We start from the raw sequence: 144,179 nt of genomic DNA, 5'->3' as shown, positions 1-144,179 counted from the left end.
AAAACCCTGGAATGAGTAGGTGTGTCCAAACTTTTAACTGGTACTGTATATCTATATTTATCTACTCAATACATGTCATGACACCTCTACACACTGGGACAAGCCAATTTGCTAGTCACCAATATTCTCTAAATCAAATCAAGGATGACTGTTTAACAGTCTTGTGGCCTGGAGATAGAAGTGCTTTCATTCTCTCTGTCCCAGCTTTGATGCACCTGTACTGTCTCCGCCTGATAGATGGTAGCAGGGTGAACAGGCCGTGGCTCTGGTGGCTGAGGTTCTTGATGATCTTCTTGGCCTTCCACAGAGATCATCTACAATACATATGTAATGGGTTGAAAAACTTAGACACTAAAACAGACACCCCTTTAGTTTTTTAAACCAACTTTTATTTGTCTAGCTAATCAATCTCACTTTTATATTCTACATGATTTAGCAGAAGTTAGTCCATCAATCCAATAGATGTCTCTGTTGCACTTTGGTAGTGGGGATAAACAGGAAGTTCCGGTAGGCGCACACCACTCTTTAGAATTTAGAAAACGTTTAAACTGTGCTGTCCGTTCCTCTTTATTACTACAGGTATGTAATAGCACGTTTAAACTGTCTAATATCGAAATAACGTAATAACATGTTAGATAACACAACTGTCAAGGTATTATCACGTTTGGGAAAGGTTTTGTTGCCAAACCGATTGAGTGAAGAACGTGCAAAAAAAAAATATTTTAAAAGCGCACGATGCGGAGCCCACCACGCGTTAATTTGTGAGGCTTTGCAGGTTCGTATGTAGCTCAGTGGGTTTCGCCTGGGGATGTTCAGAACAAAAACATTTTGGAAAGTTGCAGATAGAAATGCTCTGAATACAACTGACATGATTCCTTAGAATCAGAGGCATGTTTGTTCTACATAATACATTTATATCTGATCGTGGCCAACGTCTCCGTCCTCCTGCTGGAAGCAGCCCTGGTACTCGCTTGTCCCTACCCATGTGAAGCTAGCTACAATAACGATTAGCCACAATAGTGGAATTTGCGGTTCGCCCTCAAAATAAAAGTTCCTCATTGAAAGTGACGCAAACTGATACAAAATAGTGGAATCATGCCATATTTGGATTAGATAACGCTAAACATGCCAAACATTTGAATGTTGTTACTTTATTTAAAATTAATTACAATAATGATTTAGTTTCATTATTGAGTCCCATAGGGCGGCGCACAATTGGCCCAGCGTCGTCCAGGTTTGGCCGGTCTTGGTCTCATTGTGAATAAGAATATGTTCTTAGCTGACTTGCCTAGTTAAATAAAGGTTAAAAAATGTAATTAAAAAGTTTGAAAATAACCAGAAAAAAAACATTGAAATCACACTGTGGAGGTATTGGACCACACATTTGCATTGGGGGCATTCATATATTCACTCATGAATCGGGTTGGATTGTGCACCCATGAAACAGGTGACACCAACAGAAAACTATTATCAAGAGTTAACACAAATATTAGCTTCTTAGCTCTTATTGCAGGACTTTGACTGAAAAATCACCTTCCCAGTCAGTCTATTACAGGGGTACTCCAGTACTATTTGAGAAGGTCCAGTCACACACATTTCCTAGGTGGCAACGGTCCAGATGCATATTGTCATTTATTGGCGTTGTAACAAACCCCTAACTTGCAACCCCAAAATCTTAACAACCCTCCTCATAGCGGAGGAAACATTTTGCTGTTTTAAAGCTAATTTCCTGCAATCCTAAACCTGTCCATGTCTTTTTTACCAGGCTTCGAAGCCCAAAGGCAAACATTAGGGCGTCCGTATTCACCCCATTCTGGATCCGGTCCGCGGTCCGCCAGTTGAGTACGGAGGGTCTTTTGTTTGTTGGACATTCATATTGCACTCTACATTCTTACCTATGGATTGTTCAGCCTACTCAGTGACACCCACAGAACACAACTATGTAGAGTTTACACAAATATTAGCATCTCAGCTCTATTGCAGGACTCTGAAACCACTGTTGTCCGGGAGTTTAACCCTGTCAGCTAAATTGTCATGATAATCAGTGGTTTCAAGTTTCTCTGTACATTTTTGACGAGATGATCATAGCAACAACAAAAAAATACTTCTGCATTGTGTAAACTGCTGTGTAAACGCATTGATTCTCATTGCAAATCAGCTCAGGATATTTCCTGATAAAGTTGGGTAGCTGATAGGTCTATTCAGAGCTTAAATAGGCAAATGTATTAATCACAGGAACCAGAACTAATAAAGCCAATGCAACTGGCTGTTTTACAAACGCTAGGCCTACCACATGGATGGACATTCATAAAATAAAGTAATAGGCCGACATTGTAGGATACACCCCAGTAAACACGGACCCACGTCAACGTCTTTTGGATGTCTTTTTTTTACTTGACCCAAACATTAGACCTGACCAAATCTGAACCAATCACTCAGACATCATTAGGCAGGTTTCCATTGACTCAGGTGAATTCAACAAAAGCAATGTGGTATAAAAAGTATTTGCGACATGTGTAATGGAAACGGCAGATATAGGAGAAATGTTTTAATGCTCGACAACATTTTTATCTGTTTGACGGGTGGATGTTTCTTTTGTTTAAGTTTCTTTATTCTGACAAATGAGGATGAAAACAGTGTTTGTTGAATCGTTTTGGCGGTACGGGATGCGTCATTACCTCCAGCTGTTTTTATCAGCACCAGATGGTTAAATGGAAACAACCTAGCGGGCAATTGTCTGATCTATTTTCTATTCAAACCTTTTATAAATGTCAACAAAAACAACGCCTGGATAACTTGTTGGAAACATAGCTACTGTTTCACAAGATTTGAAAGCACAGTACAGTAGAGTACAGGAAAGAAAAGTAACGGTTAGTTCAGTACAGTACAACAGTATAGAGTATAGTACAGTATAACGTACTGTATTGTACTCTACTCTAATGTACTCCGTTAGGGCTGGGCGATATGGACTAAAAATCATACAGCTGTATCTTAAGTTTTTCAAACTTATGGGCGATTCAAGATATCTACATTTAGTTTTCTCTAAATAAGCGTTGTACAATTAAAGGTCAAATACACTGCCTTTCTAACAGTCAGCAACAATCGAATGAATTCAGGGCTTGTGACGTTATATTTAGGCTAAATTTAAGCCATCCACAACCATAAGACCCACTAATCATTTATTATTTTATTAAAAATAGTTGAACCTGCTTTTTTGTTGTTATTGCAATAATCACTGATCTGGCTTTCAAGTCTATTAAAATGCCCGTTTTTGTTACAAATGTAACTAGTAATGAGTAACTTATTGTATGCATTATAGAAAATGAACACAGGTCTCATCAACAATCTCTCAAGCCCACGTGCTAGTGATTAGCCAGCTAATCTTTATATTTCAAGTTTAGCCAACTTGGATCTATTAGATAACAAGGTTGAACAGTTGAATTGTAATGAACACACCATTCTGTCTCCAACTGTTTGAAAAGCTTGTTAGCCTGTCCTCTTTGTTCAGATGTTAAAATCAAGGGGCCTACCTTATTTATCAGATTGAGAACGAGTTGCCAATTCCTTACAGTGCATTCGGGAACAATTCAGACCCCTTCCTCTTTTCCACATTTTGTTACATTAGCCTTATTCTAAAATTGATTAAATTACATTTTTCCTCATCAATCTACACACAATACCCCATAATGACAAAGCGAAAACAGATGTTTAGATTTGTTTGCAAAAATAACAAACGCTTTATTTACATACGTATTCGAACCCTTTGCTATGAGACTCAAAAATGAGCTCAGGTGCATCCTGTTTCCATTGATCATCCTTGACATGTTTCTACTACTTGATTGTTGTCCACCTGTGGTAAATTCAATTGATTGGACATGATTTGGAAAGGCACACGCCTGTTTATATAAGGTCCCAGAATTAACAGTGCATGTCAGAGCAAAAACCAAAACCATGAGGTCAAAGGATTTGTCTGTAGAGCTTTGAGACAGGAATGACTCTTCCTAGAGCTCACCGCCCGGCCAAACAGAGTAATCGGGTAGAAGGGCCGTGGTCAGGGAGGTGACCAAGAACCCAATGGTCACTCTGACAGAGCACCAGAGTTCCTCTGTGGAGATGGGAGAACCTTCCAGAAGGACAACCATCTCTGCAGCGCTTCACCACTCAGCACTTTATGGTAGCGTGTCCAGACGGAAGCCACTCCTTAGTAAAAGGCACATGACCTCAGTAAAAGGCACATGATCTCAGTAAAAGGCACATGACAGCCCGCTTGGATGTTTTTCAGCGGCAGGGACTGGGAGACTAGTCAGGATCGAGGGAAAAAATAATGGAGCAAATTACAAAGAGATCCTTAATGAAAACCTTCCAAGGTCCTCAGACTGGGGTGAAGGTTCACCTTCCAACAGGACAACGACCCTAAGCACACAGCCAAGACAACACAGCTAGATCGAACATCCCTGGAGAGACCTGAAAATGGCTGTTTAGCGATGCTCACCATCCAACCTGACAGAGCTTGAGAGGAAATGCAGAGAAGAATGAGAGAAACTCCCCAAATACAGGTGTGCCAAGTAGAGGTCGACCGATTATGAGTTTAACGCCGATACCGATTATTGGAGGACCAAAAAAAGCAGATACAGATTAATTGGATGATTTTTTAAAATATATATATATATATGAACAATGAACACTTTTATTTTAACTTCATATAATACATAAATAAAATCTATTTAGTCTCAACTAAATAATGAAACATGCTCAATTTGGTTTAAATAATGCAAAAACACTTTGTTGGAGAAGAAAGTAAAAGTGCAATATGTGCCATGTAAAAAAGCTAACGTTTATGTTCCTTGCTCAGAACATGAGAACATATGAAAGCTGGTGGTTCAATATTCCCAGTTAAGAAGTTTTAGGTTGTAGTTATTATAAGAATTATGACGCGTCGACTATTTCTCTCTATACCATTTGTATTTCGTATACCTTTGACTATTGGATGTTCTAATAGGCACTTTAGTATTGCCAGCCTAATCTCAGGAGTTGATAGGATTGAAGTCATTAACATCGCTGTGAAGCAAGCATTGCTAAGAGCTGCTGGCAAACGCAGTAAAGTTTGAATGAATGCTTATGAGCCTGCTGCCGCCTACCACCGCTCAGTCAGACTGACCTATCAAATCATAGACTTAATTATAATAAACACAGAAATACGAGCCGTTGGTCATTAATATGGTAAAATCCGGAAACGGTCATTTCGAAAACAAAACGTTTATTCTTTCAGTGAAATACTGAACCGTTCCGTATTTTATCGAACGGGCGGCAACCCTAAGTCTAAATATTGCTGTTACATTGCACAACCTTCAATGTTATGTCATAATTATGTAAAATTCTGGCAAATTAGTTCGCAACGAGCCAGATGGCCCAAACTGTTGCATATACCCTGACTCTGCGTGCAATGAACGCAAGAGAAGTGACACAATTTCCCTAGTTAATATTGCCTGCTAACATGAATTTCTTTTAACTAAATATGCAGTTTAAAAAAAAAATAGACTTCTGTGTATTGATTTTAAGAAAGGCATTGATGTTTATGGTTAGGTACATTCGTGCAACGATTGTGCTTTTTTCGCGAATGTGCTTTTGTTAATTAAATCATCCCCCGTTTGGCGAAGTAGGCTGTGATTCGATGATAATTAACAGGCACCGCATTGATTATATGCAACGCAGGACAAGCTAGTCAACCTAGTAATATCATCAACCATGTGTAGTTAACTAGTGATTATGTGAAGATTGATTGTTTTTTATAAGATAAGTTTAATGCTAGCTAGCAACTTACCTTGGCTCCTTGCTGCACTCGTGTAACAGGTGGTCAGCCTGCCACGCAGTTTCCTCGTGGAATGCAGTGTAATCAGCCATAATCGGAGTCCAAAAATGCCGATTACGATTGTTATGAAAACTTGAAATCGGCCCTAATTAATCGGCCATGCCATTAATCGGTCGACCTCTAGTGCCACGCTTGTAGAGTCATACCCAAGAAGACTTGAGGCTGTAATCGCTGCCAAAGGTGCTTCAAAAAAGTACTGAGTAAATGGTCTGAATACTAAAGTAAATGCGATATTTCAGTAAAAAAATATATACATTTGCAAAAAATTCTAATAGCATGTTTTTGCTTTGTCATTATGGGGTATCGTCTGTAGATTGGCGAGGGGGAAAACATTTGAATCCATTTTATAATAAGGCTGTAACGTAACAAAACGTGGAAAAGTCAAGGGGTCTGAATACTTTCTGAATGCTCTGTGTGTGAATTTAGGAAATCTACTATAGGTTTAGTGCATTTACATTGTGTAGACTAATTTATAGTGTGAACCTTGTGTCTAATTTAAAATGAATTGAATGGTTTGTCAATGCTTAGGTACCTGATCTAATATAGTTTGAGAATAAAGAAAGTGCCAGAATATAAGACTAACTTTTGTGTCTGTTTCTCTTTATTACTACAGGCTGACTCAGATTAAGTCTGAGGTTTGTAACATCAACAGTGAGGACAAACCCAGCCTGCCTCTCTCCTTCCACACTGAATCCAAACCTACAGTCACTGGGTCCTAATTGTGACAGTGGAGCCCAGTTTGCACTGCAGGATCCAGAGATGGCATCAGTGAAGCTGGAAGACTGCAGTCAAACACTGGAGCTGAATGTTAACATTAAAGATGAAGAAGAGGAGGAGACGATTGGGAAATCTGTTAATCATGGTAAGAGCAGGTTCTATCTATCTATAAGTTATCTTCATAAATTAGACCTCCATAAGTTATGACCAAGTCTATTGATAGGTTGAATTCTGTAATTCTGACATCACACATCCCTGAACAACTGGGCTATCTGGAGTGTTCAGATAGCAGACTAAAGAAGTGAAGTAGACAAACTGCCAATGTTTTGAAGTTCTTTGAAATGAGTCTGTGTAGTTACTAACCCTTGTGATAGTGAGTGGAGGATGATATGAAATGGGTCTGTGTAGTTACTAACCCTTGTGATAGTGAGTGGAGGATGATATGAAATGGGTCTGTGTAGTTACTAACCCTTGTGATAGTGAGTGGAGGATGATATGAAATGGGTCTGTGTAGTTACTAACCCTTGTGATAGTGAGTGGAGGATGATATGAAATGGGTCTGTGTAGTTACTAACCCTTGTGATCGTGAGTGGAGGATGATAATTGATTACGACTCATAATATTCACCCCTTATGCCCCTTTTTGCCCTCAACTGTTGAACAGCTTTTAGGGCTGACCCATTTAGTCAACTGGTCGATTGTTTGGTGGATAGATGTTGGTCGACCAAGCAGTGGCAAATATATACAGTGCTGCTTGAAAGTAGTGAACCTTTTGTGCAATTAGAGATTTTTTTGTTTTTACCCTGAAATCTTCATTTAATCAGAACCAGTCTTTTGATCTGACATAACATGTTTATTAATACCAATACCATATGTTGGTGTAGAGGAAATAATGTGTATAGTGGAAAAATAACATTAGAAAGGAATTAGTGCAGGTGCAAAAATAAGTGAACCCCAAGTTGGTTAAATCAAGTAGGTAAGTAGATTCAGGTGGGTAAATAATTGGGTACCAAATGAACCAATCAAAGGAGAGATCGTTAGGAAAGAGTTTGTGCGGGACTCTGACAGAGATAAGAAACCTGGTCAGTTATGTGTTACCCATCCAGGTGAATGCAAAGCACACCATGCCGAGAGGAAAGGAGAACTCAGAGGACAACAGGACGAGGGTAGTTGGAACACATCAGTCTGGGGAAGGCTATAAAATCCTCTCAAAAAGATTTGAGCTCCTTCAGTTCACTGTGAGGCAAACAATTTACGTATGGAAAGCATTTAACATGACAGCAACTCGGCCTAGAGCTCCCATGTATGCTGAGCACTTGTTGGCTGCTTTTCCTTCACTCTGCAGTCCAACTTATCCCAAACCATCTCAATTGGGTTGAGGTCGGGTGATTGTGGAGGCGAGGTCATCTGATGCAGCACCTCATCACTCTCCTTGGTCAAATAGCCCTTACACAGCCTGGAGGTGTGTTTTGGGTCATTGTCCTGTTGAAAAAGAAATGATAGTCCCACTAAGCACAAACCAGATGGGATGGCGTATTGCTGCAGAATGCTGGTTAAGTGTGCCTTGAATTCTAAATAAATCACAGACCGTGTCACCAGCAAAGCACCATCACACCTCCATCTCCATGCTTCATGGTGGGAACCACACATGCAGAGATCATCCGTTCACCTACTCTGCGTCTCACAAAGACACGGCGGTTGCAACCAAAAATCTCAAATTAGGACTCATCAGACCAAAGGACAGATTTACACCAGTCTAATGTCCATTGCTCGTGTTTCTTGGCCCAAGCAAGTCTCTTCTTGTTATTGGTGTCCTTTAGTAGTGGTTTCTTTGCAGCAATTCGACCATGAAGGCCTGATTCACGCAGCCTCCTCTGAACAGTTTATGTTGAGATGTGTCTGTTACTTGAACTCTGTGAAGCATTTATTTGGGCTGCAATCTGAGGTGCAGTTAACTCTAACCTATTCTCTGCAGCAGAGGTAACTCTGGGTCTTTCTTTCCTGTGGCGGTCCTCATGAGAGCCCAGTTTCATCATAGTGAGTGATGGTTTTTTCCACTGCACTTGAAGAAACTTTCAAAGTTCTTGAAATGTTCCGCATTGACTGGCCTTCATGCCTTAAAGTAATGATGGACTGTTGTTTCTCTGTTTTATTTGAGCTTTGAAATGCAAGAGAAAGGTCACGTTCAGCTAGGAAGCTGGAGGTAGTTTAGATGGTCTCCACAAGAGGGCAGCAGTTTATGTGCAAAGTTTCAGACTGATAACTTCAAGAATGAGCAAGCTACATGACATTTAGTATGAAGTCACCCAGGTGTCCTTCACGATTGGCCCAAAACAATCAAATGTATTTATAAATCTTACATCAGCTGATGTCACAATGTGCTGTACAGAAACCCAGCCTAAAACTCCAAACAGCAAGCAATGCAGATGTAGAAGCACTGTGGCTAGGAAAAACTCCCTAGAAAGGCTGGAACCTAGGAAGAAACCTAGAGAGGAACCAGGCTATGAGGGGTGGCCAGTCCTCTAACAGGAGACACGACAAGAATGCTGATCCAATGTCTCCAAACACAGAAGTGAAATATTTAAGATAAAGGCCAAGTTAGCAGCCAACACTGATCTAATGTCATAAGTGAACACACCACAAACCACACACAAAGTAAAAAACATACAAACAAAAAAAACGGTACACACTATTTATAATTACAGTATTTAGAACACCCTCTACACAATATTGTGCTGCTGGTCCCAAGTCTCTTTCTGCTGTAAAGCACTTACCATCTACTTGTAGGCTGGCTGGGTATTCACACCTCTAGATGGCCGGGCGGGGGTTTGTTGTGGAGCCAGAGAGAGCAGCAGTCAGACTAAGTGGGGGGATGGAGGACTTGAATGTGTTCTCTTTGAAGTCAGTCTTTACCACTAAAACAATCAGTAAGAACTCAAGTTCATTACTTATTATATTGAACCTTTATTTTAGCAATACATCAAATATACAACAGCACATCTATAAACATATATTATATAGAGTGGAGAACACTGTGGTGAAGGTTGTGTACCAATTATTTGTTTCTTTTTTATATTACACTTTATTTAACGAGGCAATTCAGTACAAATTCTTATTTACAATGACGCCTACCCCGGACAAACCCGGACGACGCTGGGCCAATTGTGAACTGCACAATGGGACTCCCAATCACAGCCGGATGTGATGCAGCCTGGATTCGAACCAGGTACTGCAGTGTGTTAGACCACTGCGCCAGTCGGGAACCCAATGTGTATTGGATGTTGACTTTGACATGTTGTTGCTTTTGGATTTACAATATAAAAGAATATAAAGACTCGTATTTCACTTACCAGTCTAAGGTAACGTTAGCGTCCACTTTCCCGATAGATTTATTCTAGAATATCGTCCACAATCTGTATACCTGGACTTTGATTTAGCTTTTCCAGTATTAGTAGCCATATTGTAAGTTCAAAATTTGTAAAACACTTAGTTTTCATAACTCACAGATATGTGTAACGCGCTTCGACATGTTCTTGCATAAATGTCCAAACGGAACTTAGCCTCCTGGCGCGCTAGGTTAGCTGAAAGATTGTGTGACGGACAAAGGGTTTCCACCTGCTCTCGTAAAGCACAGCTTATTGGCTATCTAGCTAGCTTGGTTTCAAAACGATAGGTGGTAATTTGACAAAGACACAGTCAATCAAGTGAACACCGCCAGTGTCATCGGCGTGCAATGATGCCGTATGGCCATGATGCCATCCTGGCTAAAATTGGTTTCCCAGTGGATTGACTGAATGCAGACTGATCTAGCAAAGGCTGGTTACTTTTTCGAGTGTCTAAAGAATAAACACAAATGTAACTTGACTGGTTGAAACAACGTTTAGCGTTTGATTTTCACAGATTTCTTTCTTTGCAAGTTGAATGAGTGGAAATACAAAATCGATCGTGCATGCTATATGGACCTTTTTAACAATAATTTAAGCTTTCTGCCCATATAAGATACTTATATGTACCTACATTTTTTCCCCCGCTAAAAACCACATTGTTAACACATTATGCTAATTGAGTAACAACTGTCCCGTAGACGGGACACCGATCCCTAACAAGTTTTCAGTTATCCTAACATAAATCCTCATTAAATGTTCCATTGTCCATTGTCCGTTTGCTTACACAAGCGCACATGCCAAGGGAAGGAAACCAAGTATCCTGGTAGGCTGCAACCTGTTCACAATGAGCCTGACGTCATCAGATCATTTCCAGGTCAATGCCTGGAGGTCAGTAAGAATTGATGTCGACCTCAAGACACATGTTAAGGGGACCATAAAACTGGTCCCCTTAAGAGCGAAAGAGACAGCGAAAGAGGGGGAGGGGGTGAGGGGTTCTGGCGACTATGATCCTCACCCAAAAGGGCAAGTCATGACATGACCCAGTCTATTGCTAGGTTGAATTCTGTAGTTCTGACATCACATCGCTGAGAAACTCCACACTGCAACAAAGCTTGTGTTGTTCGTTCCAACTTCCCACTGTGTATGAAAAGTTGCAGTAGAACTGTTTCAATGAGAAGGTAGATGTTATTTCATGCTAATGAGATCTGCATGGTTTGACACCAATATTGCCAGCATTTGTTTATTCACTGAGCTATCTGGAGTGATCAGAGAGTAGACTAAAGAAGTGAAGTAGACAAACTGACAGTGTTTTAAAGTTCTATGAAATGAGTCTTTGTAGTTACTAACCCTTGTGATACTGAGTGGATGATGATATAGCTACATTTATACGACTTTTGCCCTTTTTTAGCTTTCAACTCTTACCCACTTTTATAATAGTTTTATTCCCCTTTTGTATTGCACAGCCTACTGACATGAATACATACAGTTGAAGTCAGAAGTTTACATACACCTTATACACCAAATACATTTAAACTCAATTACTGACATTTAATCCAAGTAAAGATTCCCTGTCTTAGGTCAGTTAGGATCACCACTTTATTTTAAGAATGTGAAATGTCAGAATAATAATAGAGAGAATGATTTATTTCAGCTTTTATTTCTTTCATCACATTTCCCAGTTGGGTCAGAAGTTTACATACACTCAATTAGTATTTGGTAGCATTGCCTTTAAATTGTTTAACTTGGATCAAACGTTTCGGGTAGCCTTCCACAAGCTTCCCACAATAAGTTGGGCCCATTCCTCCTGACAGAGCTGGTGTAACTGAGTCAGGTTTGTAGGCCTCCTTGCTCGCACACGCTTTTTCAGTTCTGCCCCCAAATGTTCTATAGGAATGAGGTCAGGGCTTTGTGATGGCCACTCCAATACCTTGACTTTGTTCTCCTTAAGCCATTTTGCCACAACTTTGGAAGCATGCTTGGGGTCATTGTCCATTTGGAAGACCCATTTGCGACCAAGCTTTCACTTCTTGACTGATCCACATCATTTTCTTCCCTCATGATGCCATCTATTTTGTGAAGTGCACCAGTCCCTCCTGCAGCAAAGCACCCCCACAACATGATGCTGCCACCCCCGTTCTTCACGGTTGGGATGGTGTTCTTCAGCTTGCAAGCCTCCCCCTTTTTCCTCCAAACATAACGATGGTCATTATGGCCAAACAGTTCTATTTTTGTTTAATCAAACCATAGGACATTTCTCCAAAAAGTACAATATTTTTCCCCATGTGCAGTTGCAAACCGTGGTCTGGCTTTTTTATGGCGGTTTTGGAGCAGTGGCTTCTTCCTTGCTGAGCAGCCTTTCAGGTTATGTCGATATAGGACTCGTTTTACTGTGAATATAGATACTTTTGTACCTGTTTCCTCCAGCATCTTCACAAGGTCCTTTGCCGTTGTTCTGGGATTGATTTGCACTTTTAGCACAAAAGTACGTTCATCTCTAGGAGACAGAATGCGTCTCCTTCCTGTGCGGTATGACGGTTACGTGGTCCCATGCTGTTTATACTTGTATACTATTGTTTGTAAAGATGAACGTGGTACCTTCAGGCATTTGGAAATTGCTCCCAAGGATGAACCAGACTTGTGGAGGTCTACAATTTTTTTTGTGAGGTCTTGGCTGATTTCTTTTGATTTTCCCATGATGTCAAGCAAAGAGGCAGAGAGTTTGAAGGTAGGCCTTGAAATACATCCACAGGTACACCTCCAATTGACTCAAATGATATAAATTAGCCTATCAGAAGCTTCTAAAGCCATGACATAATTTTCTGGAATTTTCCAAGCTGTTTAAAGGTACAGTCAACTTAGTGTGTGTAAACTTCTGACCCACTAATTGTGATACAGAAAATTATAAGTGAAATAATCTGTCTGTAAACAATTGTTGGAAAAATTACTTGTGTCATGCACAAAGTAGATGTCCTAACCGACTTGCCAAAACTATAGTTTATTAACAAGACATTTGTGGAGTGGTTGAAAAATTAGTTTTAATGACTCCAACCTAAGTGTATGTAAACTTCTGACTTCAACTGTATGTCACCCGGTACAGCCAGAAGAGGACTGGCCACCCCTTTGAGCCTGGTTCCTCTGTTTCTTCCAAGGTTCCTATTTTCTAGGGGGGTTCTCATGGCCACTGTGCTTCTACATCTGCATTGCTTGCTCTTTGGGGAATTTGGGTTGGTTTCTATAAAACACTTTGTTACAACTGATGTAAAAAGGGCTTCATAATATACATTTGATTGACATGAATATCACACCAACTGACTGGTTCTTCTGGTGTTGTTCACACAGGAGACCATGTTGAGACATTCTCTACATCCAGAGAGAAACATCAGGAAGATCACAGAGCTAAGACGTCTCACCACTGCCCACATTGTGAGGAGATTTTCCCACTTCTATCAAAGCTAAAAACACACCTAAAAATACACACAGGAGAGAAGCCTTACTCCTGCTCTGACCGTGTAAAATGCTTCACAACATCAACTGAGCTAAAAATTCATCAGAGAACACACACAGGAGAGAAGCCTAATTCCTGCTCTGACTGTGGGGCGAGGTTCTCTCGACTGGGCACCTTAAAACAACATAAACGTATACACACAGGAGAGAAGCCTTACTCCTGCTCTGACTGTGTCAAATGCTTCACAACATCAACTGAGCTAAAAATTCATCAGAGAACACACACAGGAGAGAAGCCTTACTCCTGCTCTGACTGTGGGGCGAGGTTCTCTCGACTGGGCACCTTAAAACAACATAAACGTATACACACAGGAGAGAAGCCTTTCTCCTGCTCTGACTGTGTAAAATGCTTCACAACAATAACTGAGCTAATAGTTCATCAAAGAACACACACAGGAGAGAAGCCTTACTCCTGCTCTGTCTGTGGGGCGAGTTTCTCTCGACTGGGCACCTTAAAACAACATGAACGTATACACACAGGAGAGAAGCCTTACTTCTGCTCTGACTGTGGAAAGAGTTTCTCTCAACTGGGCCACTTAAAAAGACATGAACGTATACATACAGAAGTGAAGCCTTACTCCTGCTCTGACTGTGTAAAATGCTTCAAAACATCAACTGAGCTAAAAGTTCATCATGGAACACACACAGGAGAGAAGCCTTACTCCTGCTCTGACTGTGTAAAATGCTTCACAACATCAACTGAGCTAAAAGTTCATCAAAGAACACACACAGGAGAGAAGCCTTACTCCTGCTCTGACTGTGGGGCGAGGTTCTCTCGACTGGGCACCTTAAAACAACACGAACGTACACACACAGGAGAGAAGCCTTACTCCTGCTCTGACTGTGGGGCGAGTTTCTCTCGACTGGGCAACTTAAAACAACATGAACGTATGCACACAGGAGAGAAGCCTTACTCCTGCTCTGACTGTGGGGCGAGTTTCTCTCATCCGGGCACCTTAAAACAACATGAACGTATACACACAGGAGAGAAGCCTTACTCCTGCTCTGACTGTGTAAAATGCTTCACAACATCAACTGAGCTAATAATTCATCAAAGAACACACACAGGAGAGAAGCCTTACTCCTGCTCTGACTGTGGAAAGAGTTTCTCTCAACTGGGTGATTTAAAAAGACATGAACGTATACACACAGGAGAGAAGCCTTACTCCTGTTCTAACTGTGGGGCGAGTTTCTCTCATCCGGGCACCTTAAAACAACATGAACGTATACACACAGGAGAGAAGCCTTACTCCTGCTCTGACTGTGGGGCGAGTTTCTCTCGACTGGGCACCTTAAAACAACATGAACGTATACACACAGGATAGAAGCCTTACTCCTGCTCTGACTGTGGAAAGAGTTTCTCTCAACTGGGTCATTTCAAAAGACACCAAGGTAAACACAAGATCTGACTGTAGAAAATGTTTTACAACAACAGTTGAGCTAAAAGGTCATCAGAGAACAGACACAGGAGAGAAGCCTTACTTCTGCTCTCAATGTGGCAATAGTTTTTCCCGATTGGGCAATGTAAAAACACACTGTGAGAAGAGATTCTACAGATTGGGGTGATCCGTTTTTAGCGTTAGTTTGGGTGGATTATTTTATATTACTAAACAATTTTGTTTAATGATAAACAGGCTATGAATCGACTACTTGTGTTTATTAATTTGTTTTTTAATACTAGATTCATTATTTTAGTCATTGATGATGAATGTATTTGAATAACTGTATTGAAGTTAATTGATCTGGCGGCAGGTAGCCTAGCGGTTAAGAGTGTTGGGCCAGTAACTGAAAGGTCACTGGTTTGAATCCTGAGCCGACTAGGGGGAAAATCTGTCATTGTGCCCTTGAGCAAGCCAATTAACTCTTATTTGTCCTGTAAGTCTCTCTGGATAAAAACATCTGCTAAATGACAAGAATGTAATGAAAAATTATGTTTGTACATGAATTTATGCTGGGCAGACACTTTTTTCTCATGTGTATAATTAAATGAAATAAACTGTTTTTAGTTAAATACTGTATATACAATACACAACATTGCCGCTTTGTTTATCCTGGCCAGAGGGACCATAGTAGGCTAGAGCAGCTAAGTTAGTGTTAATGTTAGCTTGCATGCAAGTATCCAGGCAGAGTTTCTTATGTTAGCCTGGATAAATAATAGTTTGCGACAATAACGGAAACTGATCATTAATATAGCACCCTTATCAAATTACAAACGTTTTCAAAAATGTTGACGCTAACAATTTTCCGCGTGTCGTTGTTACCCGTCTTGAGGAACAAATTGCGGGTGAATGACTTGCTCGTTCTGCTTCTCCCAGTTTTGAGGCATGACGGTTAGAAATTGTAATACATTCCGTTGTGATATTGTAAACGAACATCGGTTTCTTTTGGAGCGCGATTCATCAACAATTATGTATTTTGGGGAGATAATTTGAGGCCAGGAAGATGTTAAAGGAGGCATTAGGAAAGGTAGTCAGTCAGAGTGACCAGTAGTGGTTTTGTTTTGATTTCATGCGTCTCAGAAGAGCTGAAGGAGAAAGCATTGTGTTTTTCGGAGCAGGGCAGCAATAAAAGGGTGTTATATCTGGGGTTTTGTTATATATTGAGGTTCATCGTCTTGAGCAGAAGATTCGAGGAAAGGTTGGAGCACTAAACCGTGTAGTAGATGGAAAGAAGGAAGAAAGTCAATCCGTTTTACCGTTGTTTGAAGAAGATAATCTGCCAAAGTTGCTTTTATATTCACACATTCGGATATTAAGTAGACATTAAGCAGACATTCAGCAGACATTTGCAAAAATCCATTAATAATTGTAAAAATCTGTAACTAATTAATTGATTGTCACAGAAATATAAAAATATATATGGTTTATTCTTTAAATGTCTAGCATACTTTTACAACCTTTGTTTTGAATTAAAAAATCTAGTTTTGATTTGATGGAAATATATAAAATCTTAAATGCAATGTAAAGCTGTTTAAATCAATAACTAATTCACCCTTTGTCACAGAATCATCAAACTAGATATGATTTATTCTATAAATGTCTAGCATATTTTTACAACCTTTGTTTTGAATACAAATTCCAGTTTTGATTTGATAGAAATATATCAAATCTATTAGATGCCATTCTTGTAATGTTTGATATTACAACATACGTTTTTTGCAAATGTATGTCTTTATTACTATACGATTTATATTGCCTGAATACTCAACGATGATTAACAACTCAGTTATGTGTGCTTCTGTCAGGGTTCTGGTCAAATGCATGTCCTTTAAAGTCAATTTAGCAATTGAACAAAAATCCAATTCAATTTGAAAATGTTCCTATTTGCAAAAGCTTGTAACAGAATTTGGGTATTCCAGAACTGTTATTTACATGTAAATCAACATAACCCTGTTTTATGTTTTTAATACTGCAGAAAGAATGCTCTGTGTGCCAGAGATGGTACCATTTAGCTTGTCTGGGGATGACAAAGAAGGATTTCAACAAAGCCAAAACAGAAAATGATTGGAAGGGGCCTTTTTGCTGTTAAATTAGAGACGTATAAATAAATGACTGTTGTTCCTTGTAACTACTTTAACATGTGGAACTGTAGCACTAAAAATGCAAACATTGATTTGACATAAAATTTAAGATGGTAAACATTGATTTGACATACAATTTAAGATTGTAAACATTGTACAACTTTATGTAAACATTGTCTAACTTCATATAGAACAAATTGCACTTGAAATGAACATTTATTTAAAGTTATTTTAAATGCATATTCTCACTTTTTTCTGAGAAAATCACTGAATTAGTTATTGATTTCTTCATCTTTAAATGCAATATTTGAGATTTTATGTATTTCTATCAAATCAAAACGGGAATTTCTACTCAAAGCAAAGGTTGTAAAAGTATACTAGACATTTATAGAATAAATCATACATAGTTTGATGTTTCTGTGACAAACGGTGAATTAGTTATTGATTTATACAGTTTTAAATGATATTTGATAGATTTTATGCTAGACTTTTATAGAATAAACCATATCTATTTTTGTTTCTGTGACAATCAATTCATTTGTTATTAATTTTTAAAATTTAAATGGCTTTTGGCGAATGAATATAAAACCAACTTCACCTCGGTCTGGCTACTCTGGTGATTTTTTTTTAAACCTTTACCTCAATGACGTTACTTTTACCTACTAAGGAACTGCATTGTTCAGGGGCTGAACGACAGATTTTTGCCATGTCAGCTCGGGGATTCGATCCAGCAACTTTCCAGCTACTGGCTCAACTAGGCTACCTGTGATGCTAGGATATATATGATATGCAGTGTGAGCTATTGTGAATAAGCCACTGCAGTTATGAAATTGATAAAAGAATGGCCATGTTTCAAGTGTGTGCCGACGGAATCTTTTTGGTATTTATTAGGATCCCCATTAGCCGCTGCAAAAGTGTCAGAATTGTTCACTTCTCTCATTGACTATTCAAAACACAGCTTGGCCTGCTTTGCAAGCGTTCTCTGAAGTCTCGCGTTTTTACGTCTCTGGGTTTAGAAACTGGTAGTGGGGGGAACAGGAAGTTCTGCGCAGGCGCGCATCATTCGTCAGAATAAAGGTTACGCCAGAATTGTGCAGTCGAGACGACAACTTCTGTGTCCTTTTCAAATATATTACTACTGGTATGTAATAGCACGCTATAATATCGAAAGAACATGTCATAACATGCTAGGTAACAAATACGTCAAGGTATTATCACGTTTGATAAAGGTTTTATGTGCTATTTTTGTGTCAAACCGCGTGAGTGAACGTGATCACTTTTTTACAAGTCACATAGTTATAGACTTTGGGTTAGTCTAAGTGGATGTATATCATTTCGTCACGGTAATTTCATAAAGGATCATTCTATTTGAGATTTCTGGGTTCGTTTTACATGTCGTTTTTGGTTTTGTGTAAAATTCACGAGATGGTAAAATGGCGGTTCCCACTCGGTCTGCATCAACGTACTTCAGTGCAGGCAGTGAGGGTGCAGCAGAGAAAGACAATTTTACGGCTGCGCTACTGTTTTGGAGCTAAATGTAATGATTATCAGTTTTCCAAATGTGTACTAATATTGAGACATTCAGTTGTTTCTGTCTATCTATACATGTTACTATGGTGTGACGGAAATACTATTGGGTTTTGATTGAAGTAATACAGGGAAGACAAGGTTATTCAGGAAAATAGTACATAGTGCTGCCTAAAACATACTGCAACCTTGTACTAAATGTTTTTTGAGTAATTTATGCATTTATGTGAATTCAGGAAATCTACTATAGATTAAGTGCATTAAGAGTTGTGTAGCCTAATTTAAAGTGTGTACTTTGTCTAATGTGAATTAATTAATGTTTTGTTGTCAATGCTTAGCTACCAGATCTATTGAAATGAGATCAGTGCTAGACTTGGACAGGAGCTCACCGGAGCAGAGTACCGTCACCTCAAATGTCTACTGTTTGAGCTCATGTTCCTCTTATAGAATATTAGCTCAACAGTATTGGGGAGCAACTGCACCTAAAAAATAATCCATATTTTTAGAGAATAAAGAAAGTTGACAGTTCTGGCACTAACTTGTGTCCGTTTTTCTTTATTAATACTGGCCGACTCAGATTAAGTCTGAGGCCGGTAACATCAACAGTGAGGACAAACCCAGCCTGCCTCTCCTTCCACACCGAGTCAAACCTACAGTCACTGGGTCCTGATTGTGACAGTGGAGCCCAGTTTGCACTGCAGGATCCAGAGATGGCATCAGTGAAGCTGGAAGACTGCAGTCAAACACTGGAGCTGAATGTCAACATTAAAGATGAAGAAGAGGAGGAGGAGATTGGGACGTCTGTTTCTCATGGTAAGAGCAGGTTCTATCTAACTAAGTTTGTGTTTTTCATTCCAACTTCCCACTGTGTATGAGAAGTTGCTGTAGAACTGTTTTATTTATTTTATTTTATTTCACCTTTATTTAACCAGGTAGGCCAGTTTTCGAACAAGTTCTCATTTAGAACTGCGACCTGGCCAAGATAAAGCAAAGCAGTGCGACAAAAACAACACAGAGTTACACATGGGATAAACAAACGTACAGTCAATAACACAATAGATAAATCTATATGCAGTGTGTGCAAATGTTGTAAGAGGTAAGGCAATAAAGGCCATAGTGGGCAATTAATTACAATTTAGCACTAACACTGGAGTGATGGATGTGCAGATGATGATGTGCAAGTAGAGATACTGGGGTGCTAAAGAGCAAAAATAAATAACAATATGGGGATGGGGTAGTTAGGTGGGCTATTTACAGATGGGCTGTGTACAGGTGCAGTGATCGGTAAGCTGCTCTGACAACTGATGCTTAAAGTTAGAGAGGGAGATATAAGACTCCAGCTTCAGTGATTTTTGCAATTCGTTCCAGTCATTGGCAGCAGAGAACTGGAAGGACAGGCGGCCAAAAGAGGAGTTTGCTTTGGGGATGACCAGTGAAATATGCCTGCTGGAGCGCGTTCTACGGGTGGGTGTTGCTATGGTGACCAGTGAGCTGAGATAAGGCAGTTCTTTACATAGCAAAGACTTATAGATGACCTGGAGCCAGTGGGTTTGGCGACGAATATGAAGCGAGGGCCAGCCAACAAAAACATACAGGTCGCAGTGGTGGGTAGTATATGGGGCTTTGGTGACAAAACGAATGGCACTGTGATAGACTACATCCAATTTGCTGAGTAGCGTTGGAGGCTATTTTGTAAATGACATCGCCGAAGTCAAGGATCGGTAGGATAGTCAGTTTTACGAGGGTATGTTTGGCAGCATGAGTGAAGGAGGCTTTGTTGTGAAATAGTAAGCCGATTCTAGATTTAATTTTGGATTGGAGATGCTTAATGTGAGTCTGGAAGGAGAGTTTACAGTTTAACCAGACACCTAGGTATTTGTAGTTGTGCACATATTCTAAGTCAGAACCGTCCAGAGTAGTGATGCTAGTCGGGCGGGCGGGTACGGGCAGAGATCGGTTGAAGAGCATGCATTTAGTTTTACTAGCATTTAAAAGCAGTTGGGAGCCATGGAAGGAGTGTTGTATGGCATTGAAGCTCTGGAGGTTTAACACAGTGTCCAAAGAAGGGCCAGAAGTATATAGAATGGTGTCGTCTGTGTAGAGGTAGATCAGAGAATCACCAGCAGCAAGAGCGACATCATTGATATTTACAGAGAAATGAGTCGGGCCGAGAATTGAACCCTGTGGAACCCCCATAGAGACTGCCAGAGGTCTGAACAACAGGCCCTCCGATTTGACACACTGAACTCTGTCTGTGATGTAGTTGGTGAACCAGACGAGGCAGTCATTTGAGAAACCAAGGCTGTTGAGTCTGCCGATAAGAATGCGGTGATTGACATAGTCGAAAGCCTTGGTCAGGTCAATGAAGACGGCTGCACAGTACTGTCTTTTATCGATGGCAGTTATGATATCGTTTAGGACCTTGAGCGTTGCTGAGGTGCACCCGTGACCAGCTCGGAAACCAGATTGCATAGCGGAGAAGGTACGGTGGGATTCGAAATGGTCGGTGATCTGTTTGTTAACTTACCTTTCGAAGACTTTAGAAAGGCAGGGCAGGATTTCATGATGAACTGTTTTAATGAGAAGGTAGATGTTATTTCATGCTACTGAGACTTGCATGGTTTGACACCTGTATTGCCAGCATTTGATTTATTTACTGGGCTAAACTGCCAGTGTTTTAAAGTTCTAGGAAGTGAGTCTGTGTAGTTTCTAACCCTTGTGATAGTGAGTGGAGGATGATATAGGTCATAACTTTCATGATTTATGAGATACTTTTATAATAGTTTTATTCCTCTTTTGTATTGTACAGCCTACTCATATGAATACATACAGTACCAGCCTACTGATATGAATACATACAGTACCAGTCTACTGATATGAATACATACAGTACCAGCCTACTGATATGAATACATACAGTACCAGCCTACTGATATGAATACATACAGTACCAGTCTACTGATATGAATACATACAGTACCAGTCTACTGATATGAATACATACAGTACCAGCCTACTGATATGAATACATACAGTACCAGCCTACTGATATGAATACATACAGTACCAGCCTACTGATATGAATACATACAGTACCAGCCTACTGATATGAATACGTACAGTACCAGCCTACTGATATGAATTCGTACAGTGTGTTCGTAAAGTATTCAGACCCGGTGACTTTTTCCACATTTTGTTACGTTACAGCCTTATTCTAAAATGGATTAAATAAAAAATGTTCCTCAATCTACACAATACCCCATAATGATAAAGCAAACGCAGGTTTTTAGAAATGTTTTCACATTTATAAAAAATTTAAAACAGATACCTTATTTACATAAGTATTCAGAACCTTTGCTATGAGACTCGACATTGAGCTCAGGTGCATCTTGTTTCCATTGATCATCCTTGAGATATTTCTACAACTTGATTGTTGTCAACCTGTGGTAAATTCAATTGATTGGACATGATTTGGAAAGGCACACACCTGTCTACTTAAGTATTAGCTCAAGTATTTTGGAGTTCCTGCACCTAAATATAAACCATACCGGCACCCAAAATGTTTATCGGCAACTATTTCAGTCCAAGTCAAGCACTGAATTAGATAATTGAACAAGAAAAATATAATATATTTAATAGAGAATAAAGACCTTGCCAGAACTTTCAAGAAAATAACTTTTGTGTCTGTTTCTCTTGTACTACTTGCCGACTCAGGTATGAGGCCGGTAACATCAACAGTGAGGACAAACCCAGCCTGCCTCTCTCCTTCCACACTGAGTCCAAACCTACAGTCACTGGGTCCTGATTGTGACAGTGGAGCCCAGTTTGCACTGCAGGGTCCAGAGATGGCATCAGTGAAGCTGGAAGACTGCAGTCAAACACTGGAGCTGAATGTCAACATTAAAGATGAAGAAGAGGAGGAGAAGATTGGGAAATCTGTTAATCATGGTAAGAGCAGGTTCTATCTACTTTTATTGTTTGTTACAACTTCCCACTGTGTATGAAAAGTTACAGTAGAACTGTTTCATGATGAACTGCTTCAATGAGAAGGTAAATATTATTTCATATTTTTATTCACTGGGATATCTGGAGTGATCAGAGAGTAGACTAAAGAAGTGAAGTAGACAAAGTGCCAGTGTTTTAAAGTTCTATGAAGTGAGTCTGTATAGTTACTAACCCTTGTGATAATAAGTGGAGGATGATATGGCTGATCATTTTCATGACTTATGAGATACTTTTAGAATAGTTATTTTCTCTTTTTGTATTGCACAGCCTACTTATATGAATACGTACAGGTTGCCTAATGGTTAAAGTGTTGAGCCAGTAACCGAAAGGTTGCTGGATCGAATCCCTGAGCTGACAATGTAAAAATAAACTCAGCAAAAAAATAAACGTCCTCTTACTGTCAACTGCGTTTATTTTCAGCAAACTTAACGTGTGTAAATATTTGTATGAACATAACAAGATTCAGCAACTGAGACATAAGCTGAACAAGTTCCACAGACATGTGACTAACAGAAATTAAGTAATGTGTCCCTGAACAAAGGGGGGGTCAAAATCAAAAGTAACGCTCAGTATCTGGTGTGGCCACCAGCTGCATTAAAGCTCAGTATGAAGAACTTTCCACCTCAAAGACTGAAAACAGCTTAACTAGACTGAAACAGTCCTATGATCAAGGTGGAAAACCTGGTAAATTGCTTGTCTGGCGCATTAAGATGTTAAATTCAGACCGAGCCATTAATGCAATTCATAATTAACAGGACAATTATCAATGGATCCTGTGGAAATAAACCAAACATTTGCTTCCTACTACAACACACTTTACAACTCTGAATCTCCTGAGAACTAATCAGGTTTTGATGTTGCCTCTATTTCAGACACTAAATTGGATCTGGAAAAGGAATTGGATGGTGTTGAAATATCTGATGCTATTTTCAATATGAAGGGAGGTAAAGAGGCAGGTCCAGATGGGCTCCCAATAGATATTTAAGGACAAACTTCTAGGTCCACTTCTGGATATGTACAGTGTATTGGGGTATGATATGCTGTAGAGCTCAGATACAGACAATAAACACCCGCCTGAGATATTATCCAATTGTATTGTAACTGAGAACATGTATCACCCTTGTTAAGCTCCACAAATTTGACCCCAATACCCCAGACCTGTGTGTTAAATGTAACACACATTTAGGCACCTTGTATCATTGCCTGGAGGAATGTGCTGAGATACAAACATTTTGGAGCTCAGTACTGCGCTATATCTCTGAGATGACCTCTACCCCAATACCACTAATCCCTAAACTATGCCTCCTAAATCTTTACCCAGAGAATATCTCTTTACATAGGAGAGAAAAGAAAATGGTTGACCTCTGTCTATTACAAGCTAGACGTTCAATTGCTCTCCACTGGAAGTATGTCAGTTCCCCCTCACTTGGTCATTGGTTAAAATAATTAACGTCAAGCCTGGTTCTTGAAAATTTTACTTATATAGTGAAAAAGAAAGCCCCAGAGTTTCATAATATTTGGGATCTGTTTTGTGAGTTTTTGCAAACCGGTGATATTGTAGAAGCATTGAATATTGGCTCTAGCCGAAGCAACCGCACATTGTACTTTTTATTTGTTTGGTTGTTTTGTTTTTCTATCTTTGTGTTGGGGGGGGGTGAAAAAAAGAAAAGAGAATTGTATTTCTGTAATTGCCGATTTGTCCTACTTGGAACTAATAAATATATATATTTTTATGTATATATAAATGAATGAATGATGGAGGCCACTGTGTTCTTGGGGACCTTCAAAGCTTCAAGGGGCGCCTGAGTGGCGCAAGGCACTGCATCTCACTACAGACCCCTGTTCGATTCCAGGCTATATCACAACCGGTCGTGATTGGGAGTCCCATAGGGCTGTGCACAATTGGCCCGGGGGAGGCGTCATTGTAAAAAATAATTTGTTCTTAACCGACTTACCTAGTTAAATAAAGGTTAAATAAAAAATAAACACTGCAGAAATGTTTTGGTGCCCTCCCCCAGATCTGTGCATCGACATAATCCTTTCATGGAGATCTACGGACAATTCCGTCGACCTCATGGCTTGGTTTTTGCTCTGACATGCACCGTCAAATGTGGGACCTTTATATAGACAGGTGTGTGCCTTTACGAATCATGTCCAATCAATTGAATTTACCACAGGTTGATAACAATCAAGTTGTAGAAACATCTCAAGGATGATCAATGGAAACAAGATGCACCTGAGCTCAATGTTGAGTCTCATAGCAAAGGGTCTGAATACTTACGTAAATAAGGTATTTCTGTTTTTTTTTGTGAAAACATTTCTAAAAACTGGTTTGCTTTGTCATTATTGGGTATTGTGTGTAGATTGAGAAATGTTTTATTTACTCAATTTTAGAATAAGGCTGTGACGTAACAAAATGTGGAAAAAGTCAAGGGTCTAAATACTTTCCGAATGGGAGAGGGGGATACCTAGTCAGTTGTACAACTGAATGCATTCATCTGAAATGTGTCTTCCACATTTAACCCAACCCCTCTGAATCAGAGCGGTGCGGGGGACTGCCATAATGGACATCCACGTCTTCGGCGCACGGGCAGAATGACATCTCAACAAAAAAAGAAACATCCCTTTTTCAGGACTCTGTCTTTCAAAGATAATTAGTAAAAATCCATTTAACTTCACAGTTCAAAATTGTAAAGATTTGAAACACTGTTTCCCATGCTTGTTCATTGACCTATAAACAATTCATGAACATGCACCTGTGAAACGGTCGTTAAGACACTAACAGCTTACAGAGGGTAGGCAATTAAGGTCACAGTTATGAAAACTTATGACACTAAAGAGGCCTTTTTACTGACTCTGAAAAACACCAAAAGAACGATGCCCAGGGTCCCTGCTCATCTGCGTGAACGTGCCTTAGGCATACTACAAGGAGGCATGAGGACTGCAGATGTGGCCAGGGCAATACATTTCAATGTACGTACTGTGAGACGTTTAAGACAGCGCTACAGGGAGACAGGACGGACAGCTGATCATCCTCGCAGTGGATGACAACAACAACTGCCTGAGTTACACCAGGAACGCACAATCCCTCCATTAGTGCTCAGACTGTCCGCAATAGTCTTAGAGAGGCTGGACTGAGGGCTTGTAGGGCTGTTGTAAGGCAGGTCCTCACCAGACATCACCGGCAACAACTTCGCCTATGGGCACAAACCCACCGTCGCTGGACAGGACTGGCAAAAAGTGCTCTTCACTGACGAGTCGCGGTTTTGTCTCTTCAGGGGTGATGGTCGGATTCGCTTTTATCGTCGAAGGAATGAGCGTTACACCGAGGCCTGTTCTCTGGAGCGGGATAGAGGTGGAGGGTCTATCATGGTCTGGGGCGGTGTGTCACAGCATCATCGGACTGAGCTTGTTGTCATTGCAGGCAATCTCAATGCTGTGCGTTACAGGGAAGACATCCTCCTCCCTCATGTGGTACCCTTCCCACAGGCTCATCCTGACATTACCTTCCAGCATGACATTGCCACCAGCCATACTGCTCGTTCTGTGTGTGATTTCCTGCAAGACGGGAATGTCAGTGTTCTGCCATTGCCAGCGACGAGCCCGGATCTCAATCATTTTTACATTTTACATTTTAGTCATTTAGCAGACGCTCTTATCCAGAGCGACTTACAGTAGAGTGCATAAATTTTTATAAAATGTTTAAATACTGAGACATACTGAGACAAGGAGACAAACAAGGATATCCCTACCGGCCAAACCCTCCCTAACGGCCAAACCCTCCCTAACCCGGACGACGCTATGCCAATTGTGCGTCGCCCCACAGATCTCCCGGTTGCGGCCGGCTGCGACAGAGCCTGGGCGCGAACCCAGCCCAGCCTGGGCGCGAACCCAGAGACTCTGGTGGCGCTCTGGTGGCCTAGACCACTGCGCCACCCGGGAGACAGTGTTTTAGGTGTCAATCCCATTGAGCACGTCATTGAATCTTATGTTCATACAAATATATACACATGTTAAGTTTGCTGAAAATAAACGCAGTTGACAGTGAAAAGAGATACCATTGAATATGTGCTATATTACCGAAAGGCCCTTTGCACATTGGTGTTAGGCTTGCATTTGAGTGTCAATCATTTTAGTCCAAGGATATGATCGAAAATCCTCCAAGAGCCTTGGTCAGGGAGGTGACCAAGAACCCAATGGTCACTCTGACAGAGCTCCAGAGTTCCTCTGTGGCGCTGCGAGAACCTTTCAGAAGGACAACAATCTCTGCAGCACTCTACCAATCAGGCCAGATGGAAGCCTCTCCTCAGTAAAGGGCATATGACAGCCAGCTTGGAGTTTGCCACAAGGCTCCTAAAGGACTCTCAGAACATGAGAAACAAGATTGGTGAAGGTAACTCGGGAGTGGACTCATAATTATTTATTGTTTCTCTTATATCCAGAGGCAGTGGGCGCTCCGGATTTCGCGATTGGGGACAATAATTGTGACTCGAATTGCTCTCCGGAACAGGGCGGCATTGAAAGGAGTGATAATGGGATTAGGTTTAAGTGTTAAGGAGTTGAAATGGAAGATTCCAGGTGTCTGTGATGCTCGTCTTTAGGTGAGACGTAGATTCAGTGTAGGGCGTTGGGAAACAGAGAATACTTTGTCTGTCATGTAGAGTTTTGATGCAGAGGTAAAGGTAGGAAGTGTCAGTTATCTCGTGAGTGCTTTTGTTCTGTAAATACTACAGTGTTTTAGGTGTCAGGTTTATGGGCCTGTTGAAGCACTGTGTAGGAGTGAGATGCCTAGATGTGAGAAGAGTGCAGGAGGGCATGAGATGAAGGAATATGTGGTATCGGTGGAGAAAGTTCTGTGTGTTAGTTGTGGGGTAACCAATGGGGCTGGAGATCTGAGGTGTCAGGTGAAAGAAAGGCAGATTGAGGTTGCCAGGGTTACAGTAGTACAGAAAGTGTTGTATGGTGAAGCAGTGAAGAGAGTGGTAGAGGAAGATGGGTACAGGGTGAGTGATCCTGAGAAGATTCCTGTGAGTAGGCAGAGACCAAGAGAGAGTGATGGGAATAATATGTGCTTCAGCAAGGTGGGCTTTTTAGCATTTATAGCCATGGTTGTAAATCTTACTGCAGAAATGGATAGAAAGTCACAGAAAATAGAGGTTGTGGTGGCCGCGGCAGAGAAGTACTTGGGATATCGAGGATTTACTCCAGAGCAGCTACAGAGGGTGTTGAGTGGTAGTGGTCTGGTGTGGGACTAGATAGGGTTAAATAGTGGAATGGGCTGGTGGGTTTTTATTGTGGAAAATCACCACAAAGGGACTCAGTCAAACTTAAATGAATCATTCTTTATTATCAGCAAGCTGGAGAGGTTCCAACAAACCTAAAGCACCAGAGTGCACGTCGGTTGGCAGCTCTGCCGGGGCAGTCCCGTTAGTTCTCCTATATACTGCTTAGACAGACAAGTTATATTTGCATGATTTAGCCTATTCATTATTCATAATTAATTCATCATTAACGTTTGGTTCCTGCATGTGACCGACCAGTACCTCACAAGGCTTCTTCTTTCCAAGCTGAGACTTTGAAACTGAGATATCCCTTTTGGTTCCCAGAACAATGTTCCGGACGTACTGACAATTGGTCTGAGGAGGAGGTCACAATCTCCTGCACGAATCAAGAACATTTCCCAATTTTTTTAGAGGGCTAATAGTTGGCAAGGCATTTCTGTATTAATTACTGTATCAATGAATTGAATGCATGTAGGCTGTGGAATCCCTCACACCAGTACAGTGGGTGGCGGTGTATGCAGATAAAAGTTGGATGCGATCCGCTAAACAAATCCCAAAGAAGGACGCAAATGCACGTCGCTTGACCCGTATGGAGAATGTAAAAAAGGAGAAAAGTTTCTCTATTATTGATGTTTGATGAAGAGTATCTACCACCCTATGTAAAGCTGGGATATATAAGATACCCCAAAGAGGGTTTGGGGGGGCACACAATGCAAATAGTCCGGGTAGCCATTTGATTACCTGTTCAGGAGTCTTATGGCTTGGGGGTAAAAACTGTTGAGAAGCCTTTTTGTCCTAGACTTGGCACTCCGGTACCGCTTGCCATGCGGTAGTAGAGAGAACAGTCTATGACTGGGGTGGCTGGGGTCTTTGACAATTTTTAGGGCCTTCCTCTGACACCGCCTGGTGTAGAGGTCCTGGATGGCAGGCAGCTTAGCCCCAGTGATGTACTGGGCCGTACGCACTACCCTCTGTAGTGCCTTGCGGTCAGAGGTCGAGCAATTGCCGTACCAGGCAGTGATGCAACCAGTCAGGATGTTCTCGATGTTGCAGCTGTAGAACCTTTAGAGGATCTCAGGACCCATGCCAAATCCTTTTAGTTTCCTGAGGGGGAATAGGCTTTGTCGTGCCCTCTTCACGACTGTCTTGGTGTGTTTGGACCATTCTAGTTTGTTGATGTGGACACCGAGGAACTTGAAGCTCTCAACCTGCTCCACTACAGCCCCGTCGATGAGAATGGGGGCGTGCTCGGTCCTCCTTTTCCTGTAGTCCACAATAATCTCCTTAGTCTTGGCTACGTTGAGGGATAGGTTGTTATTCTGGCACCACACAGCCAGGTCTCTGACCTCCCTATAAGCTGTTTCATCGTTGTCTGTGATCAGGCCTACCACTGTTGTGTCGTCTGCAAACTTAATGATGGTGTGGGAGTCGAGCCTGGCCATGCAGTCGTGGGTGAACAGGGAGTACAGGAGGGGACTGAGCACGCACCCCTGTGGAGCTCCAGTGTTGAGGATCAGCGTGGCAGATGTGTTGCTACCTACCCTCACCACCTGGGAGTGGCCCGTCAGGAAGTCCAGGATCCAGTTGCAGAGGGAGGTGTTTAGTCCCAGCATCCTTAGCTTAGTGATGAGTTTTGAGGGTACTATGGTGTTGAACGCTGAGCTGTAGTCAATGAATAGCATTCTCACATAAGTGTTCCTTTTGTCCAGGTGGGAAAGGGCAGTGTGGAGTGCAATAGAGATTGCATCTGTGGATCTGTTTGGGCGGTATGCAAATTGGAGTGGGTCTAGGGTTTCTGGGATAGTGGTGTTGATGTGAGCCATTGCCAACCTTTCAAAGCACTTTATGGCTACGGACGTGAGTGCTACGGGTCTGTAGTCTTTTAGGCAGGTTGCCTTTGTGTTCTTGGGTGGTCTGCTTGAAACATGATGGTATTACAGACTCAATCAGGGACATGTTGAAAATGTCAGTGAAGACACCTGCCAGTTGGTCAGCACAGGTCCTGGTAATCCGTCTGGACCCGCAGCCTTGTGTATGTTGACCTGTTTAAAGGTCTTACGTCCGCTACGGAGAGCGTGATCACAGTCGTCCGGAACAGCTGATGCTCTCATGCATGCCTCAGTGTTGCTTGCCTCGAAGCGAGCATAGAAGTGATTTAGCCCGTCTGGTAGGCTCGTGTCACTGGGCAGCTCGCAGCTGTGCTTCCCTTCGACATACAACAACACAGAGTTACACATGGAATAAACAAACATACAATCAATAATACAGTAGAATAATCTATATACAGCATGTGCAAATGAGGTAGGATAAGAGAGGTAAGGCAATAAATAGGCCATGGTGGCGAAGTAATTACAATATAGCAATTAAACACTGGAATGGTAGGATGTGCAGAAAATGAATGTGCAAGTAGAAATACTGGGGTGCAAAGGAGCAAGATAAATAAATACAGTATGGGGATGAGGTAGATTGGATGGGCTATTTACAGATGAGCTATGTACAGGTGCAATGATCTGTGAGCTGCTCTGACAGCTGGTGCTTAAAGCTAGTGAGGGAGGTAAGAGTCTCCAACTTCAGAGATTTTTGCAGTTCGTTCCAGTCATTGGCAGCAGGGAATTGGAAGGAGAGGAAGAATTGGCTTTTGGGGGTGACGAGTGAGATATGCCTGCTGGTGCGCGAGCTACGGGTGGGTGCTGCTATGGTGACCAGTGAGCTGAGATAAGGCGGGGCTTTACCTAGCAAAGACTTGTAGATGACCTGGAGCCAGTGGGTTTGGCGACGAGTATGAAGCGAGGGCCAGCCAACGAGAGCATACAGGTCGCAGTGGTGGGTAGTATATGGGGCTTTGGTGACAAAACGGATGGCACTGTGATAGACTACATCCAATTTGCTGAGTAGCGTTGGAGGCGATTTTGTAAATGACATCGCCGAAGTCGAGGATCGGTAGGATGGTCAGTTTTACGAGGGTATGTTTGGCAGCATGAGTGAAGGAGGCTTTGTTGTGAAATAGGAAGCCGATTCTAGATTTAATTTTGGATTGGAGATGTTTAACCTTTCTCGCCCCGGGGTTCCGCTAGCGGAACACCCACAACATTCCGCTGCCTTCGCAGAGCGCGAAATTCAAAAAATATTTTTTGGAAATATTTAACTTCCACACATTAACAAGTCCAATACAGCAAATGAAAGATAACTTAAGGACAGGGGGTGCTATTTTCACTTTGGGGGAAAATCGTATCCAATTTAAACGGCCTCGTACTCAATTCTTGCTCGTACAATATGCATATTATTATTACTATTGGATAGAAAACACTCTCTAGTTTCTAAAAACGTTTGAATTATTTCTCTAAGTGAAACAGAACTCTTTTTACAGCCCATTTCCTATCCGGAAGTGAGATTTCCAAAAGCGAGGTCTCTCTTCAAGAGCTTGTCTATAAAAGGGCATGTCACTTATGACTGTAGAAACACGTCATACACCTTCCCCTGGGTGTCATGCGGAAGTGAGAGCAGAAATGACTTGATTATCTCGTTCTGGGATTGAATACAACCTCTTGGAGTGAGAGGTCCGCCATTATTTTTTTTTGGAAGGCGCGAAGTTGGACCTGGAATCGCCTCCTGGAAAACCGTCGTTATAGGTGAATATGATCTCCGGCTTCGATTTTATTTGATACATGTCACAATATCATCCTAAAGTATGTTTTTTCAATATAGTTTAATTATATTATTGAAATTTATTCGGGACTTTAGACGTGATGCGTTGGAGGAATTTGTTCAAGAAGGAGAGGTTAGCGCCGCACGGCCAGTGTGCTTGCTAATTCAAGAGGGAAATAGTTTGTTCTGGATCCAAACAAAGACGGTTCTGAACAAAGGACCCCTTGTACAACATTCTGATGGAAGATCAACAAAGATAAGGACCCAATTTGGGATGCTATTTCATATATCTGTCGAACTGTGCTATCGCTACCGTTTGCCTTGAATCAATGCTGTTGTGTGATAGCTATTGTAGTAAGCTAATATAACGATATATTGTGTTTTCGCTGTAAAACACTTCAAAAATCGGAAATATTGGCTATATTCACAAGATCTTTGTCTTTCATTTGCTATCCACCATATATTTTTCTGAAATGTTTTATGATGTGTAATTAGGTAGTTGACGTTGGTGTCTGTATTTACTCTGGCTACTCCCGTGCTATTTCTGACTGTAGCTATGATGGTAGCAGTAATGTAAAACTGATTTATAGCTCAAATATGCACATTTTTTGAACAAAACATAGATTTATTGTGTAACATGTTATAGGACTGTCATCTGAGGGAGTTGTTTCTAGGTTAGTTAGGTTGGCTTTGTGCATGCTACCTGCATGCTACCGGTGCTGTGAAAAATGTCTGTCCTCTTTTGTATTTGGTGGTGAGCTAACATAAATATACGTGGTGTTTTTGCTGTAATACATTTAAAAAATCGGACATGTTGGCTGGATTCACAAGATGTTTATCTTTCAAATGCTGTATTGGACTTGTTAATGTGTGAAAGTTAAATATTTAAAAAAAAAAAAAATTGAATTTCCCGCTCTGCCTTTTCAGTGGAATGTGGGAGGAGTTCCGCTAGCGGAACCCCTGTCCTAGACAGGATAAACATCTTGTGAATCCAGCCAACATGTCCGATTTTTTAAAATGTTTTATAGCGAAAACACAATATATATTTATGTTAGCTCACCACAATAGCCAAACACACAACGCTATTTATCCACCGCATAGGTAGCTTTCAAAAAACCGACAAAATATAGATATAATTAGTCACTAACCAAGAAACAACTTCATCAGATGACAGTCTTATAACATGTTACACGTTATAACATGTTACACATGTTTTGTTCGAAAAATGTGCATATTTGAGGTATAAATCATAGTTTTACATTGCAGCTACAATCACAAATAGCACCGAAGCAGCCAGAATAATTACAGAGAGCAACGTGAAATACCTAAATACTCATCATAAAACATTTATGAAAAATACATGGTGTACAGCAAATGAAAGATAAACATCTTGTGAATCCAGCCAATATTTAAATTTTTTTTAAGTGTTTTACAGCGAAAACACAATATAGCATTATATTAGCTTACCACAATAGCCAAACACACAACCGCATTCATAGTCCATAGAGACTGCCAGAGGTACGGACAACAGGCCCTCCGATTTGACATACTGAACTCTATCGGAGAAGTAGGTGGTGATCCAAGCAAGGCAATCATTTGAGAAACCAAGGCTGTTGAGTATGCCAATAAGAATGTTGTGATTGACAGAGTCCAATGCCTTAGCCAGGTCAATGAATACGGCTGCACAGAAATGTCTCTTATCGATGGTGGTTGTGATATCGTTTAGGACCTTGAGCGTAGCTGAGGTGCACCCATGACCAGCTCTGAAACCAGATTGCATAGCGGAGAAGGTATGGTGAGATTCGAAATGGACCTACCTTAGAAAGGCAGGGTAGAATAGATATAGGTCTGAAGCAGTTTGGGTCTAGTGTCTCCCCCTTTGTAGAGGGGGATGACCGTGGCAGCTTTCCAATCTTTTGGAATCTCAGACGATACGAAAGCGAGGTTGAACAGGCTAGTAATAGGGGTTGCAGCAATTTCGGCAGATAATTTTAGAAAGAGAGGGTCCAGATTGTCTAGCCCGGCAGATTTGTAGGGGTCCAGATTTTGCACCTCTTTCAGAACATCAGCTATCTGGATTTGGGTGAAGGAGAAATGGGGAAGGCTTGGGCGAGTTGCTGTGGGGGGGTGCAGTGCTGTTGACCGGGGTAGGGGTAGCCAGGTGTTAAGCATGGCCAGCTGTAGAAAAATGCTTATTAAAATTCTCAATTATTGTGGATTTATCGGTAGTGACAGTGTTTCCTAGCCTCAGTGCAGTGTGCAGCTGGGAGGAGGTGCACTTATTCTCCATGGACTTTAGTGTCCCAGAACTTTTTTGAGTTTGTACTACAGGATGCAAATTCTGTTTGAAAAAGCTAGCCTTAGCTTTCCTATCTGCCTGTGAATATTGGTTCCTAACTTCCCTGAAAAGTTGCATATCAAGGGGGCTATTCGATGCTAATGCAGAACGCCACAGGATGTTTTTTTGCTGGTCAAGGGCAGACACGTCTGGAGTGAACCAAGGGCAATCTCTATTCCTGGTTCTAAAATGTTTTGAATGGAGCATGCTTATTTAAGATGGTGAGGAAGGCACTTTTAAAGAATAACCAGGCATCCTCTACTGATGGGATGAGGTCAATGTCATTCCAGGATACCCCGGCCAGGTCGATTTAGAAAGGCCTGTTCGCTGAAGTGATTTAGGGAGCGTTTGACAGTGATGAGGGGTCGTCGTTTGACCGCAGACCCATTACGGATGCAGGCAATGAGGCAGTGATTGCTGAGATCTTGGTTGAAAACAGCAGAGGTGTATTTGGAGGGCGAGTTAGTTAGGATGATATCTATGAAGGTGCCCGTGTTTACGGATTTGGGGTGGTAGGTTCATTGATAATTTGTGTGAGATTGAGGGCATCAAGCTTAGATTGTAGGATGGCCGGGGTGTTAAGCATGTCCCGGTTTAGGTCACCTAGCAGCACGAGCTCAGAAGATAGATGGGGGGCAATCAATTCACATATGGTGTCCAGGGCACAGCTGGGGGCAGAGGGTGGTCTATAGCAAGCGGCAACGTTGAGAGACTTATTTTTTAGAAGTAGAAGCTCGAATTGTTTTGGTACAGACATGGATAGTATGACAGAACTTTGGCAGTTCTATCCTGGCGGAAAATATTATAGTTAAGGATGGAAATTTCAGGGTTTTGGTGGTTTTCCTAAGCCTGGATTCAGACACGGCTGAGCCATCCGGGTTGGCAGAATGTGCTAAAGCAAACTTAGGGAGTAGGCTTCTAATGTTAACATGCATGAAACCAAGGCTTTTACGGTTACAGAAGTCAACAAATGAGAGCACCTGGGGAGTAGGAGTGGAGCTAGGCACTGCAGGTCCTGGATTAACCTCTACATCACCAGAGGAACAGAGGAGAAGTAGGATAAGGGTACGGCTAAAGGCTATAAACTGGCCATGTAGCACGTTCGGAACAGAGAGTAAAGGGAGCAGGTTTCTGGGCACGATAGCATAGATTCAAGGCATAATGTACAGACAAAGGTATGGTAGGAAGAGAGTACATTGAAGGTAAACCTAGGCATTGAGTAATAATGAGAGAGGTATAGTCTCTAGAGATGTTTGAACCAGGTGATGTCATCGCATATGTGGGAGGTGGAACAACGTGGTTGGTTAAGGCATATTGAGCAGGGCTAGAGGCTCTACAGTGAAATAAGACAGTAATCACTAACCAGGACAGTAATGGACAAGGCATATTGATATTAGGGAGAGGCATGCGTAGCCAAGTGATCGTAGGGGTCCAGTGAGTGGTTGGGCTGGCTGGGGACACTGCGATTCAGACAGTTAGCAGGCCGGGGATAGCAAGCTAGCAGTTAGTAGGCCCTGGGCTAGCAAGCTAGCATTAGGGCCTTAGAGGGACGTTGCGATGGGGGAAAGTCTGTTTTTGCCTCCTCGTGCGGTGACGTCGATAGCCCAGTCGTGGAATTAGTAGGGTTTCAAGTAGCAGAGGGGTCCAAGTCCAATTGGCAAAATGGGTATAGCTGATCCATCGGCCAGTTTCTTGGATCACTAACAGCCCAATATGCTCTAGATAGCTAGCAGGCCGCGGTTAGCAGAATGGTCCTTCAGGGGACGTCGCGCCTGAGGGGCCTGTTGGAATCCTCGGGCAGATTATGTCGGTATTCCAGCCGTGAAGGATCAGAGGGGTTCCGTGCCCCGTACCGGCAGTAGAAGGGGTCCGGATATTGTAGCCGAGGAGTGGGCTTCAGGAGTAGCCCAGGAGCCCTAGCCGGGAGATGGGCTTAGCATGGGCTAGCTCCAGGCTAGTTGGTGCTTGCTCCGGGACGGAAACGTTAGCGAGGAGTAGTCAACCCAGGTTGCGGTTAGCTAGCTGCGATGATCCAGATGAAAAGTTTCAGAGTTTGCGGTAGGAATCTGGAGGATATGGAGAGAAAAATAGGTCCGTTATGCTCTGGTTTAAAACGTGTTGTACAAACTGGCGAGAGCTTTCCGTGTTAAAGGTTAGCTGATGACCGCTAGCAGTGGTTAGCTGACTGATAGCTGGTAGCTAGTTAGCTAGCTAGCTTCAGTTGAGGTATTCCAGTTCGGAGGTAAATAGAAATACTTTAGGAAAAAAAACAGACCCACACCACATTGGGTGAGGTGGGTTGCAGTAGAGTATTATGAAGTTGAGGTTTAGGAAAAATATTAAAAAGAATGCGAAGGAAAAATATATAAAAAGATATATACATGGGACAAGACAAAGACGTCTGACTGCTACGCCATCTTGGAACTGAGTGGATGTACATAATTTTCTCAAGGTAATTTAATAAATAATCAATTTATTTGAGATTTCTGAGTTCGTTTTACATGCTATTGGTTTTGTGTAAAATTCACGAGCTGGGAAAATGGCGGCGCCCACTCTGTCTGCGTCAAAGAGAGGCAATTTCACGGTCGCACTACTGTTTTGAAGCTGAATGTAATGATTATCAGTTTCCTACATGTGTACTAATAATCAGACACATTCAGTTTCCATCTTTATCTATAAATGTTAATATGGTGTGAATGAGAAATACTATTGGTTTTTGATTGAAATAATACAGTGAAGAAAAGGTTATTCAGGAAAATAGTACATAGTGCTGCCTAAAACATACTGCAACCTTGTACTAAATGGTTTCTGAGTCATTTATTAATTTATGTAAATCCAAGAAATCTACTATAGGTAAAGTTTAGTTACGTTGTGTAGCTTGTACTTTGTCTAATTTGAATGAATTCGTGTTTTGTTGTCAATGCTTACCTACCAGATCTGTTGAAATGAGATGGACAGGAGCTCACTGGAGCTGAGTACCGGCACCTCAATTTTGTACTGCTTGAGCTCATGTTCTTCTTATAGAATATTACCTCAACAATATTGTGGAGCTCCTGCATCTAAATATAAATAGTACCGCCCCCAAAATGAGTATCGACAACTATTTCAGTCCAAGTCAAGCACTGAATTAGATAATTGAACAAGAAAAAATATAATATTTTTTAATAGAGAATAAAGAACGTGCCAGAACTGTCAAGACAATAACTTTTTGTCTGTTTCTCATTGTTACTACAGGACGACTAGAATTAAGTCTGAGGCCGGTAACATCAACAGTGGGGACAAACCCAGCCTGCCTCTCTCCTTCCACACTGAGTCCAAACCTACAGTCACTGGGTCCTGATTGTGACAGTGGAGCCCAGTTTGCACTGCAGGATCCAGAGATGGCATCAGTGAAGCTGGAAGAATGCAGTCAAACACTGGAGCTGAATGTTGACATTAAAGATGAAGAAGAGGAGGAGAATATTGGGAAATCTGTTTCTCATGGTAAGCACAGGTTCTATCTAACTAAGTTTGTTGTTCGTTCCAACTTCCCACTGTGCATGAAAAGTTACTGTTTCATGATGAACTGTTTCAATGAGAAGGTAGATGTTATTTCATGCTACTGACACTTGCATGGTTTGACACCAGTATTGCCAGCATTTGTTTTATTTACTGGGCTGTCTGGAGTGATCAGAGTAGACGAAAGTGGTGAAGTAGACAATCTGCCAGTGTTTTAAAGTTCTATGAAATGAGTCTTTTAAAAAACAAACATGTTTTACCTTTATTTATCTAGGCAAGTCAGTTAAGAACAAATTATTATTTACATTGACGGCCTACCCCCATCCAAACCCGGACGACGCTGGGCCAATTGTGCGCCACCCTATGGGACTCCCAATCACGGCCGGTTGTGATATTAGAATAGTTTTTTATTCCCTTTTGTATTGTGCAGCCTACTGATATATATACGTATGTCACCCGGTACAGCCAGAAGAGGACAAGCCATCCCTTTGGGCCTGGTTCCTCTCTACGTTTCTTCCTAGGTACCTGATTGCTAGGGAGTTTTTCGTGGCCATTTTGCTTCTACATCTGCATTGCTTGCTCTTTGGGGATTGAGGCTGGGTTACTGTAAAGCACTTTGTGACAACTTCTGATGTAATAAGGGCTACATAAAAAACATGTGATTGACATGTATATCACACAAACTGACTGGTTCTTCTGATGTTGTTCACACAGGAGACCATGTTGAGACATTCTCTACATCCAGAGAGAAACAGCAGGAACATCACAGAGCTAAGAGGTCTCACCCCTGCCCACATTGTGAGGAGATTTTCCCATTTCTATCAAAGCTAAAAGTACACCTACAAATACACAGAGGGAATCAATATTCCAATAATGACGTTGGGAAGAATTTCACAACATCCAAGACTCTGACAGTTCATCAGAGAGTGCATACAGGAGAGAAGCTGTTCTCCTGCTCTGACTGTGTAAAATGCTTCACAACATCAACTAGGCTAAAAGTTCATCAGAGAACACACACAGGAGAGAAGCCTTACATCTGCTCTGACTGTGCGGCAAGTTTCTCTCTACTGCGCAACTTAAAACGACATGAACGTATACACACAGGGGAGAAGCTTTACTCCTGCTCTGACTGTGCGGCGAGTTTCTCTCTACTGTGCAACTTAAAACGACATGAACGTATACACACAGGAGAGAAGCCTTACTCCTGCTCTGACTGTGGAAAGAGTTTCTCTCTACTGGGCCACTTAAAAAGACACCAACATATACATACGGGAGAGAAGCCTTACTCCTGCTCTGACTGTGGAAAGAGTTTCTCTCGACTGGGCCACTTAAAAACACATAAACATATACATACAGGAGAGAAGCCTTACTCCTGCTCTGACTGTGTAAAATGCTTCACAACATCAACTGAGCTAAAAGTTCATCAAAGAACACACACAGGAGAGAAGCCTTACTCCTGCTCTGATTGTGTAAAATGCTTCACAACATCAACTAGGCTAAAAGTTCATCAGAGAACACACACAGGAGAGAAGCCTTACATCTGCTCTGACTGTGCGGCGAGTTTCTCTGTACTGTGCCACTTAAAACGACATGAAAGTGTACACACAGGAGAGAAGCCTTACTCCTGCTCTGACTGTGGGGCGAGTTTCTCTCTACTGTGCAACTTAAAACGACATGAACGTATACACACAGGAAAGAAGCCTTATCACTGCACTGACTGTGAGAAGAGATTCTACAGATTGGGCCATTTAAAAAGACACCAATGTATACATAAAGGAGAGAAGTTTTCTCAGACCAGCTAAGATTAGACACTCCACTTAATTCTCATGTCATTAAACGTTGAATTGAATCAAATGAAGAAAGCGTAGAACACTCCATTGTTATCCTATTGTTTCTCACTGTGAGAGAACTGTGCAGAGGGAGTGGAGCGTTATAGAATGTTAGCCTCTTTACTGATCAGTGTACACCTTGTCAGTTTTGGTGAGTGTTGTTAGCTTCTACTGTAAAGATATTGAGATGACCTTGGATTTGCCCTTAGGGTTGAATATCCTCTGTGAGGCTTCTCACAGTGGAGTCTGATGGTTGACTGGGTGGTACTGCTTCCCTCTGCAGTTTTCTGTGGGAATGAGCTAGTAGACACAACATGCACTGAGTGTACAAAACATTAAGGACACCTGCTCTTTCCATGACATAGACTGACCAGCTGAACCCAGGTGAAAGCTATGATCCTTAATGATCTAGTTGTTGTGTATTTGTTATGGATCCTCATTAACTTTCAACAAAAAAAAACTGTGGTTGCAGTGGGCTAAGGAATGAAAACACTGGACACATATTGCCTGGTCTGATTAATCCCGGGTTCCTGCTGTTTCACGCTGATGGGAGGATTAGGGTATGCAGGAAACCACGAGTACATGCATCCAGTGGTGGAAAAATTACCTGTCATACTTCAGTAAAAGTAATGATACCTTAATAGAAAATTACTCAAGTAAAAGTGAGTCACCCATTAAAATACTACTTGAGTAAAAGTATTTGGTTGTAAATATACTTAAGTATCAAAAGTAAAAGTATGAATATTTTCTAATTCCTTAAATTAAGCAAACCAGATGGCACAATTGTCTTTAAAAATATATATAGTACGGATAGCCAGGGGCTCACTCCAACACTCAGACATCATTTACAAATGAAGCATTTGTGTATAGTGAGTCCGCCAGATCAGACGCAGTAGGGATGACCAGGGATGTTATCTTGATAAGTCCGTGAATTGGAGCATTTCCTGTCCTGCTAATCATAAAAAATGTAACAATTACTTTTGGGTGTCAGGGAAAATGTATGGAGTAAAAAGTACATTATCTTCTTTAGGAATGTAGTGAAATAAAAGTTGTCAACAATATAAATAGTAAAGTACAGATACTACTAAAGTAGTTCTTTAAAGAAATTATTCTAAAGTACTTTACACCACTGTATGCATCCATGCCGTGTGTCAGCATTGCAGGCTGGTGGGGTGATGGCATGGGGTGTGTTTTCAGGACACACATTGGGCCCCTTGATAAAAGTTGAACAATGTTTGAATGCCACAGGATATCTAAACATCATTGCCAATCAGGTGCATCCCTTCATGGCAGCAGTGTATCCATCTGCAAATAGATTTTTTTCAGCAGGATTATGCCACAAGGCTTGTCCAGGAATGGTTCCAAGAACATGACAGTGAATTCAGCTTACTGCAGTGGCCTGCCGAGTCACCAGATCTCAATCCAATTGTTCATCTGTGGCAGGAGATGGAACAAGCTATTCGGAGTAGAGATCCACTCCCAGCCAACTTGACACAATTGGGGGAAGCATTGGAGTCAACATGGGCCAGCATCCATGTGGAACACACAACACCTTGGACAGTCTATGCACTGATGCATTGAGGCTGTTCTGAGGACAAAGGGGGGGTGCAACTCAATATTAGGAAGGTGTTCCTAATGTTTTGTACACAGTGTATATCAGATAAAGATGGTGTGATGATCAGTTTTTAGCAATGGTTTGGGTGTATTATTTTATTACAAAACTTTTGTTTAATGATTAACAACATCAACTAAATTGTCTTTTAATACTTGATTCATTATTTTAGTCATTGATGATGAATGTATTTGAGTAACTGTATTGAAGTTAATTGATCTGGCAGCAGGTAGCCTAGCGGTTAAGAGTGTTGGGCCAGTAACTGAAAGGTTGCTGGTTTGAATCCCGAGCCGACTAGGTGAAAAATCTGTCATTGTGCCCTTGAGCAAGGCAATTAACCCTTATTTGTCCTGTAAGTTGCTCTGGATAAGAACATCTGCTAAATGACAAGAGTGTAATGAAAAATAATGTTTGTACATACATTTTTTTTCTCTTGTGTATAATTAAATGAAATAAACTGTTTGAAGTGAAATACTGTATATACAATACACAACATTATCACTTTGTTGACCCTGGTCAGAGGTACAGGACCATAGTAAACTAGACTATGTAGCTGCTGTTAGTAGCCTACAGTTTCCATGCAATACAACATGTCAGATCACTAATGATTAGGTGTACAGGCTGCTACATTTCTGCTTGTGTCTGTCGGCAGTGATGTGTTATCAGGCTAAATAACCACTATTATGTTGATTTTGGTTTGCTAGTTGCATCAGTAGCATGGTATTTTCCTGCAATGGTAGTGACCAAAAAACTATATTTGTTTTTTATTGTACTAGAGGCCTAGGAACATAGAAGAAACTGACAGATGTGTCATAATAGTTTGGAACTAAAGCTGCACTGGGAGACACATTTGAAATGGAATACATTGAATACATGCAGCAGGGTGAAACAATCACAGTAAAACATTATTTAAATGTATTGTTGGAAGGACTGTGGTCACCAATCAGACGGTATTGGGGAGCTATTTCATAGGGTTTTCACAGGTACATTATTTACCCATTTCAATCTTATACCAACCAACCCTATGCTTGGTGTGACTGTTATGGACAGAGCAGACCATCTGATATGCCCTTAAATATTGTAATATGCAACCTGGAATTAAAATGGAAGAGGACCAGTGCTTCTACAGTGAAACACATCTCACATCTGTGCTGTTTGAGAGAGATGTTGTTAGACTACATTGTATCATTGTTTCCTCTTCTGAGGGCACTGGTGGGGAACAACATTTCAATTCACAGAGACAATGAGTCCTTCAAGTTTTCACTATACCTGTTTGAATTATCTGTATTGTGATGATGGGGGAAATTGAATTGACAATATACAATGTGGGTTGGTAACTAGGTTTGTTCTCCAATCAATTTGTTGCTGGGCTTGTAGCTAGTCTGCGGGCCAGAACATTATTAGCCTATTAACAAATAGCTTATAGCTGCCCAATTCATAGTCCTACACAGTGTAGGCTACACTACACATTTAACACGTGGTTAGTGGGCTAATCAATTCAATGACCATAACATAATGTTGATCTGATTACAGTGGTAAAATCACCAATGTCTATATTAATATTCAACCTGTTCTATTAAAATATATGGTTGATTTTGCAAATACGGTCATATTAAATGTTTTGGAAAATGAAATGTCTTTAAACTGATTTTTCTCTGAATATCTTCTTCACTCTCTCTGGAAACAAGATCTAATAGTGGCTGAGACCAAACTATTTAAGAATTAAAGATTTTTATCGGTTTCGTTGAATGCCTGAGGGGAAATGTCATTACCACTACGTCATAAAATTAACTATTTTAGTTGAAAATGAAATTACAGAAATTGCGCCTAATGTGTTTTATATAACATTTCACATGAATTGTATATATATATATTTTTTTTTTTACTATTTGGTAGTTTTCTTAGTTATATGTATTCATCATTGTCATGTCTAAATGTCAATACATTTTCAAAAAGGCACTCGCACATCTGAGCAATCTTATTTGCAGGTGCATGGCAACAATTGAACAAGATGAAGGAAAAAGGAAACCGCACACTGCTCTTGATAGTATCACCGATGTTTCCTTTTTCCTTCATAAATGTCAATCCATGCCTTGATGATACTCAGAAACATGTATTTACCACATCAAAATCTTCATATTTTACATTACTTTAGAAATTCTCTTAAGAACAAGCATATGAGGTTCACATATGGGAAAAATCATCAATATCAATTGTAATTTAATACACCTTTGCCACAGAAATATGTACCATGATGGTAATGGACTTAGCGTTGTGGTAATAGATTGTGGTGGAAATTACATTTCATATAAAACAACTGATGAAAAATACCATAAACATTTTAATGTCACAGTAGTACATGTTTAATTTGATTGAAGATATAGAACAGACCATTTGTTCCAATTCATCCCAAAGGTGTTCGATGTTAACTCTCACACTTGCATCATGTAATTTGGCGTTCAGCTGGGGCACTGTGAAAAGCTGTAACAGGCCAACAGTGGGAATTTTTTCAGTATAATTGAACTGCTGTCCTTTTACGACCCAGTTCTGAAATAACTTTTAGAACGCCCCGCAGGATCCGTTAACCATCTCAGTCCTCAAATCCAAAATGAGCTGATTTATATCTTAGCCGAGCGAGTGAAGTGTGACATTCAGGGAGAGATGCAGGAAGCCCCATTTTCTTCTATTATTATGGACACCACACCGGATGTATCCAAAGTAAACCAGTTAAGCCAAGTTTATCGCCAAGAGAGACTGATAAGGGATGCAAATAATGTCGCCACAGATCTGACCATCAGAGTTGTTTTTGGGATTCCTGGAGACTTCAACATAAAAACCTTTGGCAGCATAGAGGATAAGGGGCTGGATATTTCAACATGTCGTGGGCAGGGGTATGATGGAGCTGCTAACATGAGTGGGGTGTATTCGGGTGTGCAGGCCAGAATATCTCAAAAGGAGCCGCTTGCTGTTTATGTACATTGCACAGAGCATAATCTTAACCTGGCTCTCAACGACTATCAAAAATGTGCCAGAGATTAAACAGTTTTAACAATATGATACTGTTGAACTGTTATACACCTTCTTCAGGTATAACATGAAGAGATGGTCAATGTTGAGGGGTTATATTTGATTTTGCATCAGAAAATGTAACTCTAAAACGACTGTGTCCCACCCGCTGGTCATCTAGATATGAGTCCCTTGCCGCCCTGAGATACAGATATGTGGACGTAATGAAGGCCCTCACCAACATTGTGCTTTTAAGGGACAAGATGGATGAGATGGATGATGCAGTAGCACTTAAATGTTAGTCGTTCTGCAGACTAAGGTTTTAGAAAACGTGAACGTCGTCTCCAAAATGCTTACAGGCCAAAGACGCAGACCTGCACAGGGCAGTTAGCCTACTCAAGGACATTATAGAGGTCCTGTCCGGATTCCGACAGGATTTTGAGAAGGCCAAAGTCACTGCAAAGACCCTTGCCAACAAATGGGGAGCTCAGAACGCATTTGAAGACACTCGGAGAAGGAAGGCAAGGAAGGCGAGGCGTCATTTTGATGAGCTATGCGAGGACGAGCGACTGTCTGATGGGGTGAGTAGTTTTAGAGTCAACATCTTTAATGCAAACCTTGACATCGTTATTCACCAGCTGTCAAACCGATTTAAAAGCCTGCGGGCAACATCGAGTCTGTTTGACTCCATCCATCCCACTACCCTGGCCAACGCAGATGATGATGCGCTCTACGAGACGGCCAGCCATCTGGCTGAACATTACAGCAAAGATATATCAGCAAGCTTGGGGCGGCAGGTAGCCTAGGCCCTCATGGTTCCCCACTGTTAGATCTAAACTCAGCAGAAAAATATGTGTCCTCTCACTGTCAACTGACTTTATTTTCAGCAAACGTAACGTGTAAATATTTGTATGAACATAACAAGATTCAACAACTGAGACATAAACTGAACTAGTTCCACAGACATGTGACTAACAGAAATTGAATAATGTAACAGTCAGTCAAAAGTAATAGTCAGTATCTGGTGTGGCCACCAGCTGCATTAAGTACTACAGTGCATCTCCTCCTCATGGACTGCACCAGATTTGCCAGTTCTTGCTGTGAGATGTTACCCCACTCTTCCACCAAGGCACCTGCAAGTTCCCGGACATTTATGGGGGGAATGGCCCGAGTCCTCACCGTCTGATCCAACAGGTCACAGATGTGCTCAATGGGATTGAGATACGGGCCCTTCGCTGGCCATGGCAGAACACTGACATTCCCGTCTTGCAGGAAATCATGCACAGAACGAGCAGTATGGCTGGTAGCATTGTCATGCTGGAGGGTCATGTCAGGATGAGCCTGCAGGAAGGGTACCACATGAGGGAGGAGGATATCTTTCCTGTAACACACAGCATTGAGATTGCCTGCAATGACAACAAGCTCAGTCCGATGATGCTGTAACACACCGCCCCAGACCATGACGGACCCTCCACCTCCAAATCGATCCCGCTCCAGAGTATGTGTAACGCTCATTGCCTCGGTGTAACGCTCATTCCTTCGACGATAAAAGCGAATCCGACCATCACCACAAAACCGCGACTCGTCAGTGAAGAGCACTTTTTGCCAGTCCTGTCTGGTCCAGCGATGGTGGGTTTGTGCCCATAGGCGACTTAGCTGCCGGTGATGTCTGGTGAGGACCTGCCTTACAACAGGCCTACAATCCCTCAGTCCAGCCTCTCTCAGACTATTGCGGACAGTCTGAGCACTGATGGAGGGATTGTGTGTTCCTGGTGTAACTCGGGCAGTTGTTGTTGCCATCCTGTACCTGTCCTGCAGGTGTGATGTTCGGATGGACCGATCCTGTGCAGGTATTGTTACACGTGGTCTGCCACTGCGAGGATGATCAGCTATCCTCTCGCTGTCTTAGGCGTCTCACAGTTCGGACATTGCAATTTATTGCCCTGGCCACATCTGCAGTCCTCATGCCTCCATGCATCATGCCTAAGGCACATATACACAGATGAGTAGGGACCCTGGGCATCTTTCATTTGGTGTTTTTCAGAGTCAGTAGAAAGGCCTCTTTTGTGTCTTAAGTTTTCATAACTGTGACCTTAATTGCCTACCGTCTGTAAGCTGTTTTTTTATTTTATTTTACCTTTATTTAACTAGGCAAGTCAGTTAAGAACAATTAAGAACAAATTCTTATTTTTAATGACGGCCTAGGAACAGTGGGTTAACTGCCTGTTCAGGGGCAGAACGACAGATTTGTACCTTGTCAGCTCGGGGATTTGAACTTGCAACCTTTCGGTTACTAGTCCAACGCTCTAACCACTAGGCTACCATGCCCTTAACGACCGTTCCACAGGTGCATGTTCATTAATTGTTTATGGTTCATTGAACAAACATGGGAATGTCACGATTCCAATGGTGAATGAAGGAGTCAAGCGCAGAGAGCAGGTAGTTTTGAGCAAGTGGAATAAACTTTAATATTCCGAACAGAATATAAATGTGACGCCTACGCCACACAACAAAAGGGCGCGTCAAAATCCAGTCCACAATTAACTAGGACAAAATTCACACTACAAAAACACCACCACAACAAACAGAATAACAAGCCCGCACAAAAGTCGGCGGGCCAACTGGGTTTAAATAACCCCCTATCCTAAACACAAAACAGGTGATACAAATTAGACAAACTCAAAAGAAAACAGAAAAGGAGATCGGTGGCAGCTAGTAGACCGGAGACGACGACCGCCGAGCGCCGCCCGAACGGGAAGAGGCACCATCCTCGGCGGGATTCGTAACAGGGAAACAGTGTTTAAACCCTTTACAATGAAGACCTGTGAAGATATTTGGATTTTTAGGAATGATCTTTGAAAGATAAGGTCCTGAAAAAGGGACGTTTCTTTTTCTGCTGAGTTTAGATTAACTCTAATCATCCTTCTGGAAATCAGACTTTTAAAATCTAGACTAGGACAAGTCTGAGACTATTTTAAACCGTGTCTGAGTTTAAAAGTGCAATTTATTCTAGGATTAGCCTTAATCTGTGTCCACAGAACTGCACCATAGAGTTTACTAGATGAATGAAGTGACGATCCATTCAGACCAGCCTTACTGATTTAACTTTTGTAACTACATTTGTGCAGTTGGAAGTTCTTCAGTGATGTGTAATGTCAGAATTCAACACAGCAATAATTTATGGAGGTCTAATTTATGAAGATAATTTATAGCTAGAACCTGAGAGAGAATAAAGTAGACGGCACACGTCAAACGTTTGATTTATGACCCTATGTCATGATGACGTCCGGTCAGGACATCCTGGCGGGAAAGTGACCATGTGGTTATGCCCATTTTTGGGCATCCTGTTCCTGTTCTCACGCCTTAGAGCGAGTGCGAAAATATGTATATAATGTCTTTGAAGTTGTCATGATGATTGATGTCTAGGGACCTCTTTGAACTGGGTGGGGGATGAACATTTCAAAGAGTATGGCCCCCCCTATTTTATTGCCCTTAGGGTTGTTGTCTATGAAACACAAATGTCCTGGGGTATTGGGGTTGGCAGACGCCTTATAAATAAAGCCCAGAACAAGACATGCAGAACACTAAACAAGATTCTTTTAAATAAACCCCTGAACATGAAACAAATATGTCTCCTAGGCCAATTCTCGGGATGCTATGCGTCTCTTGTCATGAACCCAGTGACAAAAGACTCGGGGAAGTTCTGTGTGAAGCCCCAGAATGTTTTAAAGGAGTTTTGGGTATGAGTGAGGGACATACAGTGGGGCAAAAAAGTATTTAGTCAGCCACCAATTGTGCAAGTTCTCCCACTTAAAAAGATGAGAGGCCTGTAATTTTCATCATAGGTACACTTCAACTATGACAGACAAAATGAGAAAAAAAAATCCAGAAAATCACATTGTAGGATTGTTTATGAATTTATTTGCAAATTATGGTGGAAAATATGTATTTGGTCAATAACAAAAGTTTATCTCAATACTTTGTTATATACCCTTTGTTGGCAATGACAGAGGTCAAACGTTTTCTGTAAGTCTTCACAAGGTTTTCACACACTGTTGCTGGTATTTTGGCCCATTCCTCCATGCAGATCTCCTCTAGAGCAGTGATGTTTTGGGGCTATTGCTGGGCAACACGGACTTTCAACTCCCTCCAAAGATTTTCTATGGGGTTGAGATCTGGAGACTGGCTAGGCCACTCCAGGACCTTGAAATGCTTCTTACGAAGCCACTCCTTCGTTGCCCGGGCGGTGTGTTTGGGATCATTGTCATGCTGAAAGACCCAGCCATGTTTCATCTTCAATGCCCTTGCTGATGGAAGGAGGTTTTCACTCAAAATCTCACGATACATGGCCCCATTCATTCTTTCCTTTACACGGATCAGTCGTCCTGGTCCCTTTGCAGAAAAACAGCCCCAAAGCATGATGTTTCCACCCCCATGCTTCACAGTAGGTATGGTGTTCTTTGGATGCAACTCAGCATTCTTTGTCCTCCAAACACGACGAGTTGAGTTTTTACCAAAAAGTTATATTTTGGTTTCATCTGACCATATGACATTCTCCCAATCTTCTTCTGGATCATCCAAATGCTCTCTAGCAAACTTCAGACGGGCCTGGACATGTACTGGCTTAAGCAGGGGGAAACGTCTGGCACTGCAGGATTGAGTCCCTGGCGGCGTAGTGTGTTACTGATGGTAGGCTTTGTTACTTTGGTCCCAGCTCTCTGCAGGTCATTCACTAGGTCCCCCCGTGTGGTTCTGGGATTTTTCCCCACCGTTCTTGTGATCATTTTGACCCCACGGGGTGAGATCTTGCGTGGAGCCCCAGATCGAGGGAGATTATCAGTGGTCTTGTATGTCTTCCATTTCCTAATAATTGCTCCCACAGTTGATTTCTTCAAACCAAGCTGCTTACCTATTGCAGATTCAGTCTTCCCAGCCTGGTGCAGGTCTACAATTTTGTTTCTGGTGTCCTTTGACAGCTCTTTGGTCTTGGCCATAGTGGAGTTTGGAGTGTGACTGTTTGAGGTTGTGGACAGGTGTCTTTTATACTGATAACAAGTTCAAACAGGTGCCATTAATACAGGTAACAAGTGGAAGACAGAGGAGCCTCTTAAAGAAGAAGTTACAGGTCTGTAAGAGCCAGAAATCTTGCTTGTTTGTAGGTGACCAAATACTTATTTTCCACCATAATTTGCAAATAAATTCATAAAAAATCCTACAATGTGATTTTCTGGATTTTTTTTCTCATTTTGTCTGTCATAGTTGAAGTGTACCTATGATGAAAATTACAGGCCTCTCTCATCTTTTTAAGTGGGAGAACTTGCACAATTGGTGGCTGACTAAATACTTTTTTGCCCCACTGTATGTCTTACATATTCCAACCGGAGGATTCTACGGTTAAGATATTCACAGACAGTGGCCCCAAACCCCTTTATCTGGCAAAACCTGGGAGTTTTTCTCCTGCTCTGCGGATGAGAGAATGGCTTAAGATTAGGCTAGCGCTCTGTAAAATTGAACAGGCCCTGAGTGGTACAACTGTGCCCGGATATGCGCTGGAAGAACAGGTCTGCGGACGCAATGATCTGAAGGCCCTAAGAATCGCTTCAATGGCCTATAGCCCTGACGCCAAAGTGACAATTTTAGCCTATGAACAATATGATAGTGCTAATGCGACAAAGTCTGTCAGTTCTCATGTATCTTCCAAAGCATGCATGGATGTCAACTTTTTTATGCCAGTGTTTAGCTTTAAATGGATTGATTATCCCATATTCATAACCTGAATAAGCTGGACATTCTTTCCCAAAAGCGTGAACAATTACGGCGCTGGCCGCGTCTATCCTTGAGACATACCCAGGATCTACATGCCCGACGGATTATCTACCCATGGAGTGAAAACTTACGGAGCTTTGATGGTGCGTGCAAGAGAGCCAGGCATGGCGATGGTGAATTGGATACGGATAATGGTCAGGGCTAACCAGGCCCTTTATCTGTAAGAAAGGCATAGTAAAAAGGTGTAATTAATTATGAACTGCTTAAAAATGTATGGACTTGATATTTTGAATAAAATAAAATGGTTTTAAAAGCAGTATCTCACCCCTTAATGAACGGGAAGCTCTCGTTTTGTCTCTCGCACTGGTCTGTCGCGGAGAAATGCAATGTCTTTAAAAAAAATAATAATCTTATTTTATACCTATACAATCTTTCCTACAACAGATAGTTATAAACATTTAAAGCTTATTAAAAGTGTAGTACTGTCTGGTAATGACGTATACCGGTTGTACACCAATGTTTATAAACAAAACATGCGTGCATGTTTCAATATTGCGCCGTAAAATTGGTTCATTATAACATGCTATAAACTGTATGTACTTAACATTTTGAATTAAATAAATGGTTTTAAAAGCAGTATCTTACCCCTTAATGAACGGGAAGCTCTCGTTTTCTCTCTCACCCCGGTCTGTCCTGGAGAAAAAGAGTTACGGAAAAGCCATGTGCGCGCGTGTGTGTGTGTGCGTGCGTGTGCTGGCGTGTATGTGTGTGTGTTTCAAAAACAAAAAGGGGAGGGTTGTGTGTTCAACAATGCCCAGGCATCTGCGCTCAAGGCTCTCTCTCTCTCTCTCTGGAGGGGTCGTTTGAAACCAAGGTTTGCACTATCATGCAAACGGTATGTACAGATATCTGCCTACCTCCCATCAAAAAGTGTGTCGGCGTCTTTTAAAATGGACACTTACGATTCATTAACACATATGCCTTTCAAATCCTAATTTAGCTCACCCCCCAGAGGATGTGGGGGCTAAAAAGTCAAACACCCCAGAAAGAATACAATATGTCGAGACAGCCCCTAGGGTTTAAATCAAATGTATATAATGTTATATCCATGACTTACAGAGAGAGACATATTATATCCATGACTTACAGAGAGACATATTATATCCATGACTTACAGAGAGACATATTATATCCATGACTTACAGAGAGACATATTATATCCATGACTTACAAACAGAGACATATTATATCCATGACTTACAAACAGAGACATATTATATCCATGACTTACAGAGAGACATATTATATCCATGACTTACAGAGAGAGACATATTATATCCATGACTTACAAACAGAGACATATTATATCCATGACTTACAAACAGAGACATATTATATCCATGACTTACAGAGAGACATATTATATCCATGACTTACAGAGAGACATATTATATCCATGACTTACAAACAGAGACATATTATATCCATGACTTACAAACAGAGACATATTATATCCATGACTTACAGAGAGACATATTATATCCATGACTTACAGAGACATATTATATCCATGACTTACAGAGAGACATATTATATCCATGACTTACAGAGAGACATATTATATCCATGACTTACAGAGAGAGACATATTATATCCATGACTTAGAGAGAGAGACATATTATATCCATGACTTACAGAGACATATTATATCCATGAGTCTCGTACGAGCCGTCCTTATCTCTTGAGCTTACATTCTGTTAAGCTACATGTATCCGTGAGATCAGGATGGTCTTAATGATGAACTCCTGTTAGGTTACTTCCTGTGATCAACAGAGAGTCCTAGAGGGCTTAATGATGAACTCCTGTTAGGTTGCTTCCTGTGATCAACAGAAAGTCCTAGAGGCCTTAATGATGAACTCCTGTTAGGTTACTTCCTGTGATCAACAGAGAGTCCTAGAGGCCTTAATGATGAACTCCTGTTAGGTTACTTCCTGTGATCAACAGAGAGTCCTAGAGGGCTTAATGATGAACTCCTGTTAGGTTGCTTCCTGTGATGAACAGAGAGTCCTAGAGGCCTTAATGATGAACTCCTGTTAGGTTACTTCCTGTGATCAACAGGTGTGCTTTTCCTTGTTTATTATCTTTATTTTGAAGCTCTTGTGGAAAACAATGTATTGTAAATAATGAATGTGAATAATGATTGTAAATAATGAATAACGAACCGAGTAGAATTCTATTGGCTGGAGTAGCCCACGAGTGTCTTTCAATCACCAGCTTGTGAATACCTGTTGAGATCAGCCCATTTATACATGAGTACACGTCAGCAATGGGGAATTATTGCTTCCAACAAGAGAACAAAACGTTTCAAGCTGTCTTTGAAACGCCAGTCAGTTAAAAATCTTATGTCTTAATTAAAGGGGTGTTGTATTTTGAGACAGGCTTGAATATGCAAATCAGCCAATAAGTGTACTGTTTCGGCTGGGAAGTATGCTGACGCGTTAAAGGCCAACAAAAAGTCTGTCTTACAATGGTTTCAGTCGTTCTACATTGTCAAAAGGAATAGATTGAACCCCTACTTAGACCTGAATTAGCAGACAGTCTAAATCCAGAATAGTAAACCATTTGTAACAGAATGTCAGTTAGTCCAGCATAAACCTTGAGCTTTCCTTTCAACACCATGGAGTGAATCCTTACCACTGCTACACCTGGCTATCAGCCACCAGAGCTTAGTCGAGTAGCGAAACAGTTCATTCAGCCATATTTAATGCCTTTCAAAAAACATAGCTGATATGGCTGACTTGTAAAAACAAAAATGGTTTCTACTGACTCCTTGTGGATTTGTGTAAGTCATAAGAACCGCCTAGTTAAATTAAGGTTAAATAACAATAAAATATGTACATGCTAAAATCGCCACTGTAAAGCACATAGGGTGTTCACTCCTTAGGCCCACCTTCCTTTCTGCATCAGACTTCAGCTTCATGTCTGGGGTGAAACATCTACTTCTGAAAGGACCATGCTTAGATTCATAATGACATCTCAGATTGAATTCTTTGCAAACAGCGACAGTGTCGATGCAAACAAGACACACTGGTTTAGCATTGGAGAAATACGATGAATATATTGTAATAGAACAGGTAGGACTATTAATATAGATATTGGGGATTTTATCACTGTAATCAGATCAACATTATGTTATGGTCATTGAATTGTTTATCCCACTAACCACGTGTTAAATGTGCATTGTAGCCTACACTGTGTAGGACTATGAATTGGGCAGCTATAGGCTATTTGTTAATAGGCTAATTATGTTCTGGCCCGCAGACTAGCTACTAACTCAGCAACAAATTGACTGGAGGCCAAACCTAGTTACCAACCCACATTGCAAATTGTAAATTATAAACTGGGTGGTTCGAGCCCTGAATGCTGATTGGCTGGGTATGACAAAACATTTATTTTTACTTTTACTAATTACGTTGGTAACCAGTTCATAATGGCAATAACGCACAACGGGGGTTTGTGATATATGGCCAATATAAGCTTTGCGTCGTGCGTAAGAACAGCCCTTAGCCGTCGTATATCGGCCATAAACCACACCTCCTCGGGCCTCATTGCTTAATTCAATCTCCCCCTTCATCACCAAACAGATAATTAAAACTTGTGGATATAGTGCTAAACTTGAAGGACTCATTGTCTATGTGAATTGAAATGTTGTTCCCCACCAGTGCCCTCAGAAGAGGAAACAATGATACAATGTAGTCTAACAACATCTCTCTCAAACAGCACAGATGTGAGATGTGTTTCACTGTAGAAGCACTGGTCCTCTTACATTTTAATTCCAGGTTGCATATTACAATATTTAAGGGCATATCAGATGGTCTGCTCTGTCCATAACAGTCACACCAACCATAGGGTTGGTTGGTATAAGATTGAAATGGGTAAATAATGTACCTGTGCAAACCCTATGAAATAGCTCCCCAATACCATCTGCTGTATATATTTAATGTATTACATGAATGGAGACCACAGCCCTTCCGACCATACATTTAAATAATGTTTTACTGTGATTGTTTCCACCCTGCTGCATGTATTCAATGTATTCCATTTCAAATGTGTCTCCCAGTGCGGCTTTACTTCCGGGCTATTATGACACATCTGGCAGTTGTGTTCCTAGGCCTCTAGTACAATGAAAACATATTGTTTTTGGTCACTACCAGCCCAAGAAAATACCATGCTACTTTTTTCTCTTCATTGTACTACAATCCTACATTTTTGTATGGGCTGTTCTTCACATCAGAGTGCTGCTGCAGGTTCTTTGCCTCTCTTGACCATGTCTGGTGGGCCGGGCACAACCCACAAAGCTCAATGCGCGCTCTCCACTTCCCTCCGGTAGTTATTCAGCCTGATAACACATCACTCCCGACAGACAAAAGCATAAATGTAGCAGCCTATACACCTAATCATTAGTGATCTGACATGCTGTATTGCATGGAAACTGTAGACTACTAACAACAGCAGCTACATAGTCTAGTTTACTATGGTCCTGTACCTCTGACCAGGGTAAACAAAGTGGTAATGTTGTGTATTATATATACAGTAATTCACTTCAAACAGTTTATTTCATTTAATTATACACATGAGAAAAAAGTGGTTTCCCAGCACAAATTCATGTACAAACATTATTTTCATTACATTCTTGTCACTTAGCAGATGTTCTTATCCAGAGAGACTTACAGGACAAATAAGGGTTAATTGCCTTGCTCAAGGGCACAATGACAGATTTTTCACCTAGTTAGCTCAGGATTCAAACCAGCAACCTTTATGTTACTGGCCCAACATTCTTAACCGTTAGGCTGCCTGCCACCAGATCAATAAACACAAGTAGTTGATTCATAGCTTGTTTAGTAATATAAAATAATCCACCCAAACTAATGCCTAACAACAGATCATCACACTATCTTTATCTGATATACACGGAGTGTACAAAACATGAGAAACAGTTTCCTAATATTGAGTGTGTTCCACAGGGATGCTGGCCCATGTTGACTCCAATGCTTCCTACAACTGTGTCAAGTTGGCTGGGAGTGGATCTCTACTCTGAATAGCTCCTTCCATCTCCTCCCACAGATGCACAATTGGATTGAGATCTGGTGACTCGGCAGGCCACTGCAGTAAGCTGAATTCCCTGTCATGGTTCCCATGGAACCATTCCTGGACAAGCCTTGTGGCATAATCCTGCTGAAAACATACATTTGCAGCTGGATACATTGCTGCCATAAAGGGATGCACCTGATTGGCAATGATGTTTAGACATCCTGTGGCATTAAAACGTTGCTCCACTTTTATCAAGGGGCCCAATGTGTGCCATGAAAACACACCCTACACCATCACCACCACCCTGCAATGCTGACACACGGCATGGGTGCATGCACTCATGGTTCTCCATACCCTAGTCTTCCCATCAGCATGACACAGCAGGAACTGGGATTATCTAGACCAGCGGTTCCTAAAATGTTTATAGTCCCGTAACCCTTCAAACATTCAACCTCCAGCTGCGTCCCCCCTCTAGCACCAGGGTCTGCGCACTCTCAAATATTGTTAGCCTGTCACACAGGCTTGAGTTTGTCACTTCCCACAAGCCTGGTTGTGACAAAGAGCTCTTATAGGACAAGGGCACAAATAACAATAATCAATTTTGCTCTTTATTTAGCCATCTTACATATAAAACCTTACTTGCTCATTGAAAATTGTGAATAACTTAATGAGAAGGGTGTGCTTGAAAGGATGCACATAACTCTGCAATGTTGGATTGTATTGGAGAGAGTCGGTCTTAAATCCTTTTCCACACACAGTCTGTGCCTGTATTTAGTTTGTATACTAGTGAGGGCCACGAATCCACTCTCACATAGGTACGTGGTTGCAAAGGGCATCAGTGTCTTAACAGCGCGATTTGACAAGGCAGGATACTCTGAGCGCAGCCCAATCCAGAAATCTGTCAGTAGCTTCTGATTAAATTCAATTTTCACAGAACCGCTTGTTGCAATTTTGATGAGGCTCTCTTGTTCAGATATCGGTAAGTGGACTGGAGGCAGGGCATGAAAGAGGTAACGAATGACCGATGACCGTTTAGCTCAGTTGATGATTTAAAACATTTTCCACAGTCAGAGCAGGAGTAAGGCTACTGTCCATTATGTATACCTTGGTGTCTTTTTAACTGGCCCATTTGAGAGAAACTCTTCCTACAGTCAGAGCAAGAGTAAGGCTTCTCTCCTGTATGTATACGTTCATGTTGTTTTAGGTGGCCCGATTGAGAGAAACTCGCCCTACAGTCAGAGCAGGAGTAAGGCTTCTCTCCTGTGTGTGTTCTCTGGTGAACTTTTAGCTCAGATGATTGTGTGAAGCATTTTCCACAGTCAGAGCAGGAGTAAGGCTTCTCTCCTGTGTGTATACGTTCATGTTGTTTTAGGTGGCTCGATTGAGAGAAACTCGCCCTACAGTCAGAGCAGGAGTAAGGCTTCTCTCCTGTGTGTGTTCTCTGGTGAACTTTTAGCTCAGATGATTGTGTGAAGCATTTTCCACAGTCAGAGCAGGAGTAAGGCTTCTCTCCTGTGTGTATACGTTCATGTTGTTTTAGGTGGCTCGATTGAGAGAAACTCGCCCTACAGTCAGAGCAGGAGTAAGGCTTCTCTCCTGTGTGTGTTCTCCGGTGAACTTTTAGAACAGTTGATGTTATGAAGCATTTTCCACAGTCAGAGCAAAAGTAAGGCTTCTCTCCTCTGTGTATGCGTTCATGTTGTTTTAGGTAGCTCGAGAGGGAGAAACTCTTTCTACAGTCAGAGCAGGAGTAAGGCTTCTCTCCTTTATGTATAGCTTGGTGACTTTTTAAGTGGACCAGTTGAGAGAAATTCGCCCCACAGTCAGAGCAGGAGTAAGGCTTCTCTCCTGTGTGTATACGTTCATGTTGTTTTAGGTGGCTCGATTGAGAGAAACTCGCCCTACAGTCAGAGCAGGAGTAAGGCTTCTCTCCTGTGTGTGTTCTCTGGTGAACTTTTAGCTCAGATGATTGTGTGAAGCATTTTCCACAGTCAGAGCAGGAGTAAGGCTTCTCTCCTGTGTGTATACGTTCATGTTGTTTTAGGTGGCTCGATTGAGAGAAACTCGCCCTACAGTCAGAGCAGGAGTAAGGCTTCTCTCCTGTGTGTATACGTTCATGTTGTTTTAGGTGATGCAGTTGAGAGAAACTCTTTCCACAGTCAGAGCAGGAGTAAGGCTTCTCTCCTGTGTGTGTTCTCTGATGAACTTTTAGCTGACCTGATGCTGTGAAGCATTTTCCACAGTCAGAGCAGGAGTAAGGCTTCTCTCCTGTGTGTGTTCTCTGATGAACTTTTAGCTCAGATGATGTTGTGAAGCCTTTTCCACAGTCAGAGCAAGAGTAAGGCTTCTCTCCTGTGTGTGTTCTCTGGTGAACTTTTAGCTCAGATGATGTTGTGAAGCCTTTTCCACAGTCAGAGCAGAAGTAAGGCCTTTCTCCAGTGTGTGTTCTCCGGTGAACTTTTAGAACAATTGATGTTATGAAGCATTTTCCACAGTCAGAGCAAAAGTAAGGCTTCTCTCCTCTGTGTATACGTTCATGTTGTTTTAGGTAGCTCGAGAGGGAGAAACTCTTTCTACAGTCAGAGCAGGAGTAAGGCTTCTCTCCTTTATGTATACCTTGATGACGTTTTAAGTGGCCCAGTTGAGAGAAATTCGCCCCACAGTCAGAGCAGGAGTAAGGCTTCTCTCCTGTGTGTATACGTTCATGTTGTTTTAGGTGACGCAGTTGAGAGAAACTCTTTCCACAGTCAGAGCAGGAGTAAGGCTTCTCTCCTTTGTGTGTTCTCTGATGAACTTTTAGCGGAGCTGGTGTTGTGAATCTCTTCCCACAGTCAGTGCAGGAATACAGAGTCTCTCCTGTATGTATTTTTTGGTGTTTTTTTAGCTTTGATATAACTGGGAAAATCTCCTCACAATGTGGGCAGTGGTGAGACCTCTTAGCTCTGTGATCTTCCTGCTGTTGCTCTCTGGATGTAGAGAATGTCTCAACATCATCTCCTGTGTGAACATCAGAAGAACCAGTCAGTTGGTGTAATATACAGTACCAGTCAGAAGTTGACACACCTACTCATTCAAGGGTTTTTCTTCATTTTTACTATTTTCTACATTGAATAATAATAGTGAAACATCAAAACTATGGTATTACACATATGGAATCATGTAGTAACCCCACCCCCAAAAAGTGTTAAATCAAAATAGCTTGTATTTTAGATTGTTCAAAGTATTCACCCCTTGCCTTGACAGCTTGGCACAGTCTTGGCACTCTATCAACCAGCTTCACCAGGAATGCCTTTCCAACAGTCTTGAAGTTCACACATATGCTGAGCAATTGTTGGCTGCTTTTCCTTCACTCTGCAATCCAACTCATCCTAAACCATCTCAATTGGGTTACGGTCTGGTGATTGTGGAGGCCAGGTCATCTGATACAGCACTCCATCACTCTCCTTCTTGGTCAAATAGCCCTTACACAGCCTGGAGGTGTGTTGGGTCGTCTTGTTGAAAAACAAATGAGTCCCACTAAGCCCAAACCAGCTGGAATGGCGTATCGTGGCAGAATGTTGTGGTAGCCATGCTGGTTACATGTGCCTTGATTTCTAAGTAAATCAGACAGTGTCACCAGCAAAGCATCCCCACAAAGTCACACCTCCTCCATGCTTCACGGTAGGAAATACACATGCGGAGATCATCCGGTCACCTACTCTGCGTCTCACAAAGACACGGCGGTTAAAAGCAAAAATCTGAAATTTGGACTCATCAGACCACAGGACAGATTTCCACCGGTCTAATGTCCATTGCTCGTGTTTCTTAGCCCAAGCAAGTCTCTTCTTATTGGTGTGTTTTAGTAGTGGTTTCTTTGCATCAATCCGACCATGAAGGCCCGAGTCACACAGTCTCCTCTGAACAGTTGATGCGTCTGTTACTTGAACTCTGAAGCATTTATTAGGGCTGCAATTTCTGAGGCTGGTAACTCTAATGAACTTATCCCCTGCAGCAGAGGTAACTCTGGGTCTTCCATTTCTGTGGCGATCCTCACGAAAGCCAGTTTCATCATAGCGCTTGATGGTTTTGCGACTGCACTTGAAGAAACTGTCAAAGTTCTTGAAATGTTCCATTGACTGAGCTTCAGGTCTTAAAGTAATGATGGAATGTTGTTTCTCTTTGCTTATTTGAGCTGTTCTTGCCATAATATGAACTTGTTTTTTTTAACAAATAAGGCTCTCTTCTGTATACCACCCCTACCTTGTCACAACATAACTGATTGGCTCAAACGCATTAAGGAAAGATATTTCCCAAATTAACTTTTACGAAGGCACTCCTGTTAGTTGAAATGCATTCTGGGTGACTACCGTATGAAGCTGGTTTAGAGAATGCCAAGAGTTTGCAAAGCTGTCAAGGCAAAGGGTGGCTACTTTGAAGAATCTCAAATATATTGATTTGTTAAACACTTTTTTGGTTACTACACAATTCCATATATGTTGTTTCATAGTTTTGATGTCTTCACTATTATTCTACAATGCAGAAAGAAAAACCCTTGAATGAGTATGTGTGTCCAAACTTTTGACTGGTACTGTACATATCAATCAAATGTATTTTATGAAGCCCTTTTTACATCAGCAGTTGTCAAAGTGCTTTACAGAAATCCAGCCTAAAACCATAAAAGAGCAAGCAATGCAGATGTAGAAGCACAGTGGTTATGACAAACTTCCTAGAAAGCAGGAACCTAGGAATAAACTTAGAGGAACCAGGTCCTCTTCTGGCTGTACCGGGTGACATACACTACATTTAAAAAAAGGTCACTTATAAATGTCCTTGTTTTGAAAGAAAAACATTTTTTTTGTAAAATAAAATATCAAATTGATCAGAAATAGTGTAGACATTGTTAATGTTGTAAATGACTATCGTGGCTGGAAACGGCTGAGGGGTGGTGGGGGGTGCTACCGGATCAGGGTTGGTGACTCGTGAGAAGTTATATCTGCTACCACTTGGCAACCACTACCCCGGTCAACAGCCCTGCACCCCACACAGCAACTTTCCCAAGCCTCCCCCATTTCTCCTTCACGCAAATTCAGATAGCTGATGTTCTGAAAGAGCGGCAAACTCTGGACCCCTACAATTCAGCTGGGCTAGACAATCTAGACCATCCCTTTCTAAAATGATCCACCGCAATTGTTGCAACCTCTATTACTAGCCTGTTCAACCTCTTTCATATCGTCTGAGATCCCCAAAGATTGGAAAGCTGCCGCAGTCATCCCCCTCTTCAAAGGGGGAGACACTCTAGACCCAAACTATTACAGACCTATATCTATCCTACCCTGCCTTTCTAAGGTCTTCGAAAGCCAAGTTAACAAACAGATCACCGACCATTTCGAATGCCACCGTACCTTCTCCACTATGCAATCTGGTTTCCGAGCTGGTCATGTGTGCACCTCAGCCACGCTGAGGGGGGTGCCACAGGGTTCAATTCTCGGGACGACTCTTTTCTCTGTATAAATCAATGATGTCGCTCTTGCTGCTGGTGATTCTCTGATCCACCTCTATGCAGACAACACCATTCTGTATACCTCTGGCCCTTCTTTGGACACTGTGTTAACTAACCTCCAGACGAGCTTCAATGCCATACAACTCTACTTCCGTGGCCTCCAACTGCTCTTAAATGCAAGTAAAACTAAATGCATTCTCTTCAACCGATCGCTGACGGTTCTGACTTAGAATATGTGGACAACTACAAATACCTAGGTGTCTGGTTAGACTGTAAACTCTCCTTCCAGACTCACATTAAACATCTCCAATCCAAAATTAAATCTAGAATCGGCTTCCTATTTCACAACAAAGCATCCTTCACTCATGCTGCCAAACATACCCTTGTAAAACGGACTATCCTACCGATCCTTGACTTCGGCGATGTCATTTACAAAATAGCCTCCAACACTCTACTCAACAAATTGGACGCAGTCTATCACAGTGCCATCCATTTTGTCACCAAAGCCCCATATACTACCCACCACTGCGACCTGTATGCTCTCGTTGGCTGGCCATCGCTTCATATTCGTCGCCAAACCCACCAGCTCCAGGTCATCTATAAGTCTTTGCTAGGTAAAGCCCCGCCTTCTCAGCTCACTGGTCACCATAGCAGCACCCACACATAGCACACGCTCCAGCAGGTATATTTCACTGGTCACCACCAAAGCCAATTCCTCCTTTGGCAGAAGAGAACTGGAAGGAAAGGCAGCCAATGACTGGAACGAATTGCAAAAATCACTGAAGCTGGAGACATATCTCCCTCACTAACTTTAAGCATCAGCTGTCAGAGCAGCTCACCATCCATGTACATCATCCACAAACAGTTATTCATTTTTTTGCTCCTTTGCACCCCAGTATCTCTACTTGCACATTCATCTTCTGCACATCTATCACTCCAGTGTTTAATTGCTAAATTGTAATTACTTCGCCACTATGGCCTATTTATTGCCTTAGCTCATTTCCACACACTGCATATAGATTTTTCTATTGTGTTATTGACTGTACGTTTGTTTATCCCATGTGTAACTGTGTTGTTGTTTGTGTAGCACTGCTTTGCTTTATCTTGGCCAGGTCGCAGTTGTAAATGAGAACTTGTTCAACTGGCCCTGAGCACTCCAGATAGCCCAGTGAATAAAACACATGCTGACAATACTGGTGTCAAACCATACAAGCCTCAGTAGCATGAAATAACATCTACTTTCTCATTGAAACAGTTCATCATGAAACAGTTCTACACAACTTTTCATACACAGTGAGAAGTTAGAATGAACAACACACTTAGTTAGATAGAACCTGCTCTTACCATGAGAAACAGATGTCCCAATCTTCTCCTCCTCTTCTTCATCTTTCATGTTGACATTCAGCTCCAGTGTTTGACTGCAGTCTTCCAGCTTCACTGATGCCATCTCTGGATCCTGCAGTGCAAACTGGGCTCCACTCTCACAATCAGGACCCAGTGACTGTAGGTTTCTACTCAGTGTGGAAGGAGAGTGGCAGGCTGGGTTTGTCCCCACTGTTGATGTTAACGGCCTCAGACTTAATCTGAGTCGGCCTGTAGTAATACAGCAAAAAAAGACACAGGAGTTAGTCTTGACACTTCAGGCACTTTATTCCCTAAAAATATATTATATTTCTTGTTCAATTATCTAATTCAGTGCTCGACTTGGACTGAAATAGGTGCCTGTGCTCATTTCGGGTGCCGGTAATGTATATATTTATTGAGCAAATATTCTATAAGAGGAACATGATCTCAAGCAGTAGAAATGCAAGTACTCTGCTCCGGTGAGCTCCTGTCCAAATCAAGCACTGATCTCATTTCAGTAGATCAGGTAGCTCAGCATTGACAACAAATACAGGACTAACATCAGGACAAAGATCGAATCGTACTACACCGGCTCCAACGCTCGTCGGATGTGGCAGGGTTTGCAAACTATTACAGACTACAAAGGGAAGCACAGCCGAGAGCTGCCCAGTGACACGAGCCAACCAGACGAGCTAAATAACTTCTATGCTCGCTTTGAGGCAAGGAACACTGAAACATGCTTGAGAGCATCAGCTGTTCCAGACGACTGTGGGATCATGCTCTCCGCAGCCGATGTGAGTAAGACCTTTAAACAGGTCAACATTCACAAGGCCGCTGGGCCAGACGGATTACCAGGACGTGTACTCCAAGCATGCGCTGACCAACTGGCAAGTGTCTTGACTGACATTTTCAACCTCTCCCTGTCTGAGTCTGTAATACCAACATGTTTCAAGCAGACCACTATAGTCCCTGTGCCCAAGAACACTAAGGTAACCTGCCTAAATGACTACCGACCCGTAGCAGTCACAAACAGGAGCAGTGAAATGCTTCGAAAGGCTGGTCGTGGCTCACAACAATATTATCCCAGAAACCCTAGACCCACTCCAATTTGCATACTGCACCAAAAGATCCACAGATGATGCAATCTTTATTCCACTCCACACTGCCCTTTCTCACCTGGACAAAAGGAACACCTACGTGAGAATGCTATTCATTGACTACAGCTCAGCGTTCAACACCATAGTGCCCTCAAAGCGCATCACTAAGCTAAGGACCCTGGGACTAAACACCTCCCTCTGCAAATGGACCCTGGACTTCCTGACAGGCCGCCCCCAAGTGGCAAGGGTAGGTAACAACACATTCACCATACTGATCCTCAACGCGGGGGCCCCTCCGGGGTGTGAATCCAGTCCCCTCCTGTACTCCCTGTTCACTCATGACTGTACGGCCAGGCACGACTCCAATACCACCATTAAGTTTGCTGATGACACAACAGTGGTGGGCCTGATCACCGACAATGATGAGAAAGCTTATAGGGAAGAGGTCAGAGACCTGACTGTGTGGTGCAAGGAAGACTCCTGAACAGCTAATCAAATGGCTACCCAGACTATTTGCATTTGCCCCCCCACCACCACCCACTGGTGCTACTACTTTTATCTATGTATAGCCTCTTTAATAACTCTACCTACAAGTACATAATTCTCGACACCGGTGCCCCCCGCACATTGACTCTGTACAGGTACCCCCTGTATATTGCCCGCTATTGTTATTTAGTGCTGCTCTTTAATTATCCTTCTCTCTTACTTTAAGGTATTTTCTTAAAACTGCACTGTTGGTTAAGGCCTTGTAAGTAAGCATTTCACTTTAAGGTCTATACATGGTGTAATCGACGCATGTGACAAATAAATTGTGATTTGAAAACAGACACAAAGGACACAACGTAAAAGCACTTTATAGTAGATTTCCTAAATTCACATAAAATGACTCAAAAACCATGTAGTACATTACAAGGTCACTGTTTGTTTTAGGCAGCACTGTTACTATTTTCCTGAACAACCACGTCTTCATTGTATTATTTCAATCAAGAAACAATTGTATTTCCCGTTCACACTACAGTAACAGACCGAGCGGGCGCCGCCATTTTACCAGCTCGTCAATTTTACACAAAACCAATAACATGCAACAAAGAAATCTCAAATAAATGGATTCTTTATGAAATTACCTTGAGAAAAATATGTACATCCACTCAGACAAACCCAACGTCTCTAGCTATGTGACTTGTAAAATAGTTTACCACGTTCTTCACTCGGTTTGACACAGAAATTACACATCAAACCTTTACCAAACCTGATAATACCTTAATGGATTTGTTACCTAGCATGGAATGACATGTTCTTTCGATATTGTAAAGTTTAAACGCGCTATTACATACCTGTAGTATTAAATTGAAACGGACACTAACAAAGGTTATCTTCTTGACTGCTCCGTTCTGGCGCTATCTTTATTCTGAAGAATGGTGCACGCCTGCCGGGAACTTCCTGTTCCCCCACTACCACAGTGCAACCTTCCGTGCATTCCGGGATCATTGGGATGGCCCGATCCCATGCCACGAGAAGGCGGTAGTTGCTACTACTGCTGCCGTCGCCGCCTCCTCAGTGGTGTAAACTAAAGTGCAAAGGTAAACAACATTTAAGAGATAACAAAAGCCGTTTTCTTTATAAAATAAATTAATGTTTATTTATAACACATGCTGAGAGCAAATGCACCTCTAACTAAATATAACTCCAAAGGAACTGTAATTTAAGGGATAGTTCAATCAAATTACAAATGTCCACCTTGGTTTCTTCACCCTGTATACAATCCCAATAATGTGCACGTCAGCAGTGAAGTTCTGAAGATGGAGGACTTTCAGTACAGCAGTGTTCCCCAACCTTGGTCCCAAAGGGGTGTACATGTATGTTTTTGCACTAGCACTCTCATACCTTATTCAATTCAAAGGCTTGAGTTGTTTAGTTGAATCCAGTGTGTGAGTGTTAGGGCAAAAACAAAAAAGCACACCCCTTTGGATCCCCTGGACCAGGATTAGGGTACACTGCAGTACACAGCAAAACAGTCTGATGATGCAAATTACAGGCAATTGTCATTTGTCATTTTCATATCATTATTATCATCATCATCATGACACACTTTTTGCTTTGTACTGAAAGTTCTTGAAAACGTGATTGCAGTGTACTAATGAACAAAATACAATTTTGGGGTGAAACATGCCTTTCATAGAGCCTACCACTCCATTAAAGGAGTACTTCACTATTTTACAACTTGAAGTCCTGTATGTAAGATCAAATCAAATGTATTTATAAAGCCCTTCTTACATCAGCTGATGTCACAAAGTGCTGTACAGAAACCCAGCCTAAAACCCCAAACAGCACGCAATGCAGGTGTAGAAGCACGGTGTCTAGGAAAAACTCCCTAGAAAGGCCAAAACCTAGGAAGAAACCTAGAGAGGAACCAGGCTATGAGGGGTAACCAGTCCTCTTCTGGCTGCGCCGGGTGGAGATTATAACAGAACATGACCAAGAGAGAGTTGAAAACAGCAGGTCTAGGACAGGTAGCACATCCAGTGAACAGGTCAGGGTTCCAAAGGCGCAGGTAGAACAGTTGAAACTGGAGCAGCAGCACGGCCAGGTGAATTGGGGACAGCAAGGAGTCATCGTGCCAGGTAGTCCTGAGGCATGGTCCTATGGCTCAGGTCCTCTGAGAGAGAGAAAGAAAGAAAGAGAGAATTAAAGAGAGCATACTTAAATTCACACAGGACACCGGATAAGACAGGAGAAATACTCCAGATATAACAGACTGACCCTAGCCCCCCGACACATGAACTACTGCAGCATAAATACTGGAGGCTGAGACAGGAGGGGTCAGGAGACACTGTTGCCCCATCCGATGATACCCCCGGACAGGGCCAAACAGGCAGGATATAACCCCACCCACTTTGCCAAAGCACAGCCCCCACACCACTAGAGGGATATATTCAACCACCAACTTACCATCCTGAGACGAGGCCGAGTATAGCCCACAAAGATCTCCGCCACAGCACAACCCAAGGGGGGGGCACCAACCCAGACAGGAAGACCACGTCAGTGACTCAACCCACTCAAGTGACGCACCCCTCCTAGGGACAGCATGGAAGAGCACCAGTAAGCCAGTGACTCAGCCCCTCTAATAGGGTTAGAGGCAGAGAATCCCAGTGGAGAGAGAGGAACCGGCCAGGCAGAGACAGAAAGGGCGGTTCGTTGCTCCAGTGCCTTTCCGTTCACCTTCACACTCCTGGCCCAGACTACACTCAATCATAGGACCTACTGAGGAGATGAGTCTTCAATAAAGACTTAAAGGTTGAGACCGAGTCTGCATCTCTCACATGGGTAGGCAGACCATTCCATAAAAATGGAGCTCTATAGGAGAAAGCCCTGCCTCCAGCTGTTTGCTTAGAAATTCTAGGGACAATTAGGTGGCCTGCGTCTTGTGACCGTAGCGTACGTGTAGGTATGTACGGCAGGACCAAATCGGAAAGATAGGTAGGAGCAAGCCCATGTAATGCTTTGTAGGTTAGCAGTAAAACCTTGAAATCAGCCCTTGCCTTAATAACAGGAAGCCAGTGTAGGGAGGCTAGCACTGGAGTAATATGATACATTTTTTGGGTTCCAGTCAGGATTCTAGCAGCCGTATTTAGCACTAACTGAAGTTTATTAGTGCTTTATCCGGGTAGCCGGAAAGTAGAGCATTGCAGTAGTCTAACCTAGAAGTGGCAAAAGCATGGATACATTTTTCTGCATCATTTTTGGACAGAACATTTCTGATTTTTGCAATGTTACGTAGATGGAAAAAAGCTGTCCTTGAAACAGTCTTGATATGTTCGTCAAAAGAGAGATCAGGGTCCAGAGTAACGCCGAGGTCCTTCACAGTTTTATTTGAGACGACTGTACAACCATCAACATTAATTGTCAGATTCAACAGAAGATCTCTTTGTTTCTTGGGACCTAGAACAAGCATCTCTGTTTTGTCCGAGTTTAAAAGTTGAACATTTGCAGCCATCTGTAACAGTATAACTTTAGTACGTCCCCTTGCCCCGACCTCGGGCGCGAACCAGGGACCCTCTGCACACATCAACAACTGACACCCACGAAGCGTCGTTACCCATCGCTCCACAAAAGCCGCGGCCCTTGCAGAGCAAGGGGCAACACTACTTCTAGGTTTCAGAGCAAGTGACGTAACTGATTGAAACGCTACTAGCGCGTACCCGCTAACTAGCTAGCCATTTCACATCCGTTACACTCACCCCCCTTTCAACCTCCCCCTTTTCCGCAGCAACCAGTGATCCGGGTCAACAGCATCAATGTAACAGTATAACTTTAAACCGCCCCCTCGCCCCGACCTCGGGCGCGAACCAGGGACCCTCTGCACACATCAACAACTGACACCCACGAAGCGTCGTTACCCATCGCTCCACAAAGCCCGCGGCCCTTGCAGAGCAAGGGGCAACACTACTTCTAGGTTTCAGAGCAAGTGACGTAACTGATTGAAAAGCTACTAGCGCGTACCCGCTAACTAGCTAGCCATTTCACATCAGTTACACATCCACTTCCTATTGTCTGAAACACAGGCTTCCAGCGAGGGCAATTTTGGGGCTTCACCATGTGTCATCAAATTGTACAGCTGTGTGTCATCCGCATAGCAGTGAAAGTTAATATTATGTTTTCGAATGACATCCCCAAGAGGTAAAATATATAGTGAAAACAATAGTAGTCCTAAAACGGAACCTTTAGGAACACCGAAATTTACAGTTGATTTGTCAGAGGACAAACCATCCACAGAGACAAACTGATATCTTTCCGACAGATAAGATCTAAACCAGGCCAGAACTTGTCCGTGTAGACCAATGTGGGTTTCCAATCTCTCCAAAAGAATGTGGTGATCGATGGTATCAAAGGCAGCACTAAGGTCTAGGAGCACGAGGACAGATGCAGAGCCTCGGTCTGACGCCATTAAAATGTAATTTACCACCTTCACAAGTGCAGTCTCAGTGCTATGATGGGGTCTAAAACCAGACCGAAGCATTTCGTATACATTGTTTTGTCTTCAGGAAGGCAGTGAGTTGCTGCGCAACAGCTTTTTCAATTGTTTTTGAGAGGAATGGGAGATTCGATATAGGCCGATAGTTTTTTATATTTTCTGGGTCAAGGTTTGGCTTTTTCAAGAGAGGCTTTATTACTGCCACTTTTAGTGAGTTTGGTACACATCCAGTGGATAGAGAGCCGTTTATTATGTTCAACATAGCAGGGCCAAGCACAGAAAGCAGCTCTTTCAGTAGTTTAGTTGGAATAGGGTCCAGTATGAAGCTTGAAGGTTTAGAGGTCATGATTATTTTCATCATTGTGTCAATAGATATAGTACTAAAACACTTGAGTGTCTCCCTTGATCCTAGGTCCTGCCAGAGTTGTGCAGACTCCGGACAACTGAGCTTTGGAGGAATACGCAGATTTAAAGAGGAGTCCGTAATTTGCTTTCTAATGATCATGATCTTTTCCTCAAAGAAGTTCATTAATTTTTTACTGCTGAAGTGAAAGCCATCCTCTCTTGGGGAATGCTGCTTTTTAGTTAGCTTTGCGACAGTATCAAAAATAAATGTTGGATTGTTCTTATTTTCCTCAATTAAGTTGGAAAAATAGGATGATCGAGCAGCAGTGAGGGCTCTTCGATACTGCACGGTACTGTCTTTCCAAGCTAGTCGGAAGACTTCCAGTTTGGTGTGGCACCATTTCCGTTACATTTTTCTGGAAGCTTGCTTCAGAGCTCGGGTATTTTCTGTATACCAGGGAGCTAGTTTCTTATGACAAATAATTTTAGTTTTTAGGGGTGCGACTGCATCTAGGGTATTGCGCAAGATTAAATTGAGGTCCTCAGTTAGGTGGTTAACTGATTTTTTTCCTCTGGCGTCCTTGGGTAGGCAGAGGGAGTCTGAAAGGGCATCAAAGAATCTTTGGGTTGTCTGAGAATTTATAGCACGACCTTTGATGATTCTTGGTTGGAGTCTGAGCAGATTATTTGTTGCGATTGCAAACGTAATAAAATGGTGGTCCAATAGTCCAGGATTATGAGGAAAAACATAAATTAAGATCCACAACATTTATATCATGGGACAAAACTAGGTCCAGAGTATGACTGTGGCAGTGAGTAGGTCCGGAGACATGTTGGACAAAACCCACTGAGTCGATGATGGCTCCGAAAGCCTTTTGGAGTGGGTCTGTGGACTTTTCCATGTGAATATTAAAGTCACCAAAAATTTGAATATTATCTGCTATGACTACAAGGTCCGATAGGACTTCAGGGAGCTCCGTGAGGAACGCTGTATATGGCCCAGGAGGCCTGTAAACAGTAGCTATAAAAAGTGATTGAGTAGCTGCTTAGATTTCATGACCAGAAGCTCAAAAGACGAAAACGTTGTTTTTTGGGGGGGAAATTGAAATTTGCTATCGTAAATGTTAGCAACACCTCCGCCTTTGCGGGATGCGCGGGGGATATGGTCACTAGTGTAACCAGGAGGTGAGGCCTCATTTAACATAGTCAATTCATCAGGCTTAAGCCATGTTTCAGTCAGGCCAATCACATCAAGATTATGATCAGTGATTAGTTCATTGACTATAACTGCCTTGGAAGTGAGGGATCTAACATTAAGTAGCCCTATTTTGAGATGTGAGGTATCACAATCTCTTTCAATAATGGCAGGAATGGAGGAGGTCTTTATTCCAGGGAGATTGCTAAGGCAAACACCGCCATGTTTAGTTTTGCCCAACCTAGGTCGAGGCACAGACACGGTCTCAATGGGGATAGCTGAGCTGACTACACTGACTGTGCTAATGGCAGACTCCACTAAGCTGGCAGCCTGCTACCTGGCCTGCACCCTATTTCATTGTGGAGCTAGGGGAGTTAGAGCCCTGTCTATGTTCATAGATAAGATGAGAGCACCCCTCCAGCTAGGATGGAGTCCGTCACTTCTCAACAGGGCATGCTTGGTCCTGTTTGTGGGTGAGTCCCAGAAAGAGGGCCAATTATCTACAAATTCTATCTTTTGGGAGGGGCAGAAAACAGTTTTCAACCAGCGATTGAGTTGTGAGACTCTGCTGTAGAGCTCATCACTCCCCCTAACTGGGAAGGGGCCAGAGACAATTACTCGATGCCGACACATCTTTCTAGCTGATTTACACGCTGAAGCTATGTTGCGCTTGGTGACCTCTGACTGTTTCATCCTAACATCGTTGGTGCCGACGTGGATAACAATATCCCTATACTCTCTACACTCGCCAGTTTTAGCTTTAGCCAGCACCCTCTTCAGATTAGCCTTTACGTCGGTAGCCCTGCCCCCTGGTAAACAGTGTATGATCGCTGAATGATTTTAAGTCTAATACTGCTGGTAATGGAGTCGCCAATGACTAGGGTTTTCAATTTGTCAGAGCTAATGGTGGGAGGCTTCGGCGTCTCAGACCCCGACTCCGACTTGCTGCTTAATGGGGAGAACCGGTTGAAAGTTTCTGTCGGCTGAATGAGTGACACCGGTTGAGCATTCCTACATCATTTCCCTCTAGAAGCCATGAGAAAGTTGTCCGGCTGCGGGGACCGTGTGAGGGGATTTATACTACTATCTGTACTTACTGGTGGCACAGATGCCGTTTCATCCTTTCCTACACTGAAATGACCCTTGCCTAACGATTGCGTCTGACTTGCAGCACAGCTATCCTCGTTCTCCTGTATATTATGAGTACAGCGACTGCAATTAGAAGGCATCGTGTTAATGTTACTACTTAGCTTCGGCTGGTGGAGGTCCTGCCGAACCACATCCAAGGGAAAAAACTGAGGGACAAACTAAAAATATAAACGATAATTAAAAAGTAAAAACCGTGAAGTTGTCAGGTAGCAAAGTAAGGTTAGCAACAAAACGCAAAAAAAGTTGAGTGAGGGAAAAACTAAAAATATAAACGGTAATTAGAAGTCAGATTACTTGATTGGTATTCAGGGGACGAGGTACAGTATGTACTCAGGAGATGAATCTCTGATCTTAGCAGCATCATTCTTACACCTCCACGTAATGTGACTGTGGTTCTTCAATGTTTCCCGATTTTTTTTTCTGTGGGATATTTTGTCTAATAATCCTGGGTCAATGGAAACCTGTCTACTGATGGCATCTCTGGATTCTGCAGTGCAAACTAGACTCCACTGTCACAATCAGGACCCAGTGACTGTAGATTTACAGTGTGGAAAGAGAGAGGCAGGCTGGGTTTGTCCTCACTGTCAATCTGTCAACTCTGAATAGAATCTGAGATCAACCTACTGGTCCTCCCCTGTGCTTGCCACATCCCCTCCCATTGTTACTGTGTGTATGAACACATTTTGAACAATGGCTGCCGAAAATGCTGTGGTGCCGACTAACACAATAGGAAAGGTTTTGGTAGACGTGGGCCATCACAGGTGAGTTCACAGTTCTTTCACTCTGAACATTCATATCAATGACTCACCCAGAAATGGACCATCAATACCAGAGTTCTACAAGACTATTTACATAATCGACTGCATTTCAACAGCCTGATCCTCATTATGGTTCCAGGGATACAGTATATTAAGCTCAAACAATGGGGTGTTGAAAGGGTTTGCAAGTTGGAAGGCCACTCAATACAAGAATGAATGTTCCATGTAGTGTCACTATTGTTTGGTCACCTCACCAGACCTCCATTTTGGTTGCTCCCTGTTTGACTAATCTATCTTCTATCCTTATTGAACCATATTGAAATAACACTGTGCAGTTAAACCAAGTGTATTCGTAATTTTGTTAAATTAAAAGTACTTAAACATGTTTAATTGTGTCCTCTCACTGAGTGCACTTTCATTGAGGGAGTGTTATTACACTGGCCAGGGTTGAACCGGGCAATGGCCCGTCATGTCAACGGAAAAAGCGGGGAGGGAGGATCTCCCATCTCAAATCAAACAATAATCTTTGCCGCTCTGTCAAATTTTCCACACTCACAAAAAGCTAATTTCTCTCAAATGTTGTGCAACATCCCTGTTAGTGAGCATTTCTCCTTTGCCAAGATGATTGTATCAAATGCAGTTAGTTTGCTTTCAGAATGCACTGTACATAGCTTACATGCTCGGTCTAACTGTGCATCTCTGAGCTAAGGTTATATCAATCATTTAATGCTAAGTCATAGATTGTAAGATATTAGCTCCTTGTTCCTCAGCCTCTTAATAATTGCTTAACGGTAAACCTAGACACTTGCATCTTATAGTATTCAGAGTGGTGACGAAAGGTTCACAACCTTGGCTATACCCACTGGACACGATTATAGGTCTATAGCGTTCACATAGCAATGGAGTCAGATTGATGAATGAGGTTTATTATTCTTATATTCAACATAATGTCTGGATCATTTCCATCCACCGACATAATAGTGACTCATCCAGTCGATGGGATTTTCTGATTTTTCCAACTTCAATATCAGTTATTGTTAAATCTTGGTTCCAGTAGTTTTTTTGTTTTTTCTAAGAGATTGTCAGTTGTATAGGTTTTCTGCAAGGTTTTCTAAAGTTTACCTATCATATTAATATTATTTCAAATCAACATTGTGATATAAAACCTTTAAGTTGAATGTATTTGAAAATATCTACATTGGTCATTCCAAAATGGCTTTATAGAGCTGTCACTGAGATGCATCTATTTCCTATTACCAAGTCTTTTACAGTTTCTATGCCTTTAGTTTTCCATGTGGACCAATTTATCGATGAATTCTGAAACGCTATCCAGGGATTGTTCCATAAATCAAATCAAATTTGATTTGTCACATGCGCCGAATACAACCTTACCGTGAAAAGCTTACATACAAGCCCTTAACCAACAATGCAGTTCAACAAATAGAGTTAAGAAAATATTTACTAAATGAACTCAAAGGGAGTGATGTTGGTTCTTGTAGAATACGTTTCGTCTTCTTCCATATTGTTATAATGTTCTTAACTATGAAGTTATTCATGTTTTTATCTTTATCTTTTGAATATAAACATGTAAAATATTCTGGGGATGAACATGCACATCTTCAATATGAACCAAACACCCATTGTTCCTCTTTAGTGCATTTAACTATATGTCGAAAGTAACAGCCTTGAGTAGTGAGTTGATTCCTGATACAATTCCTAATCTGGAAGGTTAAAACCACCCTCAGATTTAGGAAGATGTGAAACTTTCCTTTTTATTCTATGAATTTTATTTGTCCATATACAGTCTTATGGCAGGATACTTTTTAAAGAATGTGGGGTAATTGGTATTATGGAAAATAAATACTAAAACTTTGGGAGCCATGCCATTCTTTAGAGGTTTATTCTACCTGTCAGATTGGAAAGATTATTACATTTAATTATATCTGCTGTCATATTGTTATGTAATGGAATAAAGTTATCTTTATATAGTGTTTTGTTATTTGTTGTCACTTATTAAGCATCCAAAGTATTTCATATTTTGTTGTCCAATATTGGTCAGGTATATCAGGAGATCATCTGTAAATAAGTTTATTTTATATTCATGTTTACCAATACTGATACCTGTTACGTTTGGGTCCTGTCTAATTCTTTCTGCAAGCGGTTCAATTGCCAGTGCAAACAGGAGGGAGAGGGGACATCCCTGTCTTGTGCTCCTTCATAAAACTATTTCATCAGATAATATATTTTTGTATATTTTAGCTTTCTGACATTTATACAATCTTTTTATAAAATGTCTTTTTTCTGCTCAAATGTTAAGTTTCTAAAGTTTTGAATAGAAAAGGCCCTTCAAGACAAAAGCCTTTTCGGCATCAACCACCATTTTTGATAAATCTCTATCTTTTTTTTTTGCGTATTGTATTAAACTGAAATGTGTTTTTTTTTGTCTATTTTTAATATACCCTGTTAGATTGATATGTTAGTCTGGTAATACTTTTGCCATTCTTAGAAGCTTTATTATTTGACTGTCACAGTTTGTTAAACTTGTGGGTCTATAATCAGTAGGGGACTCTCCAGATTTTCCTGAATTTAGTATAACTGAAATTGTTTGATACAGAACGTGTGTTGTCACTTGAGTAAATTTGGCCGCTACTTTGTCCCAGAATGTCAAATAAAATTGTATGGGAAAGCTGTCCATACCTGGTGCTGTCCATACCTGGTGCTGTCCATACCTGGTGCTGTCCATACCTGGTGCTTTTCTTCACCTGAATGTTTAACAGTGTCTAATATTTACTTTTAGGTAATTTCTTTGATCATTTTTTTGCTGATAGTTGAGTCTAAGAAGGCTGTAGATCAGTCCAACTGTTATTTCATTCTGATTTGATATACATTTTCATAGAAGCTTTTTAAATTGATATCAATAACGTTATTTGTTTTATAATTATAACTGGTTTGACATGTTTTTGTTTTGTGAGGGCTGTGATTGGCTATTGAGATTGACTGTAGGCCTAGGTTGGACTTGAGACACCCCACTAGAAAATCTGGATTTAGAGTTTTTTGTAGAAGGGTCTGCTCAGCGTAATGATAAATAAGACCCTATTAGTTGGTAACGCAGTTGTGACTATTTTAGATACGATGGAGAGTGCAAGGCTCCCATCGCACTTGTCTGCAGAATAATTATTTGGTTTGACTAAAGCTTGTATTTCGGCTAAAGATAGCTCTGTTAACATATACACCGACAGTAGATATGCGTTGTAGTGAATGACTTTGGAACATTGTGGAAGAATAGAGGGTTTTTGACTTTCTCTGGAAAACAAATTGCTCACGGTAAGCTTGTGTCCTGTCTGTTGGAGGCTGTTCAACTCCCCTCATTAACCTCAGTGATAAAGTATCAGGCCCCCTCTGACAGATGGCGATAGTTCCAGCTCCCACCAACTTTTTATCTGTTAATGATATCGTTGCTTTACAGGCTACGGCTGATGATTCAGAGAAACGCAAGTGGGCTGGGTGCTGTCATAAGGACGCCTCGGGTGTATGGCTGGATGAGTGGAGCAGACCTGCCATGCCCCGTTGTACATTCCACTTCCTCACAAAATTGTCACATGGTCAGGATCATGTGTCTAAAGGAGGAATGGTGGATCTTGTAAATAAATATTGGTGTACAGTAGGTTTGACTGTTTCTGCAGAACATTTCTGCAATAAATGTTTGATTTGTTTGACTAACAATGATGGATGCGGCATTTCAATATCCCCCGCGTCCCATCCAAGGCCTGAAGGACCCTTTGAGCACTTAATGATGGACTTCATTGAGTTGATCCCTTGTGGGGGAATAATTATTGTTGGGTGATTGTTGACATGTTTTCTAAATGGATTGAAGCTTTCCCTTGCAGGAGAGCCACAGCGGCTGTTGTGCGAAAGCACTCGTGAGAGAGATCAAATCAAATCAAATGTTATTGGTCACATACACATGGTTAGCAGATGTTAATGCAAGTGTAGCGAAATGCTTGTGTTTCTAGTTCTAACAGCAACAAGTAATCTATCAATTCCACAACAACTACCTTATACACACAAATGTAAATGGATTGAATAAGAATATGTCCATCTAAATATATGGATGAGCGATGGCCGAGCGGCATAGGCAAGATGCAATAGATGGTATAAAATACAGTATATACGTATGAGATGAGTAATGTAGGATATGTAAACATTATTAAAGTGGCATTGTTTAAAGTGACTAGTGATCCATTTATTAAAGTGGCAAATGATTTGAGTCTGTATGTAGGCAGCAGTCTCTCTGTGTTAGTGATGGCTGTTTAACAGTCTGATGGCCTTGAGATAGAAGCTGTTTTTCAGTCTCTTGGTCCCAGCTTTGATGCACCTGTAATAACACTTAAGATTTTCTGGGCTAACAATGTAAGAAATAATATATAAAAAAACAAAATACTGCATAGTTTCCTAAGGACTCGAAGTGAGGCGACCATCTCTGTCGGCCCCATCTTAGGAGATGGGGTCTGCCGTCAAAAATGTATTCTGGCAACGGTCGGCATTTCGTAAGTAAGATTGTTCAACCCTTGTCAGAGGCTTTGCAGATTGATTTGAGAACTCATTGTGCCTATCATGCCCAATCTGCTGGTGCGGTCGAAAGGGCAAACCAATCTCTGAAAACTAAATTAGTCCAATTTAATGGTGAAACGAGGCTGACATGGGTGAAAGTGCTTCCATTGGCACTGATGAGTATGAGAGGCAGTTCCCATACAGTCACTGGTCTCTCTCCACACGATGTGCTGACTGGCCATCCTATGCGAATGACAAATGCACATTTCGCAGTATTCTTAAGACTTTTCCCCCGGGTGAAGGCTTCTTTACCAGATCTAGCAGGTGGAACTGAACACTGTTTTAACCCAGGTGATTTTGTGGTGGTGAAGGACTTCAGGAGAAAGAGTTGAAAGGACCCCCGTTGGAGAGGCCAGTACCAAGTTCTTCTGACCACCCCCACCATGGTGAAGGTTACTGAGAGAGATACCTGGATCCACGTGTCGCACTTCAGATGAGTTCCTGATCCAGAAGGCGATGGGCCCTCGCCAGTTCCAGTGGTGCCCTCCTCTGCATTAGCACAGGAGTGCTAATGAGAACAGTAGGTTGTCCCCTTGTGGGAACCTGACAGAGGGTAGAAGGAGCCCTGAGCGATAGGGACCGACGCTGGACTGGAGCAGTGACCCAGAAGCAGATGGTCATCATGGAAAGAGATGATCACAACAATGAGGACAATTCGTTTTTATCGAGAGCAGAAAAGGTTGCTAATCTTACAACTGGACAAAAGAGTGTTGAGTTTGTGGTTTAGGGCCAGTTAAGATAGGAGCAGGTTTACCGCTGGTGGGAGTTCCCATAGGGGTATATCTGTCTATGCAAATGGCCTTACCATTCTTAGTGGCAATGCCACTTAACCCTGACGCCATGACCCTTAACCCTGACGCCCTCCTTTCGGAAAAGCTGACCACGACTCCATTTTGTTGCTTCCAGCCTACAAACAGAAACTAAAACAACAAGCTCCCGCGCTCAGGTCTGTTCAACGCTGGTCCGACCAATCTGATTCCACGCTTCAAGACTGCTTCGATCACGCGGATTGGAATATGTTCCGCATTGCGTCCAACAACAACATTGACGAATATGCTGATTCGGTGAGCGAGTTCATTAGAAAGTGCATTGACGATGTCGTACCCACAGCAACGATTAAAACATTCCCAAACCAGAAACCGTGGATTGACGGCAGCATTCGCGTGAAACTGAAAGCGCGAACCACTGCTTTTAACCAGGGCAAGGTGACCGGAAACATGACCGAATACAAACAGTGTAGCTATTCTCTCCGCAAGGCAATCAAACAAGCTAAGTCCCAGTACAGAGACAAAATAGAGTCGCAATTCAACAGCTCAGACACAAGAGGTATGTGGCAGGGTCTACAGTCAATCACGGATTACAAAAAGAAAACCAGCCCCGTCGCGGACCAGGATGTCTTGCTCCCAGACAGGCTAAATAACTTTTTTGCTCGCTTTGAGGACAATACAGTGCCACTGACACGGCCCGCTACCAAAACCTGCGGGCTCTCCTTCACTGCAGCCGAGGTGAGTAAAACATTTTAACGTGTTAACCCTCGCAAGGCTGCAGGCCCAGACGGCATTCCCAGCCGCGTCCTCAGAGCATGCGCAGACCAGCTGGCTGGTGTGTTTACGGACATATTCAATCAATCCTTATCCCAGTCTGCTGTTCCCACATGCTTCAAGAGGGCCACCATTGTTCCTGTTCCCAAGAAAGCTAAGGTAACTGAGCTAAACGACTACCGCCCCGTAGCACTCACTTCCGTCATCATGAAGTGCTTTGAGAGACTAGTCAAGGACCATATCACCTCCACCCTACCGGACACCCTAGACCCACTCCAATTTGCTTACCGACCCAATAGGTCCACAGACGACGCAATCGCAACCACACTGCACACTGCCCTAACCCATCTGGACAAGAGGAATACCTATGTGAGAATGCTGTTCATCGACTACAGCTCAGCATTTAACACCATAGTACCCTCCAAACTCCTCATCAAGCTCGAGACCCTGGGTCTCGACCCCGCCCTGTGCAACTGGGTCCTGGACTTCCTGACGGGCCGCCCCCAGGTGGTGAGGGTAGGTAACAACATCTCCACCCCGCTGATCCTCAACACTGGGGCCCCACAAGGGTGCGTTCTGAGCCCTCTCCTGTACTCCCTGTTCACCCACGACTTCGTGGCCATGCACGACTCCAACTCAATCGTCAAGTTTGCGGATGACACTACAGTGGTAGGCTTGATTACCAACAACGACGAGACGGCCTACAGGGAGGAGGTGAGGGCCCTCGGAGTGTGGTGTCAGGAAAATAACCTCACACTCAATGTCAACAAAACAAAGGAGATGATTGTGGACTTCAGGAAACAGCAGAGGGAGCACCCCCCTATCCACATCGACGGGTCAGTAGTGGAGAAGGTGGAAAGTTTTAAGTTCCTCGGTGTACACATTACGGACAAACTGAATTGGTCCACCCACACAGACAGCGTTGTGAAGAAGGCGCAGCAGCGCCTCTTCAACCTCAGGAGGCTGAAGAAATTCGGCTTGTCACCAAAAGCACTCACAAACTTCTACAGATGCACAATCGAGAGCATCCTGTCGGGCTGTATCACCGCCTGGTACGGCAACTGCTCCGCCCACAACCGTAAGGCTCTCCAGAGGGTAGTGAGGTCTGCAGAACGCATCACCGGGGGCAAACTACCTGCCCTCCAGGACACCTACACCACCCGATGTCACAGGAAGGCCATAAAGATCATCAAGGACAACAACCACCCAAGCCACTGCCTGTTCACCCCGCTATCATCCAGAAGGCGAGGTCAGTACAGGTGCATCAAAGCAGGGACCGAGAGACTGAAAAACAGCTTCTATCTCAAGGCCATCAGACTGTAAAACAGCCACCACTAACATTTAGCGGCCGCTGCCAACATACTGACTCAACTCCAGCCACTTTAATAATGGGAATTGATGGAAATTATGTAAAAATGTACCACTAGCCACTTTAAACAATGCCACTTAATATAATGTTTACATACCCTACATTACTCATCTCATATGTATATACTGTACTCTATACCATCTACTGCATCTTGCCTATGCCGTTCTGTACCATCACTCATTCATATATCTTTATGTACATATTCTTTATCCCTTTACACTTGTGTGTATAAGGTAGTAGTTGTGGAATTGTTAGGTTAGATTACTTGTTGGTTATTACTGCATTGTCGGAACTAGAAGCACAAGCATTTCGCTACACTCGCATTAACATCTGCTAACCATGTGTATGTGACAAATAAAATTTGATTTGATTTGACATTCTCTGCATTGTACAACCACAGGCCCACCGTCGTTTGCTAGGCCAGATAATACTTTACTCCCACCTATTTCAGTAGCAGGAGTGATGACAGCCCCTTGGTGTATTAGAGGAGAACCGAGGAAATCATTTGGGTGAACTAGAATGTAATTGTACAATGTATTACAATGGATCCAATACCTCTAAGTTAACTGTTAACAATGCCGACACTGGGGAACCTGATAAAGTTAGTTATGGTATTTCAGTCTATAATGTTATTATCCCTTTCAGAGGAGCTCCGAATGGAACCTATTGGTTGTGTGGAAAAATGGCTTACTATAGCATTCCATGGAACTGGGGAGGGACATGTACTGTAGGGTTTGTGGTGACAGCTGTAAGAACCGTTCAGAATAATGACAGGGATCTGCAGGCTTTGTTCACAGACTACAGACCTCCTGGAATGAGGAGAGATAAGAGTTCTCTAGCTGACATCACTCAGGCGCCGGCCTCCAGGTTCTTTGCAGTGGTTTTTCCTGGGTATGAAGTTGCATGTGCGTTAGATCAAATTCCAGACATCTCTAGACACAGAGAGAAAATTGGCAATGCTATTCGAAATGCCCTGGAAGAATGAAATGGGGAAATGAAAGAATTGCGTAAGTTAGCCCTGCAAAACAGACTATATTTTGGCAGGTCAAAGGTAAAGTAAGCAGGCTTTCACTGTGACTGTATACGTACCATTGACTTGCAACAGATTTGTGCCACAAATGCTACGAAGTTAGCATTTTAAACAGTAGCCAGATAAACAATATATGCTTAGGACTATAATGAGGGTCAGGGTGTTGAAATGCCCAGGTGATTATGTAAATAGCCTTCTAGAACTCTGGTATTGATGGTCCATTTCAGGGTGAGTTGTTGATATGAATGTTCAGAGTGAAAGAGCTGTGAACTCACCTGTGATGGCCCACATCTACCACAACCTTTCCTATTGTGTTAGTCGGCACCACAGCATTTTAGGAAGCTGTACTGTTCAAAATGTGTTCATACACACAGTAACAACGGGAGGGGGTGTGGCCTCCACAGGGGAGAACCAGGAGGTTGATCTCTGACTTCTATTTAGGACTGGTACCCCTCTGTGGGCCGGGCTTTTGAGAATATCTCTTGATTCTCTTTTAAACATACTAGAAACCTGAGGGACAGCCTGGTAGGAGCAGATAAACATGCTAGAAACCTGAGGGACAGTCTGGTAGGAGCAGATAAACATGTTAGAAACCTGAGGGACAGTCTGGTAGGAGAGGGACAGTCTGGTAGGAGCAGATAAACATACTAGAAACCTGAGGGACAGTCTGGTAGGAGCAGATAAACATACTAGAAACCTGAGGGACAGCCTGGTAGGAGCAGATAAACATGTTAGAAACACGAGGGACAGCCTGGTAGGAGCAGATAAACATGTTAGAAACCTGAGGGACAGTCTGGTAGGAGCAGATAAACATAGTAGAAACACGAAGGACAGCCTGGTAGGAGCAGATAAACATGTTAGAAACCTGAGGGACAGTCTGGTAGGAGCAGATAAACATACTAGAAACCTGAGGGACAGTCTGGTAGGAGCAGATAAACATACTAGAAACCTGAGGGACAGTCTGGTAGGAGCAGATAAACATGTTAGAAACCTGAGGGACAGTCTAGTAGGAGCAGATAAACATACTAGAAACCTGAGGGACAGTCTGGTAGGAGCAGATAAACATACTAGAAACCTGAGGGACAGTCTGGTAGGAGCAGATAAACATACTAGAAACCTGAGGGACAGCCTGGTAGGAGCAGATAAACATACTAGAAACCTGAGGGACAGTCTGGTAGGAGCAGATAAACATGCTAGAAACCTGAGGGACAGTCTGGTAGGAGCAGATAAACATACTAGAAACCTGAGGGACAGTCTGGTAGGAGCAGATAAACATGTTAGAAACCTGAGGGACAGTCTGGTAGGAGCAGATAAACATACTAGAAACCTGAGGGACAGTCTGGTAGGAGCAGATAAACATACTAGAAACCTGAGGGACAGTCTGGTAGGAGCAGATAAACATACTAGAAACCTGAGGGACCGTCTGGTAGGAGCAGATAAACATACTAGAAACCTGAGGGACAGTCTGGTAGGAGCAGATAAACATACTAGAAACCTGAGGGACAGTCTGGTAGGAGCAGATAAACATACTAGAAACCTGAGGGACAGTCTGGTAGGAGCAGATAAACATACTAGAAACCTGAGGGACAGTCTGGTAGGAGCAGATAAACATACTAGAAACCTGAGGGACAGTCTGGTAGGAGCAGATAAACATACTAGAAACCTGAGGGACAGTCTGGTAGGAGCAGATAAACATACTAGAAACCTGACGGACAGTCTGGTAGGAGCAGATAAACATACTAGAAACCTGAGGGACCGTCTGGTAGGAGCAGATAAACATGTTAGAAACCTGAGGGACAGTCTGGTAGGAACAGATAAACATACTAGAAACCTGAGGGACAGTCTGGTAGGAGCAGATAAACATACTAGAAACCTGAGGGACCGTCTGGTAGGAGCAGATAAACATACTAGAAACCTGAGGGACAGTCTGGTAGGAACAGATAAACATACTAGAAACCTGAGGGACAGTCTGGTAGGAACAGATAAACATACTAGAAACCTGAGGGACCGTCTGGTAGGAGCAGATAAACATACTAGAAACCTGAGGGGCAGTCTGGTAGGAACAGATAAACATGCTAGAAACCTGAGGGACAGTCTGGTAGGAGCAGATAAACATGCTAGAAACCTGAGGGACAGTCTGGTAGGAGCAGATAAACATGCTAGAAACCTGAGGGACAGTCTGGTAGGAGCAGATGAATATGTTTCCCCTCAGCATTTCCTATCCACCCTCTTGTCATTGTGACAACTGTAATGTAATGACCAAGGTGTATTTCTTCCTTCACCCTCATACCGGAAAGAAAATGTATGTCGGGTAGAATTTCCTGTCAAACAACACTTGTGGTATATTTCTTGATGTGCCCATGTGGCTATTATGATGTTGGAACGTTTAAAAGGGAATTGAAAGTTTGTATTACAGAGAACAAGAGCAACATCAGAACTGGTGATGAGAAATCCCCTGTAGCCAGAAACTTTGTGGTCGGACATGATGTGTGTCAACTGAGGTTCCAGGGCTTAGAAGTTGGACAGACACTTAAGAGAGGAGGTGATGGAGAATAATTGTTGTTACAAACAGAGACATATTATATCCATGACTTATAGAGAGACATATTATATCCATGACTTATAGAGAGACATATTATATCCATGACTTACAGAGAGACATATTATATCCATGACTTACAGAGAGACATATTATATCCATGACTTACAGAGAGACATATTATATCCATGACTTACAGAGAGACATACAGTGAGGGAAAAAAGTATTTGATCCCCTGCTGATTTTGTACGTTTGCCCACTGACAAAGAAATTATCAGTCTATAATTTTAATGGTAGGTTTATTTGAGCAGTGAGAGACAGAATAACAACAAAAATATCCAGAAAAATGCATGTCAAAAATGTTATAAATTGATTTGCATTTTAATGAGGGAAATAAGTATTTGACCCCTTCTCAATCAAAAAGATTTCTGGCTCCCAGGTGTCTTTCATACAGGTAACGAACGGAGATTAGGAGCACACTCTTAAAGGGAGTGCTCCTAATCTCAGTTTCTTACCTATATAAAAGACACTTGTCCACAGAAGCAATCAATCAATCAGATTCCAAACTCTCCACCATGGCCAAGACCAAAGAGCTCTCCAAGGATGTCAGGGACAAGATTGTAGACCTACACAAGGCTGGAATGGGCTACAAGACCATCGCCAAGCAGCTTGGTGAGAAGGTGACAACAGTTTCTGTGATTATTCGCAAATGGAAGAAACACAAAAGAACTGTCAATCTCCCTCAGCCTGGGGCTCCATGCAAGATCTCACCTCGTGGAGTTGCAATGATCATGAGAACGGTGAGGAATCAGCCCAGAACTACACAGGAGGATCTTGTCAATGATCTCAAGGCAGCTGGGACCATAGTCATCAAGAAAACAATTGGTAACACACTATGCCGTGAAGGACTGAAATCCTGCAGCGCCCGCAAGGTCCCCCTGCTCAAGAAAGCACATATACATGCCCGTCTGAAGTTTGCCAATGAACATCTGAATGATTCAGAGGACAACTGGGTGAACGTGTTGTGGTCAGATGAGACCAAAATGGAGTTCTTTGGCATCAACCCAACTTGCCGTGTTTGGAGGAGGAGGAATGCTGCCTATGACCCCAAGAAACCATCCCCACCGTCAAACATGGAGGTGGAAACATTATGCTTTGGGGGTGTTTTTCTGCTAAAGGGACAGGACAACTTCACCGCATCAAAGGGACGATGGACGGGGCCATGTACCGTCAAATCTTGGGTGAAAACCTCCTTCCCTCAGCCAGGGTATTGAAAATGGGTCGTGGATGGGTATTCCAGCATGACAATGACCCAAAACACACGGCCAAGGCAACAAAGGAGTGGCTCAAGAAGAAGCACATTAAGGTCCTGGAGTGGCCTAGCCAGTCTCCAGACCTTAATCCCATAGAAAATCTGTGGAGGGAGCTGAAGGTTCGAGTTGCCAAACGTCAGCCTCGAAACCTTAATGACTTGAAGAAGATCTGCAAAGAGGAGTGGGACAAAATCCCTCCTGAGATGTGTGCAAACCTGGTGGCCAACTACAAGAAACGTCTGACCTCTGTGATTGCCAACAAGGGTTTTGCCACCAAGTACTAAGTCATGTTTTGCAGAGGGGTCAAATACTTATTTCCCTCATTAAAATGCAAATCAATTCATAACATTTTTGACATGCGTTTTTCTGGATTTTTTTGTTGATATTCTGTCTCTCACTGTTCAAATAAACCTACCATTAAAATTACAGACTGATAATTTCTTTGTCAGTGGGCAAACGTACAAAATCAGCAGGGGATCAAATACTTTTTTCCCTCACTGTATTATATCCATGACTTACAGAGAGAGATATTATATCCATGACTTACAGAGAGACATATTATATCCATGACTTACAGAGAGAGACATATTATATCCATGACTTAGTCTGTCTTACAATGGTTTCAGTAGTCCTACATTGTCAAAAGGAATAGATTGAACCCCTTCTTAGACCTGAATTAGCAGACAGTCTAAATCCAGAATAGTAAACCATTTGTAACAGAATGTCAGTTAGTTCAGCATAAACCTTGAGCTTTCCTTTCAACACCATGGAGTGAATCCTTACCACTGCTACACCTGGCTATCAGCCACCAGAGTTTAGTCGGGTAGCGAAGAAGTTAATTCAGCCATATATAATGCCTTTTAAAAAACATAGCTGATATGGCTGACTTGCTAAAAACAAAAATGGTTTCTACTGACTCCTTGTGGATTTGTGTAAGTCATAAGAACCGCCTAGTTAAATTAAGGTTAAATAACAATAAAATATGTACATGCTAAAATCACCACTGTAAAACACACAGGGTGTTCACTCCTTAGGCCCACCTTCCTTTCTGCGTTGGACTTCAGCCTCATGTCTGGGGTGGAAAATCTACTTCTGAAAGTACCATGCTTACATTCATAATGACATCTCAGATTGAATTCTTTGCAAACAGCGACAGTGTCGATGCAAACAAGACACACTGTTTTGGCATTAAATAAATACAATGAATATATTGTAACAGAACAGGTAGCACTATTAAATAGATATTTGTGATTTTACCACTGTAATCAGATCGACATTATTATGTTATGGTCATTGAATTGATTAGCCCACTAACCACGTGTTAAATGTGTAGTGTAGCCTACACTGTGTAGGACTATGAATTGGGCAGCTATAAGCTATTTGTTAATAGGCTAATAATGTTCTGGCCTGCAGACTAGCTACTAACTCAGCAACAAATTGACTGGAGGCCAAACCTAGTTGTCAACCAAAATTGCAAATTCTAAACTGGGTGGTTCGAGCCCTGAATGCTGATTGGCTGGGTATGACAAAACATTAACTTTTACTGATCTAATTACATTGGTAACCAGTTCAACGAGAAGAACAGCCCTTAGCCGTCGTATATTGGCCATATACCACACCTCCTCGGGCCTCATTGCTTAATTCAATCTCCCCCTTCATCATCAAACAGATAATTAAAACGTGTGGATTTAGTGCTAAACTTGAAGGACTCATTGTCTATGTGAATTGAAATTGTTGTTCCCCACCAGTGCCCTCAGAAGAGGAAACAACAATACAATGTAGTCTAACAACATCTCTCTCAAACAGCACAGATGTGAGATGTGTTTCATTGTAGAAGCACTGGTCCTCTTAAATATTGTAATATGCAACCTGGAATTAAAATGTAAGGGCATATCAGATGGTCTGCTCTGTCCAATACAGTCACACCAACCATAGGGTTGGTTGGTATAAGATTGAAATGGGTAAATAATGTACCTGTGAAAACCCTATGAAATAGCTCCCCAATACCATCTGATGTATATATTTAATGTATTACATGAATGGTGACCACAGTCCTTCCAACAATACATTTAAATAATGTTTTACTGTGATTGTTCCACCCTGCTGCATGTATTCAATGTATTCCATTTCAAATGTGTCTCCCAGTGCGGCTTTACTTCCGGGCTATTATGACACATCTGGCAGTTTCTTCTATGTTCCTAGGCCTCTAGTACAATGAAAACATATTGTTTTTGGTCACTACCAGCCCAAGAAAATACCATGCTACTTTTTTCTCTTCATTGTACTACAATCCTACATTTTTGTAAGGGCTGTTCTTCACATCAGAGTGCTGCTGCAGGTTCTCCGCGTCTCTTGACCATGTCGGGCGGGCCGGGCACAACGCACAAAGCTCAATGCGCGCTCTCCACTTCCCTCCGGTAGTTATTCAGCCTGATAACACATCACTGCCGACAGACACAACCATAAATGTAGCAGCCTATACACCTAATCATTAGGGATTTGACATGCTGTATTACATGGAAACTGTAAGCTACTAACAACAGCAGCTACATAGTCTAGTTTACTATGGTCCTGTACCTCTGACCAGGGTCAACAAAGTGATAATGTTGTGTATTGTATATACAGTATTACACTTCAAACAGTTTATTTCATTTAATTATACACATGAGAAAAAAGTGGTTTCCCAGCACGAATTCATGTACAAACATTATTTTCATTACATTCTTGTCACTTAGCAGATGTTCTTATCCAGAGAGACTTACAGGACAAATAAGGGTTAATTGCCTTGCTCAAGGGCACAATGACAGATTATTCACCTAGTTGGCTCAGGATTCAAACCAGCAACCTTTATGTTACTGGCCCAACATTCTTAACCGTTAGGCTGCCTGCCACCAGATCAATAAACACAAGTAGTTGATTCATAGCTTGTTTAGTAATATAAAATAATCCACCCAAACTAATGCCTAACAACAGATCATCACACTATCTTTATCTGATATACACGGAGTGTACAAAACATGAGAAACAGTTTCCTAATATTGAGTGTGTTCCACAGGGATGCTGGCCCATGTTGACTCCAATGCTTCCTACAACTGTGTCAAGTTGGCTGGGAGTGGATCTCTACTCTGAATAGCTCCTTCCATCTCCTCCCACAGATGCACAATTGGATTGAGATCTGGTGACTCGGCAGGCCACTGCAGTAAGCTGAATTCCCTGTCATGGTTCCCATGGAACCATTCCTGGACAAGCCTTGTGGCATAATCCTGCTGAAAACATACATTTGCAGCTGGATACATTGCTGCCATAAAGGGATGCACCTGATTGGCAATGATGTTTAGACATCCTGTGGCATTAAAACGTTGCTCCACTTTTATCAAGGGGCCCAATGTGTGCCATGAAAACACACCCTACACCATCACCACCACCCTGCAATGCTGACACACGGCATGGGTGCATGCACTCATGGTTCTCCATACCCTAGTCTTCCCATCAGCATGACACAGCAGGAACTGGGATTATCTAGACCAGCGGTTCCTAAAATGTTTATAGTCCCGTAACCCTTCAAACATTCAACCTCCAGCTGCGTCCCCCCTCTAGCACCAGGGTCTGCGCACTCTCAAATATTGTTAGCCTGTCACACAGGCTTGAGTTTGTCACTTCCCACAAGCCTGGTTGTGACAAAGAGCTCTTATAGGACAAGGGCACAAATAACAATAATCAATTTTGCTCTTTATTTAGCCATCTTACATATAAAACCTTACTTGCTCATTGAAAATTGTGAATAACTTAATGAGAAGGGTGTGCTTGAAAGGATGCACATAACTCTGCAATGTTGGATTGTATTGGAGAGAGTCGGTCTTAAATCCTTTTCCACACACAGTCTGTGCCTGTATTTAGTTTGTATACTAGTGAGGGCCACGAATCCACCCTCACATAGGTACGTGGTTGCAAAGGGCATCAGTGTCTTAACAGCGCGATTTGACAAGGCAGGATACTCTGAGCGCAGCCCAATCCAGAAATCTGTCAGTAGCTTCTGATTAAATTCAATTTTCACAGAACCGCTTGTTGCAATTTTGATGAGGCTCTCTTGTTCAGATATCGGTAAGTGGACTGGAGGCAGGGCATGAAAGAGGTAACGAATGACCGATGACCGTTTAGCTCAGTTGATGATTTAAAACATTTTCCACAGTCAGAGCAGGAGTAAGGCTACTGTCCATTATGTATACCTTGGTGTCTTTTTAACTGGCCCATTTGAGAGAAACTCTTCCTACAGTCAGAGCAAGAGTAAGGCTTCTCTCCTGTATGTATACGTTCATGTTGTTTTAGGTGGCCCGATTGAGAGAAACTCGCCCCACAGTCAGAGCAGAAGTAAGGCTTCTCTCCTGTGTGTGTTCTCTGGTGAACTTTTAGCTCAGATGATTGTGTGAAGCATTTTCCACAGTCAGAGCAGGAGTAAGGCTTCTCTCCTGTGTGTATACGTTCATGTTGTTTTAGGTGGCTCGATTGAGAGAAACTCGCCCTACAGTCAGAGCAGGAGTAAGGCTTCTCTCCTGTGTGTGTTCTCCGGTGAACTTTTAGAACAGTTGATGTTATGAAGCATTTTCCACAGTCAGAGCAAAAGTAAGGCTTCTCTCCTCTGTGTATGCGTTCATGTTGTTTTAGGTAGCTCGAGAGGGAGAAACTCTTTCTACAGTCAGAGCAGGAGTAAGGCTTCTCTCCTTTATGTATACCTTGGTGACGTTTTAAGTAGCCCAGTTGAGAGAAGCTCTTCCTACAGTCAGAGCAGGAGTAAGGCTTCTCTCCTTTATGTATAGCCTGGTGACTTTTTAAGTTGACCAGTTGAGAGAAATTCGCCCCACAGTCAGAGCAGGAGTAAGGCTTCTCTCCTGTGTGTATACGTTCATGTTGTTTTAGGTGATGCAGTTGAGAGAAACTCTTTCCACAGTCAGAGCAGGAGTAAGGCTTCTCTCCTGTGTGTGTTCTCTGATGAACTTTTAGCTCAGATGATGTTGTGAAGCCTTTTCCACAGTCAGAGCAAGAGTAAGGCTTCTCTCCTGTGTGTGTTCTCTGGTGAACTTTTAGCTCAGATGATGTTGTGAAGCCTTTTCCACAGTCAGAGCAGAAGTAAGGCCTTTCTCCAGTGTGTGTTCTCCGGTGAACTTTTAGAACAATTGATGTTATGAAGCATTTTCCACAGTCAGAGCAAAAGTAAGGCTTCTCTCCTCTGTGTATACGTTCATGTTGTTTTAGGTAGCTCGAGAGGGAGAAACTCTTTCTACAGTCAGAGCAGGAGTAAGGCTTCTCTCCTTTATGTATACCTTGATGACGTTTTAAGTGGCCCAGTTGAGAGAAATTCGCCCCACAGTCAGAGCAGGAGTAAGGCTTCTCTCCTGTGTGTATACGTTCATGTTGTTTTAGGTGACGCAGTTGAGAGAAACTCTTTCCACAGTCAGAGCAGGAGTAAGGCTTCTCTCCTTTGTGTGTTCTCTGATGAACTTTTAGCGGAGCTGGTGTTGTGAATCTCTTCCCACAGTCAGTGCAGGAATACAGAGTCTCTCCTGTATGTATTTTTTGGTGTTTTTTTAGCTTTGATATAACTGGAAAAATCTCCTCACAATGTGGGCAGTGGTGAGACCTCTTAGCTCTGTGATCTTCCTGCTGTTGCTCTCTGGATGTAGAGAATGTCTCAACATCATCTCCTGTGTGAACATCAGAAGAACCAGTCAGTTGGTGTAATATACAGTACCAGTCAGAAGTTGACACACCTACTCATTCAAGGGTTTTTCTTCATTTTTACTATTTTCTACATTGAATAATAATAGTGAAACATCAAAACTATGGTATTACACATATGGAATCATGTAGTAACCCCACCCCCAAAAAGTGTTAAATCAAAATAGCTTGTATTTTAGATTGTTCAAAGTATTCACCCCTTGCCTTGACAGCTTGGCACAGTCTTGGCACTCTATCAACCAGCTTCACCAGGAATGCTTTTCCAACGGTCTTGAAGTTCACACATATGCTGAGCAAGCTGCTTTTCCTTCACTCTGCAATCCAACTCATCCTAAACCATCTCAATTGGGTTACGGTCTGGTGATTGTGGAGGCCAGGTCATCTGATACAGCACTCCATCACTCTCCTTCTTGGTCAAATAGCCCTTACACAGCCTGGAGGTGTGTTGGGTCATCTTGTTGAAAAACAAATGAGTCCCACTAAGCCCAAACCAGCTGGAATGGCGTATCGCTGCAGAATGCTGTGGTAGCCATGCTGGTTACATGTGCCTTGAATTATAAGTAAATCAGACAGTGTCACCAGCAAAGCATCCCCACAAAGTCACACCTCCTCCATGCTCCACGGTAGGAAATACACATGCGGAGATCATCCGGTCACCTACTCTGCGTCTCACAAAGACACGGCGGTTAAAAGCAAAAATCTGAAATTTGGACTCATCCGACCACAGGACAGATTTCCACAGGTCTAATTTCCATTGCTCGTGTTTCTTAGCCCAAGCAAGTCTCTTCTTATTGGTGTGTTTTAGTAGTGGTTTCTTTGCATCAATCCGACCATGAAGGCCCGAGTCACACAGTCTCCTCTGAACAGTTGATGCGTCTGTTACTTGAACTCTGAAGCATTTATTTGGCCTGCAATTTCTGAGGCTGGTAACTCTAATGAACTTATCCCCTGCAGCAGAGGTAACTCTGGGTCTTCCATTCCTGTGGCGATCCTCACGAAAGCCAGTTTCATCATAGCGCTTGATGGTTTTGCGACTGCACTTGAAGAAACTGTCAAAGTTATTGAAATGTTCCATTGACTGAGCTTCAGGTCTTAAAGTAATGATGGAATGTTGTTTCTCTTTGCTTATTTGAGCTGTTCTTGCCATAATATGAACTTGTTTTTTTAACAAATAGGGCTCTCTTCTGTATACCACCCCTACCTTGTCACAACACAACTGTTTGGCTCAAACCCATTAAGGAAAGATATTTCCCAAATTAACTTTTACGACGGCACTCCTGTTAGTTGAAATGCATTCTGGGTGACTACCGTATGAAGCTGGTTTAGAGAATGCCAAGAGTTTGCAAAGCTGTCAAGGCAAAGGGTGGCTACTTTGAAGAATCTCAAATATATTGATTTGTTTAACACTTATTTGGTTACTACACGATTCCATATATGTTGTTTCATAGTTTTGATGTCTTCACTATTATTCTACAATGCAGAAAGAAAAACCCTTGAATGAGTAGGTGTGTCCAAACTTTTGACTGGTACTGTACATATCAAATGTATTTTACGAAGCCCTTTTTACATCAGCAGTTGTCAAAGTGCTTTACAGAGATCCAGCCTAAAACCATAAAAGAGCAAGCAATGCAGATGTAGAAGCACAGTGGTTATGACAAACTTCCTAGAAAGCAGGAACCTAGGAATAAACTTAGAGAGGAACCAGGTCCTCTTCTGGCTGTACCGGGTGACATACACTACATTTAAAAAAAGGTCACTTATAAATGTCCTTGTTTTGAAAAATTAAAAAAATTAAAAAATAAAAAAAGTAAAATAAAATATCAAATTGATCAGAAATAGTGTAGACATTGTTAATGTTGTAAATGACTATCGTGGCTGGAAACGGCTGATTTTTTTATGGAATATCTACATAGGCGTACAGAGGCCCATTACCAGCAACCATCACTCCTGTGTTCCAATGGCACGTTGTGTTAGCTAATCCAAGTTTATCATTTAAAAAAGGCTAATTGATCATTACAAAACCATTTTTTTAAATGATACACTTGGATTAGCTAACACAACATTACATTGGAACACAGGAGTGATGGTTGCTGATTATGGGCCTCGGTACACCTACAGTGGGGAGAACAAGTATTTGATACACTGCCGATTTTGCAGGTTTTCCTACTTACAAAGCATGTAGAGGTCTGTAATTTTTATCATAGGTACACTTCAACTGTGAGAGACGGAATCTAAAACAAAAATCCAGAAAATCATATTGTATGATTTTTAAATAATTAATTTGCATTTTATTGCATGACATAAGTATTTGATCACCTACCAACCAGTAAGAATTCCGGCTCTCACAGACCTGTTAGTTTTTCTTTAAGAAGCCCTCCTGTTCTCCACTCATTACCTGTATTAACTGCACCTGTTTGAACTCGTTACCTGTATAAAAGACACCTGTCCACACACAATCAAACAGATTCCAACCTCTCCACAATGGCCAAGACCAGAGAGCTGTGTAAGGACATCAGGGATAAAATTGTAGACCTGCACAAGGCTGGGATGGGCTACAGGACAATAGGCAAGCAGCTTGGTGAGAAGGAAACAACTGTTGGCGCAATTATTAGAAAATGGAAGAAGTTCAAGATGACGGTCAATCACCCTCGGTCTGGGGCTCCATGCAAGATTTCACCTCGTGGGGCATCAATGATCATGAGGAAGGTGAGGGATCAGCCCAGAACTACACGGCAGGACCTGGTCAATGACCTGAAGAGAGCTGGGACCACAGTCTCAAAGAAAACCATTAGTAACACACTACGCCGTCATGGATTAAAATCCTGCAGCGCACGCAAGGTCCCCCTGCTTAAGCCAGTGCATGTCCAGGCCTGTCTGAAGTTTGCCAATGACCATATGGATGATCCAGAGGAGGAATGGGAGAAGGTCATGTGGTCTGATGAGACAAAAATAGAGCTTTTTGGTCTAACTCCACTCGCCGTGTTTGGAGGAAGAAGAAGTATGAGTACAACCCCAAGAACACCATCCCAACCGTGAAGCATGGAGGTGGAAACATCATTCTTTGGGGATGCTTTTCTGCAAAGGGGACAGGACGACTGCACCGTATTGAGGGGAGGATGGATGGGGCCATGTATCGCGAGATCTTGGCCAACAACCTCCTTCCCTCAGTAAGAGCATTGAAGATGGGTCGTGGCTGGGTCTTCCAGCATGACAACGACACGAAGCACACAGCCATGGCAACTAAGGAGTGGCTCCGTAAGAAGCATCTCAAGGTCCTGGAGTGGCCTAGCCAGTCTCCAGACCTGAACCCAATAGAAAATCTTTGGAGGGAGCTGAAAGTCCGTATTGCCCAGCGACAGCCCCGAAACCTGAAGGATCTGGAGAAGATCTGTAGGGAGGAGTGGGCCAAAATCCCTGCTGCAGTGTGTGCAAACCTAGTCAAGAACTACAGGAATTGTATGATCTCTGTAATTGCAAACAAAGGTTTCTGTACCAAATATTAAGTTCTGCTTTTCTGATGTATCAAATACTTATGTCATGCAATAAAATGCAAATTAATTACTTAAAAATCATACAATGTGATTTTCTGGATTTTTGTTTTAGATTCCGTCTCTCATAGTTGAAGTGTACCTATGATAATAATTACAGACCTCTACATGCTTTGTAAGTAGGAAAACCTGCAAAATCGGCAGTGTATCAAATACTTGTTCTCCCCACTGTATGTAGATATTCAATATAAAAAGAAATATATTTTTTTTTAAAGCAGTTTCCAGCCTCAATAGTCATTTGCAACATTAACAATGTCTACACTGTTTTTCTGATAAATTTTATATTTTATATTACAGAAAAGTGCTTTTCTTTCAAAACAAGGACATTTCTAAGTGACCCCAAACTTTTGAACGGTAGTGTATGTATTCATGTCAGTAGGCTGAACAACACAAAAGGGGAATAAAACAGTCTTGAAGGAGTTCCCACATATGCTGAGCACTTGTTGGCTGCTTTTCCCTCACTCATAGAACTTTTAAAAACACTAGCAGTTTGTCTACTTCACTTCTTTAAATCTGTTACCACTTGGCAACCCCTACCCCAGTCAACAGCCCTGCACCCCCCACAGCAACTTTCCCAAGCCTCCCCCATTTCTCCTTCACGTAAATCCAGATAGCTGATGTTCTGAAAGAGCTGCAAAATCTTGACCCCTACGATTCATCCGGGCTAGACAATCTAGACCATCCCTTTCTAAAATTATCCACCGCAATTGTTGCAACCTCTATTACTAGCCTGTTCAACCTCTTTCATATCGTCTGAGATCCCCAAAGATTGGAAAGCTGCCGCAGTCATCCCCCTCTTCAAAGGGGGAGACACTCTAGACCCAAACTATTACAGACCTATATCTATCCTACCTTGCCTTTCTAAGGTCTTTGAAAGCCAAGTTAACAAACAGATCACCGACCATTTCGAATGCCACCGTACCTTCTCCACTATGCAATCTGGTTTCCGAGCTGGTCATGGGTGCACCTCAGCCACGCTGAGGGGGGTGCCACAGGGTTCAATTCTCGGGACGACTCTTTTCTCTGTATAAATCAATGATGTCGCTCTTGCTGCTGGTGATTCTCTGATCCACCTCTATGCAGACAACACCATTCTGTATACCTCTGGCCCTTCTTTGGACACTGTGTTAACTAACCTCCAGACGAGCTTCAATGCCATACAACTCTCCTTCCGTGGCCTCCAACTGCTCTTAAATGCAAGTAAAACTAAATGCATGCTCTTCAACCGATCGCTGACGGTTCTGACTTAGAATATGTTGACAATTACAAATACCTAGGTGTCTGGTTAGACTGTAAACTCTCCTTCCAGACTCACATTAAACATCCCCATTCCAAAATTAAATCTAGAATCGACTTCCTATTTCACAACAAAGCATCCTTCACTCATGCTGCCAAACATACCCTCGTAAAACTGACTATCCTATTGATCCTTGACTTCGGCAATGTCATTTACAAAATAGCCTCCAACACTCTACTCAACAAATTGGATGCAGTCTATCACAGTGCCATCCATTTTGTCACCAAAGCCCCATATACTACCCACCACTGCGACCTGTATGCTCTCGTTGGCTGGCCATCGCTTCATATTCGTCGCCAAACCCACTGGCTCCAGGTCATCTATAAGTCTTTGCTAGGTAAAGCCCCGCCTTCTCAGCTCACTGGTCACCATAGCAGCACCCACACATAGCACACGCTCCAGCAGGTATATTTCACTGGTCACCACCAAAGCCAATTCCTCCTTTGGCAGAAGAGAACTGGAAGGAAAAGCAGCCAATGACTGGAACGAATTGCAAAAATCACTGAAGCTGGAGACATATCTCCCTCAATAACTTTAAGCATCAGCTGTCAGAGCAGCTCACCATCCAAGTACATCATCCACAAACGGTTATTCATTTTTTTGCTCCTTTGCACCCCAGTATCTCTACTTGCACATTCATCTTCTGCACATCTATCACTCCAGTGTTTAATTGCTAAATTGTAATTACTTCGCCACTACAGCCTATTTATTGCCTTACCTCATTTGCACACACTGCATATAGATTTTTCTATTGTGTTATTGACTGTATGTTTGTTTATCCCATGTGTCACTGTGTTGTTGTTTGTGTCGCACTGCTTTGCTTTATCTTGGCCAGGTCGCAGTTGTAAATGAGAACTTGTTCTCAACTGGCCTACCTGGTTAAATAAAGGTGAAATAAAAAATAAATAAAATACTCGAGAACTCCAGATAGCCCAGTGAATAAAACACATGCTGACAATACTGGTGTCAAACCATACAAGCCTCAGTAGCATGAAATAACATCTACTTTCTCATTGAAACAGTTCTACTGCAACTTTTCATACACAGTGAGAAGTTAGAATGAACAACACACTTAGTTAGATAGAACCTGCTCTTACCATGAGAAACAGATGTCCCAATCTTCTCCTCCTCTTCTTCATCTTTCATGTTGACATTCAGCTCCAGTGTTTGACTGCAGTCTTCCAGCTTCACTGATGCCATCTCTGGATCCTGCAGTGCAAACTGGGCTCCACTGTCACAATCAGCACCCAGTGACTGTAGGTTTCTACTCAGTGTGGAAGGAGAGTGGCAGGCTGGGTTTGTCCCCACTGTTGATGTTAACGGCCTCAGACTTAATCTGAGTCGGCCTGTAGTAATAAAGCAAAAAAGACACACAGTTCAGGCACTTTATTCCCTTGAAATATATTATATTTCTTGTTCAATTATCTAATTCAGTGCTTGACTTGGACTGAAATAGGTGCCTGTGCTCATTTTGGGTGCCGGTAACGTATATATTTATTGAGTTAATATTCTATAAGAGGAACATGATCTCAAGCAGTAGAAATGTAAGTACTCTGCTCCGGTGAGCTCCTGTCCAAATCAAGCACTGATCTCATTTCAGTAGATCAGGTAGCTCAGCATTGACAACAAATACAGGACTAACATCAGGACAAAGATCGAATCGTACTACACCGGCTCCAACGCTCGTCGGATGTGGCAGGGTTTGCAAACTATTACAGACTACAAAAGGGAAGCACAGCCGAGAGCTGCCCAGTGACACGAGCCTACCAGACGAGCTAAATAACTTCTATGCTCGCTTTGAGGCAAGGAACACTGAAACATGCATGAGAGCATCAGCTGTTCCAGACGACTGTGTGATCATGCTCTCCGCAGCCGATGTGAGTAAGACCTTTAAACAGGTCAACATTCACAAGGCCACTGGGCCAGACGGATTACCAGGACGTGTACTCCAAGCATGCGCTGACCAACTGGCAAGTGTCTTGACTGACATTTTCAACCTCTCCCTGTCTGAGTCTGTAATACCAACATGTTTCAAGCAGACCACCATAGTCCCTGTGCCCAAGAACACTAAGGTAACCTGCCTAAATGACTACCGACCCGTAGCAGTCACGAAAGAGCTGCTTCATGTGCTTGGCCCTCCTATGTTGAACATAATAAACGGCTCTCTATCCACCGGATGTGTACCAAACTCACTAAAAGTGGCAGTAATAAAGCCTCTCTTGAAAAAGCCAAACCTTGACCCGGAAAATATAAAAAACTATCGGCCTATATCGAATCTTCCATTCCTCTCAAAAAATTTTGAAAAAGCTGTTGCGCAGCAACTCACTGCCTTCCTGAAGACAAACAATGTATACGAAATGCTTCAGTCTGGTTTTAGACCCCATCATAGCACTGAGACTGCACTTGTGAAGGTGGTAAATGACCTTTTAATGGCGTCAGACCGAGGCTCTGCATCTGTCCTCGTGCTACTAGACCTTAGTGCTGCCTTTGACACCATCGATCACCACATTCTTTTGGAGAGACTGGAAACCCAAATTGGTCTACACGGACAAGTTCTGGCCTGGTTTAGATCTTATCTGTCGGAAAGATATCAGTTTGTCTCTGTGAATGGTTTGTCCTCTGACAAATCAACTGTACATTTCGGTGTTCCTCAAGGTTCCGTTTTAGGACCACTATTGTTTTCACTATATATATTTTACCTCTTGGGGATGTTATTCGAAAACATAATGTTAACTTTCACTGCTATGCGGATGACACACAGCTGTACATTTCAATGAAACATGGTGAAGCCCCAAAATTGCCCTCGCTAGAAGCCTGTGTTTCAGACATAAGGAAGTGGATGGCTGAAAACTTTCTACTTTTAAACTCGGACAAAACAGAGATGCTTGTTCTAGGTCCCAAGAAACAAAGAGATCTTCTGTTAAATCTGACAATTAATCTTGATGGTTGTAAAGTCGTCTCAAATAAAACTGTGAAGGACCTCGGCGTTACTCTTGACCCTGATCTCTCTTTTGACGAACATATCAAGACTGTTTCAAGGACAGCTTTTTTCCATCTATGTAACATTGCAAAAATCTGAAATTTTCTGTCCAAAAATGACGCAGAAAAATTAATCCATGCATTTGTTACTTCTAGGTTAGACTACTGCAATGCTTTACTTTCCGGCTACCCGGATAAAGCACTAAATAAACTTCAGTTAGTGCTAAATACGGCTGCTAGAATCCTGACTAGAACCAAGAAATTTGATCATATTACTCCAGTGCTAGCTTCCCTACACTGGCTTCCTGTTAAGGCAAGGGCTGATTTCAAGGTTTTACTGTTAACCTATAAAGCGTTACATGGGCTTGCTCCTACCTATCTTTCCGAGTTGGTCCTGCCGTACATACCTACACGTACGCTACGGTCACAAGACGCAGGCCTCCTAATTGTCCCTAGAATTTCTAAGCAAACAGCTGGAGGCAGGGCTTTCTCCTATAGATCTCCATTTTTATGGAATGGTCTGCCTACCCATGTGAGAGACGCAGACTCGGTCTCAACCTTTAAGTCTTTACTGAAGACTTATCTCTTCAGTAGGTCATATGATTGAGTGTAGTCTGGCCCAGGAGTGTGAAGGTGAACGGAAAGGCTCTGGAGCAACGAACCGCCCTTGCTGTCTCTGCCTGGCCGGTTCCCCTCTCTCCAATGGGATTCTCTGCCTCTAACCCTATTACAGGGGCTGAGTCACTGGCTTACTGGTGCTCTTTCATGCCGTCCCTAGGAGGGGTGCGTCACTTGAGTGGGTTGAGTTACTGACGTGATCTTCCTGTCTGGGTTGGCGCCCCCCCTTGGTTTGTGCTGTGGTGGAGATCTTTGTGGGCTATACTCGGCCTTGTCTCAGGATTGTAAGTTGGTGGTTGAAGATTTCCCTCTAGTGGTGCGGGGGCTGTGCTTTGGCAAAGTGGGTGGGGTTATATCCTTCCTGTTTGGCCCTGTCCGAGGGTTTCTTCGTATGGGGCCACAGTGTCTCCTGACCCCTCCTGTCTCAGCCTCCAGTATTTATGCTGCAGTAGTTTGTGTCGGGGGGCTAGGGTCAGTTGGTTGTATCTGGAGTACTTCTCCTGTCTTATCCAGTGTCCTGTGTGAATTTAAGTATGCTCTCTCTAATTCTCTCCTTCTCTCTTTCTTTCTCTCTCTCGGAGGACCTGAGTCCTAGGACCATACGTCAGGACTACCGGGCATGATGACTCCTTGCTGTCCCCAGTCCACCTGGCCTTGCTGCTGTTCCAGTTTCAACTGTTCTGCCTGCGGTTATGGAACCCCTACCTGTCCCAGACCTGCTGTTTTCAACTCTTAATGATCGGCTATGAAAAGCCAACTGACATTTATTCCTGATTATTATTTATGAACATTTTGAACATCTTGGCTCTCTCTAATTCTCTCCTTCTCTCTTTCTTTCTCTCTCTCGGAGGACCTGAGCCCTAGGACCATACGTCAGGACTACCGGGCATGATGACTCCTTGCTGTCCCCAGTCCACCTGGCCTTGCTGTTGTTCCAGTTTCAACTGTTCTGCCTGCGGTTATGGAACCCATACCTGTCCCAGACCTGCTGTTTTCAAACTCTTAATGATCGGCTATGAAAAGCCAACTGACATTTATTCCTGATTATTATTTGACCATGTTGGTCATTTATGAACATTTTGAACATCTTGGCCATGTTCTGTTATAATCTCCACCCGGCACAGCCAGAAGAGGACTGGCCACCCCTCATAGCCTGGTTCCTCTCTAGGTTTCTTCCTAGGTTTTGGTCTTTCTAGGGAGTTTTTCCTAGCCACCGTGCTTCTACACCTGCATTGCTTGCTGTTTGGGGTTTTAGGCTGGGTTTCTGTACAGCACTTCGAGATATTAGCTGATGTACGAAGGGCTATATAAAATAAACTTGATTTGTAGCAGTGAAATGCTTCGAAAGGCTGGTCATGGCTCACAACAGCATTATCCCAGAAACCCTAGACCCACTCCAATTTGCATACTGCACCAAAAGATCCACAGATGATGCAATCTTTATTCCACTCCACACTGCCCTTTCTCACCTGGACAAAAGGAACACCTACGTGAGAATGCTATTCATTGACTACAGCTCAGCGTTCAACACCATAGTGCCCTCAAAGCGCATCACTAAGCTAAGGACCCTGGGACTAAACACCTCCCTCTGCAAATGGACCCTGGACTTCCTGACAGGCCGCCCCCAAGTGGCAAGGGTAGGTAACAACACATCCACTATACTGATCCTCAACGCGGGGGCCCCTCCGGGGTGTGTACCCAGTCCCCTCCTGTACTCACTGTTCACTCATGACTGTACGGCCAGGCACGACTCCAATACCACCATTAAGTTTGCTGATGACACAACAGTGGTGGGCCTGATCACCGACAATGATGAGAAAGCTTATAGGGAAGAGGTCAGAGACCTGACTGTGTGGTGCAAGGAAGACTCCTGAACAGCTAATCAAATGGCTACCCAGACTATTTGCATTTGCCCCCCCACCACCACCCACTGGTGCTACTACTTTTATCTATGCATAGCCTCTTTAATAACTCTACCTACATGTACATAATTATCTCGACACCGGTGCCCCCCGCACATTGACTCTGTACAGGTACCCCCTGTATATTGCCCGCTATTGTTATTTAGTGCTGCTCTTTAATTATCCTTCTCTCTTACTTTAAGGTATTTTCTTAAAACTGCACTGTTGGTTAAGGCCTTGTAAGTAAGCATTTCACTTTAAGGTCTATACATGGTGTAATCGACGCATGTGACAAATAAATTGTGATTTGAAAACATTCATTAATTCACATTAGACACAAAGGACACAACGTAAGAGCACTTTATAGTAGATTTCCTAAATTCACATAAAATTACTCAAAAACCATGTAGTACATTACAAGGTCACTGTTTGTTTAGGCAGCACTGTTACTATTTTCCTTAACAACCGCGTCTTCATTGTATTTTTTCAATCAAAAAACAATTGTATTTCCCGTTCACACTACAGTAACAGACCGAGCGGGCGCCGCCATTTTACCAGCTTGTGAATTTTACACAAAACCAATAATATGCTAAACAAACTCAGAAATGTCAAATAAATAGATTATTTGTTAAATTTCCTTGAGAAAATTATGTACATCCATTCAGACAAACCCAGAGTCTCTAGCTATGTGACTTGTAAAATGTTTTTTTATCACGTTCTTCCCTCGGTTTGACACAAAAAGAACACATCAAACCTTAACCAAACATGATAATACATTACTGGATTTGTTACCTAGCATGGTATGACATATCCTTTCGACATTAGAAAGTCTACACGTGTTATTACATACCTGTAGTGATAAATTGAAACGGACACAAACAAAGGTTATCTTCTTGACTGCTCCGTTCTGGCGCTTTCTTTATTCTGAAGAATGGTGCACGCCTGCCGGGAACTTCCTGTTCCCCCACTACCACAGTGCAACCTTCCGTGCATTCCGGGATCATTGGGATGGCCCGATCCCATGCCACGAGAAGGCGGTAGTTGCTACTACTGCTGCCGTCGCCGCCTCCTCAGTGGTGTAAACTAAAGTACAAAGGTAAACAACATTTAAGAGATGACAAAAGCAGTTTTATTTATAAAATAAATGAATATTTATTTATAGCACATGTTTAGAGCACATGCATCTCTAACTAAATGGAACTCCAAAGGAACTGCAATTTAAGGGATAGTTCAATCAAATTACAAATGTCCACCTTGGTTTCTTCACCCTGTATACAATCCCAATAATGTGCACGTCAGCAGTGAAGTTCTGAAGATGGAGGACTTTCAGTACAGCAGTGTTCCCCAGCCCTGGTCCCAAAGGGGTGTACATGTATGTTTTTGCCCTAGCACTCACATACCTTATTCAATTCAAAGGCTTGAGTTGTTTAGTTGAATCCAGTGTGTGAGTGTTAGGGCAAAAACAAAAAAGCACTCCCCTTTGGGTCCCCTGGGCCAGGATTAGGGTACACTGCAGTACACAGCAAAACAGTCTGATGATGCAATTGTCATTTGTCATTTTCATATCATTATTATCATCATCATCATCATGACACTTTTTGCTTTGTACTGAAAGTTCTTGAAAACGTGATTGCAGTGTACTAATGAACAAAATACATTTTTGGGGGGTGAAACATGCCTTTCATAGAGCCTACCACTCCATTAAAGGAGTAGTTCACTATTTTACAACTTGAAGTCCTGTATGTAAGATCAAATCAAATGTATTTATAAAGCCCTTCTTACATCAGCTGATGCCACAAAGTGCTGTACAGAAACCCAGCCTAAAACCCCAAACAGCACGCAATGCAGGTGTAGAAGCACGGTGGCTAGGAAAAACTCCCTAGAAAGGCCAAAACCTAGGAAGAAACCTAGAGAGGAACCAGGCTATGAGGGGTAGCCAGTCCTCTTCTGGCTGCGCCGGGTGGAGATTATAACAGAACATGACCAAGATGTTCAAATGTTCATAAATGACCAACATGGTCAAATATTAATAATCACAGTAGTTGTCGAGGGTGCAAATGGTCAGCACCTCAGGAGTAAATGTCAGAAGGCTTTTCATAGCCGATCATTGAGAGTATCTCTACCGCTCCTGCTGTCTCTAGAGAGTTGAAAACAGCAGGTCTGGGACAGGTAGCACATCCGGTGAACAGGTCAGGGTACCAAAGGCGCAGGCAGAACAGTTGAAACTGGAGCAGCAGCACGGCCAGGTGAATTGGGGACAGCAAGGAGTCATCATGCCAGGTAGTCCTGAGGCATGGTCCTATGGCTCAGGTCCTCTGAGAGAGAGAAAGAAAGAAAGAGAGAATTAAAGAGAGCATACTTAAATTCACACAGGACACCGGATAAGACAGGAGAAATACTCCAGATATAACAGACTGACCCTAGCCCCCCGACACAAACTACTGCAGCATAAATACTGGAGGCTGAGACAGGAGGGGTCATGAGACACTGTTGCCCCATCCGATGATACCCCCGGACAGGGCCAAACAGGCAGGATATAACCCCACCCACTTTGCCAAAGCACAGCCCCCACACCACTAGAGGGATATATTCAACCACCAACTTACCATCCTGAGACGAGGCCGAGTATAGCCCACAAAGATCTCCGCCACAGCACAACCCAAGGGGGGGGCACCAACCCAGACAGGAAGACCACGTCAGTGACTCAACCCACTCAAGTGACGCACCCCTCCTAGGGACGGCATGGAAGAGCACCAGTAAGCCAGTGACTCAGCCCCTGTAATAGGGTTAGAGGCAGAGAATCCCAGTGGAGAGAGAGGAACCGGCCAGGCAGAGACAGCAAGGGCGGTTCGTTGCTCCAGTGCCTTTCCGTTCACCTTCACACTCCTGGCCCAGACTACACTCAATCATAGGACCTACTGAGGAGATGAGTCTTCAGTAAAGACTTAAAAGTTGAGACCGAGTCTGCGTCTCTCACATGGGTAGGCAGATTATTCCACAAAAATGGAGCTCTATAGGAGAAAGCCCTGCCTCCAGCTGTTTGCTTAGAAATTCTAGGGACAATTAGGTGGCCTGCGTCTTGTGACAGTAGCGTACGTGTAGGTATGTACGGCAGGACCAAATCGGAAAGATAGGTAGGAGCAAGCCCATGTAATGCTTTGTAGGTTAGCAGTAAAACCTTGAAATCAGCCCTTGCCTTAATAACAGGAAGCCAGTGTAGGGAGGCTAGCACTGGAGTAATATGATACATTTTTTTGGTTCCAGTCAGGATTCTAGCAGCCGTATTTAGCACTAACTGAAGATTATTAGTGCTTTATCCGGGTAGCCGGAAAGTAGAGCATTGCAGTAGTCTAACCTAGAAGTGGCAAAAGCATGGATACATTTTTCTGCATCATTTTTGGACAGAACATTTCTGATTTTTGCAATGTTACGTAGATGGAAAAAAGCTGTCCTTGAAACAGTCTTGATATGTTCGTCAAAAGAGAGATCAGGGTCCAGAGTAACGCCAAGGTCCTTCACAGTTTTATTTGAGACGACTGTACAACCATCAACATTAATTGTCAGATTCAACAGAAGATCTCTTTGTTTCTTGGGACCGAGAACAAGCATCTCTGTTTTGTCCGAGTTTAAAAGTTGAACATTTGCAGCCATCCACTTCCTATTGACTGAAACACAGGCTTCCAGCGAGGGCAATTTTGGGGCTTCATCATGTGTCATCAAATTGTACAGCTGTGTGTCATCCGCATAGCAGTGAAAGTTAACATTATGTTTTCGAATGACATCCCCAAGAGGTAAAATATATAGTGAAAACAATAGTAGTCCTAAAACGGAACCTTTAGGAACACCGAAATTTACAGTTGATTTGTCAGAGGACAAACCATCCACAGAGACAAACTGATATCTTTCCGACAGATAAGATCTAAACCAGGCCAGAACTTGTCCGTGTAGACCAATGTGGGTTTCCAATCTCTCCAAAAGAATGTGGTGATCGATGGTATCAATGGCAGCACTAAGGTCTAGGAGCACGAGGACAGATGCAGAGCCTCTGTCTGACACCATTAAAATGTAATTTACCACCTTCACAAGTGCAGTCTCAGTGCTATGATGGGGTCTAAAACCAAACCGAAGCATTTCGTATACATTGTTTGTCTTCAGGAAGGCAGTGAGTTGCTGCGCAACATATTTTTCATTTTTTTTTTAGAGGAATGGGAGATTCGATATAGGCCGATAGTTTTTTATATTTTCTGGGTCAAGGTTTGGCTTTTTCAAGAGAGGCTTTATTACGGCCACTTTTAGTGAGTTTGGAACACATCCGGTGGATAGAGAGCCGTTTATTATGTTCAACATAGCAGGGCCAAGCACAGAAAGCAGCTCTTTCAGTAGTTTAGTTGGAATAGGGTCCAGTATGAAGCTTGAAGGTTTAGAGGTCATGATTATTTTCATCATTGTGTCAATAGATATAGTACTAAAACACTTGAGTGTCTCCCTTGATCCTAGGTCCTGGCAGAGTTGTGCAGACTCCGGACAACTGAGCTTTGGAGGAATACGCAGATTTAAAGAGGAGTCCGTAATTTGCTTTCTAATGATCATGATCTTTTCCTCAAAGAAGTTCATGAATTTATTACTGCTGAAGTGAAAGCCATCCTCTCTTGGGGAATGCTGCTTTTTAGTTAGCTTTGCGACAGTATCAAAAATAAATGTTGGATTGTTCTTATTTTCCTCAATTAAGTTGGAAAAATAGGATGATCGAGCAGCAGTGAGGGCTCTTCGATACTGCACGGTACTGTCTTTCCAAGCTAGTCGGAAGACTTCCAGTTTGGTGTGGCGCCATTTCCGTAAAAATTTTCTGGAAGCTTGCTTCAGAGCTCGGGTATTTTCTGTATACCAGGGAGCTAGTTTCTTATGACAAATAATTTTAGTTTTTAGGGGTGCGACTGCATCTAGGGTATTGCGCAAGATTAAATTGAGGTCCTCAGTTAGGTGGTTAACTGATTTTTTTCCTCTGGCGTCCTTGGGTAGGCAGAGGGAGTCTGAAAGGGCATCAAAGAATCTTTGGGTTGTCTGAGAATTTATAGCACGACTTTTGATGATTCTTGGTTGGAGTCTGAGCAGATTATTTGTTGCGATTGCAAACGTAATAAAATGGTGGTCCAATAGTCCAGGATTATGAGGAAAAACATAAATTAAGATCCACAACATTTATATCATGGGACAAAACTAGGTCCAGAGTATGACTGTGGCAGTGAGTAGGTCCGGAGACATGTTGGACAAAACCCACTGAGTCGATGATGGCTCCGAAAGCCTTTTGGAGTGGGTCTGTGGACTTTTCCATGTGAATATTAAAGTCACCAAAAATTTGAATATTATCTGCTATGACTACAAGGTCCGATAGGACTTCAGGGAGCTCCGTGAGGAACGCTGTATATGGCCCAGGAGGCCTGTAAACAGTAGCTATAAAAGGTGATTGAGTAGCTGCATAGATTTCATGACTAGAAGCTCAAAAGACAAAAACGTCGTTTTTGTTTTTGTAAATTGAAATTTGCTATCGTAAATGTTAGCAACACCTCCGCCTTTGCGGGATGCGCAGGGGATATGGTCACTAGTGTAACCAGGAGGTGAGGCCTCATTTAACACAGTAAATTCCTCAGGCTTAAGCCATGTTTCAGTCAGGCCAATCACATCAAGATTATGATCAGTGATTAGTTCATTGACTATAACTGCCTTGGAAGTGAGGGATCTAACATTAAGTAGCCCTATTTTGAGATGTGAGGTATCACAATCTCTTTCAATAATGGCAGGAATGGAGGAGGTCTTTATTCCAGGGAGATTGCTAAGGCAAACACCGCCATGTTTAGTTTTGCCCAACCTAGGTCGAGGCACAGACACGGTCTCAATGGGGATAGCTGAGCTGACTACACTGACTGTGCTAATGGCAGACTCCACTAAGCTGGCAGCCTGCTACCTGGCCTGCACCCTATTTCATTGTGGAGCTAGGGGAGTTAGAGCCCTGTCTATGTTCGTAGATAAGATGAGAGCACCCCTCCAGCTAGGATGGAGTCCGTCACTCCTCAACAGGGCATGCTTGGTCCTGTTTGTGGGTGAGTCCCAGAAAGAGGGCCAATTATCTACAAATTCTATCTTTTGGGAGGGGCAGAAAACAGTTTTCAACCAGCGATTGAGTTGTGAGACTCTGCTGTAGAGCTCATCACTCCCCCTAACTGGGAAGGGGCCAGAGACAATTACTCGATGCCGACACATCTTTCTAGCTGATTTACACGCTGAAGCTATGTTGCGCTTGGTGACCTCTGACTGTTTCATCCTAACATCGTTGGTGCCGACGTGGATAACAATATCCCTATACTCTCTACACTCGCCAGTTTTATCTTTAGCCAGCACCCTCTTCAGATTAGCCTTTACGTCGGTAGCCCTGCCCCCTGGTAAACAGTGTATGATCGCTGAATGATTTTAAGTCTAATACTGCTGGTAATGGAGTCGCCAATGACTAGGGTTTTCAATTTGTCAGAGCTAATGGTGGGAGGCTTCGGCGTCTCAGACCCCGTAACGGGAGGAGTAGAGACCAGAAAAGGCTCGACCTCTGACTCCGACTTGCTGCTTAATGGGGAGAACCGGTTGAAAGTTTCTGTCGGCTGAATGAGTGACACCGGTTGAGCATTCCTACATCATTTCCCTCTAGAAGCCATGAGAAAGTTGTCCGGCTGCGGGGACCGTGCGAGGGGATTTATACTACTATCTGTACTTACTGGTGGCACAGATGCAGTTTCATCCTTTCCTACACTGAAATGACCCTTGCCTAACGATTGCGTCTGACTTGCAGCACAGCTATCCTCGTTCTCCTGTATATTATGAGTACAGCGACTGCAATTAGAAGGCATCGTGTTAATGTTACTACTTAGCTTCGGCTGGTGGAGGTCCTGCCGAACCACATCCAAGGGAAAAAACTGAGGGAAAAACTAAAAATATAAACGGTAATTAGAAGTCAGATTACTTGATTGGTATTCAGGGGACGAGGTACAGTATGTACTCAGGAGATGAATCTCTGATCTTAGCAGCATCATTCTTACACCTCCACGTAATGTGACTGTGGTTCTTCAATGTTTCCCGATTTTTTTTTCTGTGGGATATTTTGTCTAATAATCCTGGGTCAATGGAAACCTGTCTACTGATGGCATCTCTGGATTCTGCAGTGCAAACTAGACTCCACTGTCACAATCAGGACCCAGTGACTGTAGATTTACAGTGTGGAAAGAGAGAGGCAGGCTGGGTTTGTCCTCACTGTCAATCTGTCAACTCTGAATAGAATCTGAGATCAACCTACTGGTCCTCCCCTGTGCTTGCCACATCCCCTCCCATTGTTACTGTGTGTATGAACACATTTTGAACAATGGCTGCCGAAAATGCTGTGGTGCCGACTAACACAATAGGAAAGGTTTTGGTAGACGTGGGCCATCACAGGTGAGTTCACAGTTCTTTCACTCTGAACATTCATATCAATGACTCACCCAGAAATGGACCATCAATACCAGAGTTCTACAAGACTATTTACATAATCAACTGCATTTCAACAGCCTGATCCTCATTATGGTTCCAGGGATACAGTATAGTAAGCTCTAACAATGGGGTGTTGAAAGGGTTTGCAAGTTGGAAGGCCACCTCAATACAAGAATGAATGTTCCATGTAGTGTCACTATTATTTGGTCACCTCACCAGACCTCCATTTTGGTTGCTCCCTGTTTGACTAATCTATCTTCTATCCTTATTGAACCATATTGAAATAACACTGTGCAGTTAAACCAAGTGTATTCGTAATTTTGTTAAATTAAAAGTACTTAAACATGTTTAATTGTGTCCTCTCACTGAGTGCACTTTCATTGAGGGAGTGTTATTACACTGGCCAGGGTTGAACCGGGCAATGGCCCGTCATGTCAACGGAAAAAGCGGGGAGGGAGGATCTCCCATCTCAAATCAAACAATAATCTTTGCCGCTCTGTCAAATTTTCCACACTCACAAAAAGCTAATTTCTCTCAAATGTTGTGCAACATCCCTGTTAGTGAGCATTTCTCCTTTGCCAAGATGATTGTATCAAATGCAGTTAGTTTGCTTTCAGAATGCACTGTACATAGCTTACATGCTCGGTCTAACTGTGCATCTCTGAGCTAAGGTTATATCAATCATTTAATGCTAAGACATAGATTGTAAGATATTAGCTCCTTGTTCCTAAGCCTCTTAATAATTGCTTAACGGTAAACCTAGACACTTGCATCTTATAGTATTCAGAGTGGTGACGAAAGGTTCACAACCTTGGCTATACCCACTGGACACGATTATAGGTCTATAGCGTTCACATAGCAATGGAGTCAGATTGATGAATGAGGTTTATTATTCTTATATTCAACATAATGTCTGGATCATTTCCATCCACCGACATAATAGTGACTCATCCAGTTGATGGGATTTTCTGCTTTTTCCAACTTCAATATCAGTTATTGTTAAATCTTGGTTCCAGTAGTTTTTTTGTTTTTTCTAAGAGATTGTCAGTTGTTTAGGTTTTCGGCAAGGTTTTGTAAAGTTTACCTATCATATTAATATTATTTCAAATCAACATTGTGATATAAAACCTTTAAGTTGAATGTATTTGAAAATATCTACATTGGTCATTCCAAAATGGCTTTATAGAGCTGTCACTGAGATGCATCTATTTCCTATTACCAAGTCTTTTACAGTTTCTATGCCTTTAGTTTTCCATGTGGACCAATTTATCGATGAATTCTGAAACGCTATCCAGGGATTGTTCCATAAATCAAATCAAATTTGATTTGTCACATGCGCCGAATACAACCTTACCGTGAAAAGCTTACATACAAGCCCTTAACCAACAATGCAGTTCAACAAATAGAGTTAAGAAAATATTTACTAAATGAACTCAAAGGGAGTGATGTTGGTTCTTGTAGAATACGTTTCGTCTTCTTCCATATTGTTATAATGTTCTTAACTATGAAGTTATTCATGTTTTTATCTTTATCTTTTGAATATAAACATGTAAAATATTCTGGGGATGAACATGCACATCTTCAATATGAACCAAACACCCATTGTTCCTCTTTAGTGCATTTAACTATATGTCGAAAGTAACAGCCTTGAGTAGTGAGTTGATACAATTCCTAATCTGGAAGGTTAAAACCACCCTCAGATTTAGGAAGATGTGAAACTTTCCTTTTTATTCTATGAATTTTATTTGTCCATATACAGTCTTATGGCAGGATACTTTTTAAAGAATGTGGGGTAATTGGTATTATGGAAAATAAATACAAAAACTTTGGGAGCCATGCCATTCTTTAGAGGTTTATTCTACCTGTCAGATTGGAAAGATTATTACATTTAATTATATCTGCTGTCATATTGTTATGTAATGGAATAAAGTTATCTTTATATAGTGTTTTGTTATTTGTTGTCACTTATTAAGCATCCAAAGTATTTCATATTTTGTTGTCCAATATTGGTCAGGTATATCAGGAGATCATCTGTAAATAAGTTTATTTTATATTCATGTTTACCAATACTGATACCTGTTACGTTTGGGTCCTGTCTAATTCTTTCTGCAAGCGGTTCAATTGCCAGTGCAAACAGGAGGGAGAGGGGACATCCCTGTCTTGTGCTCCTTCATAAAACTATTTCATCAGATAATATATTTTTGTATATTTTAGCTTTCTGACATTTATACAATCTTTTTATAAAATTTCTTTTTTTCTGCTCAAATTTTAAGTTTCTAAAGTTTTGAATAGAAAAGGCCCTTCAAGACAGTCAAAAGCCTTTTCGGCATCAACCACCATTTTTGATAAATCTATATCTTTTTTTTTTGCGTATTGTATTAAACTGAAATGTGTTTTTTTTGTCTATTTTTAATATACCCTGTTAGATTGATATGTTAGTCTGGTAATACTTTTGCCATTCTTAGAAGCTTTATTATTTGACTGTCACAGTTTGTTAAACTTGTGGGTCTATAATCAGTAGGGGACTCTCCAGATTTTCCTGAATTTAGTATAACTAAAATTGTTTGATACAGAACGTGTGTTGTCACTTGAGTAAATTGGGCCGCTACTTTGTCCCAGAATGTCAAATAAAATTGTATGGGAAAGCTGTCCATACCTGGTGCTGTCCATACCTGGTGCTGTCCATACCTGGTGCTGTCCATACCTGGTGCTGTCCATACCTGGTGCTTTTCTTCACCTGAATGTTTAACAGTGTCTAATATTTACTTTTAGGTAATTTCTTTGATCATTTTTTTGCTGATAGTTGAGTCTAAGAAGGCTGTAGATCAGTCCAACTGTTATTTCATTCTGATTTGATATACATTTTCATAGAAGCTTTTTAAATTGATATCAATAACGTTATTTGTTTTATAATTATAACTGGTTTGACATGTTTTTGTTTTGTGAGGGCTGTGATTGGCTATTGAGATTGACTGTAGGCCTAGGTTGGACTTGAGACACCCCACTAGAAAATCTGGATTTAGAGTTTTTTGTAGAAGGGTCTGCTCAGCGTAATGATAAATAAGACCCTATTAGTTGGTAACGCAGTTGTGACTATTTTAGATACGATGGAGAGTGCAAGGCTCCCATCGCACTTGTCTGCAGAATAATTATTTGGTTTGACTAAAGCTTGTATTTCGGCTAAAGATAGCTCTGTTAACATATACACCGACAGTAGATATGCGTTGTAGTGAATGACTTTGGAACATTGTGGAAGAATAGAGGGTTTTTGACTTTCTCTGGAAAACAAATTGCTCACGGTAAGCTTGTGTCCTGTCTGTTGGAGGCTGTTCAACTCCCCTCATTAACCTCAGTGATAAAGTATCAGGCCCCCTCTGACAGATGGCGATAGTTCCAGCTCCCACCAACTTTTTATCTGTTAATGATATCGTTGCTTTACAGGCTACGGCTGATGATTCAGAGAAACGCAAGTGGGCTGGGTGCTGTCATAAGGACGCCTCGGGTGTATGGCTGGATGAGTGGAGCAGACCTGCCATGCCCCGTTGTACATTCCACTTCCTCACAAAATTGTCACATGGTCAGGATCATGTGTCTAAAGGAGGAATGGTGGATCTTGTAAATAAATATTGGTGTACAGTAGGTTTGACTGTTTCTGCAGAACATTTCTGCAATAAATGTTTGATTTGTTTGACTAACAATGATGGATGCGGCATTTCAATATCCCCCGCGTCCCATCCAAGGCCTGAAGGACCCTTTGAGCACTTAATGATGGACTTCATTGAGTTGATCCCTTGTGGGGGAATAATTATTGTTGGGTGATTGTTGACATGTTTTCTAAATGGATTGAAGCTTTCCCTTGCAGGAGAGCCACAGCGGCTGTTGTGCGAAAGCACTCGTGAGAGAGATCAAATCAAATCAAATGTTATTGGTCACATACACATGGTTAGCAGATGTTTAATGCAAGTGTAGCGAAATGCTTGTGTTTCTAGTTCTAACAGCAACAAGTAATCTATCAATTCCACAACAACTACCTTATACACACAAATGTAAATGGATGGAATAAGAATATGTCCATATAAATATATGGATGAGCGATGGCCGAGCGGCATAGGCAAGATGCAATAGATGGTATAAAATACAGTATATACGTATGAGATGAGTAATGTAGGATATGTAAACATTATTAAAGTGGCATTGTTTAAAGTGACTAGTGATCCATTTATTAAAGTGGCAAATGATTTGAGTCTGTATGTAGGCAGCAGTCTTTCTGTGTTAGTGATGGCTGTTTAACAGTCTGATGGCCTTGAGATAGAAGCTGTTTTTCAGTCTCTTGGTCCCAGCTTTGATGCACCTGTAATAACACTTAAGATTTTCTGGGCTAACAATGTAAGAAATAATATATAAAAAAACAAAATACTGCATAGTTTCCTAAGGACTCGAAGTGAGGCGACCATCTCTGTCGGCCCCATCTTAGGAGATGGGGTCTGCCGTCAAAAATGTATTCTGGCAACGGTCGGCATTTCGTAAATAAGATTGTTCAATCCTTGTCAGAGGCTTTGCAGATTGATTTGAGAACTCATTGTGCCTATCATGCCCAATCTGCTGGTGCGGTCGAAAGGGCAAACCAATCTCTGAAAACTAAATTAGTCCAATTTAATGGTGAAACGAGGCTGACATGGGTGAAAGTGCTTCCATTGGCACTGATGAGTATGAGAGGCAGTTCCCATACAGTCACTGGTCTCTCTCCACACGATGTGCTGACTGGCCATCCTATGCGAATGACAAATGCACATTTCGCAGTATTCTTAAGACTTTTCCCCCGGGTGAAGGCTTCTTTACCAGATCTAGCAGGTGGAACTGAACACTGTTTTAACCCAGGTGATTTTGTGGTGGTGAAGGACTTCAGGAGAAAGAGTTGAAAGGACCCCCGTTGGAGAGGCCAGTACCAAGTTCTTCTGACCACCCCCACCATGGTGAAGGTTACTGAGAGAGATACCTGGATCCACGTGTCGCACTTCAGATGAGTTCCTGATCCAGAAGGCGATGGGCCCTCGCCAGTTCCAGTGGTGCCCTCCTCTGCATTAGCACAGGAGTGCTAATGAGAACAGTAGGTTGTCCCCTTGTGGGAACCTGACAGAGGGTAGAAGGAGCCCTGAGCGATAGGGACCGACGCTGGACTGGAGCAGTGACCCAGAAGCAGATGGTCATCATGGAAAGAGATGATCACAACAATGAGGACAATTAGTTTTTATCGAGAGCAGAAAAGGTTGCTAATCTTACAACTGGACAAAAGAGTGTTGAGTTTGTGGTTTAGGGCCAGTTAAGATAGGAGCAGGTTTACCGCTGGTGGGAGTTCCCATAGGGGTATATCTGTCTATGCAAATGGCCTTACCATTCTTAGTGGCAATGCCACTTAACCCTGACGCCATGACCCTTAACCCTGACGCCCTCCTTTCGGAAAAGCTGACCACGACTCCATTTTGTTGCTTCCAGCCTACAAACAGAAACTAAAACAACAAGCTCCCGCGCTCAGGTCTGTTCAACGCTGGTCCGACCAATCTGATTCCACGCTTCAAGACTGCTTCGATCACGCGGATTGGAATATGTTCCGCATTGCGTCCAACAACAACATTGACGAATATGCTGATTCGGTGAGCGAGTTCATTAGAAAGTGCATTGACGATGTCGTACCCACAGCAACGATTAAAACATTCCCAAACCAGAAACCGTGGATTGACGGCAGCATTCGCGTGAAACTGAAAGCGCGAACCACTGCTTTTAACCAGGGCAAGGTGACCGGAAACATGACCGAATACAAACAGTGTAGCTATTCTCTCCGCAAGGCAATCAAACAAGCTAAGTCCCAGTACAGAGACAAAATAGAGTCGCAATTCAACAGCTCAGACACAAGAGGTATGTGGCAGGGTCTACAGTCAATCACGGATTACAAAAAGAAAACCAGCCCCGTCGCGGACCAGGATGTCTTGCTCCCAGACAGGCTAAATAACTATTTTGCTCGCTTTGAGAACAATACAGTGCCACTGACACGGCCCGCTACCAAAACCTGCGGGCTCTCCTTCACTGCAGCCGAGGTGAGTAAAACATTTTAACGTGTTAACCCTCGCAAGGCTGCAGGCCCAGACGGCATTCCCAGCCGCGTCCTCAGAGCATGCGCAGACCAGCTGGCTGGTGTGTTTACGGACATATTCAATCAATCCTTATCCCAGTCTGCTGTTCCCACATGCTTCAAGAGGGCCACCATTGTTCCTGTTCCCAAGAAAGCTAAGGTAACTGAGCTAAACGACTACCGCCCCGTAGCACTCACTTCCGTCATCATGAAGTGCTTTGAGAGACTAGTCAAGGACCATATCACCTCCACCCTACCGGACACCCTAGACCCACTCCAATTTGCTTACCGACCCAATAGGTCCACAGACGACGCAATCGCAACCACACTGCACACTGCCCTAACCCATCTGGACAAGAGGAATACCTATGTGAGAATGCTGTTCATCGACTACAGCTCAGCATTTAACACCATAGTACCCTCCAAACTCCTCATCAAGCTCGAGACCCTGGGTCTCGACCCCGCCCTGTGCAACTGGGTCCTGGACTTCCTGACGGGCCGCCCCCAGGTGGTGAGGGTAGGTAACAACATCTCCACCCCGCTGATCCTCAACACTGGGGCCCCACAAGGGTGCGTTCTGAGCCCTCTCCTGTACTCCCTGTTCACCCACGACTTCGTGGCCATGCACGACTCCAACTCAATCGTCAAGTTTGCGGATGACACTACAGTGGTAGGCTTGATTACCAACAACGACGAGACGGCCTACAGGGAGGAGGTGAGGGCCCTCGGAGTGTGGTGTCAGGAAAATAACCTCACACTCAATGTCAACAAAACAAAGGAGATGATTGTGGACTTCAGGAAACAGCAGAGGGAGCACCCCCCTATCCACATCGACGGGTCAGTAGTGGAGAAGGTGGAAAGTTTTAAGTTCCTCGGTGTACACATTACGGACAAACTGAATTGGTCCACCCACACAGACAGCGTTGTGAAGAAGGCGCAGCAGCGCCTCTTCAACCTCAGGAGGCTGAAGAAATTCGGCTTGTCACCAAAAGCACTCACAAACTTCTACAGATGCACAATCGAGAGCATCCTGTCGGGCTGTATCACCGCCTGGTACGGCAACTGCTCCGCCCACAACCGTAAGGCTCTCCAGAGGGTAGTGAGGTCTGCAGAACGCATCACCGGGGGCAAACTACCTGCCCTCCAGGACACCTACACCACCCGATGTCACAGGAAGGCCATAAAGATCATCAAGGACAACAACCACCCAAGCCACTGCCTGTTCACCCCGCTATCATCCAGAAGGCGAGGTCAGTACAGGTGCATCAAAGCAGGGACCGAGAGACTGAAAAACAGCTTCTATCTCAAGGCCATCAGACTGTAAAACAGCCACCACTAACATTTAGCGGCCGCTGCCAACATACTGACTCAACTCCAGCCACTTTAATAATGGGAATTGATGGAAATTATGTAAAAATGTACCACTAGCCACTTTAAACAATGCCACTTAATATAATGTTTACATACCCTACATTACTCATCTCATATGTATATACTGTACTCTATACCATCTACTGCATCTTGCCTATGCCGTTCTGTACCATCACTCATTCATATATCTTTATGTACATATTCTTTATCCCTTTACACTTGTGTGTATAAGGTAGTAGTTGTGGAATTGTTAGGTTAGATTACTTGTTGGTTATTACTGCATTGTCGGAACTAGAAGCACAAGCATTTCGCTACACTCGCATTAACATCTGCTAACCATGTGTATGTGACAAATAAAATTTGATTTGATTTGACATTCTCTGCATTGTACAACCACAGGCCCACCGTCGTTTGCTAGGCCAGATAATACTTTACTCCCACCTATTTCAGTAGCAGGAGTGATGACAGCCCCTTGGTGTATTAGAGGAGAACCGAGGAAATCATTTGGGTGAACTAGAATGTAATTGTACAATGTATTACAATGGATCCAATACCTCTAAGTTAACTGTTAACAATGCCGACACTGGGGAACCTGATAAAGTTAGTTATGGTATTTCAGTCTATAATGTTATTATCCCTTTCAGAGGAGCTCCGAATGGAACCTATTGGTTGTGTGGAAAAATGGCTTACTATAGCATTCAATGGAACTGGGGAGGGACATGTACTGTAGGGTTTGTGGTGACAGCTGTAAGAACCGTTCAGAATAATGACAGGGATCTGCAGGCTTTGTTCACAGACTACAGACCTCCTGGAATGAGGAGAGATAAGAGTTCTCTAGCTGACATCACTCACACTCAGGCGCCGGCCTCCAGGTTCTTTGCAGTGGTTTTTCCTGGGTATGAAGTTGCATGTGCGTTAGATCAAATTCCAGACATCTCTAGACACAGAGAGAAAATTGGCAATGCTATTCGAAATGCCCTGGAAGAATTAAATGGGGAAATGAAAGAATTGCGTAAGTTAGCCCTGCAAAACAGACTATATTTGGCAGGTCAAGGGTAAAGTAAGCAGGCTTTCACTGTGACTGTATACGTACCATTGACTTGCAACAGATTTGTGCCACAAATGCTACGAAGTTAGCATTTTAAACAGTAGCCAGATAAACAATATATGCTTAGGACTATAATGAGGGTCAGGGTGTTGAAATGCCCAGGTGATTATGTAAATAGCCTTCTAGATCTCTGGTATTGATGGTCCATTTCAGGGTGAGTTGTTGATATGAATGTTCAGAGTGTAAGAGCTGTGAACTCACCTGTGACGGCCCACATCTACCACAACCTTTCCTATTGTGTTAGTAAGCACCACAGCATTTTAGGAAGCTGCTGTTCAAAATGTGTTCATACACACAGTAACAACGGGAGGGGGTGTGGCCTCCACAGGGGAGAACCAGGAGGTTGATCTCTGACTTCTATTTAGGACTGGTACCCCTCTGTGGGCCGGGCTTTTGAGAATATCTCTTGATTCTCTTTTAAACATGCTAGAAACCTGAGGGACAGTCTGGTAGGAGCAGATAAACATGCTAGAAACCTGAGGGACAGTCTGGTAGGAGCAGATAAACATACTAGAAACCTGAGGGACAGTCTGGTAGGAGCAGATAAACATACTAGAAACCTGAGGGACAGTCTGGTAGGAGCAGATAAACATGCTAGAAACCTGAGGGACAGTCTGGTAGGAGCAGATAAACATACTAGAAACCTGAGGGACAGTCTGGTAGGAGCAGATAAACATGCTAGAAACCTGAGGGACAGTCTGGTAGGAGCAGATAAACATACTACAAACCTGAGGGACAGTCTGGTAGGAGCAGATAAACATGCTAGAAACCTGAGGGACAGTCTGGTAGGAGCAGATAAACATACAAGAAACCTGAGGGACAGCCTGGTAGGAGCAGATAAACATACTACAAACCTGAGGGACAGTCTGGTAGGAGCAGATAAACATGCTAGAAACCTGAGGGACAGCCTGGTAGGAGCAGATAAACATACTACAAACCTGAGGGACAGTCTGGTAGGAGCAGATAAACATGCTAGAAACCTGAGGGACAGCCTGGTAGGAGCAGATAAACATGGTAGAAACCTGAGGGACAGTCTGGTAGGAGCAGATAAACATGGTAGAAACCTGAGGGACAGCCTGGTAGGAGCAGATAAACATGTTAGTAACCTGAGGGACAGTCTGGTAGGAGCAGATAAACATACTAGAAACCTGAGGGACCGTCTGGTAGGAGCAGATAAACATACTAGAAACCTGAGGGACAGTCTGGTAGGAACAGATAAACATACTAGAAACCTGAGGGACAGTCTGGTAGGAGCAGATAAACATACTAGAAACCTGAGGGACAGCCTGGTAGGAGCAGATAAACATGTTAGAAACCTGAGGGACAGTCTGGTAGGAGCAGATAAACATACTAGAAACCTGACGGACAGTCTGGTAGGAGCAGATAAACATGTTAGAAACCTGAGGGACAGCCTGGTAGGAGCAGATAAACATGTTAGAAACCTGAGGGACAGCCTGGTAGGAGCAGATAAACATACTAGAAACCTGAGGGACAGTCTGGTAGGAGCAGATAAACATACTAGAAACCTGAAGGACAGTCTGGTAGGAGCAGATAAACATAGTAGAAACACGAGGGACAGCCTGGTAGGAGCAGATAAACATACTAGAAACCTGAGGGACAGTCTGGTAGGAGCAGATAAACATGTTAGAAACCTGAGGGACAGTCTGGTAGGAGCAGATAAACATAGTAGAAACACGAAGGACAGCCTGGTAGGAGCAGATAAACATGTTAGAAACCTGAGGGACAGTCTGGTAGGAGCAGATAAACATACTAGAAACCTGAGGGACAGTCTGGTAGGAGCAGATAAACATACTAGAAACCTGAGGGACAGTCTGGTAGGAACAGATAAACATAGTAGAAACCTGAGGGACAGTCTGGTAGGAGCAGATAAACATACTAGAAACCTGAGGGACAGTCTGGTAGGAACAGATAAACATGTTAGAAACCTGAGGGACAGTCTGGTAGGAGCAGATAAACATACTAGAAACCTGAGGGACCGTCTGGTAGGAGCAGATAAACATGTTAGAAACCTGAGGGACAGTCTGGTAGGAGCAGATAAACATACTAGAAACCTGAGGGACCGTCTGGTAGGAGCAGATAAACATGCTAGAAACCTGAGGGACAGTCTGGTAGGAGCAGATAAACATACTAGAAACCTGAGGGACAGTCTGGTAGGAGCAGATAAACATGCTAGAAACCTGAGGGACAGTCTGGTAGGAGCAGATAAACATGCTAGAAACCTGAGGGACAGTCTGGTAGGAGCAGATAAACATACTAGAAACCTGAGGGACAGTCTGGTAGGAGCAGATGAATATGTTCCCCCTCAGCATTTCCTATCCACCCTCTTGTCATTGTGACAACTGTAATGTAATGACCAAGGGGGATTTCTTCCTTCACCCTCATACCGGAAATAAAATGTATGTCGGGTTGAATTTCCTGTTAAACAACACTTGTGGTATATTTCCTGATGTGCCCATGTGGCTATTATGATGTTGGGAAGTTTAAAAGAGAATTGAAAGTTTGTATTACAGAGAACAAGAGCAACATCAGAACTGGTGATGAGAAATCCCCTGTAGCCAGAAACTTTGTGGTCGGACATGATGTGTGTCAACTGAGGTTCCAGGGCTTAGAAGTTGGACAGACACTTAAGAGAGGAGGTGATGGAGAATAATTGTTGTTACAAACAGAGACATATTATATCCATGACTTATAGAGAGACATTAGATCCATGACTCATAGAGAGACATATTATATCCATGACTTACAGAGAGAGACATATTATATCCATGACTTACAGAGAGACATATTATATCCATGACTTACAGAGAGACATATTATATCCATGACTTACAGAGAGACATATTATATCCATGACTTACAGAGAGACATATTATATCCATGACTTACAGAGAGAGACATATTATATCCATGACTTAGTCTGTCTTACAATGGTTTCAGTAGTCCTACATTGTCAAAAAGGAATAGATTGAACCCCTACTTAGACCTGAATTAGCAGACAGTCTAAATCCAGAATAGTAAACCATTTGTAACAGAATGTCAGTTAGTCCAGCATAAACCTTGAGCTTTCCTTTCAACACCATGGAGTGAATCCTTACCACTGCTACACCTGGCTATCAGCCACCAGAGTTTAGTCGGGTAGCGAAGAAGTTAATTCAGCCATATATAATGCCTTTTAAAAAACATAGCTGATATGGCTGACTTGCTAAAAACAAAAATGGTTTCTACTGACTCCTTGTGGATTTGTGTAAGTCATAAGAACCGCCTAGTTAAATTAAGGTTAAATAACAATAAAATATGTACATGCTAAAATCACCACTGTAAAACACACAGGGTGTTCACTCCTTAGGCCCACCTTCCTTTCTGCGTTGGACTTCAGCCTCATGTCTGGGGTGGAACATCTACTTCTGAAAGTACCATGCTTAGATTCATAATGACATCTCAGATTGAACTCTTTGCAAACAGCGACAGTGTCGATGCAAACAAAACACACTGGTTTAGCATTGGAGAAATACGATGAATATATTGTAATAGAACAGGTAGGACTATTAATACAGATATTGGTGATTTTACCACTGTAATCAGATAGAGATTATTATGTTATGGTCATTGAATTGTTTATCCCACTAACCACGTGTTAAATGTGCATTGTAGCCTACACTGTGCAGGACTATGAATTGGGCAGCTATAGGCTATTTGTTAATAGGCTAATTATGTTCTGGCCTGCAGACTAGCTACTAACTCAGCAACAAATTGACTGGAGGCCAAACCTAGTTGTCAACCAAAATTGCAAATTCTAAACTGGGTGGTTCGAGCCCTGAATGCTGATTGGCTGGGTATGACAAAACATTAACTTTTACTGATCTAATTACATTGGTAACCAGTTCAACGAGAAGAACAGCCCTTAGCCGGTGTATATTGGCCATATACCACACCTCCTCGGGCCTCATTGCTTAATTCAATCTCCCCCTTCATCATCAAACAGATAATTAAAACGTGTGGATTTAGTGCTAAACTTGAAGGACTCATTGTCTATGTGAATTGAAATTGTTGTTCCCCACCAGTGCCCTCAGAAGAGGAAACAATACAATGTAGTCTAACAACATCTCTCTCAAACAGCACAGATGTGAGATGTTTCATTGTAGAAGCACTGGTCCTCTTAAATATTGTAATATGCAACCTGGAATTAAAATGTAAGGGCATATCAGATGGTCTGCTCTGTCCAATACAGTCACACCAACCATAGGGTTGGTTGGTATAAGATTGAAATGGGTAAATAATGTACCTGTGAAAACCCTAAGAAATAGCTCCCTAATACCATCTGATGTATATATTTAATGTATTACATGAATGGTGACCACAGTCCTTCTGACAATACATTTAAATAATGTTTTACTGTGATTGTTTCCACCCTGCTGCATGTATTCAAAGTATTCCATTTCAAATGTGTCTCCCAGTGCAGCTTTACTTCCGGGCTATTATGACACATCTGGCAGTTTCTTCTATGTTCCTAGGCCTCTAGTACAATGAAAACATATTGTTTTTGGTCACTACCAGCCCAAGAAAATACCATGCTACTTTTTTCTCTTCATTGTACTACAATCCTACATTTTTGTAAGGGCTGTTCTTCACATCAGAGTGCTGCTGCAGGTTCTCCGCGTCTCTTGACCATGTCGGGCGGGCCGGGCACAACGCACAAAGCTCAATGCGCGCTCTCCACTTCCCTCCGGTAGTTATTCAGCCTGATAACACATCACTGCCGACAGACACAACCATAAATGTAGCAGCCTATACACCTAATCATTAGGGATCTGACATGCTGTATTACATGGAAACTGTAAGCTACTAACAACAGCAGCTACATAGTCTAGTTTACTATGGTCCTGTACCTCTGACCAGGGTCAACAAAGTGATAATGTTGTGTATTGTATATACAGTATTACACTTCAAACAGTTTATTTCATTTAATTATACACATGAGAAAAAAGTGGTTTCCCAGCACGAATTCATGTACAAACATTATTTTCATTACATTCTTGTCACTTAGCAGATGTTCTTATCCAGAGAGACTTACAGGACAAATAAGGGTTAATTGCCTTGCTCAAGGGCACAATGACAGATTTTTCACCTAGTTGGCTCGGAATTCAAACCAGCAACCTTTCTGTTACTGGCCCAACATTCTTAACTGTTAGGCTGCCTGCCACCAGATCAATAAACACAAGTAGTTGATTCATAGCTTGTTTAGTAATATAAAATAATCCACCCAAACTAATGCCTAACAACAGATCATCACACTATCTTTATCTGATATACACGGAGTGTACAAAACATGAGAAACAGTTTCCTAATATTGAGTGTGTTCCACAGGGATGCTGGCCCATGTTGACTCCAATGCTTCCTACAACTGTGTCAAGTTGGCTGGGAGTGGATCTCTACTCTGAATAGCTCCTTCCATCTCCTCCCACAGATGCACAATTGGATTGAGATCTGGTGACTCGGCAGGCCACTGCAGTAAGCTGAATTCCCTGTCATGGTTCCCATGGAACCATTCCTGGACAAGCCTTGTGGCATAATCCTGCTGAAAACATACATTTGCAGCTGGATACATTGCTGCCATAAAGGGATGCACCTGATTGGCAATGATGTTTAGACATCCTGTGGCATTAAAACGTTGCTCCACTTTTATCAAGGGGCCCAATGTGTGCCATGAAAACACACCCTACACCATCACCACCACCCTGCAATGCTGACACACGGCATGGGTGCATGCACTCATGGTTCTCCATACCCTAGTCTTCCCATCAGCATGACACAGCAGGAACTGGGATTATCTAGACCAGCGGTTCCTAAAATGTTTATAGTCCCGTAACCCTTCAAACATTCAACCTCCAGCTGCGTCCCCCCTCTAGCACCAGGGTCTGCGCACTCTCAAATATTGTTAGCCTGTCACACAGGCTTGAGTTTGTCACTTCCCACAAGCCTGGTTGTGACAAAGAGCTCTTATAGGACAAGGGCACAAATAACAATAATCAATTTTGCTCTTTATTTAGCCATCTTACATATAAAACCTTACTTGCTCATTGAAAATTGTGAATAACTTAATGAGAAGGGTGTGCTTGAAAGGATGCACATAACTCTGCAATGTTGGATTGTATTGGAGAGAGTCGGTCTTAAATCCTTTTCCACACACAGTCTGTGCCTGTATTTAGTTTGTATACTAGTGAGGGCCACGAATCCACCCTCACATAGGTACGTGGTTGCAAAGGGCATCAGTGTCTTAACAGCGCGATTTGACAAGGCAGGATACTCTGAGCGCAGCCCAATCCAGAAATCTGTCAGTAGCTTCTGATTAAATTCAATTTTCACAGAACCGCTTGTTGCAATTTTGATGAGGCTCTCTTGTTCAGATATCGGTAAGTGGACTGGAGGCAGGGCATGAAAGAGGTAACGAATGACCGATGACCGTTTAGCTCAGTTGATGATTTAAAACATTTTCCACAGTCAGAGCAGGAGTAAGGCTACTGTCCATTATGTATACCTTGGTGTCTTTTTAACTGGCCCATTTGAGAGAAACTCTTCCTACAGTCAGAGCAAGAGTAAGGCTTCTCTCCTGTATGTATACGTTCATGTTGTTTTAGGTGGCCCGATTGAGAGAAACTCGCCCCACAGTCAGAGCAGAAGTAAGGCTTCTCTCCTGTGTGTGTTCTCTGGTGAACTTTTAGCTCAGATGATTGTGTGAAGCATTTTCCACAGTCAGAGCAGGAGTAAGGCTTCTCTCCTGTGTGTATACGTTCATGTTGTTTTAGGTGGCTCGATTGAGAGAAACTCGCCCTACAGTCAGAGCAGGAGTAAGGCTTCTCTCCTGTGTGTGTTCTCCGGTGAACTTTTAGAACAGTTGATGTTATGAAGCATTTTCCACAGTCAGAGCAAAAGTAAGGCTTCTCTCCTCTGTGTATGCGTTCATGTTGTTTTAGGTAGCTCGAGAGGGAGAAACTCTTTCTACAGTCAGAGCAGGAGTAAGGCTTCTCTCCTTTATGTATACCTTGGTGACGTTTTAAGTAGCCCAGTTGAGAGAAGCTCTTCCTACAGTCAGAGCAGGAGTAAGGCTTCTCTCCTTTATGTATAGCTTGGTGACTTTTTAAGTGGACCAGTTGAGAGAAATTCGCCCCACAGTCAGAGCAGGAGTAAGGCTTCTCTCCTGTGTGTATACGTTCATGTTGTTTTAGGTGATGCAGTTGAGAGAAACTCTTTCCACAGTCAGAGCAGGAGTAAGGCTTCTCTCCTGTGTGTGTTCTCTGATGAACTTTTAGCTGACCTGATGCTGTGAAGCATTTTCCACAGTCAGAGCAGGAGTAAGGCTTCTCTCCTGTGTGTGTTCTCTGATGAACTTTTAGCTCAGATGATGTTGTGAAGCCTTTTCCACAGTCAGAGCAAGAGTAAGGCTTCTCTCCTGTGTGTGTTCTCTGGTGAACTTTTAGCTCAAATGATGTTGTGAAGCCTTTTCCACAGTCAGAGCAGAAGTAAGGCCTTTCTCCAGTGTGTGTTCTCCGGTGAACTTTTAGAACAATTGATGTTATGAAGCATTTTCCACAGTCAGAGCAAAAGTAAGGCTTCTCTCCTCTGTGTATACGTTCATGTTGTTTTAGGTAGCTCGAGAGGGAGAAACTCTTTCTACAGTCAGAGCAGGAGTAAGGCTTCTCTCCTTTATGTATACCTTGATGACGTTTTAAGTGGCCCAGTTGAGAGAAATTCGCCCCACAGTCAGAGCAGGAGTAAGGCTTCTCTCCTGTGTGTATACGTTCATGTTGTTTTAGGTGACGCAGTTGAGAGAAACTCTTTCCACAGTCAGAGCAGGAGTAAGGCTTCTCTCCTTTGTGTGTTCTCTGATGAACTTTTAGCGGAGCTGGTGTTGTGAATCTCTTCCCACAGTCAGTGCAGGAATACAGAGTCTCTCCTGTATGTATTTTTTGGTGTTTTTTTAGCTTTGATATAACTGGAAAAATCTCCTCACAATGTGGGCAGTGGTGAGACCTCTTAGCTCTGTGATCTTCCTGCTGTTGCTCTCTGGATGTAGAGAATGTCTCAACATCATCTCCTGTGTGAACATCAGAAGAACCAGTCAGTTGGTGTAATATACAGTACCAGTCAGAAGTTGACACACCTACTCATTCAAGGGTTTTTCTTCATTTTTACTATTTTCTACATTGAATAATAATAGTGAAACATCAAAACTATGGTATTACACATATGGAATCATGTAGTAACCCCACCCCCAAAAAGTGTTAAATCAAAATAGCTTGTATTTTAGATTGTTCAAAGTATTCACCCCTTGCCTTGACAGCTTGGCACAGTCTTGGCACTCTATCAACCAGCTTCACCAGGAATGCCTTTCCAACAGTCTTGAAGTTCACACATATGCTGAGCAAGCTGCTTTTCCTTCACTCTGCAATCCAACTCATCCTAAACCATCTCAATTGGGTTACGGTCTGGTGATTGTGGAGGCCAGGTCATCTGATACAGCACTCCATCACTCTCCTTCTTGGTCAAATAGCCCTTACACAGCCTGGAGGTGTGTTGGGTCATCTTGTTGAAAAACAAATGAGTCCCACTAAGCCCAAACCAGCTGGAATGGCGTATCGCTGCAGAATGCTGTGGTAGCCATGCTGGTTACATGTGCCTTGAATTATAAGTAAATCAGACAGTGTCACCAGCAAAGCATCCCCACAAAGTCACACCTCCTCCATGCTCCACGGTAGGAAATACACATGCGGAGATCATCCAGTCACCTACTCTGCGTCTCACAAAGACACGGCGGTTAAAAGCAAAAATCTGAAATTTGGACTCATCCGACCACAGGACAGATTTCCACAGGTCTAATTTCCATTGCTCGTGTTTCTTAGCCCAAGCAAGTCTCTTCTTATTGGTGTGTTTTAGTAGTGGTTTCTTTGCATCAATCCGACCATGAAGGCCCGAGTCACACAGTCTCCTCTGAACAGTTGATGCGTCTGTTACTTGAACTCTGAAGCATTTATTTGGCCTGCAATTTCTGAGGCTGGTAACTCTAATGAACTTATCCCCTGCAGCAGAGGTAACTCTGGGTCTTCCATTCCTGTGGCGATCCTCACGAAAGCCAGTTTCATCATAGCGCTTGATGGTTTTGCGACTGCACTTGAAGAAACTGTCAAAGTTATTGAAATGTTCCATTGACTGAGCTTCAGGTCTTAAAGTAATGATGGAATGTTGTTTCTCTTTGCTTATTTGAGCTGTTCTTGCCATAATATGAACTTGTTTTTTTAACAAATAGGGCTCTCTTCTGTATACCACCCCTACCTTGTCACAACACAACTGTTTGGCTCAAACCCATTAAGGAAAGATATTTCCCAAATTAACTTTTACGACGGCACTCCTGTTAGTTGAAATGCATTCTGGGTGACTACCGTATGAAGCTGGTTTAGAGAATGCCAAGAGTTTGCAAAGCTGTCAAGGCAAAGGGTGGCTACTTTGAAGAATCTCAAATATATTGATTTGTTTAACACTTATTTGGTTACTACACGATTCCATATATGTTGTTTCATAGTTTTGATGTCTTCACTATTATTCTACAATGCAGAAAGAAAAACCCTTGAATGAGTAGGTGTGTCCAAACTTTTGACTGGTACTGTACATATCAAATGTATTTTACGAAGCCCTTTTTACATCAGCAGTTGTCAAAGTGCTTTACAGAGATCCAGCCTAAAACCATAAAAGAGCAAGCAATGCAGATGTAGAAGCACAGTGGTTATGACAAACTTCCTAGAAAGCAGGAACCTAGGAATAAACTTAGAGGAACCAGGTCCTCTTCTGGCTGTACCGGGTGACATACACTACATTTAAAAAAAGGTCACTTATAAATGTCCTTGTTTTGAAAAATAAAAAAAATAAAAAAATAAAAAAAGTAAAATAAAATATCAAATTGATCCGAAATAGTGTCGACATTGTTAATGTTGTAAATGACTATCGTGGCTGGAAATGGCTGATTTTTTATGGAATATCTACATAGGCGTACAGAGGCCCATTACCAGCAACCATCACTCCTGTGTTCCAATGGCACGTTGTGTTAGCTAATCCAAGTTTATCATTTAAAAAAGGCTAATTGATCATTACAAAACCATTTTTTTAAATGATACACTTGGATTAGCTAACACAACATTACATTGGAACACAGGAGTGATGGTTGCTGATTATGGGCCTCGGTACACCTACAGTGGGGAGAACAAGTATTTGATACACTGCCGATTTTGCAGGTTTTCCTACTTACAAAGCATGTAGAGGTCTGTAATTTTTATCATAGGTACACTTCAACTGTGAGAGACGGAATCTAAAACAAAAATCCAGAAAATCATATTGTATGATTTTTAAATAATTAATTTGCATTTTATTGCATGACATAAGTATTTGATCACCTACCAACCAGTAAGAATTCCGGCTCTCACAGACCTGTTAGTTTTTCTTTAAGAAGCCCTCCTGTTCTCCACTCATTACCTGTATTAACTGCACCTGTTTGAACTCGTTACCTGTATAAAAGACACCTGTCCACACACAATCAAACAGATTCCAACCTCTCCACAATGGCCAAGACCAGAGAGCTGTGTAAGGACATCAGGGATAAAATTGTAGACCTGCACAAGGCTGGGATGGGCTACAGGACAATAGGCAAGCAGCTTGGTGAGAAGGAAACAACTGTTGGCGCAATTATTAGAAAATGGAAGAAGTTCAAGATGACGGTCAATCACCCTCGGTCTGGGGCTCCATGCAAGATTTCACCTCGTGGGGCATCAATGATCATGAGGAAGGTGAGGGATCAGCCCAGAACTACACGGCAGGACCTGGTCAATGACCTGAAGAGAGCTGGGACCACAGTCTCAAAGAAAACCATTAGTAACACACTACGCCGTCATGGATTAAAATCCTGCAGCGCACGCAAGGTCCCCCTGCTTAAGCCAGTGCATGTCCAGGCCTGTCTGAAGTTTGCCAATGACCATATGGATGATCCAGAGGAGGAATGGGAGAAGGTCATGTGGTCTGATGAGACAAAAATAGAGCTTTTTGGTCTAACTCCACTCGCCGTGTTTGGAGGAAGAAGAAGTATGAGTACAACCCCAAGAACACCATCCCAACCGTGAAGCATGGAGGTGGAAACATCATTCTTTGGGGATGCTTTTCTGCAAAGGGGACAGGACGACTGCACCGTATTGAGGGGAGGATGGATGGGGCCATGTATCGCGAGATCTTGGCCAACAACCTCCTTCCCTCAGTAAGAGCATTGAAGATGGGTCGTGGCTGGGTCTTCCAGCATGACAACGACACGAAGCACACAGCCATGGCAACTAAGGAGTGGCTCCGTAAGAAGCATCTCAAGGTCCTGGAGTGGCCTAGCCAGTCTCCAGACCTGAACCCAATAGAAAATCTTTGGAGGGAGCTGAAAGTCCGTATTGCCCAGCGACAGCCCCGAAACCTGAAGGATCTGGAGAAGATCTGTAGGGAGGAGTGGGCCAAAATCCCTGCTGCAGTGTGTGCAAACCTAGTCAAGAACTACAGGAATTGTATGATCTCTGTAATTGCAAACAAAGGTTTCTGTACCAAATATTAAGTTCTGCTTTTCTGATGTATCAAATACTTATGTCATGCAATAAAATGCAAATTAATTACTTAAAAATCATACAATGTGATTTTCTGGATTTTTGTTTTAGATTCCGTCTCTCATAGTTGAAGTGTACCTATGATAATAATTACAGACCTCTACATGCTTTGTAAGTAGGAAAACCTGCAAAATCGGCAGTGTATCAAATACTTGTTCTCCCCACTGTATGTAGATATTCAATATAAAAATAAATATATATTTTTTTAAAGCAGTTTCCAGCCTCAATAGTCATTTGCAACATTAACAATGTCTACACTGTTTTTCTGATAAATTTTATATTTTATATTACAGAAAAGTGCTTTTCTTTCAAAACAAGGACATTTCTAAGTGACCCCAAACTTTTGAACGGTAGTGTATGTATTCATATCAGTAGGCTGGTAGTGTATGTATTCATGTCAGTAGGCTGTACAATAAAAAAGGGGAATAAAACAGTCTTGAAGGAGTTCCCACATATGCTGAGCACTTGTTGGCTGCTTTTCCCTCACTCATAGAACTTTTAAAAACACTAGCAGTTTGTCTACTTCACTTCTTTAAATCTGTTACCACTTGGCAACCCCTACCCCAGTCAACAGCCCTGCACCCCCCACAGCAACTTTCCCAAGCCTCCCCCATTTCTCCTTCACGTAAATCCAGATAGCTGATGTTCTGAAAGAGCTGCAAAATCTTGACCCCTACGATTCATCCGGGCTAGACAATCTAGACCATCCCTTTCTAAAATTATCCACCGCAATTGTTGAAACCTCTATTACTAGCCTGTTCAACCTCTTTCATATCGTCTGAGATCCCCAAAGATTGGAAAGCTGCCGCAGTCATCCCCCTCTTCAAAGGGGGAGACACTCTAGACCCAAACTATTACAGACCTATATCTATCCTACCTTGCCTTTCTAAGGTCTTTGAAAGCCAAGTTAACAAACAGATCACCGACCATTTCGAATGCCACCGTACCTTCTCCACTATGCAATCTGGTTTCCGAGCTGGTCATGGGTGCACCTCAGCCACGCTGAGGGGGGTGCCACAGGGTTCAATTCTCGGGACGACTCTTTTCTCTGTATAAATCAATGATGTCGCTCTTGCTGCTGGTGATTCTCTGATCCACCTCTATGCAGACAACACCATTCTGTATACCTCTGGCCCTTCTTTGGACACTGTGTTAACTAACCTCCAGACGAGCTTCAATGCCATACAACTCTCCTTCCGTGGCCTCCAACTGCTCTTAAATGCAAGTAAAACTAAATGCATGCTCTTCAACCGATCGCTGACGGTTCTGACTTAGAATATGTTGACAATTACAAATACCTAGGTGTCTGGTTAGACTGTAAACTCTCCTTCCAGACTCACATTAAACATCCCCATTCCAAAATTAAATCTAGAATCGACTTCCTATTTCACAACAAAGCATCCTTCACTCATGCTGCCAAACATACCCTCGTAAAACTGACTATCCTATTGATCCTTGACTTCGGCAATGTCATTTACAAAATAGCCTCCAACACTCTACTCAACAAATTGGATGCAGTCTATCACAGTGCCATCCATTTTGTCACCAAAGCCCCATATACTACCCACCACTGCGACCTGTATGCTCTCGTTGGCTGGCCATCGCTTCATATTCGTCGCCAAACCCACTGGCTCCAGGTCATCTATAAGTCTTTGCTAGGTAAAGCCCCGCCTTCTCAGCTCACTGGTCACCATAGCAGCACCCACACATAGCACACGCTCCAGCAGGTATATTTCACTGGTCACCACCAAAGCCAATTCCTCCTTTGGCAGAAGAGAACTGGAAGGAAAAGCAGCCAATGACTGGAACGAATTGCAAAAATCACTGAAGCTGGAGACATATCTCCCTCAATAACTTTAAGCATCAGCTGTCAGAGCAGCTCACCATCCAAGTACATCATCCACAAACGGTTATTCATTTTTTTGCTCCTTTGCACCCCAGTATCTCTACTTGCACATTCATCTTCTGCACATCTATCACTCCAGTGTTTAATTGCTAAATTGTAATTACTTCGCCACTACAGCCTATTTATTGCCTTACCTCATTTGCACACACTGCATATAGATTTTTCTATTGTGTTATTGACTGTATGTTTGTTTATCCCATGTGTCACTGTGTTGTTGTTTGTGTCGCACTGCTTTGCTTTATCTTGGCCAGGTCGCAGTTGTAAATGAGAACTTGTTCTCAACTGGCCTACCTGGTTAAATAAAGGTGAAATAAAAAATAAATAAAATACTCGAGAACTCCAGATAGCCCAGTGAATAAAACAAATGCTGACAATACTGGTGTCAAACCATACAAGCCTCAGTAGCATGAAATAACATCTACTTTCTCATTGAAACAGTTCTACACCAACTTTTCATACACAGTGAGAAGTTGAAATGAACAACACACTTAGTTAGATAGAACCTGCTCTTACCATGAGAAACAGATTTCCCAATCTTCTCCTCCTCTTCTTCATCTTTCATGTTGACATTCAGCTTCAGTGTTTGACTGCAGTCTTCCAGCTTCACTGATGCCATCTCTGGATCCTGCAGTGCAAACTGGGCTCCACTGTCACAATCAGCACCCAGTGACTGTAGGTTTCTACTCAGTGTGGAAGGAGAGTGGCAGGCTGGGTTTGTCCCCACTGTTGATGTTAACGGCCTCAGACTTAATCTGAGTCGGCCTGTAGTAATAAAGCAAAAAAGACACACAGTTCAGGCACTTTATTCCCTTGAAATATATTATATTTCTTGTTCAATTATCTAATTCAGTGCTTGACTTGGACTGAAATAGGTGCCTGTGCTCATTTTGGGTGCCGGTAACGTATATATTTATTGAGTTAATATTCTATAAGAGGAACATGATCTCAAGCAGTAGAAATGTAAGTACTCTGCTCCGGTGAGCTCCTGTCCAAATCAAGCACTGATCTCATTTCAGTAGATCAGGTAGCTCAGCATTGACAACAAATACAGGACTAACATCAGGACAAAGATCGAATCGTACTACACCGGCTCCAACGCTCGTCGGATGTGGCAGGGTTTGCAAACTATTACAGACTACAAAAGGGAAGCACAGCCGAGAGCTGCCCAGTGACACGAGCCTACCAGACGAGCTAAATAACTTCTATGCTCGCTTTGAGGCAAGGAACACTGAAACATGCATGAGAGCATCAGCTGTTCCAGACGACTGTGTGATCATGCTCTCCGCAGCCGATGTGAGTAAGACCTTTAAACAGGTCAACATTCACAAGGCCACTGGGCCAGACGGATTACCAGGACGTGTACTCCAAGCATGCGCTGACCAACTGGCAAGTGTCTTGACTGACATTTTCAACCTCTCCCTGTCTGAGTCTGTAATACCAACATGTTTCAAGCAGACCACCATAGTCCCTGTGCCCAAGAACACTAAGGTAACCTGCCTAAATGACTACCGACCCGTAGCAGTCACGAAAGAGCTGCTTCATGTGCTTGGCCCTCCTATGTTGAACATAATAAACGGCTCTCTATCCACCGGATGTGTACCAAACTCACTAAAAGTGGCAGTAATAAAGCCTCTCTTGAAAAAGCCAAACCTTGACCCGGAAAATATAAAAAACTATCGGCCTATATCGAATCTTCCATTCCTCTCAAAAAATTTTGAAAAAGCTGTTGCGCAGCAACTCACTGCCTTCCTGAAGACAAACAATGTATACGAAATGCTTCAGTCTGGTTTTAGACCCCATCATAGCACTGAGACTGCACTTGTGAAGGTGGTAAATGACCTTTTAATGGCGTCAGACCGAGGCTCTGCATCTGTCCTCGTGCTACTAGACCTTAGTGCTGCCTTTGACACCATCGATCACCACATTCTTTTGGAGAGACTGGAAACCCAAATTGGTCTACACGGACAAGTTCTGGCCTGGTTTAGATCTTATCTGTCGGAAAGATATCAGTTTGTCTCTGTGAATGGTTTGTCCTCTGACAAATCAACTGTACATTTCGGTGTTCCTCAAGGTTCCGTTTTAGGACCACTATTGTTTTCACTATATATATTTTACCTCTTGGGGATGTTATTCGAAAACATAATGTTAACTTTCACTGCTATGCGGATGACACACAGCTGTACATTTCAATGAAACATGGTGAAGCCCCAAAATTGCCCTCGCTAGAAGCCTGTGTTTCAGACATAAGGAAGTGGATGGCTGAAAACTTTCTACTTTTAAACTCGGACAAAACAGAGATGCTTGTTCTAGGTCCCAAGAAACAAAGAGATCTTCTGTTAAATCTGACAATTAATCTTGATGGTTGTAAAGTCGTCTCAAATAAAACTGTGAAGGACCTCGGCGTTACTCTTGACCCTGATCTCTCTTTTGACGAACATATCAAGACTGTTTCAAGGACAGCTTTTTTCCATCTATGTAACATTGCAAAAATCTGAAATTTTCTGTCCAAAAATGACGCAGAAAAATTAATCCATGCATTTGTTACTTCTAGGTTAGACTACTGCAATGCTTTACTTTCCGGCTACCCGGATAAAGCACTAAATAAACTTCAGTTAGTGCTAAATACGGCTGCTAGAATCCTGACTAGAACCAAGAAATTTGATCATATTACTCCAGTGCTAGCTTCCCTACACTGGCTTCCTGTTAAGGCAAGGGCTGATTTCAAGGTTTTACTGTTAACCTATAAAGCGTTACATGGGCTTGCTCCTACCTATCTTTCCGAGTTGGTCCTGCCGTACATACCTACACGTACGCTACGGTCACAAGACGCAGGCCTCCTAATTGTCCCTAGAATTTCTAAGCAAACAGCTGGAGGCAGGGCTTTCTCCTATAGATCTCCATTTTTATGGAATGGTCTGCCTACCCATGTGAGAGACGCAGACTCGGTCTCAACCTTTAAGTCTTTACTGAAGACTTATCTCTTCAGTAGGTCATATGATTGAGTGTAGTCTGGCCCAGGAGTGTGAAGGTGAACGGAAAGGCTCTGGAGCAACGAACCGCCCTTGCTGTCTCTGCCTGGCCGGTTCCCCTCTCTCCAATGGGATTCTCTGCCTCTAACCCTATTACAGGGGCTGAGTCACTGGCTTACTGGTGCTCTTTCATGCCGTCCCTAGGAGGGGTGCGTCACTTGAGTGGGTTGAGTTACTGACGTGATCTTCCTGTCTGGGTTGGCGCCCCCCCTTGGTTTGTGCTGTGGTGGAGATCTTTGTGGGCTATACTCGGCCTTGTCTCAGGATTGTAAGTTGGTGGTTGAAGATTTCCCTCTAGTGGTGCGGGGGCTGTGCTTTGGCAAAGTGGGTGGGGTTATATCCTTCCTGTTTGGCCCTGTCCGAGGGTTTCTTCGTATGGGGCCACAGTGTCTCCTGACCCCTCCTGTCTCAGCCTCCAGTATTTATGCTGCAGTAGTTTGTGTCGGGGGGCTAGGGTCAGTTGGTTGTATCTGGAGTACTTCTCCTGTCTTATCCAGTGTCCTGTGTGAATTTAAGTTTGCTCTCTCTAATTCTCTCCTTCTCTCTTTCTTTCTCTCTCTCGGAGGACCTGAGTCCTAGGACCATACGTCAGGACTACCGGGCATGATGACTCCTTGCTGTCCCCAGTCCACCTGGCCTTGCTGCTGTTCCAGTTTCAACTGTTCTGCCTGCGGTTATGGAACCCCTACCTGTCCCAGACCTGCTGTTTTCAACTCTTAATGATCGGCTATGAAAAGCCAACTGACATTTATTCCTGATTATTATTTATGAACATTTTGAACATCTTGGCTCTCTCTAATTCTCTCCTTCTCTCTTTCTTTCTCTCTCTCGGAGGACCTGAGCCCTAGGACCATACGTCAGGACTACCGGGCATGATGACTCCTTGCTGTCCCCAGTCCACCTGGCCTTGCTGTTGTTCCAGTTTCAACTGTTCTGCCTGCGGTTATGGAACCCATACCTGTCCCAGACCTGCTGTTTTCAAACTCTTAATGATCGGCTATGAAAAGCCAACTGACATTTATTCCTGATTATTATTTGACCATGTTGGTCATTTATGAACATTTTGAACATCTTGGCCATGTTCTGTTATAATCTCCACCCGGCACAGCCAGAAGAGGACTGGCCACCCCTCATAGCCTGGTTCCTCTCTAGGTTTCTTCCTAGGTTTTGGTCTTTCTAGGGAGTTTTTCCTAGCCACCGTGCTTCTACACCTGCATTGCTTGCTGTTTGGGGTTTTAGGCTGGGTTTCTGTACAGCACTTCGAGATATTAGCTGATGTACGAAGGGCTATATAAAATAAACTTGATTTGTAGCAGTGAAATGCTTCGAAAGGCTGGTCATGGCTCACAACAGCATTATCCCAGAAACCCTAGACCCACTCCAATTTGCATACTGCACCAAAAGATCCACAGATGATGCAATCTTTATTCCACTCCACACTGCCCTTTCTCACCTGGACAAAAGGAACACCTACGTGAGAATGCTATTCATTGACTACAGCTCAGCGTTCAACACCATAGTGCCCTCAAAGCGCATCACTAAGCTAAGGACCCTGGGACTAAACACCTCCCTCTGCAAATGGACCCTGGACTTCCTGACAGGCCGCCCCCAAGTGGCAAGGGTAGGTAACAACACATCCACTATACTGATCCTCAACGCGGGGGCCCCTCCGGGGTGTGTACCCAGTCCCCTCCTGTACTCACTGTTCACTCATGACTGTACGGCCAGGCACGACTCCAATACCACCATTAAGTTTGCTGATGACACAACAGTGGTGGGCCTGATCACCGACAATGATGAGAAAGCTTATAGGGAAGAGGTCAGAGACCTGACTGTGTGGTGCAAGGAAGACTCCTGAACAGCTAATCAAATGGCTACCCAGACTATTTGCATTTGCCCCCCCACCACCACCCACTGGTGCTACTACTTTTATCTATGCATAGCCTCTTTAATAACTCTACCTACATGTACATAATTATCTCGACACCGGTGCCCCCCGCACATTGACTCTGTTCAGGTACCCCCTGTATATTGCCCGCTATTGTTATTTAGTGCTGCTCTTTAATTATCCTTCTCTCTTACTTTAAGGTATTTTCTTAAAACTGCACTGTTGGTTAAGGCCTTGTAAGTAAGCATTTCACTTTAAGGTCTATACATGGTGTAATCGACGCATGTGACAAATAAATTGTGATTTGAAAACATTCATTAATTCACATTAGACACAAAGGACACAACGTAAGAGCACTTTATAGTAGATTTCCTAAATTCACATAAAATTACTCAAAAACCATGTAGTACATTACAAGGTCACTGTTTGTTTAGGCAGCACTGTTACTATTTTCCTTAACAACCGCGTCTTCATTGTATTTTTTCAATCAAAAAACAATTGTATTTCCCGTTCACACTACAGTAACAGACCGAGCGGGCGCCGCCATTTTACCAGCTCGTCAATTTTACACAAAACCAATAACATGCAACAAAGAAATCTCAAATAAATGGATTCTTTATGAAATTACCTTGAGAAAAATATGTACATCCACTCAGACAAACCCAGAGTCTCTAGCTATGTGACTTGTAAAATGTTTTTTTATCACGTTCTTCCCTCGGTTTGACACAAAAAGAACACATCAAACCTTTACCAAACGTGATAATACCTAATGGATTTGTTACCTAGCATGGAATGACATGTTCTTTCGATATTGTAAAGTTTAAACGCGCTATTACATACCTGTAGTATTAAATTGAAACGGACACAAACAAAGGTTATCTTCTTGACTGCTCCGTTCTGGCGCTTTCTTTATTCTGAAGAATGGTGCACGCCTGCCGGGAACTTCCTGTTCCCCCACTACCACAGTGCAACCTTCCGTGCATTCCGGGATCATTGGGATGGCCCGATCCCATGCCACGAGAAGGCGGTAGTTGCTACTACTGCTGCCGTCGCCGCCTCCTCAGTGGTGTAAACTAAAGTACAAAGGTAAACAACATTTAAGAGATGACAAAAGCAGTTTTATTTATAAAATAAATGAATATTTATTTATAGCACATGTTTAGAGCACATGCATCTCTAACTAAATGGAACTCCAAAGGAACTGCAATTTAAGGGATAGTTCAATCAAATTACAAATGTCCACCTTGGTTTCTTCACCCTGTATACAATCCCAATAATGTGCACGTCAGCAGTGAAGTTCTGAAGATGGAGGACTTTCAGTACAGCAGTGTTCCCCAACCCTGGTCCCAAAGTGGTGTACATGTATGTTTTTGCCCTAACACTCACATACCTTATTCAATTCAAAGGCTTGAGTTGCTGAGTTGAATCCAGTGTGTGGGTGTTAGGGGAAAAAACAAAAAAGCACTCCCCTTTGGGTCCCCTGGGCCAGGATTAGGGTACACTGCAGTACACAGCAAAACAGTCTGATGATGCAATTGTCATTTGTCATTTTCATATCATTATTATCATCATCATCATCATGACACTTTTTGCTTTGTACTGAAAGTTCTTGAAAACGTGATTGCAGTGTACTAATGAACAAAATAAATTTTTGGGGGGTGAAACATGCCTTTCATAGAGCCTACCACTCCATTAAAGGAGTAGTTCACTATTTTACAACTTGAAGTCCTGTATGTAAGATCAAATCAAATGTATTTATAAAGCCCTTCTTACATCAGCTGATGCCACAAAGTGCTGTACAGAAACCCAGCCTAAAACCCCAAACAGCACGCAATGCAGGTGTAGAAGCACGGTGGCTAGGAAAAACTCCCTAGAAAGGCCAAAACCTAGGAAGAAACCTAGAGAGGAACCAGGCTATGAGGGGTAGCCAGTCCTCTTCTGGCTGCGCCGGGTGGAGATTATAACAGAACATGACCAAGATGTTCAAATGTTCATAAATGACCAACATGGTCAAATATTAATAATCACAGTAGTTGTCGAGGGTGCAAATGGTCAGCACCTCAGGAGTAAATGTCAGAAGGCTTTTCATAGCCGATCATTGAGAGTATCTCTACCGCTCCTGCTGTCTCTAGAGAGTTGAAAACAGCAGGTCTGGGACAGGTAGCACATCCGGTGAACAGGTCAGGGTACCAAAGGCGCAGGCAGAACAGTTGAAACTGGAGCAGCAGCACGGCCAGGTGGACAACAAGGAGTCATCATGCCAGGTAATCCTGAGGCATGGTCCTAGGGCTCAGGTCCTCCGAGAGAGAGAAAGAATGAAAGAGAGAATTAAAGAGAGCATACTTAAATTCACAGAGGATACCGGATAAGACAGGAGAAATACTCCAGATATAACAGACTGACCCTAGCCCCCCGACACAAACTACTGCAGCATAAATACTGGAGGCTGAGACAGGAGGGGTCATGAGACACTGTTGCCCCATCCGATGATACCCCCGGACAGGGCCAAACAGGCAGGATATAACCCCACCCACTTTGCCAAAGCACAGCCCCCACACCACTAGAGGGATATATTCAACCACCAACTTACCATCCTGAGACGAGGCCGAGTATAGCCCACAAAGATCTCCGCCACAGCACAACCCAAGGGGGGGGCACCAACCCAGACAGGAAGACCACGTCAGTGACTCAACCCACTCAAGTGACGCACCCCTCCTAGGGACGGCATGGAAGAGCACCAGTAAGCCAGTGACTCAGCCCCTGTAATAGGGTTAGAGGCAGAGAATCCCAGTGGAGAGAGAGGAACCGGCCAGGCAGAGACAGCAAGGGCGGTTCGTTGCTCCAGTGCCTTTCCGTTCACCTTCACACTCCTGGCCCAGACTACACTCAATCATAGGACCTACTGAGGAGATGAGTCTTCAATAAAGACTTAAAGGTTGAGACCGAGTCTGCATCTCTCACATGGGTAGGCAGACCATTCCATAAAAATGGAGACCTATAGGAGAAAGCCCTGCCTCCAGCTGTTTGCTTAGAAATTCTAGGGACAATTAGGTGGCCTGCGTCTTGTGACCGTAGCGTACGTGTAGGTATGTACGGCAGGACCAAATCGGAAAGATAGGTAGGAGCAAGCCCACGTAATGCTTTGTAGGTTAGCAGTAAAACCTTGAAATCAGCCCTTGCCTTAATAACAGGAAGCCAGTGTAGGGAGGCTAGCACTGGAGTAATATGATACATTTTTTTGGTTCCAGTCAGGATTCTAGCAGCCGTATTTAGCACTAACTGAAGATTATTAGTGCTTTATCCGGGTAGCCGGAAAGTAGAGCATTGCAGTAGTCTAACCTAGAAGTGGCAAAAGCATGGATACATTTTTCTGCATCATTTTTGGACAGAACATTTCTGATTTTTGCAATGTTACGTAGATGGAAAAAAGCTGTCCTTGAAACAGTCTTGATATGTTCGTCAAAAGAGAGATCAGGGTCCAGAGTAACGCCAAGGTCCTTCACAGTTTTATTTGAGACGACTGTACAACCATCAACATTAATTGTCAGATTCAACAGAAGATCTCTTTGTTTCTTGGGACCGAGAACAAGCATCTCTGTTTTGTCCGAGTTTAAAAGTTGAACATTTGCAGCCATCCACTTCCTATTGACTGAAACACAGGCTTCCAGCGAGGGCAATTTTGGGGCTTCATCATGTGTCATCAAATTGTACAGCTGTGTGTCATCCGCATAGCAGTGAAAGTTAACATTATGTTTTCGAATGACATCCCCAAGAGGTAAAATATATAGTGAAAACAATAGTAGTCCTAAAACGGAACCTTTAGGAACACCGAAATTTACAGTTGATTTGTCAGAGGACAAACCATCCACAGAGACAAACTGATATCTTTCCGACAGATAAGATCTAAACCAGGCCAGAACTTGTCCGTGTAGACCAATGTGGGTTTCCAATCTCTCCAAAAGAATGTGGTGATCGATGGTATCAATGGCAGCACTAAGGTCTAGGAGCACGAGGACAGATGCAGAGCCTCGGTCTGACACCATTAAAAGGTCATTTACCACCTTCACAAGTCTAAAACCAGACTGAAGCATTTCTTGTACATTGTTTGTCTTCAGGAAGGCAGTGAGTTGCTGCGCAACATATTTTTCATTTTTTTTTTAGAGGAATGGGAGATTCGATATAGGCCGATAGTTTTTTATATTTTCTGGGTCAAGGTTTGGCTTTTTCAAGAGAGGCTTTATTACTGCCACTTTTAGTGAGTTTGGTACACATCCCGTGGATAGAGAGCCGTTTACTATGTTCAACATAGCAGGGCCAAGCACAGAAAGCAGCTCTTTCAGTAGTTTAGTTGGAATAGGGTCCAGTATGAAGCTTGAAGGTTTAGAGGTCATGATTATTTTCATCATTGTGTCAATAGATATAGTACTAAAACACTTGAGTGTCTCCCTTGATCCTAGGTCCTGGCAGAGTTGTGCAGACTCCGGACAACTGAGCTTTGGAGGAATACGCAGATTTAAAGAGGAGTCCGTAATTTGCTTTCTAATGATCATGATCTTTTCCTCAAAGAAGTTCATGAATTTATTACTGCTGAAGTGAAAGCCATCCTCTCTTGGGGAATGCTGCTTTTTAGTTAGCTTTGCGACAGTATCAAAAATAAATGTTGGATTGTTCTTATTTTCCTCAATTAAGTTGGAAAAATAGGATGATCGAGCAGCAGTGAGGGCTCTTCGATACTGCACGGTACTGTCTTTCCAAGCTAGTCGGAAGACTTCCAGTTTGGTGTGGCGCCATTTCCGTAAAAATTTTCTGGAAGCTTGCTTCAGAGCTCGGGTATTTTCTGTATACCAGGGAGCTAGTTTCTTATGACAAATAATTTTAGTTTTTAGGGGTGCGACTGCATCTAGGGTATTGCGCAAGATTAAATTGAGGTCCTCAGTTAGGTGGTTAACTGATTTTTTTCCTCTGGCGTCCTTGGGTAGGCAGAGGGAGTCTGAAAGGGCATCAAAGAATCTTTGGGTTGTCTGAGAATTTATAGCACGACTTTTGATGATTCTTGGTTGGAGTCTGAGCAGATTATTTGTTGCGATTGCAAACGTAATAAAATGGTGGTCCAATAGTCCAGGATTATGAGGAAAAACATAAATTAAGATCCACAACATTTATATCATGGGACAAAACTAGGTCCAGAGTATGACTGTGGCAGTGAGTAGGTCCGGAGACATGTTGGACAAAACCCACTGAGTCGATGATGGCTCCGAAAGCCTTTTGGAGTGGGTCTGTGGACTTTTCCATGTGAATATTAAAGTCACCAAAAATTTGAATATTATCTGCTATGACTACAAGGTCCGATAGGACTTCAGGGAGCTCCGTGAGGAACGCTGTATATGGCCCAGGAGGCCTGTAAACAGTAGCTATAAAAAGTGATTGAGTAGCTGCATAGATTTCATGACTAGAAGCTCAAAAGACAAAAACGTCGTTTTTGTTTTTGTAAATTGAAATTTGCTATCGTAAATGTTAGCAACACCTCCGCCTTTGCGGGATGCGCAGGGGATATGGTCACTAGTGTAACCAGGAGGTGAGGCCTCATTTAACACAGTAAATTCCTCAGGCTTAAGCCATGTTTCAGTCAGGCCAATCACATCAAGATTATGATCAGTGATTAGTTCATTGACTATAACTGCCTTGGAAGTGAGGGATCTAACATTAAGTAGCCCTATTTTGAGATGTGAGGTATCACAATCTCTTTCAATAATGGCAGGAATGGAGGAGGTCTTTATTCCAGGAAGATTGCTAAGGCAAACACCGCCATGTTTAGTTTTGCCCAACCTAGGTCGAGGCACAGACACGGTCTCAATGGGGATAGCTGAGCTGACTACACTGACTGTGCTAATGGCAGACTCCACTAAGCTGGCAGCCTGCTACCTGGCCTGCACCCTATTTCATTGTGGAGCTAGGGGAGTTAGAGCCCTGTCTATGTTCGTAGATAAGATGAGAGCACCCCTCCAGCTAGGATGGAGTCCGTCACTCCTCAACAGGGCATGCTTGGTCCTGTTTGTGGGTGAGTCCCAGAAAGAGGGCCAATTATCTACAAATTCTATCTTTTGGGAGGGGCAGAAAACAGTTTTCAACCAGCGATTGAGTTGTGAGACTCTGCTGTAGAGCTCATCACTCCCCCTAACTGGGAAGGGGCCAGAGACAATTACTCGATGCCGACACATCTTTCTAGCTGATTTACACGCTGAAGCTATGTTGCGCTTGGTGACCTCTGACTGTTTCATCCTAACATCGTTGGTGCCGACGTGGATAACAATATCCCTATACTCTCTACACTCGCCAGTTTTATCTTTAGCCAGCACCCTCTTCAGATTAGCCTTTACGTCGGTAGCCCTGCCCCCTGGTAAACAGTGTATGATCGCTGAATGATTTTAAGTCTAATACTGCTGGTAATGGAGTCGCCAATGACTAGGGTTTTCAATTTGTCAGAGCTAATGGTGGGAGGCTTCGGCGTCTCAGACCCCGTAACGGGAGGAGTAGAGACCAGAAAAGGCTCGACCTCTGACTCCGACTTGCTGCTTAATGGGGAGAACCGGTTGAAAGTTTCTGTCGGCTGAATGAGTGACACCGGTTGAGCATTCCTACATCATTTCCCTCTAGAAGCCATGAGAAAGTTGTCCGGCTGCGGGGACCGTGCGAGGGGATTTATACTACTATCTGTACTTACTGGTGGCACAGATGCAGTTTCATCCTTTCCTACACTGAAATGACCCTTGCCTAACGATTGCGTCTGACTTGCAGCACAGCTATCCTCGTTCTCCTGTATATTATGAGTACAGCGACTGCAATTAGAAGGCATCGTGTTAATGTTACTACTTAGCTTCGGCTGGTGGAGGTCCTGCCGAACCACATCCAAGGGAAAAAACTGAGGGAAAAACTAAAAATATAAACGGTAATTAGAAGTCAGATTACTTGATTGGTATTCAGGGGACGAGGTACAGTATGTACTCAGGAGATGAATCTCTGATCTTAGCAGCATCATTCTTACACCTCCACGTAATGTGACTGTGGTTCTTCAATGTTTCCCGATTTTTTTTTCTGTGGGATATTTTGTCTAATAATCCTGGGTCAATGGAAACCTGTCTACTGATGGCATCTCTGGATTCTGCAGTGCAAACTAGACTCCACTGTCACAATCAGGACCCAGTGACTGTAGATTTACAGTGTGGAAAGAGAGAGGCAGGCTGGGTTTGTCCTCACTGTCAATCTGTCAACTCTGAATAGAATCTGAGATCAACCTACTGGTCCTCCCCTGTGCTTGCCACATCCCCTCCCATTGTTACTGTGTGTATGAACACATTTTGAACAATGGCTGCCGAAAATGCTGTGGTGCCGACTAACACAATAGGAAAGGTTGTGGTAGACATGGGCCATCACAGGTGAGTTCACAGTTCTTTCACTCTGAACATTCATATCAATGACTCACCCTCAAATGGACCATCAATACCAGAGTTCGACAAGACTATTTACATAATCAACTGCATTTCAACAGCCTGATCCTCATTATGGTTCCAGGGATACAGTATAGTAAGCTCTAACAATGGGGTGTTGAAAGGGTTTGCAAGTTGGAAGGCCACCTCAATACAAGAATGAATGTTCCATGTAGTGTCACTATTATTTGGTCACCTCACCAGACCTCCATTTTGGTTGCTCCCTGTTTGACTAATCTATCTTCTATCCTTATTGAACCATATTGAAATAACACTGTGCAGTTAAACCAAGTGTATTCGTAATTTTGTTAAATTAAAAGTACTTAAACATGTTTAATTGTGTCCTCTCACTGAGTGCACTTTCATTGAGGGAGTGTTATTACACTGGCCAGGGTTGAACCGGGCAATGGCCCGTCATGTCAACGGAAAAAGCGGGGAGGGAGGATCTCCCATCTCAAATCAAACAATAATCTTTGCCGCTCTGTCAAATTTTCCACACTCACAAAAAGCTAATTTCTCTCAAATGTTGTGCAACATCCCTGTTAGTGAGCATTTCTCCTTTGCCAAGATGATTGTATCAAATGCAGTTAGTTTGCTTTCAGAATGCACTGTACATAGCTTACATGCTCGGTCTAACTGTGCATCTCTGAGCTAAGGTTATATCAATCATTTAATGCTAAGACATAGATTGTAAGATATTAGCTCCTTGTTCCTAAGCCTCTTAATAATTGCTTAACGGTAAACCTAGACACTTGCATCTTATAGTATTCAGAGTGGTGACGAAAGGTTCACAACCTTGGCTATACCCACTGGACACGATTATAGGTCTATAGCGTTCACATAGCAATGGAGTCAGATTGATGAATGAGGTTTATTATTCTTATATTCAACATAATGTCTGGATCATTTCCATCCACCGACATAATAGTGACTCATCCAGTTGATGGGATTTTCTGCTTTTTCCAACTTCAATATCAGTTATTGTTAAATCTTGGTTCCAGTAGTTTTTTTGTTTTTTCTAAGAGATTGTCAGTTGTTTAGGTTTTCGGCAAGGTTTTGTAAAGTTTACCTATCATATTAATATTATTTCAAATCAACATTGTGATATAAAACCTTTAAGTTGAATGTATTTGAAAATATCTACATTGGTCATTCCAAAATGTATAGAGCTGTCACTGAGATGCATCTATTTCCTATTACCAAGTCTTTTACAGTTTCTATGCCTTTAGTTTTCCATGTGGACCAATTTATCGATGAATTCTGAAACGCTATCCAGGGATTGTTCCATAAATCAAATCAAATTTGATTTGTCACATGCGCCGAATACAACCTTACCGTGAAAAGCTTACATACAAGCCCTTAACCAACAATGCAGTTCAAGAAATAGAGTTAAGAAAATATTTACTAAATGAACTCAAAGGGAGTGATGTTGGTTCTTGTAGAATAAGTTTCGTCTTCTTCCATAGGTGAAGGAGAGGACCAAAGTGCAGCGCGGCTAGTGTTCAACATGTTTAATAAAGAATAAGTGAAACACTACAAACAACATACAAAATAACAAAATGTGCAAAAACCGAGACAGACCTATCTGGTGCAGACAACCACAGAGACAGGAAACAAACACCCACAAAATCCCAACACAAAACAAGCCTCCTATATATGATTCTCAATCAGGGACAACGATTACCAGCTGCCTCTGATTGAGAACCATATTAGGCTGGACACAGAAACAGACAAACTAGACACACAACATAGAAATTCCCACCCAGCTCACGTCCTGACCAACACTAAACAAGCAAAACACATAATAACTCTGGTCAGGACGTTACAGTTATAATGTTCTTAACTATGAAGTTATTCATGTTTTTATCTTTATCTTTTGAATATAAACATGTAAAATATTCTGGGGATGAACATGCACATCTTCAATATGAACCAAACACCCATTGTTCCTCTTTAGTGCATTTAACTATATGTCGAAAGTAACAGCCTTGAGTAGTGAGTTGATACAATTCCTAATCTGGAAGGTTAAAACCACCCTCAGATTTAGGAAGATGTGAAACTTTCCTTTTTATTCTATGAATTTTATTTGTCCATATACAGTCTTATGGCAGGATACTTTTAAAGAATGTGGGGTAATTGGTATTATGGAAAATAAATACTAAAACTTTGGGAGCCATGCCATTCTTTAGGAGGTTTATTCTACCTGTCAGATTGGAAAGATTATTACATTTAATTATATCTGCTGTCATATTGTTATGTAATGGAATAAAGTTATCTTTATATAGTGTTTTGTTATTTGTTGTCACTTATTAAGCATCCAAAGTATTTCATATTTTGTTGTCCAATATTGGTCAGGTATATCAGGAGATCATCTGTAAATAAGTTTATTTTATATTCATGTTTACCAATACTGATACCTGTTACGTTTGGGTCCTGTCTAATTCTTTCTGCAAGCGGTTCAATTGCCATAGCAAACAGGAGGGAGAGGGGACATCCCTGTCTTGTGCTCCTTTATAAAACTATTTCATCAGATAATATATTTTTGTATATTTTAGCTTTCTGACATTTATACAATCTTTTTATAAAATGTATTTTTTCTGCTCAAATTTTAAGTTTCTAAAGTTTTGAATAGAAAAGGCCCTTCAAGAC

The 144,179-nt window shown here is 42.5% G+C and overlaps 3 protein-coding genes and 1 pseudogene across 3 annotated transcripts; 1 reads left to right on the top strand and 3 right to left on the bottom strand.

The window, feature by feature from the left end:
- Positions 1 to 13,435: 13,435 nt before the first annotated feature.
- On the top strand, positions 13,436 to 15,425 carry LOC120033649 (annotated as a pseudogene).
- A 40,119-nt stretch (positions 15,426 to 55,544) lies between these two features.
- Positions 55,545 to 76,386, bottom strand: LOC120033486 (zinc finger protein 658B-like). Its single transcript, XM_038979854.1, has 3 exons — positions 76,350 to 76,386; positions 75,954 to 76,033; positions 55,545 to 57,502 (listed from the first exon to the last, which is right to left on the bottom strand). Exons 1-3 carry the CDS (start codon positions 76,384 to 76,386, stop codon positions 55,679 to 55,681), a joined length of 1,941 nt encoding a protein of 646 aa, XP_038835782.1. The 3' UTR covers positions 55,545 to 55,678.
- Positions 76,387 to 79,252: 2,866 nt separating this feature from the next.
- Positions 79,253 to 112,350, bottom strand: LOC120033485 (zinc finger protein 239-like). The gene is made up of 5 exons (XM_038979853.1): positions 112,314 to 112,350; positions 111,918 to 111,997; positions 88,160 to 88,859; positions 87,647 to 87,739; positions 79,253 to 79,263 (listed from the first exon to the last, which is right to left on the bottom strand). Exons 1-5 carry the CDS (start codon positions 112,348 to 112,350, stop codon positions 79,253 to 79,255), a joined length of 921 nt encoding a protein of 306 aa, XP_038835781.1.
- A 9,579-nt stretch (positions 112,351 to 121,929) lies between these two features.
- Positions 121,930 to 141,377, bottom strand: LOC120033484 (zinc finger protein 470-like). Its single transcript, XM_038979852.1, has 3 exons — positions 141,343 to 141,377; positions 122,458 to 123,609; positions 121,930 to 122,373 (listed from the first exon to the last, which is right to left on the bottom strand). The coding sequence occupies exons 1-3, from the start codon at positions 141,375 to 141,377 to the stop codon at positions 122,064 to 122,066; spliced, it is 1,497 nt and encodes a 498-aa protein (XP_038835780.1). The 3' UTR covers positions 121,930 to 122,063.
- Positions 141,378 to 144,179: the final 2,802 nt, after the last annotated feature.

The sequence above is a fragment of the Salvelinus namaycush genome, chromosome 40, assembly GCF_016432855.1.
Source record: "Salvelinus namaycush isolate Seneca chromosome 40, SaNama_1.0, whole genome shotgun sequence".
Taxonomy (NCBI): domain Eukaryota; kingdom Metazoa; phylum Chordata; class Actinopteri; order Salmoniformes; family Salmonidae; genus Salvelinus; species Salvelinus namaycush.
This window is presented reverse-complemented; position numbering and strand designations above follow the sequence as displayed.

Bases quoted from the DNA above. Each gene is read 5' to 3' on its own strand.
- LOC120033485 (XM_038979853.1), bottom strand. From the start codon at position 112,350: ATGGCGTCAGGGTTAAGTGGCATTGCCACTAAGAATG. The intron at 88,860-111,917 runs GTATCTCTCTCA...GACTGTGGGAAG, and splicing joins AGTGCGACACGTGGATCCAG to AGATTCACAACACCAGCTCC. The intron at 87,740-88,159 runs GTCACCAGGCTA...CTGAGCTAAAAG, and splicing joins TCAACTGGTCAACTTAAAAA to TTCACCAGAGAACACACACA.
- LOC120033484 (XM_038979852.1), bottom strand. From the start codon at position 141,377: ATGGGAGGGGATGTGGCAAGCACAGGGGAGGACCA. The intron at 123,610-141,342 runs GTAGGTTGATCT...CTCTACATCCAG, and splicing joins GCAAGCACAGGGGAGGACCA to AGAGCAACAGCAGGAAGATC. The intron at 122,374-122,457 runs ATGCTTCATAAC...TGACTGTAGGGC, and splicing joins TTTTGCTCTGACTGTGGAAA to GAGTTTCTCTCAATCGAGCC.
- LOC120033486 (XM_038979854.1), bottom strand. From the start codon at position 76,386: ATGGCGTCAGGGTTAAGTGGCATTGCCACTAAGAATG. The intron at 76,034-76,349 runs GTAAGGCCATTT...GTGCTAATGCAG, and splicing joins TGGCATTGCCACTAAGAATG to AGGAGGGCACCACTGGAACT. The intron at 57,503-75,953 runs GTATCTCTCTCA...CCACATTGTGAG, and splicing joins AGTGCGACACGTGGATCCAG to GAGATTTTCCCAGTTATATC.